Raw genomic sequence first — 139,012 nt, 5'->3', positions numbered from 1 at the left:
CATTGGGGTGCACATCCTTTATACAGGCCTGGGGCTGAGGCATTTCATATGATGGGGCTGTGTTTGTATACATGATGCCACCGTCTGTTTTCTATAGGGTTTGGCTTCACTAGCAGAGCATTCTGTCACAAATATTGTCTGATACTCATTGTAAGCAGCAGTCCTGTCCTGTTCTGTCACTGCAAACCTCCCAACTGTCCCTTTTTCGGAGGGACAGTCCCTCTTTTGACAGCTCAACCCACAGTCCCTCATTTGAACTGGAAAGTCCCTATTTTCTCTGCACTGAAGAGCCAGAAAAAGAAACAAAGTTTCTAACTTAATTGGCTTTTAGCAGAGAGCCCAGAACAGCTAACAGGTGCAAATAAGATACTTTGTAACAATTTTGAGACACAAAAAACAGTTTAGATAAGGAGAATTATTTTCAAACTTTCATAACCTGCCAAATTTTGTAGGTAATTAGGGGGTGTGGCCACAGAAAGGGGCGAGGTAAAAAAATGTTGCTGCGCTATTTGCGAAAAAAAATTTTGTCCCTCTTTTTACTTCCAAAATGTTGGGAGGTATGTCACTGTGACACAGATCCTATCTAATACCATGTGGAAGCAGCAGTCCTGCCCTGCTTTATGGCTGAAATTCTAGTTATCTGTATAGCAGAGCATTGTGTCACTTTGGGCATGGATCCTATCTGATACCCAGTATAAGCTGCAGTCCTACCTTGCTTTATGGCTGACATTCTAGTCAGGCCCAGATTTGTGGAAAGGCTACCACACCCACATTTGGTCAAAAACACTGGGGATCCCCATTGCTCCTGTCCCAATGATGAAAATTTGCATGCATAAAGGGGAGGGGACAGGGGCGACGAATGGCATTTGGCCTAGGGGCACCCGCTATGTAAATCTGGCCCTGATTCTAGCTATCTGTATAGCAGAGCATTCTGTTACAGTGGCACATATCTTATCTGATCCCCATTATAAGCAGCAGTCCTGCCCTGCTTTATGGCTGAAATTCTAGTTATCTGTATAACATAGCATTCTGTCACTGGGCATGGATCTTATCTGATCGAGGTCGGACTGGCCCTGCGGGACACAGGGGGAAAAAACCCCGACCCTTAATCGGCCCCCGCCGGGATCACATTGTAGAAATAAAAGTTCTTTTAGGCGCCGCACAGCGCCATCTGCATGGCACCGTGTAACAGAGGGGGGGCCCTGAACAATAGTCCAGGTGGGCCCTGGGCCCCCCAGTCCGACCCTGTATCTGATACCCATTATTATATATATATATGTATATATATATATATATATATATATATATATATATATATATATAAACTACTACAGTATGGGTTGAGATGGAAGCACTGGATTGTCATCCCCTAACGACTAATAATCTTTTCATAGGGACAGAAATAAGTTTGGGATTCATAATTTGGTTGTACAACACTCTGCGGATTTGGGATTTGTGTTAATATCGTTATTCATTATGTAAACCTAAATCTTTACAGCAATCTGTTGTAGGTAATCCTTCCTTTGTACCTGGGCTGCAAGCACAACTTTTTGAAAAATGGACGCAAAATGGTTTAAGTACTGTACAATCTCTTTTGGGTCCTTATCACATGAAGTCTTTTCAACTTTTACAGTTTGCATATGACTTCCCGGATTCTGAAGTATATGTTTATGCTCAAGTGCGACATTTTGTACAGGGTCTCCTACATTATATGACATCCCAGGACAATGCCATTTTTGAAGCTTTATGCAAAATTTCCCCACTTACATTTTTGAAGCTTTATGCAAAATTTCCCCACTTACTAGAGGTATGATTTCAACACTTTATACTCAGATGCTTTCAACTAGTTTTAAAGCTAGCCCAGCTTAGTGCATCACATGGGAATGAGATAAAGCGATAATGCTTCCTAGCAATGGATGGAATAAAATTTGGATGGCTACTAAGAAAGCGTCTGAGAATGTAGCGATAAAAGAACTTTCGTATAAGCTTATGACCAGATGGTATATGACACCTCAAAGAAAACATCGAATTTCGCAGATACATTCGCCTCTCTGCTTCAGTGGCTGTGATGATATTGGCTCTTTAGTTCATATATGGTGGGATTGTCCCAAGGCGCAACATCATTGGCATAAAGTACATACTTTGATACAGGAACTCTATTCGGTGACATTTCCATTAAATCCATGGGAATTGTTGCATAATCTTCCAATTACATTGCTCAATAGATCAGCTAGGCATTTAACTAAACATATTCTCTCGGCTGCTAAGTGGACCCTGGCAATCAGCTGGTTATCTCCAGATATACCTTGGCAACAAACTTTGCACAAAATTAATGCTATTTACGCAATGGAAGAGCTTACTGCTCGTATACAAGATAATATGGACAATTTTCTTTAAATTTGGTCGCCCTGGAAGGATTATATGGTTACAAGACGGCTTGCCTTGCAGTAATATAATGGAGCTATAGTGGGTAATACTCTAAGCTATGTTTTACACATATTGTGTGGAGTGGGGGATCCATTTTCTAACCTATCTTTCTATTTTCTTGCTTTTCTTTCCCTTTTTTGTTATTTTTTATTATCTGGTTCAGTAATCAATATATGAGTCATACAGCATTTAGATACATTGTATAATCATTTGAAATGGATATACTGTACAACTGCGAAAGTATTATTTTTTTTATTGTGTGAACTGGAAGTAAAATAAAAAAAAATTCTTGAGTGAAAAAAAAAAAAAAAAAAAAAAAAAAAAATATATATATATATATATATATATATATATATATATATATATATATATATATATATATATATATATATATTCTAGCTATCTGTATAGCAAAGCATTCTGTCACATTGGTGCAGATTCTGTCTGATACCCATTGGAAGCTGAAGCCCCGACCTGCTTTATTATTATCTGTTATTTACATGCCATTTAAATAAGTAACATGAAGGGAGTTGTATTCTAGGACAATTGTACATGTGGTCATCATGCTATAACTATAATTATTCTAATCTTTGACTCTCCATCTCTAGCTTCATCCCTAATTTGTACTAAAAGCTACTCAGTCAGGTGTTTGTATTTCCCTAGCTGAGGTGCTAAGCTCCTTACAGACAGGTGTATTTATTCTAGAGTCATGTGAGACAATTTGTACTGCTAACAGTCAGCAGCCTTTCCACTATATGTGTAAGTTATCCACTCCTAAATGGAGGATGGGTCACAATGTAGAGCTTAGGTTTTTACACTACGCAAACATCTGCTTTTGAAGGGGAAGCAAACCAAACTACAAATGCTCTTAACTACAAATGTTCAGTAATATTGAAGCTATTTGATAAAGGGGTTGTTCACCTTCCAAACACTTTTGTTCATTTCAATTGTTTCCAGATTAATCATATAAAGATTTTTTTCAATTGCTTTCCATCTTTTGTTTTTTACCATTTCCAAAAATTAAAGTTTAAATTTCATTGTTCCTGTCTCTATTGTTTCAGTCTGGCAGCTCAGTGATCCAGGATAGAGTCCTGCGTGGAACCAATTTCTAAGACCTGGGCCGGACCCGAACCTGCAGCCCGCAACCTGCACATTTACCCACTTTGATCCGCTACTGGACTTGGACCCGCAACTGCCTTATCCACAACCTGACCCGCAGCCTGCCGACCACCATCAAACAGGAAGTGATGGTGCTGCAAACCGGAAGTTACATCATCAAAAGTGGGGGCGGGGACAGAAACAAGTTTTGTGGAGTAAAATATAGACAATATTACATGATAAGTAATTTAGATGAGACCCGCATCCATACCCACACTTGAAAATCCTCCGCTTATTCCGCAGGGTGCCTGAATTTTTTGCGGGTAACCCGCGGGTACCCGACCCACTGCAGGACTCTAATCCAGGAGCATCTGAACTGATACAATTTGCTACATTTAGTTGATACAATTAGTTGATACATTTCTCAGCAGCATCTGGGGAATATTAGCAACTTTTGTATCAATTCTAACAGCTGCCTTTAATAAAACTCATGGATTCTGCTCAGCAGGGCTAAATATAACAAATGTATCAATTAAATGGGGTGGGGGTTGGAGGTGGTGTGTGGACAGAGTATAGGTGGGTTGTATGGTGGCATGTAGGTTTGGTAGCAGGGTTTAAGGGGACAGGGCCAAGTAGTGTTTCTTGGGCACAAATGCTGATTGCTCTGTGTCTCTGCAGCTTTCCAGCTTTTGCTAAACTACACATTTAAGTTTTCTTGCTGCAATCTGTTGTCATGAGGACATAATGAAAATTGTACATACAACTGCTGCTGCTCTCTGGGGCCCCTTAAGAAATTGCCCCAGCTTGCACCCCAACTAAATGACAGCTCTGATCCCAGAAGCAAATTTAGTAACATATTGATTTTCTTACTCTATAAAGGTTCTATGGCAAAATTAGCATTTTCTGAGCTGCTGGAAGGGAACCCAGAACAATCAAATAAAACAAAGCCTTTGTATTCAAGGCTGGATTGGATTATTTGCCTTACATTTATGACTTTTTGCAAATTTCCCAATAGGCTGCAAAAAGGAATCAGAGAAATTGAATATCAGTGATAAGATTTTCCCAGGTAATAACATTCTGTCGTTTGTTTCCTGCCGTAGCGTCTGTCAAATAAATTGCACTCATTCGTGTCTTGAGAGTCCTGTTAAAGGGACACCGAAAAGAGCTGATGTGGCTTGTTCCAAACACGCAGGATTATCCATTCACATTGCAGCAATGAGGCCCAGAATACAAATAATAGTGGCCAAAATGCTTTCCAGTATTCTCCAATGCTTTATTTGCTGCAAGAGATTGTGAAAAAGTACATTTAAAGGAGAACTAAAGCTTAAAGGAATTGTTCAGAATAAAGATAAAAATTGGGTAAATAGATAGGCTGTAAAATGTTTCTAATATAGTTAGTTAGCCAAAAATTTAATGTATGTAAATGCCTCAGAGATCACCTGACCAGAAATACTTCAACTCTAACTGTAACATGAAGAAGTGTGGAAGCAAAAGACACAACTCTGTCTGTTAATTGGCTCATGTGACCTTACATGTGGTTTGTATGTGTGCACAGTGAATCGTACAATCCCAGGGGGCGGCCCTTGTTTTTTAAAATGGCAATTTTCTATTTATGATTACTCAATGGCACATACTACTAGAAAAGCATATTATTATGAAAATGGTTTGTTTACATGAAGCAGGTTTTTAAATATGAGCTGTTTTATGCAATATCTTTTTATAGAGACCTAAACTGTTTCGGGGTATAGTTTTCCTTTGTGTTTCTTTGCAATGGGGGTCACTGACCGAGGCTCTACAAGGCTACAATTTTATTATTACTCCTTGATGTTTAGGCTTTGCTAGAGTGTGCTGCACCATAGCAACTGGACAGCTGCAACAATTCCAAACTGGAGATCCTTATCAAGTTCCCTCTGCCTGTAGCCCTGGCCCAGTATGGCAACATCATTGCGTGGACAGTGACCCTTGTGGCAGGGTGTTGCTCTGTTCTGCAGTCCCTTCACTATCATGGTGTAGCTGAAAAGGTGCGTTTGGTGACATCAGATTCGGCCTGGAGCTTTAAAAGAAGTGTGGCATGCTGGATTCTATAACCCTAGATGCTGCTGTATGCTGGTGAAATGGATTTAGTTACCCGCAAAGGAGCCGCACCTAAGGCAAGGATGTGAGTGCTTAAAGGAGAAGGAAAGCTACGGGGCATTTTATTGCCAATAGATTAGCTGCAATAGTGCAAGCTAGAATGCTTTATTTATTCTGTAGAATGTTTTGCCATACCTGAGTAAAAAGCTCTAGAAACTCTCTGTTTGTTTAGGATAGGAGCTGCAGTATTAATGTGGTGTGACATCACTTCCTGCCTGAGTCTCTCCCTGCTCTGGGCTCAGATTACAGCAGAGAAGGGAGGGGGGTGGGGGGAGAGGAACAAACTGAGCATGCTCTTGCCCAGGGCAATGAGGTTTAAGCTGAAGACAGGAAGTCTGATACAGAAGCCCATGTGTACACAATAGAAGGAAAGAAATGCAGTGTTTCTTTTGACAGGGGACTCAGAGCAGCACTACTTTGGGGATTTACTGGTATATTTAGATGGACCTTTTTGATAAGGCTTACTTAGTTTTAACCTTTCCTTCTCCTTTAATCTTTAAATTTGTTATTTATTTTGGCCTTAATGTTTTCTGCAAAAGGAACTCTTGCTATGCTTAGTATTCTCTATTCTTTAGTGATTCTGCCCCCTCCAAGGAACCTGAAAAAAGTAAAGGCATTAGGCTGATAGGCATTGTAAAATATGCAGTAAATGCCAGTAATCCTGCTATGAGAGACAAGAGAGTGTGTTAGGATTGCGTAATTCATGTCATGAGAGATGGCTCATATTGCTGCAAATGAACAACCAGTTGAGAATGTGGCTGTTCATTCTACTTCAACAGTATTTTCAAACCAGCACATTCTCTTAGGCTGGATTAAAGATGCAGTTTCTCAAACAGTTCTTCAAGGAAAACCAGGGAGGTTGTTTCTATTCAGGATAGTTCTACTGATAAAGCGATCTCTTTGGAGGAGGAGGAGGTTGAGAGGTCCTTGTGGTAGTCATAGCAAGGTTAAGACTGCTAATGTTCGAGATCTCCTTGTAGTGGCAAGGGATCCTACCATGTTGGCCCACTATGTCATCATGGTGAAGGAGGTCTTGAGGGAGTTAGTTTGGCTGATAAACGAAGCAAAGTGCCAGACACGCCCATCACAGAGGATGATCTGGTAACCCAGTTGGACACCCACATTGGTCTCCTGTCCCTGCCACAAGACAAGATTCAGGGGATTATACTATTAGCCTCTCAGTTCAGGAAGAGGTCTGTCGGTGAGAGAGTTCATGCGTCTCCCAGGACTTTTGGCATCTACTATAGGTCTGATCAAGTGGGCCTAAGGATGAGGCCTGTTCAGTTATCTTTCTTGATACAATGGAACTCTCTAGCCCAGAGTTGATCGCAGAGAATTCAAATTACCAGCAGTTGCAAACAACATCTAGTCTGGTGGCAGGAGCGTAGCAATTTGTGCTTGGAATTCACACTGGAAGAACTCCCCTCGGGGAGGGGCTAGGGAGCCCAGCTGCAAGAAATGTGGGCCTGCGATATCTCCCAAGTACTGTCCAACATCCTAGAGTCTTTCAGACTCTCCTAGCTTTTGTGAATGTCTTGAAAGGATCAGCTGTCTGAATCAAGTCGACAATGTGTCAACTGTGTTCTTTATCAAGGGTCAGGGAGGAATGAGGAGTTCCTTATTCTTCCGAGAGACAAGGTCTATAATGGAGTGGGCTCAAAAGAATCTTCTGGACATAACAGCACAGTACATTTTGGGTCTGCAGAATTTCAGAGCAGATTTCCGCATCGCCATTATTTATTGAAAGGGTAATGATCTCTGAATCCAACAGTATTTGCCTAGATACCATCCAATAGTAGGTTTGATGGTGACCAGGGTCAACAAGAAGCTTCTGGTCTTCTTCCCCTGGAGTCCTTGTCCAGAAGCTCTGTCGACAGATGCATTTTCTCAGAGTTGGGAGAGTCTGTTTACATATATCTTTGCTCCAATACCAGTCATAATGTGAGTTCTGCAGAAGATCCAAAGTGGAAATAATAGCCATCCTCCCCAACTGGCACATTACAGTAATATCCATTACTGAAGAGACTATCAATTAGACCCTCTAAACTTGTCTCAATTTCCAGATGTTCTAATTCAGGGAGTATTGAAGGTTCCAAACTCACAGAACTTCAATCTGATGGCTTGGAGGTTGAGAGGAGGATGCTGAGACAACATGACTTTTCAGAGGCAGTTCTAAATAAGCTCATTAAGGCTATAAGGCAAATCACATTAGTCAAGTATCACAAGGTGTGGGACTGTTTTGTTAACACTAGGGGGTTCAACCCTCTTTATCCTTCAGTTCCAGAGATTTTGGATTTCCTACCAGAAGGGTTGCAGGAGGGTGACCATACACAAAGAGATCCGCTCGTTTGGTGGTCTGTGATCAGATGGGATATTTACCCCTGTCTGACTTTCGGTCACATATCAATCGGGGAAGCCCCTCCGAGGGCCCCATACATGGGCCAATAAGCTGCCGACTCGGACTGTCGGCAGCTTTTATTGCCCCGTGTATGGCCACCTGAAGAGTTTAAGTTCCAGTTCTCTTAAGGGTCAAGTTTCAGCTCTATCTGCAATTCTTGAAAGAAGGTGGGCTAAAGAGCCCTTGATAGAAAGATTCTTTCAAGCAAAGCTTCGTATAAGACCGATGTCTAGACCGGTCTGTCCTATGTGGTATTTGCCTTTAGTTTTATGTTTAGTTTATGGTAGCCCCATTTGAGCCATTGGACCAGGTTTCTTTGTAGCTTCTGACCCTGAAAGTCTTCTTCTTGGTGGCTATCACTTAGTTTTTTTGCAGTGTTGGCCTCTTTGGCAGCAGAGGCATGAGTGTCAATGGATACGTTCTGCAGAGCAGCAACTTGAGTTACATCTAACAACAAAAAATTACAGACTTGATGTTTTTTTCTGTTTTGCAAGCCCAGTTTGGGCAGTCAGTAAGTAATTATGTATCAGTTTAAAATAAAAAAAAATTGTGCAACATACTTCTGTTCCCAACCTGTGTTGCTATTGCTTGGGTATATACCCATCAGTATTTTTTCTATACTATGGAGTATGGCCAGGAAAAGAGAACATTATTGTTATACCAAAATTTTCTTTCTCTGGCTATGCCCTTCTTGATTTCTGTATGTGGGAAGGATAGATAAGTACAGAGTTGATATTAAGAGAATAAAGCAGGTGAGTGAAGAGACAAAGAAAAATAATTTAGAGAATGGATCTTTTGTCTAAAATTTTTGAGGGGCCCCCTGGCATCTTCAGTCTGCCATTAGGGTGAGGAAGCTTAAAAGACGAGAAAATGTAAAAAAAAAACTGGGGTGGCTGGGGATGTTTCCAGAACCTTGCTCTAATGAGCTTCTGAGCCTCACATGTATATTGGTGCAGAAGTTTCTTAGGTTTGCTAAATCAACCCTATTACTGGCTAGGTCCCATGAGGCTACAATAGCTTCTGAATGGCTGTACAATTGTGCATTCCAATAAGATCTATGATCCTCCCAGGCAGACACATCCAGGATGAGGCATCTGAGACCGATGTGCTGTGTGAAATAGGTCATTAAGCAACAAGTTGTTCATTAGCCACTAGTTATGGATCACTGGTAATCCAACATGAAATGTCAGCAGAGGGCAGTCTATCAGGTAATACTCCAGACAACTATTCTCTGTCAACAGCCTTCTGTGTACAATGTCAGCAATCAGACAATATATACTTTTTCTGGGTAACGTGTAATTTGTCTGTTCAATGACTGGTGATTTTAATTTGACCATTTGATTAGGTCTTGGCTTGAATAACTTGGGCTGTTAGTAGCCTCGGGGTAGAGAACTTACTGGTTTGGAGAATTTAGATGGCATAACAATGAACCACATTAAAGTTTGCACAGGTACCCCCCCCATAATATGCTTCTGTTTATCTGTAACCAAAAAACACTCCAAACAAAGGAGTGTAAGGAAGGGGTTGTTTATACAGGTCTTATTAAAACTAGTGAAACTAATTCAGCTAAATAGTGGTAGGAAAGCTTTTCGAAGTGTTAATAAAGGATAAGATACTGGACTTCATAGCAAATCATAATACTATGAGTTTGTGCCAGCATGGTTTTATGCATAATAGATCTTGCCAGACTAAATTAATTTCTTTTTATGAAAAGGTAAGTAGAGCCCTCGATTCTGGGATGGCAGTGGATGTGATTTACTTACTTTGCTAAAGCATTTGATACAGTGCCACACAAAAGGTTACTGGTTAAATTAAGGAATGTTGGTCTGGAACAGTATTTGTACCCGGATAGAGAACTGGCTAAAAGATAGACTACAAAGAGTGGTGGTAAATGGAACATTTTCTAATTGGACCAGTGTTGTTAGTGGAGTACCACAGGGCTCTGTACTAGGTCCTTTGCTTTTCAACTTGTTTATTAATGACCTGGAGGTGGGCATTGAAAGTACTCTTTCTATTTTTTCAGATGATACTAAATTGTGCAGAACTATAGGTTCCATGCAGGATGCTGCCACTTTGCAGAGTGATTTGTCTAAACTGGAAAACTGGGCAGCAAACTGGAAAATGAGGTTCAATGTTGATAAATGCAAGGTTATGCACTTTGGCAAAAATAATATAAATACAAGTTATACACTAAATGGCAGTGTGTTGGGAGTTTCCTTAAATGTGAAGGATCTAGGGGTCTTTGTAGATAACAAGTTGTCTAATTCTGGGCAGTGTCATTCTGTGGCTATTAAAGCAAATAAAGTTCTGTCTTGCATAAAAAAGGCATTAACTCAAGGGATGAAAACATAATTATGCCTCTTTATAGGTCCCTGGTAAGGTCTCATCTGGAGTATGCAGTGCAGTTTTGGACTCCAGTCCTTAAGAGGGATATAAATGAGCTTTAGAGAGTGCAGAGATGTGCAACTAAATTGGTTAGAGGGACGGAAGACTTAAATTATGAGGGTAGACTGTCAAGGTTGGGGTTGTTTTCTCTGGAAAAAAGGCGCTTGTGAGGGGACATGATTACACTTTACAAGTACATTAGAGGACATTATAGACAAATAACAGGGGACCTTTTTACCCATAAAGTGGATCACCGTACCAGACGCCACCCCTTTAGACTAGAAGAAAAGAACTTTCATTTGAAGCAACGTAGGGGGTTCTTCACAGTCAGGACAGTGAGGTTGTGGAATGCACTGCCGGGTGATGTTGTGATGGCTGATTCGGTTAATGCCTTTAAGAGTAGCTTGGATGATTTTTTGGACAGACAGAATATCAAAGGCTATTGTGATACTAAACTCTATAGTTAGTATAGATATGGGTATATAGAATTATATTAAAAGTAGGGAGGGGTGTGTGTATGGATGCTGGGTTTTCATTTGGAGGGGTTGGACTCGATGGACTTTGTCTTTTTTCAACCCAATTTAACAATGTAACTATGTAAATACACAGGGGGTAGTAAGTGTGGGAGTAAAACAATTCTCCATTGCTTTATAATAAATAAAATGACTGCATTTTTTAAAAAAAATTCTAAATATTTTACTCATGCTGAAAAGGGGTATTTATAGATGCATGCTGCCCCTTAAGCTTCCTTAAATGGGATCTACACGAAAATGAAAAATAAGCTTCATCTTGCTGAAATAAGAAACTTTCTAAATATAATCAATAAAAACATCTGTAGCATTTATGAAATAATCAAGTTAATCTTCAATCTCCCCCTCTGAGCAACCGGTCTCTCTTTAATATTTCTTCATGCAGTAGGTGGAGTCAGTTTTTGATTGACAGGACTAATACATCCCTTGGGGGGGGTTGCACCATTAACACGCTCTGAATATAAAACCTGTTTCTCTGTGTGCAGGGTGTTTGCCAGAGTCTGTTATTTTTTTTTACCTTTTGCTTGTGCTGGAGTTGGTTATTTAAGTTGTTCTGCTAAGAAAGGGAGCCCCCCTAAAATATGTATTAGACCTACCTGTCAATCATAATCGGACCTAGACCTCAGAGTCAGCATGAAGAGTGACAGGTTGTGGAGATTGAGATACAGAAGAGTGACTTGATTATTTCTTAAACGGTACAGAATTTTGAATTGATTGCATGTAGAAAGTGTCTTATTTCAGTGAGATGAAGCTTCTATTAAATTTTTTTTTTCGTGATAGATCCCCTTTGAGTTCTAGCCTAGTCCATGCCTTTCCTATTGGTGGCTGTAGCTTTTCAGTATTAAATGAAATCAAGTTTTTGCAATGGTAAAGTTTGCTTTTCTTTATCGTTTTTTTTTATCTTCTCGGGCTTTGTATTGTGTGCTGATGATGTCCCAATAGAATGACTTGGGATGTGGATTAGAGGCAAGTGGTATAGGCTTCTCTTGTCTGATCCCCACTCTGACTCCAGTCACTGTTCCAGTGCAAATGTGAATTATACATTCATTCATTCCATACAGCAATAAACCCAGCAATGAAAAAGATCTTTTTTTCTTATCCTGTGTAAATGGTTATAGTGCCTTTTTCATTTGTTGGTATCACTGGACCTTTACTGCAAGTGATATACATCTGATATCAACACTTCTTTCAGTTTTCCAGTCTTTCATTTGAATTAAAATGATTTTGGAAAGGAAAGCAATGACTAATATTGTTGGCTATTAGTCCTAATATTCTGGAACACAGAAAAGCAACAGCAGCAAAACCAGAATAAACCCATGGGGCAGAATAGATCCGTTTTACTTTTCTGCCAATCAGGGGAGAACATTCTGCATGCACTTAACTCTCTTTCACTATGCATTTTATGCAGACATAGGGAAACATAAGGCTCAGCCTGGTCTCCACATACAAAAGGAGCATGTTTTCACTTGATAAAGAGAATTACGGGAACAATATCTCTCCATACAAGACCTACCTGCATGCTAGAAAGACAGAATACTATTGCTCTTTACAGGAGACAAATCTAATGCACTGTATATCCTTTCTTTGTAATAAAAAGTCAACCCTGAGTGTGTTTACAATTTGCAGCATTGGGGCTGTGCAGCTCCATGCAGTTTCTATGGTATTGTTAGCATTTATTTATTAAATCTCCAAGACGTTCAGCTACAGTGCCCGGCGACAAATATTCTCTTTTTCGGGGTGATTCGTTTTCCGAAGTTGCCTGAAGTTTCCTCATGAGGCAACTTCAGACGACTTCAGAAAACTAATTGCGCCAAGTGCCATTCTGCCAGCGATTTACATTTTAGCCTGAGGGGAGGCAGTTTGGGGGGATTAGTCACCCTGAAGAAGAGGAGATTTGTCGCAGGGCAAACTATATTAGAGTTTCTGAAGAAAACACATCAGTTTTACCAGTGCAGCACAATGGTACATGATATTTTCATTACTTTAGGACACTTTCATTGTTTGGTGTTATTGTTCTTTTAATGGCTGAGATTGTAGCAATCTCTATAATAGACCATTCGGTCACACTGGTCGCAAATACTTTTATTTTTTACCATAAATGCACAATTAACACCATAAGATGATTTTCGAGATAAGAAAATTCAGTTGTTTTATAAAAAGTGTATATATTTAGCAATATAATATATATTACCACTAAGGGGCACAACTTGAAAGTTTTACTGTTCCCACTGTTTTCTGTTCCCATTATGGAGAGGCTCATTTATCAAAGGTCTAATCTTAGTGGCTTTAGAGGTTTTTAAAACCACGAATAAGCTCATTTCCATGAATGTCAGTCATTGATCAAAAAAAATCCAAACTGAAAATGTTGCGAAAACGGTTACTTTTTCGACTTGTCAAGGTACGATATTTTTCAGTATGAATTTTTCATATTGTTGCACAAAAGTCAGCATTAAAAACATCTGAAAACCTCGAAAACCATGAAGCAAAGAAAGATTTTTCCAGTTCTAAAAGGGATATCTGCCATTGATTTCTACAGGTTTTAGCCGGAGCATTTTTGGATTTGGAATTGCCACAGTTTTGTTGCATCAAAAAAGTTGAGCTTTTTTTCCAGGTTTGTGGCAACAGAAAGCCTGATCCCAAAAAAAGTTGCTGGTTACAAACTGGAGTTTGTATCTACAATTTTCTCAGACAACAAAAAACTTTTTTCTCGCAAGTTATATACCTTAGTGTCCAGTAAGAGGGGTGATAATAATCTTCCATTCAGAAGAAGGTTTGTCCATTGTTTTGAAAAAAAATCTGTTGAAAAAAACATCTTTTAATCTCAAAATGTGAGAAAACGAATGAAAATATTGAAATATATTTGTTTTATACTTGTTTCAAGATTTTATTCATTTATCCTTAATTAGTCAGACATTAAATTTGAAAATGACAAGTATCTTTCTAATTTTGAAGTGATTCTTTTAGTTTCTAAGGGAAGGAGATAGAATTTAGGGTTGCAATATTTTGGGATTCAGGTGAATCATGAATATTTCATGAAGGATTTGGCCAAATCCCAAACCAAATATGATACGGTGCTGAAGGTTTAAAAAGTATAACCCAACACAACCTCCTGTAGACAGTTGGGAGTGACCAGGTCACAGAGTGGGCCAGGCACTTGGATTTGGTTGAATCCTACTGAAACTTTATTGGATTGACACTCGAACCCAATCCAGGATTCAGTGCATTCCTAGTAAAATTAGTAGTATTAGAGTCAATACCATCGGGGAATAGAAGACGAATTTCCTGGTGATTGTATATGTTTATATTAATTGTCAAAACAATAGACAATGATGATGATAATAACCACAGAACTGTAGGCAAACACACCATAAAAAAAAAATAATTGTTCACCTATAGAAGGGGAAGGAAATATAAAATTCTATTGGTACCTATAATAGAAAATCTGAAAATATTTTTTAAATGTCCTGCTAATTTTCAAAAGGGATTACAATTGTAAATGAATTTGTAAAAAAAAAAATAATATAGTAAATATTATTTTATTTTTTTTAAAAAAAATGCTAATATTCCTGTAAAAATATCCCAGGCTTTTAAAACCCTCATGTTACAGTGGGAGACTATTTGGACTTGTAGGCCATTTATTCAGGATCAAAGATGTAGACGTTTGAACTCCCACTTCTAAGCCTCGCAAATGGCCTCATGGCAAAAATCAAAAGCAGAACCTAATGGAAGCTCGAGGCATTGTGGGTAAAAGTACAAAAAAGAAGCAGCTAAGAAATGACTAAACAATACGGACATTTTCAGCAGTAAACAACATTGAGTTTCAACTGGTGAAATAGAGGCTTATTTAAAGGAATTGTTCAGTATTAAAACTAAGTAAATAAATAGGTTGTGCAAAATAAAAACTGTTTCTAATATAGTTAGTTGGCCAAAAATGTAATATATAAAGGCTGGAGTGACTGGGTGTCTAACAGAACAGAAGAGAACTTCCTGCTTCTCAGTTGGCATGAATAAAAGTTACATAAAGTCTGAATAATGTAGTCTGCTTGCGATGATTACAAGGTTAATGATTGGTTAGGCATTTTCAGTGGGGGAATTTATCTCCTGCAGTTTTGAGTTTTTAAAGCAGGTGCCATATCTCCCAGTGAAGAGATGTTACCCCTTTAACGCATTTTGGTTGGATTTTGGGGTGCTGTTCATTTGTCTGAATGGGTATTTTAGAGATATGTCCAATCTGCACTCACACTGAAAACACCAGAAAGGACTTGTGAACACACTTTGAGGCAGATTTATCAGAATTTTTCTTTACAAAGAAAAAAAAAGTAAAAAATCTGAAATGTGTGCTTCAGTTGAAAAAAAACAACCCAAATGCAGTGAACACAAAAAAGTTCAATAGTTAGGACTTATGCAGGCAATCCGCTTTAAAAAAGGACAAGTCGCCAGCGTTATTTACAACTTCAATGCATTTCCGTCAGACAGGATATGATGTAAGTGACAGAAGATTGAGGAAGATGCAGCTTCATTTTAGCACTTTGTCTGGTCTGAGGTGGCGAAGGAAACTCTGGTGAAAGAGGTAACGTTCAGTACTGAATTTACGGAGTAACGACCATTCGACAGAGCGAAAAGTTGCCTGGCAATAGGGTGTGAATGAACGCTAACAACTGACTTGTTCGATAGTGAATTGTCCTCTACTCCTGTTAGGAAATTGCCGATGTCCCTGCTGATTAGAATCCTGGGAAAATGTCACTAGCGTTAGCCACTTTGCCCTTTAGCAAATCTGTCCCTAAGTGTGTTGTCATCTTGTTAAACTCTCGGTTAATTGTTTTCTTAGTGTAATTAAGACTGGTGTTCGAAACACAGAAGAAGTGTTGTGAATGGTTTGGGTCCCTTTAAACAACACATTGTTCTGTCATTTTTTTTCGAAACAAAAGCAAAATATTCCTAATTTTCTCTGAAATCAAGTATTTTACATTAACTATAAATGACTATAGGCAATGTATGGGGTAGGTCTGAGGTGTGGCTTCACAACACTTGGCATGACCCCAATAAATATGGGGAGGGTCTAAAATCTCCCCTCATCTAGTTTCTATAAAGAATTCAGCCTCCCCATGCAGATTCAGTCTTCCCAAGCCATTGTCCCAGAGGCAGACCAAAAACCTCCTTGATCACCCCCTCTCAGCCTTTGTATATAATGTCCTTACAGAAAGCCAGAATGGTGCTTGGTCTAACATCATTGAGGGTTTGGCCAACCACACAGGGCTGTATAATGTCACTATCCATTCAATGAAATCCATTATCTGAACGCTGGTAATCTAATAAACTGCCTTGCAAGAACCAGGAAGTTGGAAACATGCTTCAATGTAGGGCTGGGCCTTCCAGAGAACCATCTACTATAAAGAAAAGTCACCTGCGATAAAGCACACGAGGCGCTGGGTTTTCAGAAGTCGCACGAAGTTGCCTCACGAGGAAACTTCGGGCAACTTTGGAAAACGTAGCCATGCATGTGTTTTAGCGCAGGCGACTTTTCATTATAGCGGATGGGAAGATACGCGGAGGCATGTCGGGGAAATTGTCGCCCAGAAGAAGAGGCGATTAGTCGCCAGGCAACAAAATCTTCTCGTGTGAACAAACCCTTACTGTATATTAAGAGATAAAACATGCCCATAGACTTCTATATCTCACTTCTCAGACCAGTCTCTTTTTGTTTGGGGGGGGGGGGTTATTTGACAAAACAATGTTTTGATGGATTTCTGGAGACGTTTATATGATTAATAAAAGGCATGCTCCAAAAAGTACTCAGAAATAAATGGCTCCGTACATAGAATTTCAAGTATGTGACCAGTTTTTTTTGTTTAATTGGAAAGTGGGTGCAACATTTTTATAAAAATGTCACAACACTGCATGACCTGTAATGCTCACAATATTTACATTAACCGCATACATGAAAACCATATCAACTGAGAAATAAACGGTATGGACTGAAGAATCTACCCCTACCGCCCACACTATAAGTAACCAATGAGAGAGAGAGAAGTCAACACATACTTTACATGGCTCAACAATGTAAAGTATACAGCGGTGAGGAAGTACAAACGGAATTACACTCAATGTTAAAGGAACTTCTGATCAGGATTTCCAAAAAAGACTCTAGGGATTAGGGAAATAATACTGTAACACACACTCACATATACATCTTTATGAATAACAACATCGGGGGGAAAAAGAAAACGTCAGGAAAGAAGACCAATAAGGGGGTTAAAATAACACTGACGATAAATGATTTGAGTTCCGCAGAGAGCGGAGACTTCACGAACGTGATAAAGGAAACACATACGACACCTTGAAACAGAAAAAAAAATGTAGGCGTGGGAGACGCTGCCAAATTGACCAGGGCATGAAAAGCATCGAAATGAACCTGCTGAAGATAGAGAGTCAGTTCTTGAGCTCAGGCCCCTGTAGCCTATAGTGTAGCTTGCTGTAATCCACAAGGTCATGAGAGAAAACGAGAGCCGAGGACATTACATATGTATATACACATATATGTACATATCCCTTATCTGCACACACATACATATATAAATATATACATATACAATGTTACCATTCAGTATGGCGTCAGGATGCAATGTTATAAGCTTGTTTATTTCTAGGTTTTTTTTTTTTCTTCACATTTTCACTTTACGTAACATAAATAATTTGGTTAATAAAATAACTTGCATGTTTCAGCCACATCAATATATAATCTGTTAACAGTATAAATACCTTTTTTTTTTTTTTAAATAAAATAAATCTGTGATATGTTACATAATACTGATTAGAAACAAATATAAAAAATAAAATAAAACAAATGAAGCCGCTGGTAGTGAGCCCAGCCTCTCAGCTTCTCGGTTATGAATACTGCATCATGAGTTGTTGTAACCAGAATAATGCAAATATATGCTTATTTAGGTTTAAAAAAGGGGCAGACAAACTGAGGTCTGTTGCTAAAGTAGCAAAAGATCTTGATAGGCCCCCCAGCTGCCCAATATTAGGATATAAAGACAGTACATAGCCTGTAGTGTAATAGAAAACAATGTATACATTAGCAATATCAACCATAGTCATATTGTCTTGCTTGGACTGTTAGAAAGTCTCAAAGAAATAATTTGGCACTGTAAAACATAACATGGCAAGTGATTGTATGTTATAGGAAATTTCTAGCCAGATATTAGTAGAACAGGCATTTAGGAGGGCCCCATACACTGGACAATAAACTGTTGTCTAAGATCGTTATCATGGGTGTCATAAAAGATGTCTATAAAAATCCATCAAGAGAGGACACGTTAATGCAGTTCTCACCTAACCAAATTTTCTTACCTGCCCTAAAGATATATATATGTATATATGTGTATAACAACAATATATATGCCAGATATTAGCCAGTTATTGGTTGAGCAGGCGGTTGGGAGGGCCTCATATACTGGACAATAAACTGCCGTCCTTAAAAAATGGGATTTTCTAACGTGCCCTTTAGATTTTTGGATAATTTATAGCCAGATATTGGTTGGACAGGCCCTCATACACTGGCCAATAAGCTGCTGTGTATTGTAGGCTTAGGGGCCATAATGGGTTCCTAGGAAGACCAGTCAGGAGAGGACCGTAGCGTGCTGATGCAATTTTCTAACCTGTCCTGGCTGATTTTTAACCAGATATTGGTTGAGCAGGTGGCTGGGAGGGTTCAATACACTTGTCACTACACAATCAACTGGGATCATTGGTTTGGGGCCATAATGGGTGCCTAGGAAGATCTGTCAGGGGGAGAGGACTGCAGTTATACACTAATGGTATTCTCTAACCTGCCCAATAGATATCTGGCTGATTTTTTAGACAGATTTTGGTTGAGTAGGCAGTCAGAAGGGCCCCATACATTGGGCAAGAAGCTGCTGACTAAAGGTGGCCATACATGGAGAGATCCCCTTGTTTGGTGATGTCGGCAATATCGGGCTGATCCGATCGTGGGCCCTAGGGCCCAACGATCGGATCCTAACGAATGGTTATGGGCGGTTGGATCGCGGGGCCGCATCAACGAACAGATGCAGCCACGATCCAACGGGATTTTTAGTCCCATTCGATCGAGATCTGGCCGACTTTCGGCCAGATCTCGATCGGGGAAGCCCATTGGGGGGCCCCATACACGGGCCAATAAGCTGCCGACTCGGTCTGTCGGCAGCTTTTATCGGCCCGTGTATGGCCACCTTAAGTCTCGTTAGGGACAGAGTTGGCTGCTTTTATCGGCATGTATTTATGACCATAACAGAGCCATAATGTTATCTATAAAGTCTAGAATATATATTGGTATCAAATGCTAGTTATGATGAAGGAAAAGCAACTAGCAAATATGCAGTTCTGGTTTTGCTGCATCCAAAAATATCTTTTCTGGGAAGGTTTTAAAATGTGTTACCAAAGCAAGAGTCTTTAGAAGGAAGGCTCTTGTTCTTTTAAATTAGCAGAACGGGCTGAAAATGTTAGCCATATTACATTTAATAAAGCCAATTTATTTGTTTGTGCTAATCTCCGGATTAGGTTAGCGGGTGGCTTCAGAACACAAAAAATGCACTTGATACACCATCAATCTAATGAATGAATCTAAAGCAATGGAAAGAATACATGATGGAAAGCCAGGCAGGGTAAAACTGGTAAAAGACACTTTCAAATTAGTGTAGAATTCAACAAAAACCTCAGTAGGGTCTTTGCCACTCTGAGAGGTTGGTAAATTATATTGGCTGCATTATATATTTTGCTGAAGTACTGTAGCTTTAAAATGTAATTTGTTTTGGATTCCAGTACAAATAAAGCTGGTATCTGATTTATCTTGGTAAAGGAAAAAAATGAACACAGCAGAGACAGCTTCTCAAGCTTTTACTGGTCTAGAAAAATGTTCCTAGACAAATATACATTATGGGTTGTTGTAATGAATGGAAGCATCTGAAAGCAAATATTTGATTGGTTGCCACTGTGTGCTAGACTTGGCTGTTGGGTAGTACAATGGGGCCATAGTGGACTGTAACAAGCAAATTTGAAATATGAAATCAATGCTTATAATACAAGTATTTTTTTCACTTGCTCTGTTGTTTTACCTGGGTAAAAAAACTTTTTAAGGGAGGGGGATACAGTTGTTTTGCTTAAAAGCCCTAATCCTTCAGATAATGATTCTGCTGTCCTAAAGGAGTGAACTGTCATCTGTGGCAACATCTGAGGCCATCCAATTGGCTCTTTTAATTGCAGGGATATGAGGGTTAGCAAAAGCTGTAATTTAAAGATCACTGCCCTAGAGGTTCAGCAGTTTGCTATGATGCACCGCCCATGAGGTTCAGCAGTTTACTGCACTGGACAACCATAGAGGTTCTGCAGTTTACTCCAGGGAATGTTGCCTCTACAGGAGAATGAAGAGATATAATTAGACTTTTCATTAACGAATTTAGTAGTTATAATAAAATGTGAGCTTTTGGAAAAACTTAGGTCCCTGAATGTCTGAACGTTAGCCAATCAAAGCTATATTTTTATGTTCTGATCAAGTGCTAACAAGGTACAACACTGCTACAACAAACAAGCAGCAAATTCTGGATACAGTTTGGGATTCAGTCAAATCCAAACATTTTTGCCAAACCATTAGGGCAATAACACACAGTGCTATTTGTCACGGCTACAAAACACCAGAAACAACTGCTGAAAAATACATAGAAACGCATTCTTAAGTGATTAGTATTGAGTATTTTTAGCCATGACAATTCACGGGTGACATGTCATTGCCCTAAGGGCAGAGACACACGTGGAGATTCGGGGAGATTTAGAGGCTCGGCAACAAATCGCCTCTTCTTCGGGCGACTAATCTCCCCAGCAGGATGGCACTTGGAGCACTTTTTTTTTTCTGAAGTGGCCTAAAGTTTCATCATGAGAGAACTTCGGGCGACTTCTGAAAATGAAGCGATCCGAGTTCTATCCCGCAGGTGATTTAGATTCTAGCCAGTGGGAAGTCAGTTCAGGGAGATTCGCTGCCGAAGAGGTGATTTGTCGCCGGGCGACTAATCTCCCCGAATGTCCACGTGTGTCTCTTTCCTTAAAGTTATGTGATTTTAAAGCTTTGGGAATGTGACAATTTTTTTTTACAATGGATTCCCTTTTTGATATTCAAATTAGGATTTGGATATTTAATGTCATGATGGATTTAGCGGATCCCTATTCTTTTCTCGTTTACCAGTAGCAGAGTTTGGTGTGGCCCTATAACATGGGCTTCTAAAACACAGATATGACATTTATTGCCATCAAACATCAGTTAACTGCAACACCTGCCATCCCCAATAACTCTTTGTGAGGTTCCTTCAGGATTCTGGGATTTGTAGTCTGCAACCGCTTAAAAGTCATGTGTTTAATATCCCTGCAACAAGGACAAGAAAAAAAAAAAGACAATGGAGAAACTATGGAATAAAATTATTGCCATTTGATCAAGGAGCAGTTGACATGCAATAGTTCACAATAGGATTCTGCAAGATTTCACTATTCTACAGAGACCTGAATCTGAAGTACAACGCTTCAAGGCGAGGTTCATTTGCATGAAATGAATGCGTCAGAAGTCAGATTATTCCATAATCATGCCTGTCCTCTGCTGTTCATTATAAAAAAACAGCAAATATTACCATATAAAAACAGTTAGGCTGTATCAGGGTTTTTGTTGTTGCTTTAAGCGCTCTAGATATATATATATATTTTATTTTTTAATATAGACTAACATCCTGATTTGTGTTCATTAGAAACCCAAAGAAACCTTTGTACACTGTTATTGTACAAGAGAAGTTAAAGTGTGCATTAATTACGTGACCATATGGTACATTATTTACATTTCAGGTTCTCGCCGTGACATTTCTAGATTCTTCTTCTCTTTTTCTCTATATACAGATGGAAAATGTATCAGAAACATCAGGACTCGTTTGAAACTCACAACTGTAGCGTCATATTTTTAAAAAAAACAAAGAACCCAAAACATCTTCGATCCCGATTTGTGTTTTCTTTCGATCTTGATTGGCTTAAGCCCTGTTTGCCTAAATGCAAAAATATGTACCACTGTTTCACTATACACCAGGAGGTGATATCTATAAGTCATCATAGAAATATTGATATACATATATTAATATCAGTGCCTATATACACATATATGTGCATGGTTTCCTCCACATTCAATGTTATCTAGATATCTTTCTTCTCTTGGGTTTGGGAGGCTTCAGCTGTCTGTCCCTCTGTGGAATCTGATGCATCTAGAAAGGATAAGAAAGCAAAGAAAAAAAATTATATATATATATGTATAAATAAACACCCCCTCTTGTAAATTATAAGGCGATTATAAGTTTCATAAGTGGTTTTATAGGTCATGGAACTCCAAGGTAACTAATATCCTCATATTTTGCAACAGGGGGTACTTTATTTATTATAATACACAAGTTTCAGTGAGTCTTGTGACAGAAATGACATCACTACTCCACTACCGCTTATAACTGATGACATCAGTACTCACTGTTTATAAGGATAGTCATGGCTTTTGTTTGCAACCAGGGCTATACGTCATCTAGTCCATATACACCCAGAGAAAATCTGCTCATTCAGTTGGGTTCCTAAAGAGCACAGGTGGTTCCAAATGGCCACCCACTTAAATTACATGGGAGATGTTTTTATTCAGAAGTCCGGCAGAATGAGCAGATCATGAAACGGTAGGCCTTTAGAATGGGCATGTCTGTCTAAGGAACCCTAAGTAACCACCAGTGTTTTCTACAGAAATACTGCTTGAGGTCACATGTTCATAATGATTGATTCTATTCCAGTCAAACCTGACTTGATTGGTCCAATATATAGCACCCATGCACTCACAGATCTGAGGCAAATTTCAAAGACATCTGCTATTAAATGTGCTCCTGGGCGGAGGTGGTCACCGTGGAAAGGGATTGTCAATTCTAAAGGTGGCCATAAACCATTCAGTAATCATTTGTATTGACTCATTGGTCACTCTACCGGGCACATAAATTCTTCCTTAGAAATAAATATTATGGAATTTGGGGTGCAATGGTGCAATGTACCAATAGGTGCAGTGTTTCCCCCTAGATCTAGTAACCCAAGATAATATTGAAACTCTTATGCTGGTCATAGACATGCAGATTTTAGCCTTGTATCCGATGAATGGTCAGACGTCCTAATTTTTCGACCTGCCACTAACCATTCAGATTAAATTAAAGGGATACTGTCATGGGAAAAATTTTTTTTTCAAAATGAATCAGTTAATAGTGCTGCTCCAGCAGAATTCTGCACTGAAATCTATTTCTCAAAAGAGCAAACAGATTTTTTTATATTCAATTTTGAAATCTGACATGGGGCTAGACATATTGTCATTTTCCCAGCTGCCCCAAGCCATGTGACTTCTGCTCTGATAAACGTCAATCACTCTTTACTGCTGTACTGCAAGTTGGAGTAATATTACCCCCCTCCCTTCCCCCCCCCCCAGCAGCCAAACAAAAGAACAATGGTAAGGTAACCAGATAGCAGCTCCCTAACACAAGATAACAACTGCCTGGTAGATATAAGAACAACACTCAATAGTAAAAACCCATGTCCCACTGAGACACATTAAGTTACATTGAGAAGGAAAAACAGCAGCCTGCCAGAAAGCATTTCTCTTCTAAAGTGCAGGCACAAGTCACATGACCTGGGGCAAATTGACAAAATGTCTAGCCCCATGTCAGATTTCAAAATTGAATATAAAAAAATATGTTTACTCTTTTGAGAAATGGATTTCAGTGCAGAATTCTGCTGGAGTAGCACTATTAACTGATGGGATGACTTTGACGTAGTTGGCCAGCTTAAATATATTGCAATATATGGAAATACAATCCCTGTTTTGTTTAAAGGGTAAGGCATTTTTTCAGTAGCAGTATGCACAAAATGTCTCAATGTCCTAAATATATTGATAATGGGTTGAGTGCAGAGGACTCTTGTATTTGTCTCTCTCTCTCTCTTAAAAAATAAACTTAATTTATTTAGCAACAGACTGCCGTTTCGGCTGACTCCTCAAGTGACTTTTGAGAAAGGCTGAGAAATCAGCCGAAACTTCAGTCTGTTGCTAAATAAATTAAGTTTATTTAGTTAAGTTTGGGTTCTAGTCCCGCATCAACCCCATACAAAATTAAGTAAAAGCAGGTGTAACTTACCGTAGACATCTTGTCCAACTCACTCATGGCCTCATGTATAGCAGCTTCTAAATGGTTATTTAGTGTCCCACTTCTGCAGGAAAACAGAATAGAAAGGGTTAATGCCTGTTATAGACTCCAGCATTTTCATACATTTGGTACTACAATAAGGATGAAAGAGAGAAAGACTGTTTTGCCTATGGCCGAGAAATAAATAAATGGATACGGCTGTATTTTATATACCAGACCAGTACAATAACAGTTATGATCCAGGCCTTTAAATTTGTCCACAGCAGCTCCCCATCTTGCTCGAGCAGCTTTTGTGTCAGTGGAAGTGCACAAGCTCAGGGTGCTCTGGGCTGCTAATAAGTGACATAGAGATGAGGAAAGTGTGGTTACATCTGTCAGAGAGGCTAATGTTAAAACTGGAGCTGTCGTAGAATGTGAGTCTGATTTATTAATAAGCCTTGAATCATGACATATCATATACTGTATTATACAAGTGCAGTGATTCAACAGAAAAGAAGACGGGGAGTTATTAGGGACATCTTTGGAGGCACAAGTATTCCCTGCTGAGGGGCTGTGATGGTCTTGAGCTGTTACAGAATCCTAATGCTTTACTTCTCCAATAAGACTAATGGGACAATATCATATAAATACATCTTTTGGGGGTAAGTCTTCATACTATAAAGTACAAATGTAAGTGATACTGAAACATTCTTTCTTAAGCCTTAACTTCAATTAACTAGTTGGGAGCAGCCCTATATCTGCTTTGTCCCACTGAGAACAACCTGCACTTGCCTGGGATTTAAATCTTTATGCATTGAAGGAAACCCCAGTTGGGCAAGCCTCTCAGATCTTCCCACACCTTCATTATTCTACTTGTCCCTTCTCTAAACAGAGCATTCTATTTCTGCCTTCCAACTAAATGACAGGAACTGTCATTTTGTTTTGCTGAATTTATTTATTAATTACATTAAGGTTACATGCTTGTTAAATATAGCAATATACATTTTCTCAGTTAATATTGATTTTATTTTTTATTTGATGTTTTATTTATGTTATTTTAAACAGAATGAGAATAATGTTTAACGGTTATAGATCATAAGGGGACATCACCACTAAAAAGGTACACCTCGCATTAGTAAAGTATGGGCACTCCTGGTGTGCAACAACAAAGTGTTACTCTGGCTGATAGTGTACAATAACACAGTGTTACTCAATAACTGTGTTACTCAATAACACAGTGTTACTCCGGCTGATAGTGTACAGTAACACAGTGTTACTCCGGCTGATAGTGTACAGTAACACAGTGTTACTCCGGCTGATAAGTGTACAATAACACAGTGTTACTCTGGCCGATAGTGTACAATAACACAGTGTTACTCTGGCCGATAGTGTACAATAACACAGTGTTACTCCGGCTGATAGTGTACAATAACACAGTGTTACTCCGGCTGATAGTGTACAGTAACACAGTGTTACTCCGGCTGATAGTGTACAATAACACAGTGTTACTCCGGCTGATAGTTTACAATAACACAGTGTTACTCCGGCTGATAGTGTACAATAACACAGTGTTACTCCGGCTGATAGTGTACAATAACACAGTGTTACTCTGGCTGATAGTGTACAATAACACAGTGTTACTCTGGCTGGCAGAGTAGAATAAGCTATGTGCATGTTGTATGTCAGTTCCATACTACATAGCATAAGGCACACTAATCCCTGTCTACAGATGGAATTAAAGTGGTATCCTTACTTCCTGTTCCTTTTCTGAGCCCGGCTGTAAGCCTCCAAGCCTTCTGTTAGCGTCTTCAGCTTCTCAGGATCCACCTGGAGGAAAGTATGGACAGCAAAGTAAGTTACCCAGACCTGGAACAAGCAAACACTGCCAGGGAAGTTGAGCTCTCTTCCCCTGTTCTCTTTATCAATGGGAAGGAGAAGCAATTCAGCTTTCAATAGATAACCCCCCCCAAAAAAACATGAGCAAAACTCCCTTTTCTTCCTGACAGCAAGTATTTCTTTACTCCTTTGGTTAATATAGCACAAAGAAGAAACACTCTTCACATTACATTAGAAGTAACAATAACACAGTAATATACAGACAGGGATAGACTGACTGCCTAGAGCAGGGGTCCCCAACCCTTTTTACCCACGAGCCACAATCAATTGTAAAAAGCATCATAAAAATTCCTGGGGTGCCAAATAATGGCTATTTGAATGCACCTATGTGGACTGTCATCCTACAGGAGGCTCTGTCCGGCAGCACACATGGTTTTTTATGCAACTGGGCACTTGAAACAACATCCAAGGGGTTGGTGAGCAATATGTTGCGCATGAGCCACTGGTTGGAGATCACTGGCCTAGAGTAACAGAGAATGTACTGGTAGGGCCCAGAACCTAATGGAGACAGTTTATGCCCCCTCCATGACCCTGTTTTTATTTCCACCATAACTCTATAGGTCACCTTTGTTACCGTTTCCTTCTAATGTATGCCCTGTACCCCAAGTTCTCAACTGGGCTCCAGGAGCCTCAGTCCCACGCTGTACATAGATACAATTAACAGCAGCACATTTTACATTCATTTTTTCTAATGTTCTAAAAAAATATTCAGTACTCCTCCTCCCAGAGGAATCTGCAGAGTCAGCATGGAAAGCAAAGGAATAATGTAACAACTTGGAGAAAATACAATCATTTTCCCAAATAGAGCAGCTTCACCTTAAATTCGTTTTTTTCCACAAATCCAGGGGAGTGAAGATATACAGCCATTTCCTCATTGTGTAAGATTCACAGTCAGTTCTATGTCATAGCAGATACTCACCACACTGCTCCTACTACTCACTTCTTCCTAATCCATTCATTTTAAAGATTTAAAGGGTTTAGACTCACTTTATTACCTCTCAAATATGCTACCATATATAGTTTGGAGCTGCTATACTTCATGTCTTTACTGAAGAACTGTTAGCCAGAGAATAGTACCTATCCAGTCAATTAATGACCTTACACTGGTAAAACTGGTGTTTATGCTTTGGAAACGCTACTATAATTTATATAAACAAGCTGCTGTGTAGCCATGGGGGGCAACCATTCAAAGATAGGAAAGGCACAGGATACTCAACAGATAACAGATAAGCTCAGTAGTATACGGTGGGATTCTTCAGAACTTATCTGTTATTTACTTTATAACCTGTGCTCAAATGGCTGCCCCCATGGCTACACAGCAGCTTGTTTATATAAACTACAGTAGAGTTTCTGAAGCAAACAAATCAGTTTTACCAGTGTATGCCAACACTACATTATATTGTCATTACATTAATACGCTTTAATTTTTTGGTGTTACTGTTCCTGTAAATGACCCTTGAAATGTTGTGCAGATGATACACTATGCACTGATACTATACTATCAATTTAATGGGAAAAAGTATAACTGCTACTGCTAATCAAATCAAGTTAATCGCTCTGCTAATCTCTAGAATAACATTTCCTTGCTTGCTGCACTTTAAAATGCTCCAGAATTCCTGCTTTTACTATGCAGTAGATGGATGTTCTCAAGCTGCACAAATGGTCTTGTGTTTTTAAGCTTCTGAATATTTTTTATTTGTACTCTGATCTAATCCGATGCTTCTATAGATATTCACATAGACAAATACAAGAGGTCCTCTGCACTCAGTCCATTATCAATATATTTGTCTATATGTATTTTGTGGTCACAGCCTCATTGCACCCCGCTTAATGTTTTTAAAAATTAGTGGTGAGCACAACTTTCCCTTGTTTCTTATAGTTTATATAGGAGCAGTGGCCGGCTCCATGATATATCTCACACCTCTTCCAGCTAGTCAGGTGATCTCACTGGTGGCCAATAAAAGGGCAGCCACGTTTGGGAGTTTTACTTTTGAAAGCAGCTAGTAAGTTGTGGGTAAAGTTTTGTCCCTTTATAAAATGTATAATGAAGCAAAAGAATTCTTAATGAATCAGATGCAATTTGAGTGTAGGACTGGCCAGATATGAGATGACTTTGATGTAGTTGGCCAGCTTAAATATATTGCAATATATGGACAAACAATCCCTGTTTTGTTTAAAGGGTAAGGCATTTTTAGTAGCTTAAGGCACAAAATGTTTCAATGTCCTTAAAATGGGTTGAGTGCAGAGGACCTCTTGTTTTTGTCTACTGTATGTGAATTTTGTGGTCACAACCTCATTGCACCCCCGCTTAATGTTTTTAAAAATTAGTGGTGAGCACAACTTTCCCTTGTTTGTTCCATAGATATTATAGTTACTGCTGGTCAGAGAACCCTGTTCTCCGAATCAGTGTATAAGGAGCATGTCCCATGTGCTACCATTGATATAGAATCCTAACTTCTCTACACAGTGATATCTGCCTAACTACAGGTATTGGGCCATGCACCCCATGACTGCTTTGTGAGTACAAATGTTTTTATAGTAATTAATGTATTTTGTTTTTATAGTAATTTTCTTTATGACATTATGAAAACATTGGTACCTTCCCCTCTTCTGAATTCTGTTGATATGAGTTGTGTATGCCTTCCCTCACTAGCTTCCCAGGCCAAGAAGCAAGTCCTTTGATTTGGCCCCAGACTAAGTCACCCACATTAAACGTCCTTGGTCTATAGTGTATCAGCTCATTTGAACATGGGGAGTCGGGAATCCGGAGATCATCCTCACTACTGATGCTTTTAGTGTCCGAAGGACTAGGGGCACATCCATTTATGCCTTTGGCATGGAAGTCTCCATTGTAGTGGATGTAGTCTCTTGCTATAGAGCTTTCCAGACTATTTGAAGAGCTGGGAGATTGCTCCTCCATAGATAGTTCTTGTTTAGGAATGCTAAGCAGGTCCCCAAATCTGTGTTGCTGAGGCCTGTTTCCATTCAAATGTGCAAATCTCTCAACTGTATTTTCCAGGCGCTCTTTAAAAGTGATCATAGTTCTTTTGTAATGGTTAAATCTGAAGTTCTCCTCCAGCATTTTCTCATTCTGACAGTGCCTTGGTGGTATGAGAATCTGACATTGCTCATCTTCGTACGCGTGTAAGACGGACATGTTGCCCGGTCTTGGTGGGCACATATTGTTATTGAGCTGGGCGTTGTGATCAAAAAACTCTTCACACTTCCACCTGGCTGCTTCCCCAGGACTCTGACCCCCATTCCACTGCTTTTTAGGAGTATTGCATCCTGATGTCTTAAAATAGTCAAATCCATCCCCATCAATCAAATGTTTGCCTTGATCCAAGGTCTTTCTTCCCCGGTTTCCTCTAGTGTTTCTACTTCTCATTTCTGGCTCAGCATTGCCAGCGTTTCTCCCATGTATAACAGCACTGACGGAGCTCGAAAGATTTAATGGGTCACCAATTGATGCTGTGAAGGCACTCATGGCACTAAGGGCTGGAATGGGACTCATCTGTGTCGTACTTGTTACAGATGTAGTGATAACTACTTGCATCCCTCTACTGGCAGCATCAACCACTGCTTTGTAAATAGCATCCACAGAAGTGTCTCCATCTCTCAATCCATCTTTCAACTGCTGACCGATCAACTGCTCTGGTCTTTGCTGCATGTTGCAGGACTTATCAGGAAATGAGAGTTTATCTGAAAACAGAGGTCTTGTGGTGTTTGGGTTCTCAGGTAGTGGACTGATCCCCATCTGACTCTCTTTATTTTGTAAGGATGCGTTTTCTTGCATCCTTACCTGCAGAAAGGAATGGGGAAGAAATGAACATGTAAGAAAAGATCTACTCGTATACAGAAGACAAACAAAAATGGATAAATTAGTAGGAAGTCAGTTAACACTATGATATTTACAGCATGGCATGAAAATGGAATTACCTGGAAGTTTTGGAACAAACAGGCCATTGGGTTTAGGTTGTTAGGTGGGCCAGGAATTGGACCCTGCCCCTTTAATGCATGTAGATTCTGGTAGCCCTGGAGCAGCTGCTGTTGCTGATTGGATGGGAACATCTGATTGTTGCTCAGCAGTGACTGAAGATGGTTTAGATGGTGGTTATTCAAGGTATTGTTCATTGGTGGCATGTCACCTGCAAATCCCCAAATAAAATGACATAAGAAGTGTTAGTATCTCTACTACACACACTGTAGATTTTTTAAAATATAAAAGTAGAGATTTGGAATTCTAACCCATGGTTAGAAAGGCATACCCTAGTCTACAGAATTTGTTCCGACGACAGTCAAAAAGACTGTTAAAGCAGAGGCTGTTAGACTTTTTTTTCCAATTAAACTCCCTTGAAGGTTAGTTAGGGCCACCCATAGTTCTCAAAAAGGTTACAGATATAAAAAAGCATTGGTGTAGCAACCATTCAGTCATTGTTCCAAGAATAGCTAGGACAGCAAATATGTTCTTACTCTGTATTTCACCCTAACTGCCTTTTAAGGTGGCCTTACATGGGCAGATTTAAACTGGCCATAGATAGTGGCACTATATAACTAGGTAACTCAACGGATCAAGAAATAGGCTCAGGAGCATTGCCTGAGCCTTCAGCAAAGGTAGCGGTTCAAACCAAATATTTGTAGAGCAGGCACTCGAATAAAGGCAATCTTCCACTAGGCAGTAGGTATAGGTAAAAGTATTTATTATGTCAATTACAGCCTTACGTGTTTCGTGTTAGCAACACTTAGTTATAGGCTATCACCATTAGCGACAAACTCTTATACATAACCAATGGGCCCATTCGAAGAAATTTTGGAACGGGTGTTAATTAATAAGATTACTATTAATGACGAGAACACTATATTGCGAGAGGACAAATAAAGATATAAGGTTGACCTCAGACTTGCCTTCTCCTGCAGAAGGCCGGAGCATATGCAATATGTTTTGATTTAGAAGATGCTGTTGGTTCATGGGTAAAGGCATAGGCATTGCAGTCAGGAGATTTGAATTGACAGAGCGCGAAAGATTGTTAGGTGTGCTCTGTGGGAAATGCGCCGGGTGTTCTGATCCCACAAAAGGAAAAGGACCAGTCACTGGAAGTGGACTCTGGAGTTGATTCCCAGATGCAGTGGTGATGATGACCCCGTCTTGGAGGACAGACGTTGTTTTTGTGATCGCTGGCTGACCTGTTCCAGCAATGGCCACTGATGTTAAAGGTACCAGATTCCCTAAAACGCAAAATAAATATCAGGACAAAGAAGTCATTGTATGAAGGCTAGTAGCAGACGTATTTGCTACTGTTACTAGAACTGGTGCAAACATTCACCTATGTATTTAGAAGAAAAGAATAGTTTAAACATAGTGCTATACTTATGCCTGTAGATTTGCCTTTGCACTGCAAATTCCCTTTCCTTGGAGCATTAAAAATAAAAGCTGCATGGAGAACAATAATTTAAGATATTTCTACTAATGGTGTGCGGGCCATCCTATAAACCTTCGGGACTCACAGGTCAAAGGGTTTGGTCCAGTAAGTTAGCCCTTTGCCAGGTTGTGTGCAGGACTACCCCTGTACCACTTTTAGGCATGCTTTCCTGGCTCAAAATGATCCAACGCTTATAAATTCAAGCCTACCTGCCCTTTTGCTGATTTCATGGGTGGGTTGAAAACAGGCATATAAATGATATTGGCATGATGGGTTGGCTTTCAGGTCATCAGATACTGATCTGGGATGGTACAGTTGTTAAAGAATAGCAGGGCCACTATACTCTTAAAGGAAAACTATACACGCCGAACAAAATAGGTCTCTTCACAAATATATTGCATAAAACAGCTCTTATGTAAAACTCTTCATGTAAATAAACCATTTTAATAATAATATACTTTTTTAGTAGTATCTGCCGTTGGGTAATCATAAATAGAAAATTGCCATTTTAAAAAATAAAGGCCGTCTCCTGGGATCCTAGGATTCACGGTGCACACAAACATACCAAACAAACCATACATGTTAGGTCACATGAGCCAATTAACAGAGTTCTGTCTTTTGTTTCCATATTTCTTCCTGTTACAGTTAGAGCTGTAGTATTTCTGGTCAGGTGATCTCTTAGGCAGCACAGAGACCATCAAAAAAAAAATGGTTTGGGCAAGAGATGTAAAAGGGCAATATTTACTGAAATATATACATACCAGATTCTATGTCACTTAATTTGATATAAACTATCTATTGTTTAAGTATTCATTTTGGGGGAATCATTTTCTCTTAAATGTTCTAGTACAGGGGAATACTTGTGCTACCACTAGTCTGTCTCTATAGAGGCACGGGGAAAACAAAGGCAGTTGTCCCTGGTATTTGGAGCATCATTCATGGCTTTAATTGGCCACACCACCATAACAACACACCTCCTCATCCCTTGATCAGGTCATACTGGCTTCTTGCAAAGGGATATAAATGTTTAACTCACACCCACACTTCTTGCAGGAGCTGAATTGAGGGCAAACGCCATTATTGAATCCTAATCATTTAAATGGGTATACGTTTTGTACTCTTCTAGCCAAATTGGGTGGCACATGTAATTATTTTTTGCTGCATGCTCACTGACAATAGATTTCTTAGAAAAATATTGTATTGTGGGAAAGAAACATGGTGGCCAGCATGCTCTTAAGATGGACATATTTGACTGTCAGCCAATTTGGTAATTTTTTTGCCCACATCTTTCATCGCTCTTAGCTTCTGAACAAACATACTATACTACGTAGCAAGTTTTAAACTGGACATACATCTCAACCACAGTGGGCCAAATCAGAATGACAATTCTGAAAATGACAATTGAATTGTAATGGAGGCCCATCAAAAAAAGACTGCGTCAACTTGATTGTTGCCTAAATGGATCACTCTATCAGCTGCCAAGATTTTGGACAGATATTGATCAAGAGTCCCCTCCTAAAGGCCCCTATACATGGCCTGAGAAGCTTCCAATTCAGTCTTGAGTCACAACTTTTATTGGCCCCTGTGCTTCGAACTTTAGAGTTTATAATAGAACATTTGTGATTGGCAAATAACATTATATATGTCATATACTTATGAAAGTTTGTTGAATGTGTTCTGCTAGTGAAGGTGTGTTACATGTGTTATGGTGACACAAAGCTTGTGACTGGTCTTGCCAAATCAGATCAAAATCAGTTATTACAAGGTTCCAGTAGAATTTGCCTAACATTTCTGTCAGTCCATGATAAGAGTAAGGGACAATTTGTCCCATTTTTTCTTAATTATGGCTAATAATGCAATAGATAATAATGCAGAAAAATAATTAATTTGGTCACAATTGGGCAAAAAGCAGTTTGTTGTGTCTGTGGGTCTGGTCACACGATGAACTTGTAGAGGCCAAGTATGGTCAGCCTAAAAATCAATGCATCAGCTGAAGTTCATTTTGTAAAGGATGGTTAAAATGTTCCAACATGCAATGGCAGCCTGTAGGGTATTTGGTCCCTACCTGAAAAGTTTCATTTAGCACAACCATGACTGATATAGCGTCTCTTGTGAGCACATTTTGGGCAAACATGCTTTTTCACTGGAAATAATGACCATCACAGGTGGGAAACCATACAAGTCGCTACGGCCTTCCCATGTTGCCTGAAGTTGCTTCATGATTGTAGTTTGTTATTTGCCTACTCCTCCCAAGCCTAGTTGGCTTCCCGGTTCTTTCTAACACAGCTTTACTAAATGGTTTCCTGGCTCCTCCCAAAACGACCTGCCTGGTTAGTTTTCTGGTCCCTTCAAACATAGCCAATTTAGGTTGTTTCCAGACTCTCAAACAAACTGTCTGGTTGGTTGGTTTTTTGGCTCCACAAAAGACAACCAATATAGTTTTGTTCTTGATTTTTACTAAAACTACCTCTCTGGCTGTCTTCCTGGCTCCTTTCAACACAGCTTGCTTAGTTGGCGCCCAGCTTCATCCCAGAACTACCAGTCTGGTTTCCTAACACCTCACAACACAGCCTTGTCTTCAATAAGATCAGTTAGTCTAGTTGAGATTTTTGGCTCCTCCCAACGCATATTGTTTATTGGGCATTTCTGGCTCTGGATCTACTAACAGTGTGACCAGTTAATTTCTTGTCTTTTTTAAGCCCAGATAACCTGGTATGTTTTCGGACAGCGTGTCTAGCTGCTTTATCTCCCCAAAGCAGTATGCCTCAATGGTTTCCAGCTTCACTCAACAGAAATGGGTTGGCTGTTTTTTGGCTCCTCTAAGAACAGCCTGTCTGTGCCAATGAGAAGCTTACCAAATATTATACATTAGCACACATTTCACAAGTAAAAACATTGGGGCAAATTCACTAAGATGCGAAGTTGCGCCAGGCGCAACTTCGCCGCACTTCACCAGGCGTAGTTTCGCCATGGCTCCGCAAATTCACTAAAATCCGAAGTTGCGCACAGGGGTAGCGTAAGATTGTGAAGTTGCGCTAGCGTTGATTCGCTATATAAAGCGAAGTTACGCTAGCGAAGTCCAAATTTCAATGGAGGAACACGTATCTGCACTACAAATGGCTAGAAAACCTTCAAATCTGCAAATAAAAATTTTATTTTGCCCTACACATTTGCCCACTGTCTAGGTAAGTTGCCATGAGTCAGGAAATGTAGGGGGGAGGAAGGGGAGCCCCAAAAATTTTTCGATCTTTTTCAGCCTATCAGCCATCATGTAGAAAACACGCCAGTGTTTTTTTGGGACTTAGAAAAAAAATTGACTTTTTTTTTAAACAATCCCTATCTACTCTATTGCGCTTCGCCAGGTCTGAGGTGGCGAAGGAAGTCTAGCGTAAAAGGTAGCGTTCAGTACACTGCGCAAGTTAGTGAATTTGCGTAGTTTCGTCGCTAGCGAAGATTCGCCTGGCGGAAGGTTGTGAAGTAACACTAGCGAAACTACGCCAGCGTTCGTTAGTGAATTTGCGCAGTAGCGAAAATGTCAAACGCTAGCGAATTAACGCTAGCGTTCGGCGCTTCGCACCTTAGTGAATTTGCCCCATTGTGTGTTGATGTTGAAACCCAAAATATACCATTTTAAATAATGAAAGTAATCTAAATTCTAAGCAACTTTCTTGCACACATCCCATACAAATTTCCATTTGATTGTAAAGTATATTTGTAAAGGCAATAAGTTTGTGCTTTGCTTTTCCTATCATGGCTAGTTTAACTACATGGCTCAGCTCCTCTCCAGCTCGGACTCAAATTCCAACATACCTTATTTTTTATTCTCTTTTTTTACGTCTGCTCATAGAGTATATTAAAGGCATTGAGGGAACAGAAGCCTGCACCGGAAGGGAGCTGCCTACTACAGAATTGTTCCAGCAGTGCAATGAATAAGGACAGGAGAATACTGCTTTAGAATTGTAAGTACATTTACAAATAACTAGAATCTTCTTTAATTTACTCAAATTGGAAAGTTGCTTATAATTAATTTCCTTTTTTTGTCAACTTTTATTTTAACAATTTTTCTCTTTTTCTTTTGTTTGTTGCCAGTAACATCTCAGTGTACATTACATGCATGCTTGTTACATATCATTACTTATGAACATAAAAGAGTAAAAAGAGAAAAGAAAAGAAAGAAAATTGTTTCTGTTTGTTTGGTACTTCAATAGTTAGTTAGCATGTAGGTATTCTATCTCATCCAGGACCTTATTGAATGAAAGGCAAGTTGACTTCCATTGTGCTGCTATATGAATCCTCGCTGCCATACAAATATGTTGAGCTAGATGTTATGCCGGATTATTCATGCCTTTAAGTTTGTGTCCCAGGAGCATGACTTTCGGGTATGGCTCAATAGGAGTGCAAAAAGAGTTTCCTTTTTTTATGAAATGCTTTAATTTTAATTTAAAGCTACTGGAAGTAAATCGCAAACTATCTAGCCATGCGGTTGGGCTTACCTAGCCATTGTTCTCTTGCACACCTCTGGGTACGCGGATATTATAACTTTACAATCTCATTAAGGCCCTTCTAATGCTTAAACTATGACTGCCTGGGTATGGGGCCTATGAACTGCAACTCATGTAGTATGTATAGCCTTATGAATGAAAGTTTATGTATTCTCTCAGTCTAACTCGTATCTACAATGATCTACTACTTCCCTCCCACTGTGTTTCTTCTAACTATATTTATGTTAAAATGTTTATATATAAAAAATGTAAATAATAAAAAGAACAGCATTGACTCATTTCCTAGATCAGGGGTTCCCAACCTTTCATACCAGTGAGCCACATTCAAATGTAAAAAGATTTGGGGAGCAAAATAAGTATGAAAAAATTCCTGGGGGTGCGAAATAAGGGCTGTGATTGGCTATTTTGTAGTCCCTATGTGGACTGACAGCCTACAGGAGGCTTTGTTTGGCAGAATACCTCTATTTTTTGCAAACAAAACTTGCCTCCAAACCAGAAATTAACAAATAAGCACCTGCTTTGAGGCAACTGGGCGCAACATAAAAGGGGTTGGGGAGCAACATGTTGCTCACGCGCCACTGTTTGGGGATCACTGTCCTAAATACTAACAGAACTCTGTCTGACTAGATTCTAGGCTCACTTATGAACAGTGAGCCAACTTGTTTCTTGGCTCCTCCAGTAACAGTTTGACAAGTTGGTATCCTCCAGTTCACCCTGCCTGGCTTTTGACTGGCTGAAACACAGTGCCTCTATTTGGTTGGTTAGTAGTTATGATAGATGGTTCCTGCTTTTAGTTGGCTTGCATGCTTCCTGACCTCATCTTGCCTTGTTCATTTTCCAATCAGCACCTACCTGGCTGGTTTCCTAAACCCCCTATACAAAATCTGCATAATTGCTTTGCTGTCTCCTTGTTAAGAAGATTTTGGTGGGTTTCTTGGTGCCCTTACAGAGGAGCCAGTTTTGTGGGTCTCCAGATTCTGAAGCCATCTGGGTTTCTGCTCTTTACCCTATACTTAAAATTTCTGTCTGGTTTTGTGGCTCCTGTAAGACCATCTGCCTGATTTATTTTATAATTTTCCCCCAGCAAAACCTGATTTGCCTTTCTGGTTTATCCAAGCACAGCATGCCTGGTTTGATTCTGACCTGTGTTCTGTACTGGCCCACAGGTTTGTGGCAGTCAAGAGGAGAAGTAGATGACGGAATGGTAGGGGGGCTGGTCCCCAGCTCCCCCAAAACAACAGCCTTGCCATTTTGGCTGAAGATGCTGGGGAGGAAATCTCTGAACTGGCATGTATGGAGCAGGCTGACTCTCAGAGCACCATGGGAGGCATTATCGCTAATAGGGGCAGTTGTGGGACTGGAAAGAAGGAAAGACAGCTTTTAGTTATAGGGGATTCAATTATTAGAAAAGTGGATAGGGTAATCTGCCATAAGGACCCTACAATCTGAACAGTCTACTGCTTGCCTGGTGCTAGGGTTCAGCATGTAGTGGAACGAGTGGACAGATTATTAGGAGGGGCTTGGGAAGACCCGGCTGTCTTGGTATATGAAGGTACCAATGATAAAGTTAAGAGGAGGTGGTGAAGTCCTCAAGAACGATTTTAAAAAACTAGGTGTAAGGTTGAGGGTGAGGACTTCCAAGGTAATTTTCTCAGAGATATTACCTGTGCCATGAGCAATGTTATAAAGACATTGGGAGATTAATGTGTGGCTGAGAGATTGGTGTAGGGTTGGGTACTGTTAAGGACAGGGAGGACCACATGTATATGCATATTTGCATTATGGTACCCCTATATATTGCAAATGCAAGGAGTCTGACTGGTAAAATGGGAGAGCTGGAGGTGCTGGCAGTGGAGGGAAAATACGATATGATTGGTGTGGCCGAGACATGGCTGAATGACTGGGCAATTCATCAGCGCTATACTTTGTTTCAGAGGGACAGATGCAATAGAAAAGGAGGAGGGGTATGTGTGTCTGTTAGGCAGGATTTAAAAGCCAATATAAACCAGGAGGTGATGTTTGAAAATGAGGGGGCTGAAGTCTTATTGGTGGAGCTCTTCGCTGATTGTAAAGAGCACAGCGAATAAATTGGAGTATGATATAGACCCTTAATGTAAGTGAGGAGGAGGCTAAGCTCCTGATGCAAATATAAAAGGCTGCTAGTTTGGGGAAAGTAATGAAATTGGTGATTTAATTACTCAGATATTGACTGGAGCAACAGTACTGCCAGGTCAGTTAATGGGTTTATATAGTCCAAGAAGCTACTGCACACTGTTAAAGGTGAATCAAATCTTTAGTTGTTTTCTTTACTGGCTCATACAAGTAGACAGGGCAACGTTTTGGACCTCGTAGGGTCATTTGTCAAGGCTTGATAAAGGACACTGCGAGGTCCAAAACTTTGCCTTGTCTACTTGTTTGAGCCAATAAAGAACACAATTAAAGATTTGATTCACCTTTAACAGTGTGCAGCAGTTTCTTGGACTATATGTGATTTACCAACCCGTGGCAGGTTGGGTAATATGCTGCCTGGCACCTGATCCTGAAAAGGAGGAATACAGGGGTAGAGTACTCCAACATTGAGTTAATGGGTTTATAAACTTGACAATTTCATGGCACATGTTGTTGAGAAGCTAACCAGAAAAAATGCTATTCTGGATCTAGTGATCTCTAAAGACCCAGAACATAAAGCAAATGTGTAAGTAATTGAACCCCTGGGTAATAGTGACAATAATGTGATATCTTTTAATGTCTGGTCCAATAAAACAAATGTACACTGGGGCAACAAAAACCCTGAGTTTCAGAAAAGCTAAATTTTAGTGCCTTAAAAGCTGCCCTTGGAGCACTGATTTATTCCCTTGAGAAGTAAATGTAGAAGCACCAACAATCACCCTATGTGGCTTAATATAGAAGTAAAGAAGTTAATAGGAAAGTAGAGAAAGGCATTTAAAAAATACAAGTCTGTTGGGACAGAAGTTGCATTTAATGAATATAAACGCTATAATAAATGAGGATGCAAAGATAGTAAATGAGGAGTGCATTGTGGCAAAGGCTAACCCCAAAAAGCTTTTAAAGTATATTAGTAGTAAAAAGATTTGTGTTGAGGCGTGGCTCTTTTAAATAATGGTACCATAATGTTTGTAACATATACAAAAAAGGCAAATGTGCTAAATCAGTTCTTTTCTTCAGTGTATACAATAGAGGAGTCAGAGCTCCCAGGCTCACTTCATACTTTACGAAAGTCGGCCAGATGTCGATGGGGCAGGGTTAAAAATCCCATTGTTCGTTGATGCGGTCCCGTGATCTGACCACCCACATTGGCTGCATTATGATGCGATTGTTGGGCCCTAGGGCCCACAATCGGATCAGCCCGATATCGCCCACCTCAATGTGGAGAAATTCAACAGATGAGTGGATCTCTACGTGTATGGCCACCTTAAGAGAGCTTAGTACAGTTTTAGACCAGCCTCTATTTCTGATTTTCTCAGATTCACTTCATCTGGTATGGTGCCTATGGATTGGAGAAAAGCTGATGTCATTCCAATATTTAAAAAGGGATTTCGATCTCAGCCTGGAAATTATAGGCCAGTAAGTTTGACATCTGTGGTGGGCAAATTATCTGAAGGCTTGTTAAGGGATCACATTAAACACTTTGTCTTAGTGAATGGCATTATGATCAGCAATAAGCATGGCTTTATGAAGAATAGGTCATGTCAGACAAATTTGCTTTTTGTGATGAGGTAAGTGTTCTGGACAGTGGGGGAGCATTAGATTGGATTTTGCTAAGGCGTTTCATACAGTGCCCCACAAACTACTGCTTCAAAACTAAGGTCTGCTGGGTCTAATGAAGTCGTTTGCACATGGATAGGAAACTGGCTGCAGGATCGGGTACAGAGGGTGGTTGTTAATGGTACATTCTCTACTTGGAGTAAGGTTCTTAGTGAGGTCTCTCAGGGCTCGGTATTGGGTCCACTTTTATGTATCTTGTTAATTAATGATTATGGGGAGGGTGTTGTAAGTAATGTATGCACAAAACTATGCAGCCCAATTAATTTCATCCAGGATGTGGCATCCTTGCAACAGGACCATGACAAACTGGCAATCTGGGCAGCTAAAGTGGCAGATGAGATTCAATGTTGATAAATGTAAAGTCATGCACCTGGGATTTAAAAATATCCAAGCCATGTATACCGTTGATGGGACTGCACTAGACAAACCCTTAATAGGAAAGGACAATGGAGTCCTTGTAGTTAATAAACTTGGCTGTAGCAAGCAATGCCAGTCAGCAGCATCAAGGACAAATAAGGTCTTGAGCTGTATTAAAAGGGGCATAGATTCGCAGGGAGAGGGGGCTTATTCCTCCACTTTATAGAGCACTTGTATAAATATGCCGTACAGTTTTGGTCTCCAGTGCTCAAACAGGACAATATATAATTAGAGAGGGTACAGAGAAGGGCAACTAAGCTGACAAAAGGTATGGAAAATCTTAGCTATGAGGAAAGATTGACCAAGTTGGGGTTGTTCATGCTGTAGAAGAGGCGCTTAAGGGGTGATATGAGATATATATATATATTTTTTATTTATTTATTTTTTTGTTTTTTTATTACAGCGAGATGCTGTGAAGATGTGGAATTCTCTCCCTGAATCAGTTGTACAGGCTGATACATTAGATAGCTTTAAGAAGGGGTTGGATGGCTTTGTAGCAAGTGAGGGAATACAGGGTTATGGGAGATAGCTCATAGTCCAAGTTGATCCAGGGACTGGTCCGATTGCCTTTTTGGAGTCAGGAAGGAATTAGACTTCAAAAGGGTTTTTTACCTTCCTCTGGATCAGCTAGCAGTTAGGCAGGTTATATATAGATAGACTTAAAAGGTTGAACTAAATGGATGTGTCTTTTTTTTTCTCCAAACTAACTTACTATGTTACAATACAAATTTCAGTTGCTTGCATACATTTTAATTCATTTTAATTCATTGTATATTGTTTAGGGTATTGTTTGCCCATGCTGTCCTGGCTCTGATGACTGTATTTAAATGTTTTATCAATTAAATATAAACAAAAGAAAAACATTGCCAGACATTTAATCCAGAGTGGAGAGCCTGCACATTCCCACCTCAAATAATAAAAGCTTCTGGCCCAACAAGTGCAAGTTTAATGCCACCTGGTATAAATAAATGTAAAAAACCCCAAAATGTCTTTATTTACGAAAGTACCATTTAAATGACAAACAAAAAACCAACTCCAGTCCCCCCCCCCACAAAAACAAACCATGAAAAACACACTGCTGTTTTTGAAAACTTCTATTTAAAATAGCAATAAAATAGCAATAAAATACAAGTCTAGAGAAATAACCTTGCACATCACACAGTATACATCTGTTGCCAATATTTACAGAACTAAAGGACAGGCCTGAAACCATCTGGCGTCTCACACACTCACTGCAATACACAACAGATTTTTTACACTTTTTTTTTTGGAAAACACATTTTGTTGTCTTCAAAAAAACATAAAAAACATTTCATGCATTCAAGTGAAAATCATACCTGCATCAGAATTTGTTTGACTACAGTTGTTAACAATGCTGTTAGGTATCATTGGTATGGGTCGTGCCTGTATCCTTTGTTGGGGTGGATTCAGGCGTAAGGCAGGCCCAGCATGACATAACATTCCATACGTTTCATTAGATTGCATGTGATTGATTAAACCCGGAAGATGGTTATTGGGAACAGTGCTGCCACCATGAAAGTTTGTGTTTGCATTCTGGCAGGGAATGCCCTCTCCCCGACTAGGGATATTGTGTGCCAATGAACTATGAAGATTGGAGGAGCTTAGACTGTTTTCTGCAAAATGAAGCTGGCTGGCAGAGCAAGGCAAGACTAAATTGGAGCCCTCGCAACCAGGGTTACTATTGCTGTTCATATGAGTGCTCTGACAACTCATGGTTTGAAGAAGTTGTGACATCGGATTGACAGGAAATGAATTTTGCCCTTGTTTTCGCAATAAATCCGGTCCACATTTTGGAATTCCAGAATTCTCTAACTGCGGCTGTTTATGCATATTCAATGCTGCTGCGGGCGGCTGTTTCCTTTTCCGAAGAGGATCCTTTTGCTGGGATATCAACTTATCCCTCAAAGCTGCTCGGCCGCTTTGTCCTTCACCTGTTGGTAAAATTGAGTTGGCTGCAGGGGGAAACATGGTGTTTAAAGTGCTATTTCCGTCATTGTTGCCACAGTTGACAACAGCTCCAGAAGTACTATTATTGTTACCAGTAAGTTTATTTTGATTTGCTAGCTGTGCTTTGGCTGCTGCTGAAAGTAAACTACTTGCTGGGAAAGAGGCAGCATTGTGCTGGTTCAACATCTGGTTTAAAGGCATTCCCAGCAAACCTGCCTGGCTTTTCATAGGGCCATTACCAACTGAGGAAGTGGGGTACATAGTGTTGTTTGGAGGATTTAATATATTGTTCATTCCAGCAATCAATGGATTATGGATGTCTTTGAACTGATGATGTCCATCTGGCTTAGTTGAAGGACTTGACGGCATTGATGGTCTTGGAGAGCCCATACTTGGTCTTGGTGATCTCGATGGAACTTTCATTCCACTGCAGCCAGGTTGTGCCCCTAATGGAGGAATCATGAAATTTCCATGATCTGATGATGTGGAAGATGAGCGCGGTCTTTGGGGTGATGCCTCAATCCTTCCAATTCCACTCCCCATCATATGAACTGGGGATGTCACTGGCGAAGGAGAAAGGGAAGTAGAGGCTGGATGCTGAATTCTTTGAACATGGTTACCATGGTTCATGTGACCAGGTTTGACAGTTGGCAAAGGAAGATTACTTGGCAAAGGAACAACAGCAGGTGGCATGATTACATTCATCACTGGTACCTGAGAGTGAACGGTTGAATGAAACGGGGTAGTGTTGATCATCGGATTCTGAATAGCTGGTTTACTAGGAATGGGATCAAGAATACCAAGTGGATCTTTCTCTGAAGATGTTAATGGCTTTTTCTGAAGTGCACAGGGTGGTGGTAGTGGAGGCGGTGGAGGGTGTGGAGGAACTTGTGCTGGTTTATGGTGAAACATTGCCCGTGACATTTCCACATTGCTTGAATAGTTACAAAGGCTTTTCTTTAACACTGGACTTGTAAAAGTGGGAGACAGCGATAAGTTAGTCCTTCCAGCCATTGCACAAGATGACTGCACTGGTGAACTATGCAACATTAATGACTGTGGAGAAACTGGAGTCCTGTTAACATGAATTGGACTGGAATTTGGTGGTAGATGAAAGTTGGGATTGCTCCGTGTGAATACTTCAGGACTTCCTAATGGATCCGCCCTAGGAGAAATGGACCCATCTCCGTATATCTGTGATCCTGATGAAGCTGGACTTGGCATTCCAACATGCCCCCCACGAAATGGAGACTTTTGTCCATGATCACTGCTGCCCAGTCTCTGCCTTTGATAACCAGAATGAAATTCGTGTTGATTTCCTATATGATCTTTTATCATAAGTTTAAATGGGTTCTTACATTCTGGTATGGCACAATTAATAATGCCTTCCCGAGATTTATTCCTGATCGATCTTGGAATTGCTGCTCGTGTAGGCACAACTGGGGCAGAATCTGTAAAAAAGATGTATTTGTATTAGTTATATATACATATATGTGTGTAAATTTAATGTATATAAATAATAGTCCCTTTGTTGAAAGATGAAAACAATTGAAAGCAAAATGTATGTTACTAATAAATCAATTTTCCTAGCTATTTTGTGCATGTAGGTATGGGAATATTTAGCCACAGTTGACATGTGGAACATGGTAGATATACAATGTGTTCACGGTCAGTTGGTAAGCTGCTTAATTGCTGGATGAATACTTACAATGGTCACTGGCATCATGCTACAGTCAACCGTGTGTACCATGTGGTCAGACTTTTTTTGTGGTGAAAACCACTTAATAGCAGAAAATGTGTTTAAAAAAATCTTTGTGCCATAGGTTTTTTTCAACCATTGCACTTTCTACCACATTCAAAATGCAGCCTCAGTGTAAATTAATGCTATCCTTAAGTAGCTTGACTTTTGGGAATAATAGATGGACAAGGTCCGATAAAGCTAGAATTACTAGGTATGCTCCACCTATCCAAAAACTCATTGTGCATGAGGTTCCTTTAAGTTAACTTTTAGCATGTTATAGAATGGCAAATTCTAAGCAACTTTTCAGTTGGCTTTCATTATTTATTTGTTATGTTTTTTTAATTATTTACTTTGCTCTTCTGACTTTCCATCTTTCAGATGGGGATAACTCACCCCATCTAAAATACAAATGCCCTGTAAGGCTACAAATGTATTGTTTTTACCAATTGTTATTACTCATCTTTCTATTCAGGCCTTTCCTATTCATATTCTCTCTTATTCAAATGAATGCATGGTTGCTAGGGTAATTTGGACCCCAGCAAACAGATTAGGCAAATTGGAGAGCTGCAGAATAAAAAGATAAATAACTCAAAAACCACAAATAGTAAAACATTTTCTAAGATTAGAATATCATGCTCTAGTCTACATCATCATCATTTATTTATATAGCGCTGTCAAGATACGCAGTGCTTACATCATACTAAAAGTTAATTTAAAGGTGAAAAACCCCTTTAAATGTTTTTAGCAGACCTAAGGTAGGGTGATCCAAATTATAGAAAGCTCCCTTATCTGCAATACCCCAGGTCCCAAGTTTTCTGCATAATAGATCCTAAACATCTGAAAAGGAAACAATTTATGGGTTTACAGGTTGACACTGTTGACAACTCTTTCCTTCCTATAACGCCCTTACTAACCAGACAAGATCAAAAGTGTAACCTTATCATTAGTGCTACTGTGGCTCTATAGGGGTCCTGACTAGCCTACCAAGGTCTAATGTGTCACTTATTATAAGTGTTACCCTTTGGGCTCCTGAGCGGTGCCATGTGCTGTGACCTTGTGTAACTGTATCTAGAACTCTAATGTGCTGGCTATATTGTGACTGCTTCTGTCTATGGTGAGCCTGACCTTTTATTGTGTAAGCACCATTGAAACTGCCTTTGTGCATTGCTTTAGTGTCATGCTTACTTTCACTAGCTCTTATGTGCCATATGTTGGGACTGACACACTCTATAAAAGCTTAAAAGACAAGTGGGTATAGGTACATTATCACTCTTATGGCATACATCAATGTTTTCTGATGTTTCTTTAATTTTCTTGTTTTCCTGTGTTTTAACTGTTCATAACTGAACTTAAATGTTTTAACAGATGAGAAAATAACTGCACCTAATGACATGGGGATGGTTTGTCTGATTTGGACCACATTACTGTTTGTCCTGTGTGTGTTCTAGGTGTGTATCGCCCTTTCCCCTGTACATGTATTAGCACTGGGTGGCTTTCAGCATGTACTGAGCTAACTGTTCTGCTGAAGGGAAGGTTATACAGGATATGATTTATACATAAACATAATCAGAATGTATTTGTACTAAAAAATTTAATAAGTTATAAACACTGATGGGGTTAAAAATATTTGCCCACAATCAGAACATGATAACCTTAAACATATGTTACATAGTGAATAAGTCTGAACCTAGAGTTTATCTGTTTATAAATTGGCTATGTGCTCCTGAACTTTGTTTTTGTGCACTGGACTTGATTCAGTTTTGATTTAAGCAACTTACTTGTCCCTCCACCTGGGCTTGTTAAAACCAGAGCAGGGTGTGGCGTTTCCATACTTTTATGAAGCGTAGCTACAGCAATGATCTTCCTCTTATGGATGCAAAGCTTTGTTACATCTTCATCTGCCTGAACATCCTCAGCGGTTCTTTGCTTCACAGCAGCCCCAGGATCAAAGTTAAATACCTAAACATACAAAACAAAATAAGTAAAGAAAGAAAGAACAACCCACAAGGAAGCCATTGCAGGGTATGACTACATAGTAGTACTGTGTCTCGCTTATCCTCTATAGATTGTAAGCCCATGTGGGTAGTGCCTTCATTACCTATTGCATCAAAGAATGTGTTTGCAATTTATAAATAAACATAATAATAGTTACCACCTTAACATAATAAAATTAACAATTTCCCATTTTTTCTGGAAAAAAAATCCTTCCATGCTCACTGAGTACCTTAGGGAGTATTAGGGGACATTCCAAACCGCACTTGCAAGTTCCATCAGTGAGGAGATATGATTTGACTTGCTCCAAGCATGACAGATGAGAACCGCTGGGGCTGCAAGTAAACAAAGAAATATTACTGCACAGTCATTCAGATTTCAGGTCTGTGCTCCACTAGCATAATCACAGTTGTGTTTGTACTATAGTACACTTAATACGGACAGTCAGAAAAACATAATGGGAGAACTGCAGAATAAAATGCAGCTGCAGTGCTAAATGGGATTAAGTTTGGAATTTGCAAAATAATTAAAGTTATATAAACCTTGGCCAAAGCAGAACAACACTCTCTGTGCAAGCTGTTTTCTTCTGTTATCAGTCTTGTTGGGTCAGAGCAATGTGTAATTAATTGTATGCTTCAAGGTGAACTAAAGCTTCAAAGAATTAAGCTATTAAATCTGTACCTTATGTATTCAGTTTACTGTTCCAGCACAGAGTTACAGAAGTACCGAAGACGATCCATATCTCCAATAATGTCCCCTATAGCTCCCCTGGTTCAACTTTTGCTCAAACTCAGCACCTGCTTAGTTTGCCATGGTTGCTATCAATCACTGCAGCTTATATAACAATATAATACATTTGTAAAATATATCTTTTTAAATAGCAAACTGGGTCAGTGCTCATTATTAATCTGGATTCCAAGTTTTATAAAACCCAAGAAGACTACTTGCAGTCCATCAATTTAAAAGCCAACCCATAAAAGTTTAACATCCTATGCAGCAGGGCTAATAGCCATTGTGCTCTGCTGACTGTACTGGTTTCTATTAAGGCATGTAATGGACATTCAAACCAATTACAAATCGGGACATAAGCAAGTAGATTTCGATCAGTTCACAGATCATCCTTTTAATTCTGGAAACTATACAAGGGAATTTGGGAAACTGAAGAGTACACTAAAGTGTAAGTATATGCATTAGGTTGAAATATTTAAAGAAGTACACACCTAATGTAAAGTACACCATTTTGGTCCACTCGCCTCTGCCAGCCAACTGGAACTTGCACTGCTGCTGGGACTCCCTCATAGTCTCCTCCATCACACACCTTTCCACCATTCATTTTCCTGTCTGTAATTCTTTTAAGATCTTAACAGAAATATGATGTTCCGTATGTAACCATGATTCCAAGTGAACCAAATATGTACAGTTTAGCAAACTGTACAAAGTGCATTTGGGGGAATACTGTTCTGTTTAGAATCAAGTCAAAAGAGTTTTGTTATTTTCCCAGCAGGCCATTGTGTTTCTGATCACAAACTCACAGGCTTAGAAGAGGATTAGATCAGAAATAGTAGGAGTCCTTCTAACTGTGGAATAATACAGTCCATCAGCACTGTCACCTAAGGGGGAACCATATATACATTAATAGTATTTGAATGCACCATTGCTTGAGTTCTTGGTATACAAAAAATCTGATTACCCATTTATTTGTCACATTCTTCTTGTTTCCTCCTAATCTTCCAGTCAGTGCTCAGATTTAGGCAATGCTTTCCTGGCGACTTCATGATTTCAGAAACCAAAATACTGTGCCTTTAAACAGAATCATAAAAAGGACAACCAATAAGTACCAATGATTAAAGATATGTTAAAACATGCATTTGCATTTCAATTCCTTTCTCAGCCAGGGCTGTCTAACATTAGGTGCATGGGCTGGATGCCACCCTCCATTTGTATGGCCCACAGTCTACCAACAAGGTATTCTTTTCATCACCATTTTAATATAATTTAGCCCTTAAACATACTGCCAACCAGATTATGCCCCCACCATTTGGGTTATTTATGAAATGTGCCTGTGTATTCTAGTAGCAAAGTTCTTGCAAAAGCACTGGAATATTGTTTGAGCTCCATAAGTCTACACGGTGTACAATACTCTGCTTATCTTTGTACATGTGTTGGTGCAAAAGAACACCAGCTAGTGCCCTAAACAATATGGTGGATAAACAACGTAAATGCACAAGGCCCCAACAGTGGTCTATCATGAAGCAATCAAGGAGAAAAAACATTTAATCTCTGCTAAAAACAGAATGAGGTGTATAATTTGCTGTTACATAATTGTGGCAATATGCCTATAGTCCATTATCTCCACTGCTGCTTTTCTTGTTTCTCTTGCCTATTTTTAGTTATACACTGCACAATACATCTACAGTACAACTTACTGCAAAACACTGTCATGAATCAGTGGCTCTGTCAAGAAGAGAGATCAAATGAGCGCAAGCAGCACTGGGTTTTACAGACAGAACCTGACAGTAGAAAATATTCTACCACTGGTTTGTACATGTCCAAAAAATAATATACACACATTATATATATATATATATATATATATATATATATATATATATATATACACCCTTGGTGTCAAGAAAGGTTAATTGGCTGACATCATCATCATCATCATCATCACTATGCGTCAAGTACTAAAGTTTTTAAATAACACATATAAAACATATTTTAATATTACATTAAAAATGTGAGACACATTTGTATTAAAAAACCCCATTTTAACCAAATAAGGAGTAAAATCATATTATGTAACAATGTAGCAAACTAAGTTGCAAATACTTCTTTAACAACGCACAGACAAACTGGCTGTCTTGTTTATGTTACATAATATTATAATATGAGTATAGATGAAAGGTCTAGTGTTTATAGTCCCCCCAATTGCATTAACTAGAAATATAGCAGAAACCTAAGAAATAAATATATACATAGTAAATGCAGTCCCGAAAACAAGTCAGGTGTCGTTGATATGTGCTAATTTATGCAGCACCAACCTCCCCTTCCCAGTGTGTCAATATACTTCTAACTTTAACCCATCGATAGTATGTCAATGATGTATTTATATAGATAAGTGCCTGTAAGAACACCCGTCATCCCACTAGTAAAAGTGTGTACTCACTCTCTCATATACCACCGATACGTGTAAAATAACCCCTTAAATTAAAGATATTGCCGCTGCCCGTGTTTTCAGTGTATTAAATGAGCATAATGAGCGGCCATATATACTCAAAAAAATGTGCATATAAATTTTCATATCCAGATCCTCAATCAAGATATGTATGTCATTCAAAATATAAATAGCAATAAATGCATGAAAAAATGAAGAATGTGGGAAAAAAATAAAAGATGAAAAAAATAAAAAATGCAAAATATAAAATATATAGAAAGCCCCCCAAAATCCCTTAAGTAATGTGAAGAGATACCCAAGTCTTGTGGGCCATATTATTCAGTCCAAATATCCATAACGTCCAAAACAACCATATGGTAGCCGTAGGTATAATCATCTGGGTTAATGGGATGGTTAACACTTCTGGGAACCGGGACTTTACTTATTTCAACAGCAAACATTAATTTATTACAACTTAGCTGCTTAGGTGGTTAACACTTGTCAAATCCTGTGCAGAGGAAAAAGAAATACAATTCCCGTAGTGTAGGGGTAATTCCGTCCCAGTACACACGCACCACAGAGATGGACGACCGGAACTCCACCGGGAGACAGATGTCAGATGCAGCCCCACTGCACAACAAAAGCCAGTACCCGGTAAGTGTAGTATCACAGGGCTCACCACTGAACGCCGGCTTGAGGATTTCAAATACTCACGCGCCTTTGTATAGACGCAGCACTGTAGCGAGTCATACAGACTCGTATATGTGGAGCAGTTTTCTTAGCTTGTAACACAACGTGGACGTTTGGACGTTATGGATATTTGGACTGAATAATATGGCCCACAAGACTTGGGTATCTCTTCACATTACTTAAGGGATTTTGGGGGGCTTTCTATATATTTTATATTTTGCATTTTTTATTTTTTTCATCTTTTATTTTTTTCCCACATTCTTCATTTTTTCATGCATTTATTGCTATTTATATTTTGAATGACATACATATCTTGATTGAGGATCTGGATATGAAAATTTATATGCACATTTTTTTGAGTATATATGGCCGCTCATTATGCTCATTTAATACACTGAAAACACGGGCAGCGGCAATATCTTTAATTTAAGGGGTTATTTTACACGTATCGGTGGTATATGAGAGAGTGAGTACACACTTTTACTAGTGGGATGACGGGTGTTCTTACAGGCACTTATCTATATAAATACATCATTGACATACTATCGATGGGTTAAAGTTAGAAGTATATTGACACACTGGGAAGGGGAGGTTGGTGCTGCATAAATTAGCACATAGCAACGACACCTGACTTGTTTTCGGGACTGCATTTACTATGTATATATTTATTTCTTAGGTTTCTGCTATATTTCTAGTTAATGCAATTGGGGGGACTATAAACACTAGACCTTTCATCTATACTCATATTATAATATTATGTAACATAAACAAGACAGCCAGTTTGTCTGTGCGTTGTTAAAGAAGTATTTGCAACTTAGTTTGCTACATTGTTACATAATATGATTTTACTCCTTATTTGGTTAAAATGGTTTTTTTTAATACAAATGTGTCTCACATTTTTAATGTAATATTAAAATATGTTTTATATGTGTTATTTAAAAACTTTAGTACTTGACGCATAGTGATGATGATGATGTCAGCCAATTAACCTTTCTTGCCACCAAGGGTATTTATTGCTTTCATTTTGTATCTGTCTGTACTTTGAGAAAGGCCTCGGAGAGGCCGAAACGTTAGTCCGTTAGCTAATAAACCATTTTTTGCTTTTTTAAGACCTGAGAGTGCGGACCTCTTTGTTGGATAGAAATTCTAAAATTTTGGACACTGCACCCAGGCACGTTTGCACCTGGTTACGTGAGTGCTGACTCCTCCACAGATCTCTCTCTCTCTATATATATATATATATATATATATATATATATATATATATATATATATATATATATATATATATATATAAGCACACATATACACACACACACACACACACAATTGAGTGAAAGTAAGTGAATACCAATTCACTTATTGTGCCACACACAGATATGTTATTGGATTTTCTTTTCAATATATTCAAGACCAAATACAATAATTTTTGTTTCAATCGTTTAACTAGGTTTTCTTCATCTACTTTTGCTTTACTAATATAAAATAAATACATATAAAAGGCAACTATTTGAGAGTCTAAATCTTTTTTCATTTTTAATATGTCATATGAACCTTTATGTGATGTGACCTTTATGTGAATGGTGGTCTATTTTTTTTTTAACATATGTTTTTATTTAATTTTCAAATAAAAGTAAATAACAGTAAATAACAAAAATGGCAAAGTTTGGAGGTACAAAAGAAGGGTTCTATTTCAATACATTCTTAGATTTTGTTTTTTGTCTAGAAAATGTCCGGTTACAGATCAGTATAGTCAGTAACAAAAAAATAATAGAAACATCGTTAATGGTCTGTTATTTGAAGCTTGATTGATGATTTTCTCTTCAAATATGCTGTGCTTGATTACATGTTTAGCCTATAATTAAAGGGGTTGTTCACCTTCCAACACTTATTTCAGTTCAGTTGGTTTCAGATTGTTCCCAAAAATAAAGACTTTTTCTAATCACTTTCTATGTGTGACCGTTCTAACATTGAAGTGTAAAGTCTAATTTTTCACCTAAAGCAGCTCTGGGAGGAGGGGTCACGACTCTCTAAACAGTTCTAAATTGATACATTTAGTTGATACATCTATTATTTTTGTCCCAGCTGAGCAGAATCCCTGAGTTTCATTAAAGGCAGCTGATATAATTGATATAATAGTTGCTAATATGCCAGAGAAGCTCTTAAGAAATGTATCAACTAAATATTGTAAAATTGTAACAGTTCAGAGTCTGCACCTGAATTACTGAGCTGCCAGACTCAAACACCAAAGACAAGAACATTAAACTTTTATATTTTACTATTTTTCCAAAATCGAAGTCTTTATTTCTGGGGAACAATCTGAAAACAGCTGAACTGAAAAAATGTTTGGAAGGTGAACAACCCCTTTAAGTATCTGTTGTACACAAAACGAGTAAGGCTATCCTTATAAGTACCTAAATGAATTGTTTTTTTAGTAGGAACAAAATGTCTTCATGGCATTAATATACAGATAATGGGTTGAGTGCAGAATAACTTCTCTTTGTCTGTAAAAATTGTGTGGTTACAGCCTCATTGCACTCCACTTAATGTTTTAAACTGTATTGGTGAGCAAAACACACACACACACACACACACACACACACACACACACACACACACACACACACACACACACACACACACACACACACACACACACACACACACACACACACACACACACACACACACACACACACACCACTCCGTTTGGAAACAATACCTGGGTGCACGGTAAGGAAATATATATATATATCTATATCTATATATATATCTATCTATATATATATCTATATATATCCATCCAATATCCCATACATGGTTATATATTTTGTTGCTTCCTACATCTCACCTCACATTGCCTGATCATATAATCAGGTGAAACATTTCCACAGCTTACCTTTCAGCAGTGTATGTTTCCCTTCTTTGACAGGAAAGGTATATTGACAAGGTGTAAAACACTGCTTAGGGAATCTGCTTCCACCCTCCTCTTAATGAAGGAGAGCAATGGTGACACTGTACGATACATAAGACACTGTAATTAAACAAGGTAAAGGCAGAGTGATAAAATATTCTCCCAGGAATTTTAAAAAAAAAATTATACCAAAAGAAGCTAACATGCCATACACAGGGAGATTTAAGATGCTAATTCAGCCCCCTCAGAGTCTGCAATTTATCTGCCCATGCACAGGGGCCTTTGAAGGTCCTAAGAAATGATTTATAGGTCTCAAGGTACTAACTCTCCAAATGTAGAAAGAAGCCCAGGTGAAACACCCTGAACCTCCAGCTGAGGGAAGGCACTCAAAGAGCAGTCTTCCAGACAGACGTGTAAAAAGATTGTTGTTTGTTATTTACACAAAGGCACAGCCTTATGCGTTTCGTATCTCACAGACACTTAATCATAGGCATTTGTCACAACGCTGCATATTTAAAGGAAAAAAGACCAATAAGCACTCTAAACCAATAGCGGTAGCCATAGATGAAGCATCATATTTGTAAGTCTACCCCGCAAAACAAGGTTTAGGTGCCATCTTAGTGCTCTCATTGGTGAGGACAAGGCAAAATAATCAAAACTTTATAAATATTACAATAAAACAAAAAACATTATATGTTCAAAAATCATAAGACTAGGCCCAGGTAAGCTATAGAGAGGAGAACATAAAAAGAGAAATTTTGAAGATTTACTAGATTCAACTTCACTAGCAAATTGCACTCCAAGGGGAACTAGGTTTATAAAGTTTGGGTTATTTTGACTTGTCCTGCAATTTACACCCTCAGCACACAGACATTTACTGAACGGAGGTCAGTGGGTCAGACTGATTTTAGAGTGGTCCACAGGCCTTTTAGCGGAGTCTGAACCCACCAACCAACATGTCTAGTTAAATGTTTTCGTTACACAAAACCAACTTACCTATGGGTCTCTGACCAGACTGCTCATCAATACAGAGTAAGTGGTTTAAAAGTTATTAGCTAGCATTATATGTTTGGCTGCTTACATTCTCTGTACTACAGATTCTGATTCTGTGTTATCAAAACTAGAGGATAGAAAACCATAAACCTTTGCAATAACTAGGGATGCACCGAATCCAAGAATCCTTCTGGCTGGCCGAACCAAATCCGAATTTTCATATAAAAATTGGAGGCGAAAGGGAAATCAAGTGACTTTTTGTCACAAAACAAGGAAGTAAAAAATGTTTTCCCCTTCCCACCCCTAATTTGCATATGCAAATTAGGATTCGGGTTCGGTATTCGGCCAAATCTTTCGCAAAGGATTCGGGGGTTCGGTCGAATACAAAATTGTGGATTCGGTACATCACTAGCAATAACGTTTTGAAAATAACATTAAAACCACTAAATGTGTAAGGGAAAGACATTTCTTTCATTATAAAATGGTTGAGGTGGAGTTCCTCTTTAAGCTCATTCTTCATTAAAAAACTCAAAAAAAAACTGGAAAAAAAACCCCTTGATTAACTAAATAATAAATATACTTTCAGGCAGAACACATTTTAGAAATAAGATGGGTTATTGGGCCAAGCTGGAACACAGGCAGCATCTCCCCCTCCAAGGAGTAATTAAAATCACAGTAACAAACAGAATATTTGTTTAATCAACAAACACATTTCTCATTAAAACATAATTAAAACAATTACTTAATGACTGAGAGACAGAAGTTGCACAAATGGCTGAAATTGTATTTCTCAGGAGGCTTGCTGGGTACAAGCACTGAAGCAGGTTAAGGGCTTTAAAGAAAACATGTAGGGGTACAGTTGCGACTCCTATAGTATGAGAGAAGCCGGTGGGTAGCTCAAAGAAGCTCCTGGTTGACTCCCATTGGTGATATTTAAGCTTCACTTCCCCAGAAGGTGACCTATTGAAGGCCACCTAGACCTAGGGACACCAAGGAATGTCCCAGCAAGAACTGCAACCCCCACTACTGCAACCCTCACAATGAATGGGGATTAAAAGAAATGGATGAAAGCAAGGTTACAGGATGACAAAAGACTTAAGGAAATAAGAGCCCAATAAGATCTGTGCCTTTATAAGTGAACCATCTTGGTCGCCATGCACTAACCTATAACTTGCAAATGGAGGTTACTGGGGCCTAGGCTATGTATTTTATATTAGTTGGAATCAAATCTAGGACACCTATCTAGAACCCAATACCAGGATTTCTAGGTTAGCCTACTACAGTTTCAAGCGGCTATTTGGAAGGTTTAAAAACACTGGCAAAAACTGTATAGCACCTCCTTCTCATGCAACAAATGACACAAAAACAAGAAAAAGAATGTCCTTCTTGAGGAATAACCTAGGATTACTTATACAAACAGACATTTATAGATTAAAGTGAATCCAAACACCAGCTTTAAAGAGCCTGCATTCTCCATTTATAAATGTGTTTTTTCCTGCCAAACACAGCCCTACTTTTATGCAGATCATGCTGTAAGAAGTTTGGGTACAAACGGGCAGATGAAAGCTGTATACATGCAGGTTTAGAATCAAACTGCCGATTTCATTTACAAAACATTCTATAAATAACCTGCTTATTGCTATAGAAATTATGCAGACAAAAATAGGTCACATAAGTGGAGCTTATGACACACTATTGTGTAAAAAAAAAATGTTTTTAGTACAGTATACATGCTGGTGCTGCATCTGGTGCCCTGGGCCAAACAACATGAAAGAATGAGCACTATTTATACAGAAATAAGGGGGTGTTGTCCATAGAAATGTAGGCCATATGGGGACCTCGCTGGATCTGCATACTATTTGATTGTACCGAGTCCTTTCTATCCACACTATAAGTTGTTTCCTTGCTTCATCTTATTCTTTTCCCCTCATTTCTATTTTTCTTTCTATCCTTTTCATTGTAAATATTTTTGTTTGAGAAATTGAAAAATGAAATCTCATAAAAAAAAAAAAAAAAAAAAAGATAAGGGGGTACTGTGTGGCATCACAACATTTATTAATTCCAGATGAATAGATATATAGGACAAAGGAAACTACTACATTTCTGCACACACTGAGTATATAGAGACACTAAAAGATGTCTTCCTTCAGGCACTAAATTGGAGGCCGAGGTGGAGACAATTTAATTGCATGTCACCAGCAAAATAAACACTGACTTAGCAGCACAATACATGGTAGTAAACTGCAAAAACAGAAAAAACGCATCCAAGAAATTGCTATAATATTAGCAGTGGCAAAATCTACAGTTTGGTACATGCTGAGAAAGAGGCAATAGTAGGCCCTAGAGCCAAACGATTTGCTTCCCTGGTGGTGAAGTAGGTTGCCTGATCCAAAGTATGCCTTTAAGGGCATCTATCAATTAGAACTTTATTTTCCAGAAGTGTCAGCTAATAGATTCTGCACTCTGGATGGGGAAACAATATTATTTTCTAGGAAAGCAGTTGATCAAGCTCTCAGTGAGAGAACAAGGATATTCCCAAGCTCGGTCATTATAGGCAAACACTTTTTTCAGTTCAGTTGGTATCAGGTTGTTCACCAAAAATAAAGAAGTTTTTCCAATTATTTCTATAATATAATATTAAAGTTTAAAGATTAATTTTCCTCGGGGGGGGGGGTCGCCGGCTCTTTAACTGGTTTAAATTGATACATTTAGTTAATACATTTGTTATCTTTGACCCTGCTGAGCAGAATCCCAAAGTTTCATTAAAGGCAGCTGCAGTTCAGCATGCTCCTGGATCATTGAGCTTACAGACAAACTCTAGAGACAGGAACATTAAACTTCAATTTTGGGAAAACCGTAAAAAAACAAAAGATGGAAAGCAATTGTCTGTTTGTGGTGCAAAATCTGAAAACAACTGAAATGTAAGAGTTTAGAAGGTGAACAACCCCTTTAAAAAACAAACTGAAGAACACCAGAAAAAAATTGCCACAAAGTTGAAATATAACCCCGTATTTTTTTTTTTTTTTTTAATAAAATGAGCGCAATTTATATACAGTATTGCGTAGGAGTAAAAACAGTAAAAAGACCACAGATAAGTCTTCTGTATAATGAGCTTCCTCCTTAACTCAAAGCCTAGCCAAGGCTGCATATTATGGAAGGGAGGGAACTAATTAACCTAATTGAACAAACTACGCTGCTTACAGTGGGAAATGCAGGAGCATTTTTCTTTTAACTTGATAGTAGCTTACATTCCTTAACACAAGTTCTATTTATTGTGAGCATACTGAGCAAAACTGTAAAAAACGCAGCACCCCCCAACCCAATACTTTGGATAAACTTCAAATTCTGTCCATAACCAACGTCACAGCTTACACAAGTAAGAATTTGTTTTAAAATGAACTAGCCCTTCATTGATGCACTTACATTTATTTGCCAAAAAGAAGAAACTAGATATCTCGTTCTTCAACCGTGCCACTGTCATTTAGGTAAAGTGCCAAACTCCTGCATTTATCCATGGATATCTAGAAAGAAAAAGAACATATGGTTTATATCTGTGTAATATAAATGGGGATCCCATCTCTGAAGTGTGCATTTAATTGGATAATAGTTAATTTACTATATTATGAGATATTATGAGACTATATTATCATTTACTCCATGTAAACTGCATGTGTGAAATTAGCAATACTGACTAACTATAAGGAAATGATTATTTATAGACACCAATAGAATATAATTATGATCCACTTCTGATACAGTTCTATACCTATCAATAGCACTGAAGATATGTTACCCATATCTATGGACAAGACTGCATAGAGACAGAATCCCATTCAAGTTGTTTGCTGCAGTCTGCCATTGTGAATCTTGTTAGGCCATCTTTTAAGAGTCAGTGACACTGCACATGCTCAATATGGTTGGGCTGATGTAGAGAAACTAAGCTTAGAGGTCGCTGGAAATCAGCAAGCAGAAAAGATCAGGCTCATCTATTTATTATACGATTATTAAATTCTGATTTAGGATGCACTGGTTTCTGAGCAGACATTTTTTTTCTTTTTTTATCTTGCTTTTATTGATTTTCCAAATTACAATCATCATGTTAAAAACAACCATTGGGATTTCCAAAAGAAAAAAAAATAAAATAAAAAGAACTTAAGAGAGAGAAAAGTCACAGTAAGAAAAGGTAAAGCGAATAAACGAGGGTAAGAAGACAGTAGGGAAGGGGAGGAGATGATATCATATGACATACTCTAAATTATTGACCTACCTTGTATAGAGACTTGTACTCAGCAGAAAAAAAGATGGGGATATACTGGGGACTGTTCAGAGGGACATATTTTCACTGCCAAAGGGCCTTGGACTAGTAAATAATGTGTAGCGTGTCTTTGCCTAATTCTTTTTTAAGCTACCGTTCTTCTGAAATCACTGCTCTTTTGATCTATGTGTAGGTTCAAAAAACCCTTCAAGTATGGCATTTTGGGATAATTTGGAGTAGCAAGGAAACCAGTTATATGTGTGCTTCCAAAGCTTTGGTGCCAGAACAGAAGGACATCTGGAACATAAGCGCAACATATTATAAATTTACAAGGGCACAATGGTACCTGCAACAGGCTCCAGATAAAAGGGAAGTAAGAACTCATGATTTACAGTCAGGGTATGGTAGCCAGGGCATTTCTGAATTATGCATCTGTATGGGGTCGCAAATTTCTGCTGGGACACTGCTCCATGTGTTCACCACCTGTGATTTGTTAACCATTATCATAACATACTAAGTCCAAATACAGGACTTTGTGCTTGCTATTTCTTGCTCCTATTGCTTATTGTGAAGAAAACAAATCAGCAACCAAAATGTCTATATGAATTTCCAGTAAAGAATTGCTTTGTCACCCAAACAGGACTGGAGACAGGGATAGACAACGCACATTATTCCTGGAAATCATTAAAGGGGAACACCACAAAAATATAACTTGAGCTTTTTGAAAAGTAAACATAATTTCAAGCAACTTTGCAATATACATCAATTAAAAAATATGCAGACTTTTCATGATTTCTAATGGTTTCTGACAGCTCCCTAAGACTAGCCCCCTGTTCTCCTGCTGATCTGTCTGACTACTTTGCTGAGCTGGCTGACTACTCTTACTTTGTATCAACAGCCAGCTGTCCTCCGCCTGCATCACCCAAACTCCATAATCCCTGCACATGTGATTTCAATAAGGAACGGAACATTACAGTGCAATGCATTGTGGGTTATTTAGTTCCTGCATCCACTTTGTAAGCTGTGGAGAAGTTGTTACAATTTGTAACATCAGTGTTTTAGTCCCTCCTTCCATGCCAGGGTTTCAAATGATGCAGAAACAGGTAACTGTGATGGCTATATCAGGGGGTGCTATATGGGCCTCTTTCTAAAATTTTGGTTTGGAAGCCGGAGTTCCCCCTTAACAGAGTCACTAGTTGCATTTTTTAGGCAAGAACACCATGTGAGGGTTGTGATGCAATTCATGCAAGAAGCAATAGGTTTCGACATTCTGAAGCCATGTTTTAAAGGGGTGGTTCACCTTCAAACAACTAGTCGTTGTTTCACCAGAAATAACGACTGTTTTTCTAATATTGAAGTGTAAATTGTAATTTTTCACCTTCTAAAGCAAATCTGGGAGGGGGGTCGCCAACCCTGTAAACTGTTTAAAATGTATACAATTAGTTGATACATTTCTTATCTGTGTCCCTGCTGAGCAGAATCTCTGGGTTTCACAACAGGCAACTGTTAGAATTGATACAATAGTTGCTAATACTCTAGAGATGCTGCTGAGAATTGTTGCAAAATTGTAACAGTTTAGAGTCTGTACCTGAATTACTGAGCTGTCAAACACCAGAACGTTAAACTTCAAACTTAGATTTTGGGACAACAGTAAAAAATAAATAATGGAAAGTAATTGAAAAAAGTCTTTATTTCTGGGGAACAATCTGAAAACAACTGAGATGAAAAAGGTGAACAATCCCTTTAAGCAAGAAAAGATGACAAACTGAAACCGTGTGCAATTAGTGCAACTAGTTAGCCATATATTGCTGTGCAGACTGTCAGAAGAGCCCATGCATCGGCAACTAAGCTGCTGACCTGGTATAGAATGTCAGGTATGGCTATATTAAGCTACAAAAGGGACCCAAATAATCCTGAAAGCAAGTATTGTGATCTGGGTCAGTTAGCAAACATTCTACCATGCAATATTTCCCAGCTCTCTGCTTACTACTATTGATACAGACATGTATGAAACTTTCCTATGCTTTCTGTTATTTCATTTGCAGTCTCTTTTCTCTAACTAAGCATAAGAGGGGTCCCTGACATTCAGCGAAGACTGCAGCTTTCTGATTGGTGCCTGGGGAAGGTGTGGGTGCAAGCACCTTTTGGAATACAAAAATACATTACTATGTGAAATATAGTAACGCACCCCCCCCCCTCCAGTGCAGAATTCCTCCTCAGATAGATTTCGGTACAGGTGAACTGTCAAACTGACTCACCTGATTATTAAAAGGGAACTATTGCAAAAAATGAAAATTTAATATAAGCGTCATCATACTGAAATAAGAAACTTTCTAAATACAATCAAATATTCTGCATTGTTTCTGGAATAATCAAGTTTATCTTCACTATTCCTCTCTCAGCATCTGTTTCTCTTCATTCTGTCTTCATGCAGCAGTTGAATCTTAAGGGGGGGGCGTCCTTTCCTAGCAGATGAATTAGAGCTCATTCAAATAACCGATTCCAGTACAAACAAAATAACTGCCTTTTGCACAAATTCTGCATGTAGAGAGACGGGATGTCTGGGGATTTTAATAGAGTCAGCTTGAATACATCTTCTAGGCAAAATGAGCCCCCCCCCACTATAAGATATTAGATCTAACTGTCAATGATTATCTGACACCCAAGAGAAACAGATGATGGGAGGGGGATGGTGAAAATAAACGTGATTATTTCAAAAACGGTACAAATTTTTTCATTTATTATATTTAGAAAGCTTCTTATTTCAGTATGCTGAAGCTTATATTAAATTTTCATTTTCGCGATAGTTCCCCTTTAAATTATCTTGGGCCTTGGGAGGAGAGCTGAATGCCTGCACATAATTCATATACCAACTGAAAATGCTCTTGTATTACCCACAATCCTCTTGCCATTATAATTATACCTGTGGCTACTAAACGCAGGACCTTGCGCCTGTATGTTCAAACTGAACTCTTCTGTAGGATATAAGACGGTTGCACGAGTGCTTGTGTAATGATAAAGAACACAGTTCATATAAGGCTAGAGATCCTATATTTAAATTTGCACAATTTCAAGAAGGAAAAATAAGGTTGCAAGAGATAAAATGACCCGGTAGCCGCATGATCTGTGCATTAATAAGCAGCAATTTTTGCTTGCCATTAAATGTGCTATTCAATTCTAATGATAAGGGAAGGGGAATGTTTACCATGGCAACCTCCCGCGCTACAATAGCTGCTCTGCCACATCTGACAAACACACATCATGAACACAGGCTGCCGTGCAGAAATGTACATTTTATTAGCTGCTATTAAAAAGGCTCAACTATTTCCAGGGCAATTTTGCTGACTGTTTTTATGGGAGGATAGCGAGGAGTGAGTAATCTGTGCAGAAAGAGCAGTGGCTCTGCAAACAAGCAAACCAGCTGCCTGTATATGGAAGAGAACAAACCCAGCTTATCACTCACATATGCGTATGTACAGGTATGGGACCTATTATCCAGAATGCTTGGGACCCAGTGTTTTCCCGAGTACAGATCTTTCTGTGATTTGGATCTCTATACATTAAATCTACTTAATTTAAACATTAAATAAACCCAATAGAATTGTATATTAGGTTAGCTCAAGTACAAGGCACAAGTATGGGATCTGTTATCCGGAAAACCATTAACCAGAAAGCTAAGAATTACAAAAAGTCTCCCATAGACTCCATTTTATTCAAATAATCCAGATTTTTGTAAAATGATTTCCTTTTTCTATGTAATAATAAAACAGTGCTTTGTACATGACCCAAACTAAGATGTAATTTTGTAGTAGATTTAAGGAATAAAGATCCAAATTACAGAAAGATCTGTTATCTGGAAAGCCCCAGGTTCCCGAGAATTCTGGATAATAGGTCCCATGCCTGTACTGTTACTTCATTACAGAGAAAATCTGAATTGTTTCATTAAAATGGAGTCTATGGGAGACTGTCCTCCTGTAATTCGGAGCTTTCTGAATAATGGATCCCATATCTGTATAATAAAAGGAAACATGATAAAAAGAATGAAGAAAGTAATAAGAAAAAAAGTTTGGAAAGTGGGTCTGCGGTCTAAGGTTTTTTTTTTGGGAGCCTGGCACCCAAGTCCTACATTGAAGAGAGTGGTGGGATAACTGGTGGTAGAGCAACAGAGCTGTGAAGTCGGAGTCAGAAGCAAGACAGAGTCACCAAAAAATGACTCCTAATATCTTTAAATACATGCACTGAATATAAACAAAATCAGATTTAAGAGCTTCTATGAAGGAGCATATGGCCGAAGCAATTCTGTTTTTAAGAACATTACTTTAGTTTATTTTGGATTGTATTTAAAGCACATGTAAAGCCCCTACAAAAATGTAATCCGTGAACAGCCTCTTTGAAATCGTTTAATACCTGCCACTCAAGTTGTTGAAAGGTTAATAGTAAGGCTGCAGCATTCCTTTAATCACTTAGGATTCCTTCTCTTCCTCTACCCCACTTGGCCCTCTATCTCGGAAATTTCGTTTGGCTGTTGGCTACTGAGCATGCAATGCTCAATCCGAGCAGAACTTTTTATCAAGTAAGTTGCATCCGTGTAAACCTGCATTCTTGATTGCATGAACATTACAGCGCACATGTGCTCTTTGCAAATGTAAAGGTCAGTGATGTGTCAGAGGGAAAATGGCCGCTGGGCAAAAGCTGCAAATTGTTCTAGGAAGTGGTGTAAATCTGCCCCTAACTGTAACAGGAAGAAGTGTGAGAGTAAAAGACAGAACTTTGTCCAGTAATTGGCTCATTTGACCTAACATGTTTAGTTTGTTTGTGTGCACAGTGAATCATAAGCTGCCAGGCGGCGGCCCTAAATTATCTATTTAGGATTACCCAATGGCACATAATACTAAAAATATATTATTATGAAAATTATTTATGTACATGAAGCAGGGTTTTACACATCAGTGGTTTCGTGCAATATACTTTTATGGAGATCTACCTTGTTTGGGGTAAAGTTTTCCTTTAAAGTAATTAACACATAATAAACTGTTAGCATGCACTATTAAAAGCAGTGTGTTTGCACAGGTTACATAGCAAATTACAGATAAAACACCATTGTATAGGACAGGGCTTATCGGTTATGTGCTAGGCAACATGTTCCTTTTCTCCTTTTTTCCAGATTGAAGAGCTGCTCCCATGGCTACACTGCAGTTTGTTTATATAAACAAGTTACATTGGTATATAAACAACAGTCCATGGTGTTACTGCTCCTTTAAAAACAGGAGTCAGACTTATAGTTACAATAAAACGAGGAGTCTGAGTTGAAGGATTTATGTACCGACTCCACAGCCGTGTAGTGTACTACCCAGCACCTAAATCAGTTACATTTAAATTACACATGGGGTTCTATTATACTGAAACCCTTACTCCAGAGTACTAATGCCCTTCCATACATAAATTTGTATACATTCTCTAAATCTGGATATTAATTAATGTATTATTCTTACTAACATTCCCAATCATAAGTGGCCCTATACAAATGCGGTAGGGTGAGGACCAGAAAATAACTCCTCTGGGCCCAGACAAACTTTAGGAAGGCAAATTGGTGACTTTACAAAGGGAATTCTATTCTGAGAGTGAAAAAAACCAAAGAGTCTGTGGATGACCTTCTATTAACAGAGAATATTTGCTGCTGAACACGAGACACAGTAGAAGTTGCAGTTTCCGGATAAGGCTTTTAAGTATGCTGGCAAACTTCTCTTTAAAGGGTACTGAGCTAAGGCTTTCAGTCCATTTAGGTTTCTTTTCTGAAAAAAAGAGATTTCAACAGTTTTTTCTTAAATTTTCGCACCAAGAAAAATGCCAGAAGCAATTTTCCCTTGTTCTTCACTCTCCCAGTCAGAGGGCAGTTCTCTTCTGAGTGAGACATGACATGAAAAGAGGCCACAAGAAGAAATGCTTCAGTCTAGTGGCTGGAAGCACAAGATGTGGAGTATCAATGCGTTTGTGCCATAGATAAATTGTCATACAATTACTGTTTATTGAAGAACCAAGCTGAATTTTTGAATATATTTGAATAACAATAAACACAGGGGTTTTGATTTAAATTGGACTTTTTTTATTTTTATTAAACTAATTGAGTGACTTACTGGTGGCCTCTAAATACAGATGCTAGCAAGCAGCAGGGAAGGAGGGACATTACAATTGGAGGGACATTACAATTGTAATAACTTCTCCACAGCTTACAGACAGCATGCAGGAACTACATAACCCACAATGCATTGCACTGTGATGTTCCGTTCCTTATTGAAATCACGTGTGCAGGGAATTGTGGGGTTTGGCTGCTGATACAGAGCAACAGTAGTCAACCAGGTTAGAAAAGTAGTCAGACAGATCAGCAGGAGAGCAGGGGGCCAGGCTTAGGGAACTGTTCCAAACCATGAACAATCATGAAAAGTCTGCATATTTTTTTAATTGATGTATATTGCAAAGTTGCTTCAAATTAGGTTTACTTTTCAAAAAGCTTAATTTATGTTTGTGTGTGTATGTGGAGTTCCCCTTTAAGTTTCAGGTTTGTGGAGTTCCTAATAAATGCAAGACTGGACCAATTTTAGGGATCAGAAATGGGCCACCACCAGTATCTGCACCTCACACCACCCCCCAACCAAACCCAAGCTTCAAAAGACAAATAAATGCACCAGCTATGAAAAAAAATGTACCACCTATTAACAATTATGAGCTTCCTGGAAATCACCTTGAAGTTCTATGAGCTATTGTACAACAGCAGTTATATTCTCTATATAACACCATAGCCCATCCAGGGAATGGCACCTTCTGTGTGTATGGCCTTTTAGCTGATGTCAGGCTGCAAATTCTATCATTTAAACAGTAGGAGATGCATTTCAGAATAAATTGGTAGGCCCTAGTTTTCAGCTCCCTAATAACAGGGTATGCAGTGGCACAGACCATCCTAGCACTGCAGACTAATAACCCAAGAAGTGTGAATAAGGGTGTGAATAAGGGCGAGTTCCCTGGGGCCAGATTATTGTGGAGAGAAACAGTAATACACAAAAAGAGGAAGAGCTGGTATAGTAGGCAACTTTAGTTTAGGGCAGCCCAAGCTGTGACCCCTGAATTCCCACAATGACTCCTTACAAAACAGGCAAAGAAACAGAAATAAGTCCTCTGAGCATCTTCCAAGCCATAAAGAAAAAAAACAAGTACTCTAGTGTATGAGATCTACATAATCGGGCAGGGAAATTACTGGTTGGGGAACCTGTAACAGACAGGTTGTCGATCATGCTCTCAGCTGCTGAGCTATCCACAAATGTTTGCAGGAGGCCTAAAAAACAGTATTATTCAGCTACACATTAAATTGGCTTTCTTATGAGAGTGACTCACTATTGACTTGTACAATCCGTGGGCATGCTATGTTCATCTTATGCTGCATAAAAAGGGACACAAATACACAGACCAGCATGGAGAAGTGACAGCTCCCAAGATGATCAACTACAACTCCCATCATTCCAATAACAACTCCATGTTTGCCCTCTAGTTGCTCATCACTAGGATTATTATGGACAGGCCAATCAACTGCACACAAACACCTTCTACATAATTTTCATTATCCAATAGAGCTTTGCGTCTTAGGCAGCTTTAAAGGACAACAAATGAATGGGAAAAGGTTCATATTGTCTTAGGACATATGGCTGCTGAACAATTTGTGATATAGAGCAGGCTCATAATCTCTTCCATTAACTACTGTTGTGCAGAGCAGCACCCAGTGGTCAGTTGCTATCTATTATATATATACGATTATCAGTCATGTCAGGAAACACAGATCATCCACTGAACTTTAAATCTAATCTTCCCATGCAACTCCATGAAGCACAATGACAGCTGGATTGATGCAATTATTGGACTGTCCAAATACAACTACATACACAACCCAATGTGGTACTCCCTCAATGGGATGATCAGCCATACTGATCAATATCTGAAGATACCAATTAAAAAAATTGCCTGTTAACTTCCAGCAAATAACATCTACCACTTCATACTGTCCTGCCAAGACTACTAAAGCCTACTTCTAATTTGATACTCAGGGTCATTATTGGCCCTCCCTTCAGTTTACATTAAGCTCTACTAATAGAATCCTTGCACTCTCACCAAAGATACGGCTCCTCTGCTCTTCATTATGGCTCCTTAGTTTCATTATTTTAGAACACTTTCACTTTTATATTACTCATGTTACTGGCTACAAACTACTTTTAAAGGGGTTGATCACATTTGAATGAACTTTGAGTATGATGTAAAGCCTGATATTCTGAAACAAATTGCAATTGTTTTTAATTTATATTATTTGTGTTTTTTTTAGTTACTTAGCTTTGTTATTCAGCAGCTCTCCAGTTTGCATTTCCGGCAATCTGGTTGCTAGGGTCCAAATTTCCCTAGCAACCATGCATTAATTTGATTAAGAAATATGAACAGGGCCTGAATAGAAACACGAGTGATAAAAAATAGCAAAATAATACTAGTAGCGCAAGGTGCTATCATTCTTTTATTTATATGAAAGAAAGGGTGTTCTGCTTTTGGTATGTTAGGTACCCAGCCATTCATGCACAGGAAACACAGTAGATAACAAATATGTTCTTAAGAATCCCATTGTATTCTACAGAGCTTATCTGTTGTGTATCCAGTTGCTTTTCTCCTTTTACCAGCTTAAATGGCTGCCCCCATGGCAAGACAGTAACTGGTTTATATTAACTATTCTTAAACAAACACACCTGTTTTACCAGTGCTGTCCAACACTACATTATATGATCATTACTTTAAAACACTCATTTTTTGTTGTTATGGTTCCTTTAACCTGCATGTATGTTTTTGGAATATGGGAGATAATAAAACTCCTGGTAGTGGCTGGGATCATCACTTCTGTATTAATATACTTTCCTAGATTTAGAGTTATTAAGCAGTGAGTGAACGATAAGAAAAGCTTAGAATTGGAGCACAAATAAACGTACATTAAAAAGATAATAGAGTACTGAAAAGCTACATAATCAGTGAGAACAGAGGTTTTACAAAAGCATGCTCGTTACTGTTTCATGATGAAGATCGGAATACTTCAAAACATGCAAACCTTTAACGAGCTTGAGATGAACCACGATTAATCAGCCCAGAATCAACTCAACTACAACTTAACACAATCCATAATAATGCGGAGGGTGGAGAACACTGGGAGCTGACATTCTCAACTGCTAGACTTTCCACTTTACATCCTTGCTCCAAACAAGTTGATAGCATATGCAGTCAGTAAATATGCAATCTAACCAACCTCTGCAATTATACAGAGTTCATACTACATCAGGGGTTCCCAATCTGTGGGTTCTCTCCCTAGCACATGATTATTTACCCCTATGTAAGATCACACGGCTCCCTTGCTTGCTATACAAGCTCAGGTTGTGCACCTACTCACTCTCACACAGTCTCTTCCATAACAAGAATTCATTCTGGGCTGTAAGTTTGAAACCACATTCTAAGATTAATTGAATGTACAACACCCACCAGTATACTTTCATACTTGCCAAGCACCACTCTCACACACCACAGGAGCTACTTATTTATGTAACCTTTACTCTACCATAGGCTGCAGGTCTGTTATACCTCACTACAAATGACTTGACTCTTCTTTTCACTTGGGCTGCTGATCTTTAACAATCAACTGGGCTGATTCTTCACTGGGAGCTTCTCACCTGAACCATTGTTCATCTAATGGCTAATCATTTTCACACTTATCCATAGGCTACCAATTTGAATCTACACAATTCCTAGAACTAATAATTTGACCCCTCACTCAACCTGGAGCTACTGTCTTGATCCCTCACTCACCCAGGAGTTACTGCCTTGATCCATTTCTTACTTACTGTCTGAAACCCTCACACACCAAAGGGCTACCGATCTGCCCCCTCATTCACTAGAAGATTGTTGATGTGATCCCTCACTCACTCACAGGTTGCTGACACTGCCACAAACGCACAGTTGCAGGTCTGACCCCTCACTCAGTCAGGAATTGTTCAGGTTTCTCTCAATTACTCAAATGGCTAGTAAATTAACCCATTACTCACCAATTTGCTGCAGATGTCCCTCCTGGTCAGGAGCCCCTGAATGCATCCCGAGCAGAGTTGCACACAGGGCAATACACCAGATTCAGTAGCCAATTCCGGGCTTGAACTCAAATCCGCACAAGCTGCTGCCTGCGCTGTGGGCTCCGTTCCTATTCCCCTGTGCGGCCCAGGCCCGGTAATGGAAGCCTTCTCCCCCCCGGCCTCCTCACCCCGACAGCTCGCCCCGTAGCAAGGTGGGAGCCGGAGGGAAATAAGGTGCGTGGCCGTCAGTGCATCTAAGTCCGGAATGGGAAGAATGATTCCCGTCCACTATGTCAGCTTCCCTCTCAGCTGCTCCTGCTTCTCTGGCTTCTCAGGAGAAAGATGGGAGTGGGCCAACTGCGCATGTCTCAGGCAGGCGGAGGAAGGGGGGCCCACAGTGCACAGCGGCTTAGCAGGAAACGGAAACTTTCAGTACCCGGAAGTGAGAAAGAGAAGGAAGTAAAAGCTTGGAAGTGTGGTCACCAAGGAAACGGCAGGAGGGGTGGGAATAAGGCTAGTGTGAGTCACGTGGTGAGGTTAAACCTGAGAGCACAGGAAGACTGGAGAGACAGGTAGGTAATGGGGGCACAAGTAAAGATAGGGCAACGAGGCACGGGGGGGGGAGGTATATTGGTTATATAGGAATTGGAGAGCAAGGGAAGTGCTGAAAGGAAAATACCGGTACTGCATGAGGAGAAATATAAACTACACATACAATGGGCACATTATGTTTTGTAAAGAAGTAAAGCGTTTGTAGTGATGTCCAGCCTGTAGTCTTGCCGTATGCAATTTCTCCCTTCAGCTGTCAGAGGGGATGCTGGGAGATGTAGTACAGCAGCTGCATGGTTGTACACGGCAAATCCGCGATTTAGTCCTTTTGTTTTCTTGGACCCAGTACATTGCATTGTCTGGCAACACTCTACTCAGTCCCTGCCCTACCACTTCTACACAACTGGTCTATACTCCCATTCCTACACTAGAGCTATGTACTATACATAACAACCTGCCCAGCCCGTCATTATGAGTTGTGCAGAGATTTGATACATTTATAGGATCCCCTTCTCATTTTATGGGGCATGCACTCAAGCTTGCACTAAGTACAGTACTCCTTTGTTCTATAGCTTTGCTTTCCCTTTAATTTAGAGTCCTGCTGTACTGGTTTCTTTGCACCACACTTTTACACCGATTGCTATTTAGCTGTGCAAAGTGCTGTTTATTTTACATCAGTTTTCTGTTAGCAATAATATGTCTCTCTTTGTTTCTCGAAAGGGAATAAATCTATGATTTCATAAGCAAACGGAAGTCTAAGGATCTTTGTCTCCCTGCAGGAGAATGCATATCAAAGGTAACGTGTTCAGTGTATTGTTTCAGAAATATTGCTTATATGATGATACTTTTATCTATATGTGAAAATATAGTGGTGGTTCAGGCTAGAACTTCAATAAACTATCAGGGAGCAGACAGCACGGTGACTGATTATTTACAGTATGTGTTTTAATAACATTGGGATCAACCATCATTTTTACCGGTCAGGCCGGCAAAATACCGGCCAGGTGGCAATCCTACATACCAGTTAAATACAGCTGTCATTAAATGATTCCTTTGTTTAACAGCTACTTTCCTTTATCTACAGGTTCATGGAATATTAAGGCAAAGGCTTTTTCAAAACAACACGAATCGCCCCACTATCCCTTGGTTTTAATCCTTCTAATTCAAGTGGAGGTCTGACTGCAGTCAGTATTCAGAAAATTTCACAATATCCAAAGGAATAGAAAAGAACCCCCACTTGAACAATCTAAACTAAGGCAGTCACGAAATATTTTAGACACACTTATTAATAGTCAATTAAATAGTAAGCACTTAAAAAAAACCCACTGATAAGTGCATGAATATAACACTTATTATAATTTATAAAGTGCTGTGCAATAAATTATAAAGTGCAGTGCAATAAGTTAATTGTGAGGGGCTAAAGAAGCCAAAAATTCTATAGTGCCACAGTATTATAGAACCAATTAATAGGATGATACCAGGATTAATAAATGATTACTAAATTGATTGTGATACTAAGAAAAATATAATTGAATTATATAACTAATTTGCTAAGAGGAGATTATAAATTTCATTAATTATAAAGTGCTTGCTGTGCTGTATAAGTTAATAATCCTCCTAATTAATAAGGTTCAATTTAATAAGTTAACTAGACTGCCATTTAATAGGATAAAAACCAAAATCAATGCTCAAATTCATGAAGAAAGGAAGAAAATGAAATAAGAGGAGGTGGAGTTGTCCCAAAACTACTGCCTATTTTTTCTATCCCTGGGACACCACAAAGATGGAGAAGGCAGAGTAGCCGGGACTGTGGTCTCGTAGTTAACTGAGCCCTAAGCTGATTTGAGAGGCTAATGTAACCTATAAAACCACAATTCCACGGTCTCCTGGGAGTATAGTTAGCAGAGAAGGAGAAAAGGTTGAACCGAGCAAAGATTATTTCCACCACCCTCCAAAAAATTGTTTGACCCCAAGTTTTTTAAAATAGTTTAAAAAGATAACCAGATCAGGAAATGAAACGCCAACGCGCGTTTCGCTATGTTAGCTTTGTCAAGGCGTAATGAAAATGTTCCCTAAGACGTGTGGTTTAAGTTACTTCCGCGTCCTACGTCACGTTACTGAGTTCTCGCGGGATCTTACTCCGAGATCGCGCGCACTCGCACGCTCCCACTAGATCTATCGCGAGGAGTGCGCGTGCCTCCCTACTATTGGTGCCGCCGTTGTCATAACACCCATGCCGCAACTCGGAGTCATATGACACGACGAGACACCCCTGTTAATTACTCTGGCTGGCTCAAATTCTTTACTTGCAAATCCTGCATTAATAATATCACATCCAGGGCTTCTATATCGACAGGGATGTTGGGGAACGTTTTCATTTATACAAATCACCATTATATATGAACTAGTTTTTTAATTAAATTATTTATATATTTTTATTCCAAAATTTATTTTTATAAAAACCCATTAATTGCTCTTGTTGAATATATATATGAATGACACCTAAAAACATCTTTATTAATTATTAATTAAATGAAATTCAATATGATCATATATATAGCTTATCGTATGAGCTCCTGAAATTTTCTTTGTTTTTATAAAGTTAATAAAAGTTATTAAAAAACGTTTCTGTTTCGTGTGGGATTTATTAAATGAATGATGTAAATAAATTATTTTCATTTATCCCATTCGGGGACACCGTGTTTAATTTGAAGATCCAGTAACTTTCTCTTTTTAACAGGGCCTGTTCGAGGTTTCCTTTTCGAATTCCCAATTCCACCTTTTCCAAGGCCCAGAATTTCATTCTTGATGGATCCATATGGTGTACTTTTTTTAAAATGTTGAGCTACAGTAGAGAGAGTTTTTTCATTTTTGTTGCCATTGCCTGCTGTTCTAATGGCACTACAGTGTTGCTGCATCCTTGTTTTTAACATCTGTGTGGTCATACCTATATACTGTTTCATACACGGACATTCAATGCAGTAGATTACGCCTTGGGTCCTGCAATTTATGTAGTTATTAACTCTGTGGGTTTTACCAAAACGGTCTACAAAGGTAATAATTTTTTGTAACTTGTGACACATGTTACAATCCCCACAGGGAAAACACCCATGATTTTTTTGACATTTGTTCCGTGAATTTTGAAAATTACTTCTTGTGAGCATGTCTCTCAAGTTGGGACTACGCTTATAACATATTGCTGCTCGCTCTTGCAGTATGGATCCGAGGGTATTGTCTTCCAAGAGTATTGGCCAGTGCTTATCCAAAATTGCCTGTATTTGGGAGCTGTTAGTATTATAGGTAGTTATAAATCTTACAGTATTGTTAGGTTCTTGTACTTTATCCTTTATAACCAACAGCTCACTTCTTTCTGCCACCAGTGCTCTATGAGCAAAGGCTTTTTCAGCATCATGGCAAACCATTTTTAGTAGATTCTCAGCACAAGTAAGATTTATGTATTGTTAAAGGAATTCTGTCATGATTTTATGGTATCGTTTTTATTTCTAAATTACACTGTTTACATTGCAAATAATTCACTCTACCATGTAAAATGTCATTTCTAGGTGTATTTTTATTTAGTTATATTATTGGGGTATAGGCAGCCATCTTAGGTCATTGTGCCTGTCATGTGCTTTCAGAAAGAGTCAGTGCTGGATAATGGAACTGCTTTCTGACAGGATGTTGTTTCTCCTACTCAACTGAAGGAGTCTCAGTGGGACATGGATTTTTACTATTGAGTGCTGTTATTAAATTTACCAGGTGCTGTTGTCTGGTTACCTTCCCATTGTTCTGCTGATGGGTGTGTGGGGGCGGGGGGGAGGGTTGATATCACTCCAACTTGCAGTAAAGACTAACTGAAGTTTATCCGAGCACAAGCCACTTGACTGGGGCCACCTGGGAAACTGACAATATGTCTATCCCCATGTCAGATTTCAAAATTAAATATTAAAAAATCAGTTTGCACTTTTGAAAACCGGATTTCAGCACAAAAATCTGGAGCAGCACTATTAACTGATGCATTTTGAAAAAAAATGTCAGTATCCCTTTAATGAATTAGAGGGTTTCCTGATGCCTAAAAATGGTCTCTTGTCTCCCATTTCTGTCCTTGGTGTATTTTAGCTGCATCATCTGAATGACACCCTGTACTTGTAATTTCAGGCATTTGGTTGAACCGTGATTCATGGTGAAAGTAACTCAGCGCTGATTATTGGCCCTAGGGGATCAGGAAAGAGCTTGGTAAGGTTTCATTATTTTCCCAACTTGTTTAAGCTGCAGTTCATATACAGTCCTAGAGAACTTTGATTGATCCAACAATTGGTGTATCATTTAAATATTAAAGGAATTGTTCAGTATACAAATAAAAACTAGTTATATAGATAGGCTGTGCAAAATAATTTTTTTTTTTTTAATATAGTTAGCCAAAAATGTTATCTATAAAGGCTGGAGTGACTGGATGTCTTACAGAACGCTACTTCCTGCTTTGCTCTCTTTTGGTTTCCACTTATTGGTTACCAGGCAGTAACCAATCAGTGACTTGCTTTGAATCTGAACTGCATGCTAAGGATCAATTGCAAACTCATGTCCCATGTCGCCCCCCCCCCTTAAAGTCACTGACTAACTCAGAGTTAGAGAGCTGCAAAGCAGGAAGTTGTATTCAATTCTGTGAGACATCCTTTCACTCCAGCCTTACATTGCATTTTTGACTAACATTTTAGTTTTGCACAGCCTATTTACCCAGTTTTTATTTTACACTGAAGTGTTTGATGTGATAGCAGTTTATCAGTAGTGTTCCTACAATTTTTCTCTCAGGAGATTCTTGATGATTAATTATATGAATCTTGTGAATCTTTTCCAGTTATGATCAATGCACATCGCCACAATAACAGCACTGCCCATGTTTTTGTGCCATTATCAAATCTTTGTACCATACCATTAGTAGGAAAATTGTGTAAGTTTCAGAGCACGTATTTTTAGCAGTGCCATTGAAATGTTATTCTAATGATCAAAGAACTCTCATATGTAAGTATGACACTGAGTTTCATAGCCAACTAGGTCACCCACTGAAAATAAAAGTTTACCATCAATGCTGCAGCAGTATATACATATCCAAAGAATTCATACTGTTTCTATGTAAAAGGGGACATGGCTGACTAATTGCCTGCACACTTGTATATTAATTTGGTCACATTGATTTCCATTAAATTATTTTACTTTTAGCTAAATTAAGGGTGACATGCTCTTAAGTTAGACAGCCATCAGTTTCTTCACCTTCACAGTGATTTGAACCGTCTGCTCTGTCAAACTCCAGCAAGCATTCAAACTGCTTTTAAAGTGCAGAAATCCAAGTGCAGTGCATTGTAACTGAAGATTGTGAATGCAGTTATTTTATAGGGATTAATCCAGAAATTAACTGCAAAAAGTTGAAAATCATTTTCATTGAACCCTCTCTGCTCATTGGTCTGTTTGGAATTTAGGGTACCTGTCCCACTTTCAGGAGTCTGTGTGGAGGGATTTTGGCTTGAGAGTACACCCAAGTCCATCAGTATGGAGAAGAGAGCGCAACATATCAAAGCCCATTTCAGAAAGCTGAAGGGAACATGGGAAGCCGAAACTGCTTAAAAGTTGAAATTTAATAGTATACCATTTTATATATTGTATGTGAGAACTAGGTGATAAGATTAGAACCTTTGGAGAAGACTGAAGGCAAAGTGTCAGGGCTAAGGTACAACAGTACTCCAGATACATTCTTGTTCAGTGAAACTGATGGAAAGGGTAGAGGTACTGCTTCACTGATTTACAGTTAGGCCCATAAATCTTTAGACAGAGACAATGTTTTTCTAATTTTGGTTCTGTACATTACCACAATGAATTTTAAATGAAATGGTGGCTCAAGGCAATTCATTTGGCTGCTTCTGTCCTGTGTCACATCATGGATAAACATTAGTGTCCCAGTGCCACTGGCAGCCATGCACACCTAAGCCATCACACTGCCTCCGCCATGTTTATAGATGATGTGGTATGCTTTGGATTGTGAGCTGTTCCATCTGTCCAAAGAATGTTTTCCCAGAACTGTGCAGGCTTTTTTAGATTTTTTTTTTTTTTTTTTTTTTTTAGCAAAGTCCAATCTAGCCTTTCTATTCTTGATGCTTATGAGTGGCTTGCACCTTGCAGTGCACCCTCTGTATTTACTTTCATGCAGTCTTCTCTTTATGGTAGACATGAATATCGATACACCTACCTCCTGGAGAGTGTTGTGCACTTGTTTGGCTGTTGTGAAGCAGTTTCTCTTCACCATGGAAATGATTATGCGATCATCCACCACTGTTGTCTTCCGTGGACATCCAGGTCTTTTTGCGTTGCTGAGTTCCCCAGTGCTTTCTTTCTCATGATGTACCAAACTGTAGACTTTGCCACTCCTAATATTGTAGCAATTTCTCAGATGGGTTTTTTTCTGTTTTTGCAGCTTAAAGGAGAAGGAAATTCCCTGGGCGCAAAAACCCTCCGCCCTCCCCTGTGTTGCCCCCCCTCCCTCCTCCCCCCTGGCCTACCTGTCCCGCTGGGCAAATGCCCCTAACTCACCCCTCTGCGCAGGTCCTGTCCATGGAGTTCACAGGCGCCATCTTCTCCCAAGCGGTCTTCTTCCTGCTTTGACCGGCATTTTGGCGCATGCGCAGTAGGAGCATTTACCAGGTACGGATCTACTGCGCATGCGCCAAAAACCTGCATGGAGAGCTCCTTTGACTGTATGTTGTCTGTTCACAGCATAATCTTCCACATACATCACCCCCCCCCTCAAATCAACTCCAGGTCTTTTATCTGCTTCACTGATAATGACATAATGGAGGAATTGCCCACACCTGCCCATGAAATAGCCTCTGAGTCAGTGTCCAATTACTTTTGAGCCTCTGAAATGAAGTGATTGTGTTTAAAAAAAAAAGGCTTTAGTTCCTCACATTTTTATGCAAAATTTTTGTTCAACCCACTGAATTAAGGGCTCTTACACATGGCTGTTTTTCCCTGCGTTGCGATTTCTTCTGTTCAGCCACAGGGGAGCGCAGGAGTAGACGCACTCAATTATTCTGAAGGGGGCTGTACTCACACAGACGCATGTAAGCTCCAAACGCAGATGGGACGCAGCATGTTGCATACATGCGTTGAACGCAGGTGTAGTTACCACAGTGAATTTTCATTTAAAATTCATTGTGTTAATGTACAGAACCAAAATTAGAAAAAGGTTGTCTCTGTCCAATGATTTATGGCCTAACTGTATATCATTGATAATTTTATATGTATGAAAACAGCAATAAGGTAACAAACTAGGCTTATACCATATTATTTCTGCCAAAACAAAAGGGGGGAACTATGTATATTATTTTAATGACGTGAATTCATCCATAATATACATTTTTTTGTAACATCCTTTGGACTCCCATTACTTAGGAATATTGTAATAATTTTCTCCAAAATGAAAACTCATTATCAGGTCTACTATTAAAAATGGTTATGCTACGTTCTGATATACCTCTTGTGTCCTTGCCCAGAGGATCCCCTGTGACCAGAGCAAGATCTATTTGATACATATTGGGACATATATTATAGCCCAGGGCAGAAGCACAAGAGCATTCACCTCACTGAATGCAGGTAGCACAACATTTATGGAAGTGGCAGCTCAGAATCAAGAGAGCAGAGACCTGTGGCAATTCATTTCAGCGTGAAGTCTTCTTGCTTTCAATAAATAAACCCTATAGTGAAAGAGGAACCTAAAAATATCTTACAATCCAGGGTTTTCCTCCTCCAGATGTCTGTAAATCAATCCAGTGGGAGAACTTGTCAGTATGGGGGGGGGGGAGTTGTCTGTCTATAACTGGATCAATGCAAGTTTCAAGTTGGGATGCCTGGAAACATGACCGGTGCTCAAGCAATGTCAGTGATCAAGGTAGAGGCATAGAAATGAATACCAAAGTCATCAGAATATAGTTGTAGACCTGCATGTAGCTCCAAAACAACGTCTTTTATTCTTCTGGTACAACCAGGAAATTAAAGTGCACCTAAAATTCTTTTATTATTTATTTTTGATGAGTATTGAGGGCCAGCATATTCTGTGCTGCTATATGACAAAATGGAGCATGCTGATCAAAGTATTCAGCATTTGGTCAAATCAATGATTTCATTTATCGGATGTTGGTTGGGACAGTAAGTGAAATATCCGTTTTCTCTCTGTCTGTGACGGTGCCCAGCCACTAAGCATGTTCATGTTGCAGGACGTTATGGAACTTCTAGAGAAAAGAGTGAAATCTCGGGTTTTCCCACCGACAGATTCATCTGCTCAATTCCTTCAGTTTCTCCCAGTACCTGCAAATATTTCAAGAGAAACTTTCTGTTCCCAGACACTCGGTTTGCTGAGAAATGGAACAAAAGAATTAAGGTACAGTATCAAATCATCCTCTCTGCTCGCTTGTCATCCCATAATTGCCCCCATATATTCTAATACATTTTATAGTTTTACCCATGTCTTGTATTAGTCAGGTATCATGACTCCCCTTCACAGCAAGGATTTTCTGTGGTCTTGTAGACCTGGTTTCTGACTTTCTCAAGTTAATGGTGGTCAACAGCTTCTCTCTCTAGTGTGACTGGCAGGTTATTCACTAATAACAATATTGATTAGATTTTACACAGCCATTCCATGTGTGTTTAAAGGGGAACTTAAGGAATATGTTATCACTTATAAAAAGTAAACTTTTAACATGTTTTTTTGGAGTACCGTTTAGGAGTACAGGTATGTGACCTGTTATCCAGAATGCTCCATACCTGGGGTTTTCCAGATAACAGATCTTTCTGTAATTTGAATCTCCATACCTTAAGTCTACTAGAAAATCATGTAAACATTTAATAAACCCAATAGGCTGATTTTGCTTCTAATAAGGATTAATTCTATCTTATTTTGGATCACGTTCAAGGTACTGTTTTATTATTGCAGAGAAAAAGGAAATACTTTTTAAACATTTGGATTAATTTATTATAACGTAGCGTCTATGGGAGATGGCCTTTCAGTATTTCTGAACTTTCTGCATAACAGATCCCTTGCCTGTAATAAGCTCTTGAGCCAAAGAGAAACAAGTACATGTGGCATCTACAAGGGACATCACTGCTAGGCACCATGTTTGCAAATTACTTTAGTGCTACTGTTTTCTATGAAGACTATTAAACTATTAAAATGTATATCCACTTGCTTTTTATGTTTTCAAATCAAATTAAGTGACAATGAGTTTGGTTAATCAAGCATTATGCCTACAAATGATAGGTAACCAGCTGTACTCCTCTCAGACAGAGGTGCTGAAAAGGGAATATGGGTTTTAATATAACAAACACCTATTACACAAGAACATTTTCCTCTAAATTCAGATTTTTTTTTTTAACCATGTCTCCATTATCAGCTCCTGGCTGTCTGCCGTGTCAATGAGTCTCACCCTCATATAACTGCGGCAGAATTCTTGGAAGTCCACCAGGACTCAAAGGCAAATATATTCTGGTGAGAATGCTTGTAGGGTTTCTTTACATTAATGCTACAGATGTATAATGACAAGACAATTGGAGCTTGCATAGGATAATTATCCATTTCCTGGTACACATGTGACTTGGCTCTAACACAGTAGTAAGGGAAGGAAATCTGAAACTCTAATTACATCAACTCTAATTACATCTTATATCCTTTCAAAGGCAAATATACCTTTAACTTTATTGCTTTATTACTTTATGGAAATATTAAAAGTCAATTAAAAATATTTATTAAAAAAAAACATTTTCTAAAGATCGACCGAAAGCCCAAGTCAAATTCAAATCGAATTTGATTTGAGTTTAAAAAACCCGATTTGCGTTTTAAAAACTCGATTTTTCTCTGAAACAAACTTGATTGTCAGGAAGGCTGCATACAACATCTCCCGTTGACTAAAACAGCAATTCGGCAGGTTTTAGGTGGCGAATAGTCGAATTAGAGTTCTTAAAGGCCCGGAGTATGATAAATCTAGAAAATCAAATATTTTTAAAAAAAACTTGAATCAAATTTTAACAATTCCCTAGTCGAATTTGACAGTTTTGGCCATAAAGAAACTTGAAAATTTTAATTTTCAATTCATCCCTTGATAAATCTGCCCCAAAGTATATAAAGCAATGTAAGGTGTGATGTGAGTTTTAAAAGTTTCAAGCACAAGCTTTAAAGCTCAGTCTGCAGTTTCAGCCTTACTTATACAGCCATTGTCCCACTGAAGGCTGGCTGCAAGCTGCTTATTGCCCCCCACAGGGAGTGTAAATAATGTCATTACTATAAACTAGGATGGCCTGATGGTCACGGGGCATGTTTTTGCCTCAAACAGGGCTTTGTCATTGTTTTTACCAGGTACAACTTTTAGAGTATTGTTTGCTTCCTGGGCCAATGATGGAATCGTGTGGGGGGCTCCACAAGACCCTCTGGATGAGGACTGTGATTTAGGCCTGATGTGATCCTTTGCCCGACAGAGATTCTCAAGGCTTCCCAACTGGTATCTGACTGATCAGTTATTGGTCAGGTAGGCAACATAGTACATTGGCCAATAATTCCCAGTTTAGCAACAATATAGGTCTGTGTATTGCCATATTTACTTCAAATAAAGCTGAGTACAGGCAACTATATTTATTAGATCTACTTGTATATGCTAGTTAACCTTGACCTTCTCTATATTCTAACCAAAAGGAAATTTAGCTGTATAGTGGAAGTGCATTGTTATGTTCAATTCTTTGTTCTCTTTGTAGGTCTGTCTTTTCTAGCTCTGCCTAATCATTGCCATGAAGCACTTACACGACATTTATGATGGGGAACCTTTTCATTTCCAGATGGTGCACAATGGTAATTTGGAATTAAATATGTCCTACTATGTTATATATTTATATATTTGCAGCGCACTCATAGTCCCACTGTGCCAGCTGCTGCCAGATGCATTCTTGGCGCATGCGTTTTATAGGATCAACACTAAGAATAATTTCAGAATTATTGCAGTGATGGGGGAGACAATTTTTTGGGGATTTTAAGCAATAGTTAAATAGTAATTCTGAAATCGGTATGGCTATGCACCATGGTTGGATTCCTTGCAAATATTAACCTGTTCAGTGCCAGGGTTGTTTTAGCCCTGATGCAAAGTGTGTTGCCAGTATAGATGTAACATAGTAAGTTAGTTTGAAAAAAGACCCACATCCTGCAAGTTCAGTCTTTCAAGTCTATATATAACCTGCCTAATTGCTAGTGGATTAGAGGAAGGCACAAAACCCATCTGAAGCCTCTCCAATTGGCCTCAGAGGGGAAAAAATTACTTCCTGACTCCAAAATGGTGGACTAGTCCCTGGATCAACTTGTACTATGAGCTATCTTCCATAACCCTGTATTCCCTCCCTTGCTAAAAAGCCATCCAACTCCTTCTTAAAGGAGAAACAAACCCTTAAAAAAAAAAAAACCCTACCCCCTTACCCTACATAGCCCCCCCCCAGTCTAGCTGTCCTTGACAAATGTCTCTAAGTCTTTACTTCCCCTCCATGCAGATTCTGTCCAGCTGAGTTCACGGGCGCCATCTTCTTATCTTCAGTAATCTTTGGAATGAGAACGACAAAGCGGCACATGCACAGTTGGAGCAATTTTTTTGTTTCGCAGAATCTGCTAGACAGAATCTGCAGAGGTTTTAGTAAAGAGTTAGGGGCATTTGCCGGGGGGGGGCAGCTAGGCGGTGGGGGAGGGGGGCCTATGTAGGGTAGGGGTTTTTTAAATTAAGGGTTTGTTTCTCCTTTAAAGCTATCTAATGTATCGGCCTGTATGACTGATTCAGGGAGAGAATCCCACATCTTCACAGCACTGTAAATAACCCCTATGCATTTTCTCAGTGGATGCTACGCTGGAGTCTGTTGAGGCACCTCTGTTCTTACCTGGGTAGATGGGCCAAAAGTGGATCTAGGTGAAATACACTTATATTCATTCCCAGGAGGGATACAGCTTGCATTGCCCCCATTTGTGAGTCCAGTCCTCTGGTGTTCCTCACTCTCAGGCTTGCTGGATACGCTGGAACCTCTTGAGCGCTTCTCTATAGCAGAGGGGACCCTCCTAAGTTAAACAATTTACTTCTATTCTTCTTCACTACATGTGGGTTATGTGGCTTACTGGCATGGTCGCTGTTTCTTCCACCATTTTGGTTCAACCTTGGGCTTCCATGCTGATGTTGGCTCCATATTGCTTTTACTGCTTAGTTACTCCTTCCACCTGCTGCTGTGAATGCTCTATTTAACATTTTTTTTGTTATTAATTTTGCAGAATTCCAAAGTTTATTCAGAGGAAAGTTCACTCTATCATTTTGAATAGCATGTAGTAATAAAGGTAAAGTACAGATATCTGGTAATAATCTGTTCCACACCATGGCTGACTTGTTGGTTTATGTACTCATTTAATAGTAATATAGAACCATTTCTCCTCCTTGTGCTTCCAAACAACCTGTTTTTGTCACAAACATTTCAAATTTGAAGTAGGTTGTGTTTGTATTTCATACTGCTGCATTACAGATTCACTCTTTACCCTTATCAATTCCTCTAACTGGTGAATTTACCCCTTTCTTTCAGTGGCACTTACAAGCACTGGGCAAGTCTCTCTAGACATAGTACTAGTGCCCAGTACTGAGCAGCCAATAGGAATTTATCATGTTGTGCATGTGCTGAGCAGAACCCACACAGTAGTTAATGGAACAGATTATAAGCCTATAGGCCAGGATTCAATGCATTATTTTTTATATGGGTCTCCATGATACCTTTTAATTCTATACATCGACAACAACAAAAAAAGTAATGATAAAAGCAAGATGCATATTTGCCTTTGGGAATGGAGGCTAAAAAAAAAGGCTTTAAAGAGACCGTATTGGAAGTTACAGTCTATTCACAAGCCAGTTAGCTAGTCTGTATGTTTTTGGAGTGTGGAAGGAAATGCACACGGGGAGAACATACTCCTTGCTGAGAGTTTCTAGTTCAGAACCCTGACTCAATACTGATACAGATAAGCTAATACATAGTTAATGAGGCAGAGCGTACAGTAAGCACAATGCATATCAATGACATAATCGGCATTTAGATACTCTAGTTTCATCGTGTGCTGCACCCTCTGCTGTGGATTCTAATTACAGCACCTTTTAGTCCAGTGAGAAATTAATAGAATATATTTTCCCTAACCGAAAGAAATCCAGTTGCTAATTAAAAAAACCCATTGTTTCACTTTTAAACCTGTCCCTTAAACTGTTTGTTTTTTCTTGTAGGCGTTTGAGCACTTGCACCAGTTACAGCTGATAAAGCCCATGGAAAAGCTGAAAGAGAACCGACGCGTGAAGCTTCTACTAGATAACACTCAAATTGCAGAAGCACTTCACAAGTACCCCAACTGCCCTACACATGTGAAACAGTGTCCTCATTCAGCTGAGGGGAAGGATCACGGGCAATTTTGTATTGAAATATCAATGCACATCTAATTTTGTACTTTATAATAAACTATTCCTAATTAAAGTGTCATTTGGCTTTAGTGCAGAGGAGCCCAGAAATAGGGCCAAGTAGGATCCAGTACAACAATCATTCCATTATTTAATTATGCCTTTTAGCTTTAGCATGGTTTATTTAAGGGAATCATTTTTCCCCAGGCATTTGAGGACACCTATTTTACTAATAGACAGGACCATATAAAGTACAAAAACCTCCTAAGAGGTGACCAGACAATGATTTCCAAACAACGAAACTGCAGGGGGGAAGGCTCTGAAGCTAGTTATGGTGAGTTTTGAGGTACTCTCCTAGATGTCCCTTAAATGTCGAGCTTGAATGACTCTTAGTTGGTAACTATATTCTTGGAACTGTGACTTAACACAGTGTTTTTGTTACCTTGGTATGAGCTGAGGTATTAATTAAAGGGGTTGTTCACCTTCAAACACTTTTTTCAGTTCAGTTGGCTTCAGATTGTTGCCCAAAAATAAAGACCTTTTCCAATTACTTTCTATTTGTGACCATTTTTCTAATATTGAAATGTAAAGTTTAATGTTACCTTCTAAAGCAGCTCTGGGAGGGGGGTCGCAAAACTGTTTTTCATTTTGCACAGCCTATTGCTGAATTGTATTTTTCCACTGAACTGTTTCTTTAAAATCTGATCTGTAAATGATTTGTCATTCTGCCAAAATGGCAATGGTTTTCATCCATCAAGGGCAACACCAACTTTAAATGATCCATTTTTGGACATCTGACACCATCTCTTGCTGTGGTGTAAAGGTGGACAACAAAATCTTTGGCAAAAGGACCAAAGTTGTTTCATTCCCTTTTGAAAGGGATGTACCTCAAATATTGCCATTAAAAATGACTGCTGTGCTCCACTTGGCTACATTCTTGAGTTCTCACCTAGCACTTCTTCATGCAGAAACTTCAACTACTCTGTGTCCTCCATAATGTCTGTTGAAAAGGCTACAGCAGTGGTCCCCAACCATTGGCTTTTGATCTTGGCTGTTGCTCCCAGTGGCCTTAAAGCAGGTACTTATTTTTGAATTCCTAGTTCGGGGGCAAATTTCAGGTGCATAAAAACCAGAGTTACTGCAAAACAGAGCCTCGTGTAGGCTGTCAGTCCACATAGACAAAGAGGTGGTTCACCTTTAAGTTAAATTTTAGTATGTTCTAGAATGGCTAATTCTAAACAACTTTTTAACTGATCTTTCATTATTTATAGTTTTTTTTTAATTAATTCCCTTCTTCTAACTCTTTCCAGCTTTCAAATGGGGGTCACTGATGCATCTAAAAAACAAATGCTCTGTAAGGCTACACATTTGTTGTTATTGTTAATTTTTATTTACTCCTCTTTCTATGCAGGCCCTCTACTATTCATATTCCAGTCTCTTAATCAAATCAATGCATTGTTGCTGGGGTCGTTTGGACCATAGCAACTAGCTTGCTGAAATTGCAAACTAGAGAGCTGCTGAATAAAAAGCTAAATAGCTCAAAAACCTCAAATAATAAAAAATGAAAACCAATTGCAAATTGGCTCAGAATATCACTCTCTACATCATACTAACAGTTCATTTAAAGGTGAACAACTCCTTTAATTAGTACTCCCAGGAGCTTCTAGCATACTTACAGTATGTGGCTGTCCAACTTTTCTTTACATTTGAATATGGCTCAAAAAACGGTTTGGCATCCGTGCTCTACAGGGCAGGGGAGCTGCTGTATCTATACAATTCTGCAGGCTAAAAAGAGGTCATATATACAGTAGAAAGCTGTACCAATAAATTTATATATCTATAGAAGATGGATATTGACCAATTCGTCAACGGGGAAAGTTTATATGTTTGAAAAATTGCGAAATTTCCATTTGCCAATGGAGTGCTTTGGTCAGTGCATCGACGTGAGGAGGAACTCGTTTTCACTGTAGCCCCCAAAAAGTAGCACTTCATAATCACACCATTCTTTCACAACGATACCACACAGGATTGACTAATGAATTGTGACCAAGCAGGAGGCAAGATGGAGGAAGCACTGCCATTCGTTCCCTACAGAAACCAATTTCGACGCTTGGAAAGAAGAGACACAGTTCAATATTCGCAATATTATATGTTCACTTTTTTTATTTGTGGTTTTGTTTCTGATGGGGATAGCATACATGTTTTATTTGTACAATATTTAACAATCACTTTATCCAGGGCTTTTTTTTTTTAAATCTTTGTAGATTGCTTGCGGCAAAATGGCAAGCCAGAAACTTGACAGTAGTACAGCGTCCCGTGCCCAAACACGGACAAACACAGAGTCCAAGCCAGAAGAATTACATACCAATAGGTGAGAGGTAACGGATTATATTTATTTATATATGGACTGAGAAACTGCATAAAAACCTACTTTGCTGGTTGAATATCTGAGGTAAAAGATGTTCAGTTGAACGGCGCGTTTCAATTAAACCATAAATGCGATTTCTACATATTTATATACCAAACGCACCGAATTAAAAAAAATCCATAGAACGTTTTATTTGAACAGATTGGAAAAACTCGTAGTCTGCAAATAAAGAGCGGCAGTTTATACGGTCAAGCTGGTCGCATAGAGAACGTAATTACAACTCCTTTATTATATTCAGTACATGTCCCAAGGCAATTTACACTGTGAGCCAACAGTATGAAATGTACAACTGAGCTGTGGCTTTAAAGACACCCGCCATTTAATGGGACAGGGGGATATAAAACACAAGCTATTAGCCCTACTGTCTCTTTAAGGAGGTGGAGGCTATCACAATACCTGTGAGATTACTTTGCATTTCCTATTGAAATGGAATTAGGATGATCATTGAGAGTGTAGCGGATAGAACCCAGTTATGACGAGGTTAGAAATGAGCCGCCCTTGAGCCTTGTGACCGACTACAAGAAACATTCTAGCCAAGAGACGTCAAACTGTGGCCCTCCATCTCAGGGGGTGGAGACTGTGAGTTGTTGCTGTCTACAACACAAAGACACTTGTTCTTATACTTATGACTGATGCCAGTGAGACTACCCTCTTGCTGTGGTGAATATTCTACTCCCAGTCAGATGCCCTCTACAGAAACCACTGATATAATTGCAATCAACAGATACCACCACGGAAAAGTGCTACGCAGAACCCTCCCAGAAACATGCCACCCCAAAATACTCATGGTGGCATCTTCATTATGAGAGATCTGCAGAGGAACCTTGTGATGGCAGGTGACCTAATCAGCATCCAGCCTGTGTCAAAAACCCAATACACTATTGCAAAAATATCCATAACTATTTTTGGTTTATTGATGACTTCCTAGAGACAATACCAATATGCAGTATGGCCTGCCGTTCAAGCAGAAAAGAGGGTGAAGATCATCAGCGCTTAGATTTAGGAATTCACGGATGGGCTTCAGCTTCTGCAGAACCTCATGTAGACAGGGCAATACTTGCACCTCTATGAGGCCCCGCAACATAGGGAACAAAGGATCTCATTCCAACAAAGCAGCTTCCCCTCTTGAGTCATGCAGGCAGATATGCACGAGGAAGAAATAAATGCATTAGTGCGACACTAGGATGATGAGATGTCTAGGAATAAAACAAAGGCCTAGTCGCTGCCCCCTACTATTCATGTTCCTAATACTATTCTTTAATACTTTATACACACAAAGGGTTCAATTGAGAACATGCACCATTTCTACCAGGATGAGGCCAAGTTGAATAAATAATGCTTTACTATTCTCAGGGGAAGCCAAACATGGGGTGCAAATGCAGCTGAGGCACAAGCACTAAATAGGGGACTAAACGTTGAGGGACGGTGGATGGAAGGTTGTTTCTACAAAGGGATTACGTCTACTGTAGATGTCAGACAAAAAATTTTGGCATGGACAGAATTTCAGATTGGATAGGCGACGAGGCTTGAATAAAGAATGATTATGTTTTCTGTCTATGTACAAGATTTGTAGTGACCATCACCCCCTTGAGCTTCCATATTCCCTACTCAAGTCATGGGGTGTATGGTTTGTGTGGAGTTTCTTAAAGGAATTGTTCAGTATAAAAATAAAAACTAGGTAAATAGATAGGCTGTGCAAAATAAAAAAAATTCTAATATAGTTAGTTGGCCAAAAATGTAATGTATAAAGACTGGAGTGACTGGATGTCTAACATAACAGAACACTACTTCCTGCTTTTCAGCTCTGTTGCTTTCCACTGACTGGCTACCAGGCAGTAACCAATCAGAGACTTGAGGGGGGCCACATAGGCCATAACTGTTGCTTTTGAATCTGAGCTGAATGCTGAAGATCAATTGCAAACTCACTGAACAATTATGTACCATGTGCCCCCCCCCCCTTAAAGTTGCTGACTAACTCAGAGTTAGAGAGCTGAAAAGCAGGAAATAGTGTTGTGGCTATTATGTTAGACATCCAGTCACTCCAGCCTTTATACATTACATTTTTGGCTAACTATATTAGAAACATTTTTTTTATTATGCACAGCCTATCTATTTACCCAGTTTTTATTTTTACACTGAACTGTTCCTTTAATGACTGGGTAAAAAGAAAACAAACATACAGTATGTATGTGCGAGAGACTACCCTTCAAATATGTCTCGAAATCATGCAAGTAAAAGTTTACAATAGCGCAGAGTACCAAAGGATTAAATGGACGGAGACAACAAAATAAATTCTATCTGAACAAAAAAAAAAAAAAAAACTGGAAATAATTCTAACCCTTCAATATTCCCTGCATAGAGCCCAGTGAGTTTGTGGACAATGAGTTGTTCCCAGAGAATAAGTGCATATAAGAAGTAAAACAAAGGGTTACCCAGTGTTATGTTTGCAATGGTCTAGTAACCAATGACTTTCATATAGCAACATCCCCATCAAAGCTATCAGCTTGTTACTGATTACTGAACTCAAGGTAATATCTGCTCATGTACTTTACATGATAGTGTACTGCCTGTTCTAACTGCCTGTTCTAACTGCCTATTCTTAGCTCCTGTTCTAAACGCCTGTTCTAACTGACCACCAGAACGCCGCACACTCACAATGACTTCCTGATTGATAAACATTTTTTAAAAGAAAAAAGTAATTTCCTGCACTGAAACGGACAGAAATGTAATATAATACTGGGAAACTGAGATTTCACTGTAAAAGAACATAAAAAGAAATGTACATGACTTCGGCATGTACAACGATTCCGCCGTTTGGAGACTTTGGCACCTATTTCTTCCGCCAACCAATGAAATTTAAACAATATCCTAGATTTACAGATTCCTCAGAAACTCCAGCAACCCCCTCTTTCATGCGTAACGGGGACGTTTTCTCATATTCAAAGCTAAAGTCACGTGAGTTTCACTGGCCCGTTGTTTTTCTTCGGTACAGCTGATTTTCTTACTGTGCTGAAATCATTATGGAAAACGCCAAAAAATTTAAATATTTGAAATGTTTATCAATCAGTGAGGCCAGAGGATTCATAGCTTGAACAATAAAGAAGACTGCTGAGCCAAACGTTGCATGAGGTTGCATTGTGGTGGTTGGATAAGGGTCTGTATCTGTTTCTGCCCAGCTCTAAGGGTGATACCAATTTGTTGCCCACAGGAAGTCTTCTCTCCCTTGGTTCTGAAAATACCTTCATACTGGGACCAATGTAAATCACTGTGGGTTTAGTTCCAAAGTTATTCCAGAACCGCTGTCATGCAATTTTACTTTCTAACACTATTATGGGAAATAGAATAACCCTTAAATAAACTCCTCTCTCACATATCATAAAAACAGCTCTACAATATATACATTTCTAGATAAAACAGATGCTTCCCCTTTAAATTTAAAGGGCATATGAACCCAAAAATAACATTTTGCAGATTAAAAAGAAATGCGATTCTTATCAACTTTCCGATATACAGTCATTCAAAACTTGCAATGGTTTTAAAGTTATTATTAAAAGCAATTGCAGTTGAAAGCATCGTCTGTTTCTCCATTACTGTTTCCTGTTTATGTCTCTACAAACAATGACTCAGAAGGCAAGTCTGTGGATTGGCTGGCAGCTGTTACATTGTGTCAGGAGACAGAACCAGGGAACATTGTTGGAGAAACAGACCCGGCTTTCAATTTTATTTAAAATCACAAATATAAACAACACGTGTTTAGAATTGCATTCTCTTTCATTCAGCGACATTTCACTTTTGGGTTTATATCCCGTTTAATAAAAACAATGTTTTTTTTGTTTTTTTTAGGTAGGTAAATTCATATATTCCTTTGCAGAGAAGTCAACAACAATGCCATTTTCCAGTCCATTTGTAAAAGCAGTTCATTTATTTTTCTCACATCTTTCGTTAACCCACGCTAACAGTTGGTTACACCTCTAAATAGGAATTGCATATTTGAGGGTAATACATTTTTTTTTTACTAATTCTCCCTGATTAACGGCAACATCTGAAATCTGTAAGTTTGCCAAATGCAAAGCCAAGTAAGTCACAGATAGCGAATGTTGTGCAGACAAGAGTAGCCCTGCGGTGGTTACTCTCAACGTGTAGTGAGGAATTGTGGGTAATGACATTTCCTGAGGTGACCCTGTAATGGTGACACGTCCTGTCCATAGAGCTTAAGCGACACATATATAAATATTCACTATATGAACTGAGAGTTCCAGTGTTAGCGCTCACAAAATACAGAAATCTTTATAAAAAATAAAATTAAAAAAAAAAAAAGAGAACATGCGTATAATTTCAGTTACTTCTCAGACACAGCAAACCTATATAGTACTTTAGTAAAACAACGGCAATTTAATAATTGGAGGGGTCGGCGGTATAACAAAAAAAAGAAAAGCTGTAACGACATGGGGGGTATAAATCTGAATTGTTTCCTAAAATAAAAGTGGTTTTATTCTTCCAGAGAGCTAAAATTCCTATGCCCCATGTTTGGTTTGAGGAGGCTAGTATATTGTTACCAGCTTGCACACCCTGGCTCTCCGTGTCGTGAAAGCCCGGTGAAGAAGGCTTCGGTATCCTCCAAAAATCGTAAGTATAATAAATTCAACCGGCACTCAGGTCAAAAAGCAAGCAGGGACAAACCCTTGCTGAGTTTATTTACAAGGTGCAACGTTTTGGGGTAAAATGCTTGACAAAGGGATTTACCCCAAAACGTTGCACCTTGCAAATAAATTCAGCAAGTTTGTCCCTCCTTGAGTGCCGGTTGAATTTATTATACTTATGGTTTGAGGAGGCCACACTCTTCTATTGACTCCATGACCCCATTTCCAGAGATTATACCTCCCGACTCCTCCCTGTTATGGAAGGACAGCCCTCCATGGGCGGGGTTATAAACAGACTAGGCTGGGGTGTCAATGAATCCAAGGCATGGCCTAATATGTTCCAATATTTAAATTGGAGGATGCTGGGAAATATACTAATGGTGCCATTGAACATCCAACTTGGATTGGATATCCAATCCTAACTTGAGAAACAAGCTTTGGGCATACAGATCTCTCTGTGGATCCAGGTACGAATTTAGCGGCTCAATCAACCAAAATAAAATCCACCCACCCCCACACATAGTAATGATGAGTAATATTCCTTCAATTCAGGGAAATAAAATGTGTCACCCGTCTGCTGTTAATAACTACACCTGAACATGCATGCATGGGGGGCTTGCAAGCCAACATACTGGGGGTTCATTATTCTTGGGTATAGAGAAACCACCACACACTGGGGCCATTATAGATTAGGACAGAAAAGGTATTTGCCCTGGAACCAAACCATCACAGGGATCACTGTTGACGCACGTTTAAAGAACATATTACATACTGTAACAATTGTTCAATGTTTTAGTAAATACATACAGTTGTCCTATAGTTGCCCATGACTTTATTCCTAGCTCCTCCCAAAAAAAATCTCTGCCTCAGTTAGTATGAAACCTGGAAAGGATTCCTGCAAAAAAACAAAAAACCTGTAAAATATGTGATCACTGGGATCACTTGCATCCTGACCCCCTCCACACACGACTCCAGTAGAAAGAACAGAGGCTTGCATATTATTGGAACAGACACATTTATAAGATGGATGCCCTGTGAACAACCACAGTCTATAGAGTCCAGTGCTCAGTTGGAGGGGACCAGTGCTAATCCAATAAACAAATGACCGGTACAACAAGTTGTTTCTTTGTGATTATCACATCATCTAGGGGCAACCTCCCTGTACTGCCTTGCTGTGCTGATCATTAGGTTTATTGGATTAGACAACTACAAATTGGGTCATAATCGTCACCAAAAGTCTGCGGGAAGGTATCTGGTAATAAATAAGGCTGAATCTGAAACAGCTGTTATGTATTCAGTTCCCCTATACCTGAGGGGGGGGGGGTGTAGAATACATCACCAACACACCGGATTGCAGAGCACACAGCAGCAGCAGGCTTAATGCACTACCAACTCCACCACTGGTTTCGGCATAGCTTACCCTTTAAAAACCAAATAAATGAATTTTGGCAAAACGCCATTAAGAATAAAGCGGGGGTGGATTCTTCTAAACTTCTTAGTGTTTTCTGCAGTATGATTAAATTTTGTCAGAAGGTGGAACTGAGGTATACCTTGTTGAGGGAGGTTAAAGTCTGCTTGGAAGCCTCTTTTATATATCCCACGTTGATTACTTTAGGGTTTATATACACAGAACAGCAGCACACGGAACATTCACAAGCTGTGTCGTGATGACGGTACAATAGTCATTGAGAGAAACACAACGGCAAATGCAATAAAAACAGTTACCCTTTAAATCTCAAATGAAATGCTTTGATTAAAAAAAAAAAAATAAGTAGCAGTAGTTCACGTAATATTAGTCTTTTCTGGCGCGTTTAACAAAAAAAAAACAGATGTCCGTTTATTAGAGAAATGTTCGTGTTTCTTCATTGTTTTCTTTCATTCCTTAATTGATTTATCGTCCAATAAAAACCACGGCAGGTCGAGTCCTTTGGGTGTTTGCGTGGAATGAAACTAGTCTCTGAGTTGTAAGAGGCGGGGGTTGTCCAAACGGGACCATTTACAAAAGAGCAACCCACCTTGATTCACATGGACTTTCGCCGTATATATATATATATATATATATATATTTATTTTTTAGGCAGAAGTTCCCCTTAGCTTAGCAGCTCTGCACCAGAGTCCAGTTGGTTTGGTTATCATAGGCTTGATTCCTTGGGTGGAAAGTCAACGTTTGTCACCATTGTGACTACTGTTACAATGTCCTCAGTTGTGATAATGTTTGTGAGTTTTTGCATTTGAATGATTCGCTCTTCTACGCAGCCGGCTGATAACCTGGCTTCTGCGTCATGATCCCAGCACTCCTCAATCGTTTCGCAGAGCATCGCCATTCCCTGGAGAAAAGAACAATATAAAGGGTTTTATGTCAGTGGTGTTTTTGCTGCATCAAGAAACTAGTAAAGATGACCACGGCGAGGCTGTTATGTATGTCGAGTCAGAGGGCAGTTTAGACAGATAATCCTGATAGAAGATTATCTAACCTGCCAGAAAATTTCCTGTTGGCCAAGAGGAAGCGTACAGCTCTAGTGGCCCAATGAACGAAACTATAAAAAAGTGCCATACTTGTTGTGTATTGTCCCACAGGCCAATATGTTGGGCAATGTATATTCAATAAATATATATATCCATGATATATATCCCAATTGAGTCTTGGGACATATATCTTGGATATATATATATTTATAGCATATTGTGGGTGCCTTTGGAACCAGGGCAAGTCCCTCTGGCTCAGATTTGAGACACAAGAATCAGTCACATAGACTCCCTATTAAGGATAAAAATATGAATGTATATTTAACTCATCTATGGCCATAATATGTCAGGTCACCAATAGTGCTCTTTTTACCCAACTAGCCAAAATCAACTTACAAATGAATGCTTCCTGTATAGCAACCTTCTTACATCCTTGTCAATATCCGCTCCATGTCTCTGTCTTGCCTTGAAACTTACTCATCTCCTCTCTGCTACTTCTCTCTTTTCAGCTGGTCCCAACTCTTGACCACTATAAACCACCCAAACCATTAGACAGTTTATAAAAAAATATTACAGACTTACAGCGTGTTTCTGCCAGCACTCCCTTAAAATGGGTCTTTTCTTTTTGTGCACTACCACTTCTTGCATGTCTTCCAGAGATGGGTGCTGCCCAGCTTCTTCTTCAAAAGGTAACATATACTCATCGACTGGACCTGTGTGGTGGTGGAGTAGGGATACTGTATATTCAGAGGTTACAATGGCAAGGGGCAATAACAGAAGAATTAACATTTACTTAGTATGTGGCCTATGGTTACAATAGAATAAGGTTAGTGTTAAGGTGGATTTCCGATAGATTAGAATCATTTAAGACTGGACACTGTAGATAAGGAAAGTGTGTTTGATTGGGTAGTTGGATAAATGGATATAAACACTTACCATCTGCAGCAGTGCACCTCGATGCCAGTTCCCAAAGTACTAAACCAAATGCATACATGTCTATCCTTAAAAAGGCATCTCTCTGGAAATTTATAGCACCTTCTAACACCTCTGGGGCCATGTACCTGCGGGTTCCAACCTAGAAAGGAAAAAGTTAAGGCCAAAGTTAATTTTAAAGGAGAAGGAAAGGATAAAACTAAGTAAACTTTATCAGAAAGGTCTATATAAATACACCAGTAAACACTCAAAGTAACACTGATCTGAGTCCTCTGTCAAAAGAAACACAAAATGTCTTTCCTTCTATTGTGTACACATGGGCTTCTATATTAGACTTCCTGTTTTCAGCATAAACCTACAGGGCTAGGGCTTGAGCATGCTCAGTTTGCTCCTCTCTCTCTCCCTCCCTCCTCCCCTCACTGCTGCAATCTGAGCCCAGAGCTATGAGTGAGCAGGGAGAGACTCAGGCAGGAAGTGATGTCACACCAAGCTAATATGACAGCTGCTATCCTAAAGAAAAAGAGAGAGCTTCTAGAGCAGGGGTCCCCAACCGTTTTCACCTGTGAGCCACATTCAGATGTAACAGTTGGGGAGAAACACAAGCATGAAAAATGTTACTGGGTAGTGCCCAATAAGAGTTGTAGTTGGCTATTAGTAGCCCCTATGTTGACTTGCAGCTTACAGGTGGGTCTGTTTGGCAATACACATGGTTTTTATGCAACCAAAACTTGCCTTCAAGCCAGGAATTCAAAAATAATCACCTGCATTGAGGCCACTCAGAGCAACATGCAAGAGGTTGGGGAGGAACATGTTGCTCACAAGCTACTGGTTGGGGATCACTGTTCTAAAGCATTCTGCAGAATAAATATAGTGTTATAGCTTACACTATTGTGGCTCATCTATTGGCAATAAACTACTTCGGTAGATTTCCTTCTCCTTTGATACTACATTAGCTGCATATGGAAGAGCAAGAGACTTGCAATAACCTGGCTTCTTTTAGGAGTTTAATACATGTCCCATGATGGGCAAAAATAAATGATCACATGATCACTTCCTCTTAGAGCAGCGGGCACATCAAATCAGTAGGATATTAGAGAGAATCCTATATACTGATATCACTGCCATAGAACTTACCTGGCCATGAGTGTCCCCTGCAGATTTCCCAGCTTCGAACTTTAAGGCGAGGCCAAAATCTGCTATGCAGGCCGTCAGATTGTTTTTAAGTAGCACATTTTTGCTTTTGATATCCCTATAGAATAAAGACACACAAAGACATTCAGTCGCCTGCTGTAGACAGAGACAGTTACTAAGTGTCTATGCTGTATCCTATGACAATGAAGGAATACAGGAACATACCTATGTGCTACCGCAGGTTTGTGTCCATCTCTCAGTCCTGGGATATCTTCGTGGAGGTAAGATAAGCCTCTGGCCATTGTCTCAGCAATATGGCAAAGCTCATTCCAAGACACTATGTTGGCTTTCAGAAAGTCTGTGAGGGAGCCCTGTGGGTATAAGGAGGCTTATTAGATCACAATCATTCACTTCAACGTTGCTGTGCAAGCTCAAGATACACTAGATTCCACCAGTATCACCACTAGGAGTTTGTTTTTCTTCTAAAGAATAATATCTTAATATCAAATCAATGCTTATTCTGGCTTCAGCAAAATAGACAACCCTGTTCTAATAGGCCTGCACTGTAATACAATGCTTTTATAATAAAATTTGTCTTCAGTTTTTATTTTTTCCTGTGCCGCTATCTGGTTGCTAGAGCTTAATTATCTTCACAACCAGCAGCAGTGTGGAAGTCAGAAAAGAAGGGCCTCAGATACCTTCAGCTTATTTTTTGATGCTTGCCAGTGACCCTGACAAGCAAAAAGCCTATTCAGTTGTAGGCCAAACAGGAGATTAATCATATGAAACCATAACTGGTTACAATTGATCCTGCTACATATAGTCTATGTAAAGACAAACTTCCCCTTTAAGGAAGAGGCCATTTAAAAGCATTATGGCTGCATACTGATAATGAAGGAGTTGTGTAATCCTTATTCATTGTTCGGGACACATTAAACTAGGGATGCACTGGATCCACTATTTGGGATTTGGCCGAATCCCTGAATCCTTCGTGAAAGATTCGGCCGAATACAGAATCTTAATTTGCATATGGGGATAAAGTGGGGAAATTTTTTTTACTTCCTTGTTTTGTGAAGAAAAGTCACGATTTCCCTCCCTGCCCCTAATTATCATATGCAAATTAGGATTCCGTTCGGACACGCACAAGGATTCAGCCGATTCCCGAACCGAATCCTGGATTAGGTGCACCCCTACATTAAACGAAACACAAAAAGGGCAAAAGAAACATATTCTAAGGGTAGGCTTGCCTTTTCGTGGAAAGTAGTAATTAACCACAGATCTGTGTCGAGGTTTGTGCCACGTTTTTCTGCGCCAATGAAATGCAGGATATTCTCGTGCTTCATTCCAGGGAGGCTGTAGATTTCATACTCATTTTGCCAAGACAGTTTATCCTTTAAAGCAGAAAACAAATAATATGGTGATAAATGCTTGAGTACATATACACGCACTGCTGTATAGATGGCGTTCTAAACTCAGCCAAACACAAGGGCAGGGCTACTGATAGCAAAATTCCATTATATTAGGCTACTTCCCGACATCTAACAAGCAGCTAGGTGTCTTAAAAATAGTCAGCTTGCACTCATTCAATAAGCAGGGAAATAAGTCACTTAACGGAACAGTCATATCAAAAAAAGTGTTTTAAAGTAATAAAAATATAATGCAGTGTTTCCCTGCACTGGTAAAACTGCTGTGTTTGCTTCAGAAACACTACTATTGTTTATATAAATAAGCTGCTGTGTAGCAATGGGGGCAGCCATTCAAAGGAGAAAAGACTCAGGTTACACAGCAGATAGCAGATAAGCTCTGTAGAACATAATGTGTTATCTGTTATCCAATATTTAACCTGTGCCGTGCAGCTTTTTTTCAATTTCCGTCATTGCTACACAGCAGCTTGTTGTATGTACAATAGTAGTGTTTCTGAAGCAAACAGATCAGTTTTACCAGTGCTGGGCAACACTACATGATATTTTCATTACTTAAAGGGGAACTCCACAAAAACATGACTTAAGCTTTTTGAAAAATAAACAGAATTTCAAGCAACTTTGCAATATACAACATTTAAAAAAATATGCAGACTTTCATGATTTTTAATGGTTTCTGACAGTTCCTTAAGCCTGGCCCCCTGCTCTCCTGCTGATCTGTCTGACTTCTTTGCTGAGCTGTCTGACTAATGTTACTTTGTATAAACTGCCAGCTGTCCTCGCCTGCATCCTCCAAACCCCACAATTCCCTGCACATGTGATTTCAATAAGGAACAGAACATCACAGTGCATTGCGGGTTATGTAGTTCCTGCATGATGTCTGCAAGCTGTGGAGCAGTTATTATTATTTGTAACATAGGTGTTTAGTCCCTCCGTCCCTGCCAGGATTTCAAATGATGCAGAAAGAGAAGAACTGTTAAACAGCTGGATTTCAGCATATAAAATGTTATTTATTCATACTTTTTGAAGAAAAGCCAGAGTTACCATTTAAAACACTTATTTCTTGGTTTTACTGTTCCTTTAACAAGTTCCTCCCTCTCCCCAACTCCTGCCGACGTCACAGGCTTAGAGATAAGGAGTCGTCCATTACATTATGGCCTGGTAAGAGATATTAACTACATTTTGATCTTGTCACAACTGCAAGGGGTGGGATCAAGCTAGAAGTAAGTTGTGCATTGTTTTATGCTGTGTGGTTTAGTGTACAAATTAGAGGGAACTCATAATGATAAACTATCAAGACTCTTTGATCAGGATAAAATATTCAGCTGGTCCAGTAACACGCCCACCATTTACCTGTATAGGGAATATTTTGACCGCTACGGTTTCATTTAATAACTGGGCTTTCCACACACAGCCGAACCTCCCTCTGGCTTTCACCTCCAGTAGCTGCAACGGCTTTAATCCCAGCAGAGGAGACGGAGGAGGGGGGCCTGGGTCCTAAACAGAAACAATTAAAAGAAATGTAATTATACATAGGACACGGCAGCAGCAATGACTGCTCTCTCCCTGCAGTCATAAATACACCCCCTGGTGGCCACATTAAGAGAATAGTTTATGTCAGAAACAGGAATCCCTTATTGTATTGATAATGACTCTTGTTCTTAATCAATCATTGCATGATACATCATCAGAAACCTGACGTGGCCATGGTATGTGTATATATATATATATATATATATATATATATATATATATATATATATATATATATATATATATAGCAGCTGCAAATAATGACAATCGCATAAAGATACCATGTTAAATAAACATACTTGCTACGGAAGCTGCAGGCAGAAGGGTTAATGGTCACAGAGAAATAACTGTATCCACTATAAACTGCTACTAAGCATTGGAATTATTTAATGAATATATAATATTGCTTGTCTTGACTGGGGACGTCTCCATACACTATAACTGCACTGCCATAAAATGGCATTTGAAATGGATAGATTACTTCCTACATGGATGATCAGTATAAAGAAGCGCTTAATAGACCCCCCCCCAAGTGGTGGACCATTAGGAGGGCAGGAGACAAACACTTTATTCTCCAAATTGCTACATGATTTAGCAGAGGCATTTCTCTGTGATAAAAATCGGTAAAAATCGGGTTGATATTGTCATTTTTACAGCAAAAACTTAAGCTCCTAACAACCTGTAGCCCTGAGAGTTAACAGTTTGACGGCAACACGTTACATATTCATAATCACCAGATGCACATTTGTTGAGGTGTAATCCCCAAATATATTTAAATATATAAAGAAATAACCCCAGCAGTTAGTAGGTTTTCCATAGGAGACTGAGCAAATAAAACACACATTACATTATCATTTGTAGTTGTGTGCAGCCACCAACACTGTGAGTAGAAGGGAGCATGCAGGCTCATATGTAAATATTGGTGAAATACACTATAAATAAAACATGCACAGGAATAATACAGAAATGCATGGATGCAATGGGTTGAAGGGGTGGTTCACCTTTAAGTATACTTTTAGTATACTTAGTAATTCTAAGCAATTTTCTATTGGTTTTCATTATTTATTTTTATTTTATTATATATTTTTATTAACGTTAAAGTTTTATAATTATTTGCCTTTTTCTTCTGACACTTTTCAGCTTTCAAATTGGTTGCCGCTGACCACATCTAAAAAGCAAATGCTCTGTGAGGCTACAAATTTATTGTTATTGCTACTTTTTATTTCTCATCTTTCTAGGCCCTCTCCTGTTCATATTCCAGTCTTTTATTTAAAGGAGGGCATGGTTGCTAGGGTCATTTGGATCCTAGCTACCAGACTAGTTTTGAATGCAAATTGAAGAGCGTTGAATAAAAAGCTAAATAACTCAAAAACCTTAAATAATAAAAAATGAAAACCAATTGCAAATTGTCTGAGAATCTCACTCTCTACATCATACTAAAAGTTATCTCAAAGGTGACCAACTCCTTTAAAACAATGTACATAAATAATAAGTAAATCAACCCAAATGATGCAGGGGCAAGCAACAAGCAGTCTCTTACCTCTATCATAATGTGAAAGGCGTGCTTGTGAAGAGAAACACACAGGCACAGAAATTACTGTTTGGACCCATAAAGGAAATACTGTTTGTACCCACAGAGCATAATGGGCATCTGCCTACATTCTATGGTGTTGCCCCCTCCTCATTAACATGTGCCAACAGCTCAATACATAATCCAGTACTTGCTCATTTTCTTAAAGGAAAACTATCCCCCAAAATGAATACTTAAGCAACAGACAGTTTATATCATATTAAGTGGCATATTAAAAATCGTACCAAACTGGAATATATATTTAAGCAAATATTGCCCTTTTACATCTCTTGCCTTGAACCATTTCACGATGGTCTGTGTGCTGCCTCAGAGATCACCTGACCAGAAATACTACAACTCTAACTGTAACAGGAAGAAGTGTGGAAGCAAAAGACACAACTCTGTCTGTTAATTGGCTCATGTGACCTAACAAGTATGATTTGTTGGCATGTTTGTGAGTACAGTGAATCCTACGATCCCAGGGGGCGGCCCTTATTTTTTTAAAATGGCAATTTTCTATTTATGATTACCCAATGGCACATACTACTAGAAAAGTATATTATCATGAAAATGGTTAATTTAAATGGAGCAGGATTTTACATATGAGCTGTTTTATGCAATATCTTTTTATAGAGACCTACATTGTTTGGGGGTATAGTTTTCTTTAATACACTATCATGCCCTTCCAATTTCTGGCAGCAGAGGCCACTGTTGTAACATAAATAGTAATTCCGAGGCTCTGCATCTAGTCTGTAATAAACACTAAGCAGCTGCCATTTATACACACTTCTTCCCATCATTTCCATAGTGACTTTCAGATGTTAGGCATCAGAGAGATGTTATCAGTTAATTCAGGGCCCTGTTCTGTGCTATGTGGATAACAAGAGCTCTCACAAGGAAATGAATGTGTGCTCAGTTGATGGGGGTGACGCCACATAAAAGCCTGCTCTTGATGGGGGGTGGCTACAATATACAGTTGTGTTCAGAATAATAGCAGTCTGTCAACACTAACCTGATCAATCACTGTTTTTGGTAGAAATTATATCTCTACATGGCAAATAATTTACTAGTAGGTGTAGTAGGATAGTAGAAACCCAACAGTCATGACATGCATGCTGCTGATTCTGTGAAATTGAATCATTAATGTCAATTACGGCCCTTATTTAAGGAAGGCAGGCAGCAAATGTTGTGCATGCTGGTTATAATGCATTTCTCTCTGATAATCTGAGTAAAATGGGCGCTTCCAGACATTGTTCAGAAGAACAGTGTACTATTATTACAAAGATTGATCGAAGAGGGGAAAACGATTGGCTGCTCAGCTAAAATTATCTAAAATGTTTTAAAATGGCAACCAAAACCTGAAATACATGGGAAAAATTGGAATAGTTCGAAAAATAGCCAAAATGGCAAAGATTCAGCCAATGATCATCCCCAGGAAGGAAGTTACCTGTGAGTACTGTTACAATTAGAAGACCAGGGGCTGCAGACAGTCAGATGACCCCCAAACTCTGAATACAAGCCACAGTACAGTGTGAAGACCATGATATGGGGATGTTTCTCGTACTATGGTGTTGGGTCTATTTATCACAAACCAGGGATCAGTTTCAACTCATCAAAATACTTGAAGAGGTCAAGTTGCCTTATGCCGAAGAGGAAATGCCCTTGAAATTGGTGTTTCAACAAGACAATGACCCCAAACACACCAGTAAATGAGCAACTTCTTTGGTTCCAGACCAACAAGATTAACATTATAGAGTGGCCAGCCCAATGCCCGGACCTTAATCCTATATAAACTTTTTGGGGTGACACCAGAATGCTGTTTCTGAGTCAAAGCCAAGAAATGTAGAAGAATTGTGGAATGTAACAGGTGCCAGAAGTTGGTGGACTCCATGTAACACAGATGTGCAGCAGTTCTCAGAAACACCAATTATACAACTAAATATTAGTTCAGTGATTCAAAGGAAAGCGAAATCTTGAAACATTTTTCAATTTATGCAGTGAATGTTCGAGTTTGTAAAGAAGAATGCAGACACTGCTATTTTTGTTAACAGTCTAATAATATTCCCTTTTCGTTACTTACTGTAAAGGCATAAAACAAATTTGATACAATTTTCTTTATGTCTTGATTTGGACTAGAATGTGCAGTGTTCCCAATAAGGATGCACCGAATCCACTATTTTGGATTCGGCCGAACCCCCGAATCCTTTGCTAAAGATTCTGCCGAATCCCAAACCAAATCCTAATTTGCATATGCAAATTAGGGCTGGGGAAAATTTTTACCTCCTTGTTTTTTGACAAAAAGTCATATGATTTCCCTCTCTGCCCCTAATTTGCATATGCAAATTAGGATTCGGATTCGGTTCGGCCGGCTGAAGTATTCGGCTGAATATACAAATCCTGCTGAAAAAGGCCGAATCCTCCCCGAATCCCAAACCGAATCCTGGATTCGGTGCATCCATAGTTCCCAATGCATTACATGTATGGAAATAAAAGATATTATAAGGATTTTGAGCTTTATTCACTTTTTTTAAACACTGTTATTATTCTGAAAATTATATTCTTATTATTCTGAATTATTTTATATATCAAAACTGTCTATTTAGCTGCCTGTGGGTTGGATGTAGCCCATAACCCAGGGGTTTCATAGTAGGAACAGCTCACTCAGGGAATGGATCAGGGAATGTAAAAAAAACACAAGTTCTTCCATGTTGTGCCTTTCAACATAAGCCTGCCACTGGTAGATGTGATGCATTTAAGCTGCGGCTATGGCTGCCAAAGAAGTAGCAAAATGGTGGGTAAAATTGTGTTGCCCTGCACTTGTAAGACTGATATGTTTGCTTCAGAAACAATACTATCGTTTATATAAATAAACTGCTGTTTAGCAATGGGGACAGCCATTGAAATGAGAAAAGGCTCAGGTCACACAGCAGATAGCAGACAAGCTCTGTAGAACATAATGGTGTTATCTGTTATCCACTATTTAACCTGTGCCATATAGCCTTTTTTTCAGTTTCCACCATTGCTACACAAGCAGCTTGTTTATATGAACTATAGTAGATTTTCTAAAGCAAACACACCAGTTTTACCAGTGCACGACAACACTACATTATATTATCATTACTTTAAAACACTTTCATTTTTTGGAGGCACCAGTTGTTGTAAACTCATGATAGTTAAATTATTCTTTACTAAATGGCCACTGTATCTCCTTATTTGAGTGCTGAATGATGCTCAGTACAGGGGATTAAACATACTGACATAGATCTATGGTATGGTAGAAAGGGTATGGGAAATCATAAGGAAGCTTGTGCACAGTCAGCCTGAGAGACAATGGCAGTTTGGACAAAGATGAAACTGCAAGAAGAGCCAGTAACATCTTATAGAACATCTATAGAAGCATGGGGTACATTTAATAGACAAAGGGACTACAGACTGATAGCAATAAAACATATACATACCTGTGTTGGAACCAGCTCTGGGGGGTAGCCGAGCTTGTGATGTCGGTACATCCAAAACAAGAAGAGAACAATTACTGCAACCACTATGATAGGCACCAGTGAGTACAGCAGAGTGTTGAATAAAGGCGGCTTAGGTACGGGATTTGAGGTGGCTGCAAGATATTAGGAAAAAAAAACCATAACACATCCAAACTTGCACTGTAGCCAAATGCTGGTACTTTAATCCTTCTTTGCACCAATATGGTTGTTAGTGGGTTAGTAACATGAATAGCCTTTATGGCTCAGCCAGGAACAGAATCAGTAACTAGAGGGCTATGGGCTGGGCTCTATGGGAAATCCTAAATATAAATGATTCCCAAATCTAAAAGTACCCTGTATAAGGTCAAAATGGATATCTCTGATTCTCAGATGTGATTCCCCAGCACCCACATGCTCAGGTGAAGAAAGAGAGTTAGTGTCTAGTGAGTTGCCCCATAAAAGTGGACTTTTGGAGCAGGTGTAGTGTGACTAGCATACCCTTAAAATCCCATTCTGGACAAGTCAGTCTCAACCAATGTTCAATGACTGCAGTCCCACTGCGGGGCAGTTCTAGACACATGTTCAATATACAAGCAAGTGAGAGCAGCTCTTTCAAGTGAAAATTTTTAGTTCTACTGAGCAGACTTTCCCTTTAATACAGGTACAGGTAGCTGAGTTGGCAGCAAATAATGGCAGTTAAAGGCATGGCACCAGAGTAAAGGTGGCCATAGACGCAACAATTACGATCTTTCTAGGAAAAGATGTTTCCAAGAAAGATCATTTGTTTCAATACACACGTGTAGAGCTGAATCGTCAGATATGCAGGTAGAAACAATAGAATTCTACCTGTATCTGACAATTCAGCACTAACAATGGCCGATGTTTGGGTGCCTTCAAACCAATATTCAAGTCTTCTGCCGAAAACAGTCGGTTCTTTTCCCACCATACACGCACCGAATATCTTACGAAAATTTGTTTAGTAGTCGTAAGATATTATCTGTGCGTCTATGGCCACCTTAAGCGGGCTCAACATAAAGTAACAGCAGAGTCACGGGTGCATTGTTGAGATAAGTAAGTGCAGTTTGTTTACTGGTTCTGGACCAGGAAATTGACAGACTGTCAAACAGCAGATAATTGCTGGCACCGACAGTGCATTTTGCTTCCTTTCCACATGCTGGAAATGTTTTGGAACGGGGACAATGTACGAAGGCCAAAGCAGTATGTGCGTGCATACTGTATGCCTGGCAAGTTGGCCCACAACTTACTTAGTCTTAATTAACAGCGCAGTCTGCTGCACCCGGTCACATGTCTCATTTTCAGACATTCGTCTCGTTTAAGTTTTCATATTTAAAGGCAGGAGAATAAATGGCCCAAAGTGACAAGCCTTGGAACCCCTCCTTGTCATTAAAACAGAGAAATGTTTATTCCAGACCAATCAGCACAGCTATCATTCCCTGAATTAGAAATGCCTTCAGCTGTGGGGGCGGGATGCTAGGAGTCTGAGTTCAAATTCATCTAGAGGGTTGGAACTTGCCTGATCTACAATTTACCTTTCAGCAGCCTGTGAGACAGAAGCTACACTTCTCTTGGTTGGGCAAATGATTATTCCGGGTGATTGGAATGGAAACATGGCAGGACTAGCCAGTCTGGAAATTCACTGAAACTCCAGGAAACATTTCTCTGAACTCTAATTATACTGGTGTGGCAGTTACAAGACTGAACAGGCCAAGATCCACATTTAAGCAGGGCTGAACATTATATAGTGAATAAAGTACCCCCTCTTGTAAAATATAAGGATATTATAAGTTACCGAGGAGTTTCATGACCATATAAAAACACAAGGCCGAAGGAACTCCGAGGTAACTTCTAATATCCTCATATTTTACAACTGGGGGTACTTTATTTATTATAATACACAAATTTGAATGAGTCATGTGACTGAAATGACATCACTACTCACCGTTTATAACTGATGACATCAGAACTCACCGTTTATAAGGATATCATTTACAGGATATTCATGGCTTTTGTGTATTATACAGATATAATCATCACAGAGCTTTATATTTCTGGTTTGTGAAAGTTGCTATCCTATTAAAGCCTGTCTCAGTCTGGCTGTATATATTCTCTGCATGCCTGCTTCTGACACTTGAAACAATTTAGCAGAACTGGTTGATTAACAGACCTAGAGGAGAACAGGCTTTAGCTATATTTATCTAATATAAGTAATTCTAGAGCAACTGGACTTGCTGAGTAATAATTGAAGACATTTTACTACTCATCCGAGTTCAATTGAACCGAAGAAGCTGCTCGGATGAGTAGTGAAACGTCTTCAAAGGGTAACTGTGCTAAAAACTTTCCATTTAATGCTTTTAAAGTTATTAGGACCTACTGTGTAATTGCTATTAGAAGCAGTGTGTGTTTAGCCCTAACCTGGATTCTGATCTAGAGCAACTGGAAATGCTGAGTAATCACTGAAGACATTTCACTATTTATATTCAACTGACCATCGCTTAATTGAACTGAAGAATCTTCTCTGATGACAAGTGAAATGTCTAATGATTATTCAGCAAGTTCAGTTGCTCTCGAATGATAGAATTATGCTCTTGAAAGATACTAGATATACCATGACCTGGATAAATGAAAATCTTCATAGCTCCATTATTTAAATGGTCCAAACCACAGTTCAGAAAGGGCTAAACAAACACTGCTTCAAATAGCAATTATACAGTAACTCCTAATAACCTTAAAATAATTAAAATGTGTAATTAATGGAAAGTTTTCAGCACAGTTCCCCTTTAAGAGAAGTAATTACTTTAGTTTATTCTACACTCATGGTGATTTTTTCATTCAGTAGCAGATTTTTCTCTAGCAGAACATTGTGCCAACAGCTCTGCCTTGTTTCTTCAGCTGAGATAAATGCAGATGGCATAACCAATGTCATTTGTTTAGCTAATTAGAGAGAAGATTCTTAGCCCAAACTAAGATTGTTGACTATAATAACAAGGTTAATTCTTTCAGAAAGTCAGAAGGGCGGAGAACCTGAAATAATCAAGTTTATCTTCACTATCCCTCTCTCAGCATCTGTTTCTCTTAATTCTGTCTTCGTGCATCAGTTGGGTGTCAGATATTCATTGACAGTTAGATCCAATATATCTTATAGGGGGAGATCTCCTTTTGCCTAGAAGATGTATTAGAGCTGACTCTATTTAAATCACCAGAAATCATATCTCTCTACATTCAGAATTTGTGCTAAAGGCTGTTATTCTGTTAGATCAGTTATTTGAGTGAGCTCTTATTCATCAAATTATATTTAGTCTCTTATTTCAGTACAATTAAGCTTATATTACATTTTCATCTTTGCAATAGTTCCCCTTTAATGATTGTACAAACCAATCACATGGTGCCAGGCAGTGCAGGTGCCCAGTGTAAAACACGGTTCATGGTGCCTAAAGGCAATAAGCCCAGTTCCACTAATCCGGTACCTGGATCTAAATGGGGAAGCCACAAATGTATTTATATTTTTTGTTTCAGGTGCAGTGACATGTTAAGTACTTACGCTGTGTGACCTCCATCTCTGGCGAATGGTAGAACCTTTCATTGCAAGCGTTTCCTTCACAGCAACAGAAAAACACATCGGGACTCTCCTTTTTCTCTATGCACTCATTCCTAAAATTGGTAAAAAGAGTCTTTTTTTAACATTAACTGTATCCATCAAGGCCTCTTACCCCTGGGCTCCTTAAATCCATAATAATAACACGTTATTCCTATAAAACCAAATGTGTAATTATTAGCTAGTTCCATGGGAGGGAGCTATCTAGCAAGTATAGGTACAAGAGCTCTTTATTATATCTGTACCTTCCCCTTTAGAACAGAGAAATGAAAAATGTCAATACATCTGCTGCTGCTTTGTGGATAGCTGCATTTTATGGATTACAAAAGAAATGTTTACTTGTTGTAGCAGTTGACGTCGTCCAACCAGCAGCCTTGCTTAACGATTTCTATGGAGCCCGAGGCGTTCTTCCACGTTGCAAAGCAGTGTTTCCTTTTATCATTATCTCCATAGCAGGGCTCTGTGCCATTGGAATTTGTCTTGTCCTTCTCCCAGTTGGCATTGTAGTAGATGCATTCTTTGGTTTCCAACCTTCCGAGGATCGCTCCTGATAAGAGATGAAATACACATTGTCAGTGCAATGTTACGCTTCCCATAAAAAACATATTTATTATAGTAATAGAACAGAATCTATGATCTGTTATTCATGTCTGAACTCTAACTAATTAAAGAACTCCTGCATAGAAAGGGTTACTGCTACAAACATAAACACCACACAGGTGCAAGATGGTTGAGTAAAACTACAATTCCCAGCATGACTGCGCTAGCTGAGGGTTGCTGAATGAAGCCGCTACTCCTTGCAAGCAGAATGTCATTAAATGTACTCTTTATCCCAACAGCCGCATGCACACATGAGTACAGTACAGAAGGGGTCACTGTATAAGCATATTGTAAGAATTACTTTATACACACATATTGCCAGAGGGCAGCAGAGGTTAGAGAATATGTGCATTTCATATGCTTACTGCTTATAAAGATTTATATAGCACAGAACAATTCACTGACTTGTAGACCACAGAAACCATTGCCTGTCTTTAGAGAATCCAAGGCACAAAAGGGGTTACTGTCTATACAAGCTTAAAGAGCACAGAATAAAGAGTTTAAAGCACATAAAGGGTTACGGTCTATAAATAATGTAGCGTATACAAGGGTTTGTCGTCTGCAAAAAAAGGGGTTACTTCCTATAGGTTTGTGAACACATAAGGAGTTACTACTTATGAAGTATTATCAGAACATAAGGAGTTACTACCTATAAAGAATTCAGAGCACATAAGGGGTTACTGTCTATAAAGGATTATGAGCACATACAGGGTTGCTACGGTACCTAAAAAGAATTATGAGCATATAAGGGGTAAATGCCTTTACAGCTACAAGATGGCACAGAAGGGGTTAGTGTCTATAAAGAACTGAATACACAAGGGGTTACTGCCATTACAAGTTTTCAGACAGCACACAATGAATTACTGCCTAGAAAGAATTAACAGCACATAAGGGTTTACTGCCAATTCAAATACAGAATACAATGCCTGTCAGTATATATTTATAAGCAAATAAAGGCTAGCTATAATATACATATTTTAGTGCCTATATAACTTTATATGGACAAAATACACAAATAGGGTTACTACTAAACCGATTTCTAGAGAACAACATTATTGCCTGTACCGATTTCTGGAGAAAGGAAGTTGTCCCATTAACGTTTCCAGAACCAAAAATCCTTTTGGGCAAAGCCATTACTAGAGCAGACACACTTTCCTAGAGCACAGCAACACTGGGTAGAGAAAGGGTTACTAGAGAAGCCCACATATCTAGAGAGAGTGACAGCACACAGACATGTCCCTAGTAGTGGATCACACAAGGGGTTACTGAATATACATTTTTCAGGCTTGGCAGGGGCTGCTGAATACACACATTTGTGAGGCACTGAAGTGGCTGAACATTCGCACGCACACGCAGGTTACACACTCCCACTTGTAGTCAGGCTGAAATGTAAGAGCCCCAGTTACCAGGCTCCTGGAGAGTACTGGGAGACCCCATATCAGTCATAACTGGGGTACAAAGAAATTCTGTGCATCACTTGTGCTCATGTTACAGATCTAATACTCTCTACACTTCTTTGGGAAGGCTGGGAATTATAGTTCAGTAACATATAAAGGGTCTCTGTCTGAACAAAACTAGCCATGATGGGGAGGCAACCAGTCTTTCCAATCATAATTACCCAGGCAAAATCCTACCTGTTATTAACACTCACATCGTGCACAACCATATAGCAAAACTATTTTATGCCGCAACACTGTGGGAAAGCAAGTCACAGAGCTTGCCTGCTCCTCAAACAAGCAGATCTTCCCCCAGACCGGACACCCATGTGGTGAAGTAAATAGGGGTGAATCATAAGTGGAAAGCCAACAGTAATTGCCAGGAACCACACTAATGTTCTTGTGCTCCTACTAGTGGTTTAAATGTAAGATACAGTGGATCCTCATTTTAACTTTCCCGATTTTAAGTTTTCCCTCATTTTAAATTTTTTTCTGGTCCCATGAAAAAATGGGGGTTCTACTGTGTATATATGTGTGTGTGTATATATATATATATATATATATATATATATATATATATATATATATATATATATATATATATATATATATATATATATATATATATATATATATATATATATATATGTATATGTGTATATATATATATATATATATATATATATATATATATATAATTTTTTTTTTTTATAAAATAACATAATGAAATAAAAAAAATTGCTCAGCAGCAGCTTCCAAAACTACAGCAAATGTTACAATTGATACAATAAGTGTCACCATTTTTCTGCTGAGAAATGTAACAACTAATGTAGTCAGGGCATCTGGCTGGGGGGGGGGGGCTGTAGCTACAGAGAGGCAAGTTGCCGGATGTGGGTGGGTATGCAATATATTTTTTAGGCTTTATTTGCCAATGAAAGCAGATGCCACTATGTGCGCTGCTTGGCTCTGTATGAGCCATTAATGGTGCCCGGCACTATTCATTCATTTCACAGTTACTCACAGGGCTCTGTGCAATGCAATAACAGCAGACAGGGAAGGGAGCTGCAGTGGTCATTTTGGGACCCAGGCTGCAGCCGGTTGGGGGGCCCCAAGAGTCCGTTCCATTCTAATGCAATCAGCCCTGATATTTTTATTTTAGCTTTTCTTGAAGCTACAGTTGCAATCCAGTTAATTAGTGAGTGGGAATAAGAAATTAATGAGGCGAGTGGGAGAGAGAAATTGATGAAATGTAGGCAACAAGACAATGCCACATACAGAAGTTATAGTTATGAAATGTGATTTAGGCCTGTGTTTAAATCCATGTTTATGAAAGTTCCTAGCCCGAGCCTTGCCTGCCACACTCACTATTCACTCACTGTCTCCCATTTTCATTAAATCTTATGCACGTCACTGCAGATTCTTCAACAAGAACACACTTGACCCCTCATGGCTTAGAAATAACTGTCCAGACTCACTTTTACCTCTGAGGTCTAGAATACTGTTTACCTCATAACAAATGACATCAAGTTCCCTTTGGTGCTTGAACCTTTGGTACTTGGTTCTTCAGACAGAACTTAACTAAAATACATAACTTAAACCAGTTCAAGCAGCATCTATTCTTGATATTTCCTGATGATCATAGGCAATATTGTCTCTCAGATAGCTTGATATATTAGCACTGCTGCTTCTAGCCCGGGACTATCCACAATGAGTTTGTATGTTTTCCCTGTGCCTGGGTGGGTTCCCACCACAATCTCTCCCACAATCCAAAAACAAAAGGGCCCGATATGCCCGCCTTGAGGTGGGGGATTATCAGACTGATCCAGTGAGGAGAATATGAGCGGTCAGGCAGGTTTAAAAATCCTGTCGGATAAAGGACCACATCAAAGAGCCGATGTGGTCCTCTATACAACAGGATTTTTTAAACCTGCCTGATCGACATTCAGCCAGATATTGATCGCGAAAGCCCATCGGAGGGCCACATATATTGCCCAATAAGCTTTTATCGGCCTGTGTATAGAGAGCGTAAAGGTGGCCATAGATAGTAACAATTACGAGCTTTCCTGCAACCAGTTGTTTGTTTCAATACAAAAGTGTTCAAGCTGAATCGTCAGATATAATAGAAGTCTACCTGTATCTGACGATTCAGCAATAACAGTGGCCGATGTTCTGGTGCCTTCAAAGGCGCCTGATAAAAAAACACACAGAATATTATAAATCATCTGTCACACACTACCCCTTTAACTTCTGCATGTATTGCTCAAGTTGGATTCACTTTTGTGGTGGGGAGAGAGGGAGAGAGAGAGAGAGAGAGAGAGAGAGAGAGAGAGAGAGAGAGAGAGAGAGAGAGAGAGAGAGAGAGAGAGAGAGAGAGAGAGAGAGAGAGAGAGAGAGGGAGAGAGAGAGAGAGGGGGAGAGAGAGAGGGGGGGAGAGAGAGAGGGGGGAGAGAGAGAGAGGGAGAGAGAGGGAGAGAGAGAGAGAGAGAGGGAGAGGAGAGATGCTTGGCAAAATGTGCATAACATTCCATCAGTCCTGACTTGCACTCTACCGTGCCTGATGAAAGGAATGGATTGCAAAATGCCACCCAGTTTGTCAAGATAACCAGACAGTACCCACCCCAAGGACTAGGGGGAAGATTCATATTCCTTTCATTACAATCTAATGCCACAATTTGGCTGCACTGTACTAAATAAGGTGCTCGTAGGTAAGGGAGGGTGCAGTAGATGAGGTAAGACTATGGCACCCTGCTCCACAGACAAATGATCATGGATAAACATATGCAAAGTATTGTAAACACTCAATGCTGGAAGGGAAATTTTAGGAGATAGGGTTTACAGATTCCTCCGGTATTTTAAGGCCATGATGTAATGTTCACAGATATATGAGAAAGTTTCAGACATACGATAGAAGATATATGACACTGGCTGTTCTGTGGGTAGGTGAAATAATCAGTGCAAATTCCCCACATTGATTGCTCTCAGCCCTGTCAGGGAATACAAGTGGGTAGCCAGCAGCTATGTTTCATATGGCAGTACATCTGGCTCCAACGAGATTAGTGTGGTATGGACAGAATGGGATCATTCTTTGTCAATGTTATATGCTTTTATATTGGAACAGTCACGATAAATACAAATGTCAACATTCTATCTGTTATGGGACAAGTTAATAATAATACATAAAACACAAAACCTTGGACTGTCGGTGTCTACAACATATGGAAGGCAAATACTTAGGGAACTACTCCTTTAAGGGTTAAATTAAAGTGATACTGACACTAAAAAACGACTTTTTAAAATATGAATGTACATTAAAAATTACCTTGTTGCTTGGTTTTTACGGAGAGGTTTGTTTTTGTAAGGAGTTGTTAGCTGAAATTTCTAAACCTGACTGTTTTGCCAACCTGACTGTCTCATCTCAGCCTGTCAGTTAGAGTTTCTAATGCTAACAGACTCCTGCTGCACAAATATGGCAGCCCCCTCATACAGGAACATGGGGCATCAGACAGGTAATGTAATAGCGTTGTACAAATACTTTATGGCAAAGTTATAAGTTGCTTTCAAAGCCAATATTATGATAGATGTAAAAAAAAAAAAAAAGAGAATTTCTGGTGTCCGTATCTCTTTAAGGGTTAAATTTAGGGATGCACCGAATCCAGGATCCGGTTCAGGATCCGGTTCAGGATTCAGCCAGGATTCTGTGTTTTTCAGCAGGATTCGGCCGAATCCTTCTGCCCGGCCGAACCGAATCCGAATTTGCATATGCAAATTAGGGCTGGGGAGGAAAATCACATGACTTTTCGTCACGAAACAAGGAAGTAAAAAACGTTTCCCCCTTCCCATCCCTAATTTGCATTTGAAAATTATGGTTCGGATTCGGTTCGGTATTCGGCCGAATCTTTCACAAGGGATTCAGGGGTTCGGGTGAATCCCTAGTTAAATTAAATAGGAATAGACGCATTACATTTTTTCCAATGGGGCTGTACTCACACAGGCTCGTGTAGGTGCCGAACGTAGGAAAAATGCATCATGTTGCATCTCAACCTGCGTTCGGTGCCTACACACGCCTGTGTGAGTACAGCCCCATTGGAAAAAATGTAATGCGTCTATTCCTGTGCTCCCCTGCGGCTGAACGCAGAAAAACGGAACGCAGGGGAGCCAGGTAAAAACGCTCGTCTGTAAGAGCCCTAAAGCCCAGACTGAAACTGCCCACATTGTTTACCTGTTCACATCTTATACAAAATGCTAATGGGTCACCAGCACTGTGTCACTGTATGTAGTACATCTTAGAGGTTCCCTGTCTGATGCGTTTCCCTGTCTCCTGCTCTGTTCTGCCTTCCATATGCTGCCTGTGTGTGAAACGCTCTGCCTGTGTGTGAAACGCTCTGCCTGTGTGTGAAACGCTCTGCCTGTGTGTGAAACGCTCTGCCTGTGTGTGAAACGCTCTGCCTGTGTGTGAAACGCTCTGCCTGTGTGTGAAACGCTCTGCCTGTGTGTGAAACGCTCTGCCTGTGCGTGCCCTGCTCTGCCTGTGCTTGCCCTGCCTGTGCGTGCCCTGCTCTGCCTGTGCGTGCCCTGCCTGTGTGTGCCCTGTGTGTGCCCTGCTCTGCCTGTGTGTGCCCTGCTCTGCCTGTGTGTGCCCTGCTCTGCCTGTGTGTGCCCTGCTCTGCCTGTGTGTGCCCTGCTCTGCCTGTGTGTGCCCTGCTCTGCCTGTGTGTGCCCTGCTCTGCCTGTGTGTGCCATATGCTCTGCCTGTATGTGCCCTGCTCTGCCTGTGGAACATAAGCCTGGTATTTGTTCTGGGGGTTTGTAACCATTTGAAAAAAATTATTGTTAGGGGCCCTTAAGGTGTTTAATCATGTGCTGGGTGTTATCCACAGGGGTGAGAAGGTATATGGATTTAAGGGTATGTCTTAATATTACAACTTTTTTCACATATGAGTGATAAGTGATATCCCTGCAGTGAGCACCAACCATTTGGTTTTTTACAATTAATGTGGATTAATTAAGTGGGTGTGGTTTAAAAACAGGGAGTGTCAACGCTGGCTTCCATTATTGGCCTTCCGCCATGTAGGCCAGAAAAATTTCGGCCCTCGATAACACAGAAGTTGGACAGCACTGGTCTAATGGAAGCACTTAAAGGTAAATGAATAATGATATCCCCCTGACTTTCTTTTCTTAAGCTTCTATGAAGGTAGTACATAAATGTGTAATAAGTTATTATTCTTCATTCTGCTTCCTTAGGCCCCCTGTGTTCTTATACCTAATGGGATGGTCCATGGAAGGGGCAGAACAGTAATGAAAAACGTAGGAGGTACAGTCCAGTTTCACACTTACCCAGAGACATGACAGAACTCTATACTGTACTCTATACTAAGCAGCATTGAGACCAGCGAGTATGAGAACAAAAGGTCAATAGCTAATGTCTAAAAAAAAGCAAACCTTAGTAGCAATAAGCAGCAAAATTTCTGTGACATATCTACTCTAGATGTTGCCTGACATGTCAATGTTTCATATTATCATAAGGTTAGGGGCCCCTATAACCAAATATTGAGCCACAGAGGGGCCTGGAAACAATGAGTCTGAAAATATCTGCCCTGAGAACATTAGACAATGGCCAGCACTGTGCTTAAAACATGTAGGGCTCACTAAACAGCTGCAGAAGGTACTAGACAGGTAATAGAGAGGGATTGGGGGGTCATATTGAGCTTGGCTCTAATATCATTAGCAAATGAAAAGTGCAGCAAGATCTTATGGCTTTTTTTCCGTATGATCAACTTAATAAAAAGACCTGCAGAAGTGCTTTACACATTATATATGGTATATAATAACAAACAGCGTGAATCCTTGCAACTCAATTCACTGCAACAGTACATTAGCACAAATGCACAGTCAGCATTTCGCTGACCACAAAACCCTGCAGAGAGTTTTAGTTCCCCATAAGCAGTGTAATAATGATACCACAGCATGACACAGGCTGCACTCTCAAAGAAACATAACTCTCTCTAAGAAACCAAATACAGGAGAAAGAAGTTAAAGCTGCACAGAGCAGCGCTGGCAAAGAAGCAGACAGTATTTAAGGGGTGGTTCACCTTTAAGTTAACTTTTAATATGTTACAGAATGGCCAGTTATAAGCAACTTTTCAATTGGTCTACATTAGTTATTTTTTTTAGGTTTTTAATTATTTGCCTTCTTCTTGTGACTCTTTCCAGCTTTCAAATGGGGTCACAGACCCCGTCTAAAAACCATAGGCGAAAAACCCCTTTAATGGTTATATCACAGGCAAGAGCTTTGAATACAATGAATATATTCAGGCACGTTTCATGTACACAGAAAGCAGCCATGCACTTGTTAAATGGAAGTTTAAATCTATGTATTATTTTCCCGTAATGTTTTAAGTTCTGGGCTGTATCTTTTGAGCAGAAGGCAGTGCTCGGCATGATACGCTTTGAATCAATTCTACCAGTCCTGACCTGCAATTCACATATAATGGCCACAGTACGTGTGTAGGTGGAAGGAATATGTATCCTTGCATTACAGATTGCGACATTACACCCAGTGTGGAACAATAAAGCAAACACCTTACAGATATGTAACATGTACATAACACTGCTGTTTGTCTAAGGAGATCAACAATAACAGACAGTGCGCGCTTGGTATATACAGGGATAAAATGTCATTTGACAAACTTACAGACAGAGAAAAAAAAAAAAAATTATATATATATATATATATATATATATATATATATACACAAAAATAGATTATTAGCACTGTAGGCACAACTGCAAACTTAGGTTGGTGGCAATTTGAATTAATTAAAATGAACTTTTATTATGATGCAGACAGTGACAATTGGTTATGGCCTTCTTTTTATTCGAACAGAAGCTCTCTAGTTAGTTTGGAATATCAGCAGTTATCTGGTTGCTGTAGTCCAGTAATATCTATGATCCAGGCAGTAGAATGTGAGACTGGAAGTTAAATAGGTGAGGGACGGGCTTGAATAAAAAAGTGTTTTTTTCAAAATAGTTGGGACACTGTGTACAATGTAGATAAAAAGAGAATAGCATGGTTTGCAAATCGTTTTAACCCTATATTTGATTGCAAATAGTACAAAGAGAAATTTTGAATTTGATACCACTGTGTTGCAACTTTTATGGAATGGGGCTGTAGTGAAAAAAAAAAATATAAATATAAAAAAATGAAGACTGGCCATACATGGGCTCATAAAAGTTGCCGACAGACAGAGTCCGCAGCTTATTGGCCCGTGTGTGGGGCCCTCCAACTGGCTTCCTCGTTTGATACCTGCCGAAAGTCAGGCAGATATCAATCAGGCAGGGTTAAAAATCCCATCAGATCGCGACCGTATCTGTTTGTTGATGCGTTCCCACGATCTGACTGCCCGTATTGCCGGCGTTATGATCTACCTCAATGTGGGCATTATCAGGGAGAGATCTACGTGTATGGCCCACCTTAAGAATAAGGCATTCTATAACATAGCAAAAGTTTGCATAACACTGAAAGACCCTTCCAAAATTTGACCAACCCTCCTTAAACCCTATTGACAGTAGCATTTAGTAATTAAACATAGATGTGGATAAACAAAATAGTACACTGATGTAGATTAAAAAACATCCAAAAAAGCGTGCAACCCAAATCTCACCCTAATATTGGCGGCCTTTCTTTCACCGATCTGAGTATCCTTAGCGCAAGCAGCTGAACCGTGCAAACCTCTCCCAAAAGCTGGGCATTCATTGTGCCTGAATGGACCACCCATATTCTGGGCCAAATTGGGCTAAATGATCTTCAGCCTGCCAATCATTAGATCGTACTATAGGCCTATGGACAAATATGGAGCTGACCGCTTAGATAGATATGTGGCCGATTTGCAGCCAGATATTGTTTATACAAGCTGTTGGAAAAGCCCTATATACAAGCCATTAACTATGTCTACTCAGTCTGGAGGGGCCAATTTGGCAGCTATAATGGTCTGTGCATGGTTACCTATACAAGCAAGCATATATGTACAGTACATTAATGATAACCACTAGTACACGTTGGGTTGTACTCATGTAATCATGATTTGGCTAAGTGTATATTTTGAAAGGCATAGGAAGTACTATTTAAGCATAAAGCCACAGAGCTAAGCATGCCGAACAAATATCTCATATAAAGCCAGGATCTGGTGCTTCCCCTGTTTTTGCTAATCTTACAGCTCTCTAGAGTCATGTCATGTCTGTTTAATAAACTGACAGCTAGAAATAAAACACATTTTCCATAGAGCTGGGTTTATTAGGCAATTGCAGGTCTTATTACTGTGAAAAAAATATATTATTTTGCACTTTGGAATTTGCATACAAAGAACAAATATATCCAGATATGGAGCTATTGATAATAATATTATAATAATATAATAACTCCCAGCAGCTGCCAAGTCACAGAAGACCTACACCTTTCAGCTATAAAAGACACTTACATAAGCTGAGTGCAAGGACAAAGACGCTCTAAATATTTTCTTTTCATTTTGCATTCATTCTTTGATATTCCACAGAACAATGATCACACATAAAGAGTGATGAGCAAGCACAAGCCTGGCAGCAATCCAGTCTCAGCTAAAGGACAAATGTCAAAGGCACACACAGGCTTGCTTTCTGCTTGCCACAGAATAATGGCGCTTCCTAAGCAAGTACGGAAAAATATAATATTACTTTATATAAAATAATGTGGCTTCAATAAACAAGTCTCTTGGGATACAAACAAGAAATTCAGAAAAAGCAGGGTAACAGTTTGCAATCATTTTGGAACTGTCATCAGGAGGGGTTGAGCTTCTTTTTTTTAATGATGTTTTAGTAGGGTGCTACGCGTTATGGTCTTAAAAACACTGGGTCCCATGCATTACCAATAACAGTATCATGGAGAGAGAAACACTAACTGCAAAATTTACAGTACAATAAACTCATTTTAATATTCTATTTTACTTCCTATTCCAGAATGATTCCCCATACATCAAACTCTTGTGTCCAAGGCCTTGGTTTGTTCGTGGAGAATGTCAATCACAATGGAGAGATTCAAATGAAAACAAGAACATAGTTTCATTTCTAAAATGAGGGACGACTGCTCCTCAACCAGAAAGCAGACTGTCTTGGATATTCCTGAACCTATAGGAGAGTTACACTAATATACAAAAAATTGTGTGACAATTGTTTTAGTTGAAGGATACATGTTCAAATGCTGGACAACAAAGGTTGTCTGAACCCTGTCTTGTATGCGCGGCATCTTGTAAGTACATAAGAGTGTAACAACAGTCACTTGACTAAACCAAGACTAAGCAACATGCCAGAGAAATCTACAAAGAATACAAGGTTAAGAGCCGGTGAGGGTCAGGCCACACAAGCAGATTTGGGGAGATCAGTCACCCCAGCAACAAATCTCTTCTTCGGGGCGACAATCTCCCCAAACTGCCTTCCCCCCCCCTCACGTGGAAACTTCAGGCGATTTTGGAAAACAAAACGACGCGGCAGGGGGAAGGCAGTTCGGGGAGATTGTCGCCCCGAAGAAGAGTAGATTTTTCACTGGGACGACAAACCCCCCTGAATCTGCTTGTGTGGCCTGAGGCTAATGGAGGGGTCAGACATTTACACATTCCAAAGAAGTTAGAACCCAGATGGGACATTTAAAGATACCTGCTGGGAGAAGACAAGAGATAATGTCCTTTATTTGTCCACCCACAGCATATGTATTATGGCATTTTTTAAATGAAGGTATATTTTGTGAATGCTAAAATGCCCACGAAGAACATGTGACTGAGAAAGTGTGGAAAGTCAACATTAGAACGGTGTGGGAGTCTGCATGTGTTCTCTGCCTTTGTTATCTTGTCTTCACTTAAAGATTTTCTCAATTTTTTTGTCATTTGAATGATCTTTTGTAATTGTCTCATGGCACACGGGGGATAGTGAAGCCAATCCCCAGAGAGGCCTATGAGCTATCGGATGAAGACCCCATCGACATGGCAAAGCAGTACTCATCAGATTGCAAAATAACACTGGGCAGATATCGGGCAAGCCCATTGGTGGTCTGAAAGGACAGAGTGGGCAGCTTTACTTGGCTCGTGTCACCTTTAGACCGAAAACTTGGCCTGCTTCTTGATTAGCCCAGGAGATATGTAGAATGAAACTACGTTTTTGGCCAGTGATATTTTCAGGCAAAAACCAATTGTTTTTACATTTTACACCTCGTGCTTTACTGACGTTGTTTGAATCCAAAGTTATTTTCCATCCAAACTGGGCCATCACTGAGCCATTTGTGGGCACAGCAATTTGACTGATCACCACGCAGCTGATTGGCTAAGAGGAAGGAAGGGAGAGCTGAACAATGAGCGAATTTGCTATGTGCATATGATCGCTGGCTGGCCTGAAATCTCATGGATCAAATCAAATTTTCTAAAAGTCGGCAGGTGTAGCCAAATACTACCAAAGTTTCATTCATTGCTATATTCAACAAAAGGTCTGAGTTTATGGTCAGCAAAAATGGTCAATGACAATCACTGGGGCACTTTGCCTGCAGCTTCAGTTATTTTCTGGGTGAAACACTAAGTGGCCCCCGATCATGTCGTTTTTATTCAGTGATTTAAGGATGTGAGAAAATTGCCTGTCTGACACACAATCCCCCAGCCCCCATTAAGATTACAACTAAAATAAATGTACAGCAATCACAAATAGACAAAAAATATGTACCTTTATATTAAATGGTCCAAGCCCCATTCAATGTCAAAGTGTAAATGAAGGATCAAAGCTGCAGGAGAATGCAGACAAGCAGTCTAACTCATGTCTACTTGTGAGAGCCACTGAAGCATATAAACCAACATCTGCATATCACATTAATCACATGCGGCCACACACTGGTTATCTCCGAGATGCCACTTTCGCTGGAAACCTTGATTTTACCGGACTTCTGCACTCGCAACCAAAATGGTCATATCTGAAAGCACTTTATATTTCTCACAAGCGAGCGAGCATGTATCACAGCCTTGTACAAGTAAAACACAGTACCTTGCATGTCGGCCACTGATTGACAAGTGAAAGCTTTCTGACTGCAGACAAGAAGGAGCCTTTACTGAAGCGAGAGAGACAGAAATGGAGAGAGAGCACTATGCTGAGACTGCTATGCATATGAATAACTGCTCAGTAAGGAAAGATGAGGATGTTTATTAGGCAGTTAGATCGGAGATTTCTGTGGCACGAGCTAAATTATTAAATAGGTAAATTTCAAGCAGCTATATCTCACCCAGTCTAAAAAGCCTCTCTGGACATGGCTAAACAAATCAAGACCACACAATAGTCCACATACTACAAATGCTTACTTTATACCTTGACCTGGAACTCCTCATTTTTACAAAATTATTATCAGCCCACACAACTGGGGCACACTTATCAACACTGGGCACATTTGCTAATGGGCAATGCCCCATAGCAACCAGTGATTAGATTTTTAAAGGAGAAGTCAACCCTTTAAGAAATGCCCCATACTTACCCATCGGCGCAGATTCTGGCAGCGGAGTTCCAAGCAGTTGTCTTCGAGTCTTCGTCCAGCCTATCGGTAATTTTCGTGAGTTTCCATGCATGCCCAGTTTTCGCAAACCAGCAAATTGCTCCAACTGCGCATGTGCCAACATGCTGATCTCCCACTCAGCTTGCTAAAGACCCGGAAGATGGCTACGTGGAACTCCGATGCCAGAATCTGCGCTGAGGGGTAAGTATAAAGTATGAGGCATTTCCCTGGGGGCAGTTAGGCTGGGGCGAGGAGGGAGGGGGGTCTTAAAGGGCTGACTTCTTTTAGAAGCCAGCTGCAAGCGGAACAATGAATGCAGCATTTTGATTGGTTGCCATGGATTACTGGCCATGGGCAAATTTGCTCATTGCTGATAAATGATCGCCACTGTGGGCCATTACCTTCCTTCTCTTTCATATCATTTGCACAGTTCAGTAGGGTCCAAAATAATTGCTACATTGTGCCCACCAAGGGCGGCAAGGCATACCTGGGAGAAGAGAGGAAGATCATTAACACCATGTGAAAGGAGGGTGTGTAAGGGAACACCCATGCCCTGCCCCGTTGACCAAAATAAGGTTGATGCACCAGCAAAAAAATGTACAAATGGGCACAAGTAGTACATATATATTGGTTGTTTGCACCTAGTGAAGGACATTGGAATTCTGGGAAATATGGCATATAGTACTGATCTGCAATTTGTAGATATATATCTTGTATCCAATTCCCAGGGTGTAAAGGACTCTTGCTATGCCAGCTGTAGCCAGTCGTCAGTAGGATAGTTTAGAAAGCAATCGTTCAGTGTTAAACATTCACCAGTGTCATATTGACACAGCAAAAATAAACTTCCCATCATCCCTGGGCTGGTTACTTCTCATTAGCCCTACTCCACTAGGAACACACATTATTATCTGCAATACAGTTCCAATTCTGCATAAGCTGAAAGAGATTCATTTGACCCCACATACCAGAGATACTTGTGCACCCGCTGCAGAAATGTTAACTCTCTATGCCACCAGCCGTCAGGAAAAGAAACTACGGTACCAAGAAATAGCAAATGATTTAGAACCTGTATCAATATTGATCTTACAGCACTGCTACAAACATGTTAATGACTGCATGCGGGTGTTCTATCAAATAGATCTATTTACTACAATACAAAGAACTGCCACAAACGTCTTCCTGGAGGACCACATGCCGCCTCAGAATGGGCACAGTGCTAACCATGCCCTTGTGCTGTAAATAACTAAATAACTAGGAGAAAGGGAGCGCTGCCAGTGCAACTTTTACTTATCTCAGCAACCGGGTGCACCATCCTAATAGGGATGCAGCAAAGCAACTTTTTAAAGATTTAGATTAATCCCAAATCTTCAACAAAAAAATTGGCATAATCCAAAATCCAAACCCTAATTCTTGGGAAAATCCATGATTTTGTGAAATCTAAAGACAATTTAAGGTTTCAGATTTCATTTGGGAACTTGGATTCAGCTGAAGGCTGCTAAAAAGGTTTAGATTTGGCCAAATCCAAAAATGAATCTATAGAAGAAGTGAGAATTGCGTTTTGGTGGGGAAGGGTGATCAAGCAGAGCAGATTGTAGTTGTAGGTATGCGGGCTGAGGAAAATCTAACCAAACAAGTTGATCTTTTCCTTGATATGCCCACCAAAGGTTGGAGATATAGGGCTCTAGAACTTAAATCAGCATCTTAAATCTGCCTGGGTATGGCCACCTTAAAGTAGAACTAAAGCTTAACTAAAGAAGTAGGCTAGAAGTGTTGTACATTATGTTTTGGGCTTTTGTACCAGCCCAAGGCAACTACAGTCCTTTAGCAGGGAAGATCTGTGTCTCCAAGGATGCCCCAGTAGCTCCCCATTTTCTTTTCTGCTGATTCACTGCACATGCTCTGTGCTGCTGTCAGTTACTGAGCTTAGGGATCCACTCACAATATTCTGTACACATAAAATATAAATGTCACAATATAAGGCTGATTAGTAATTAATACAGATAATTACTACATGGCAGTACAGAAACCAGTGCAACTAGCATCAAAATGTAATAATCAGCCCTGTAGCATCAGCTTATACTACAGGCCAACCTCATTTTCTGCTTGATAGTTTGTGATGACCCCTACGTTTAGCTTCTCAACAGCTGCTCAGAGCCCACTGAGCATGTGAGGGTCGCAGACACTTTCCAAGATGGTGACCCCCTGTGACAAGTCCTGGATCATTGCTGCTATTGACAAGCTGAAACTTTAGGCTGGTGCAATAAGTTCAGTATATAAAATATGGCCTTTTTAACCACATTAATTTTTAGGCTTTAGTTCTTCTTTAAGACTCATTCACAATAACAGTACATGGCACCAAATGTAACGTCTGGACACAAAATTATTTTTTATTACCAACAAGGTACTAACAATGCATCTATCACAACTTGCCCATTATGACAAAATAAGGACTAAAAAGCAGCTTCCCTTGTATACGTGGTATTCACCATGTGCAGATCAGTAACACCAATTGACACGAGCTAGCGGAAGCCTGGAACCAATGCCATGTCCATGTTGATATTTCATAGATTCCTTAGTTTCAGTGGTGCGTTTGGCACTATTCATTACAGAAAGTTGTACCAGTGCTTTGGCACTCCCTGAAAGTACTCACACATTTAAGTACAATGAATGGGCAAGTGTACCTTGCTTTCATTGAACACATTACACTTGTAATTATAAATAAGTCTTTTCACCTCTTAATTGTACGGTAAGTAGCAGCATTACAAAGAGTAACAGCACAGAACAAGTGGGGGACAGCAGGGTATATTGGGGCAAGATGGTTGTCTTATATAGGAGTTGCCCATCATGTAAGCAGTTGCTTTTAAAAAACATCACAGCCAACTGATTTGGCCTGGGTCCCACCAAGACAAGAGAGCCCTGTACACAGGATTTTTAATAACCTAAAGTAAGATTTGTTCCTTCTTTTTTTTAGCCTACATTTTACAACTTTTTCTGGAATTTACTAGCTTTAACCAATCGGATGTACCTTCTGAGAAGCTGTGGTAATGTTCACAAATAGATTTCTGTTAAAATGACAAAATGCCTGTTCATGTTTGATCAACCTGTATTTCAGGTTTAGTTGGCCTTTAAGGGAATGAATTAGCATCAATATGTTTACACAGCAGAAGAGCATTATTCAGTTTCTAATATCAAGCTGTGGGCAGCAACAAGTTTCATAGCTTCCACTCCCTCTGTAAGCAGTCATTATAGTCAATTATTACAAAAGAGAAAAATATGAGATTAGACTGATTAAAGGGATAGTGACATTCCTTTCCTTTCCAATGCATTCACACACATATGTATTAATGTAGGCACAGAGTGTATTTTTACTATTTTTGCAATCATGAATTCCAACATCCATCTTCCCCCAATGATCAGACATCTTTACTAATCAGCAAAGTAAAACAATCAAATAGATTAGTAATACACTCTAATGTTATTCTGTGTATATAACTTTGGGTGGGCTTGTAACATGTTTGTCCAGCACCCCCTTTAGCATAAGCATACAAACTGCTAACCAAAATATACTGGATCAAGTTTGAAAAGCAAATTCCTATTCGACCACGTTGGTTTCTTGACACTGCTTGAGAATGAGATTAAATTCCACCCAATGGCTGTCTCTAATAAACCTGCCAAAGGGATGCCAAGGTCTATTTATCACAGGGCACATAAGACTGTACAATAAATCTAAAGTAAGTCAAATTGAATTGAGATTTGTTGCCAGGCATGCCATATAAAACTGCAACTTGCAAAGCAAGCTGAACAAAATCTATTGTTGGCTAAACTGCTCCAACAGACATTTAAAGCAAAGGGATTTTTTTCTAAGGCAGCAATAATAGCTTGGGGCTTTCCTGCATTGCTGAACAGAGAATGATGAGGTTTGTAACTGAGCTTGTGAACCCTACAGGCATTCCTCCAGATTCAAATGCCGAGCAGGCAGGCAGGAGTCGGCAGCCATTTTCTGAATTTAGGCCCTGTGCATATACTTTAAGGAGGGAGAGATCAGCAACAGCTCCCAAAATCTACCCATTTTCTATGTTAAATTAAGCGTTAGATTAGAAATGTTACACATTGTTGTTTTGGCTTCTTTACCAGCCCAAGAGATCTTTTAAAGAGTGTAGATCTGTGTCTCTGAAGATGCTCTCAGTAACTCTCCATCTCTATAGCAGCCGTGAGGTAATTGAGCATGTACAATATAACTTATACACAAAGAAGATGTATAGAACTCACTATATAAAATGCAGCATTTCTAGCCATATTCTGCATTAGTGCCCTTATACACAGGTGTTTGTTCCTAAGTATCCCTGTGGTTAATGCTTCATGCGTTCCACCACTGGGACCACAGGAAAAAATGCAGTTCATGCTTTTCTGATTGGAGCATAGTGTCAAATGCAGGTGGAATACATCAAGTTGCATGCCACCTGCGTTCGGAACTTCTATGTGCCTTAATGAATACAGCCTGCTCAGAAAGCATGACCTGTGTTTGTTCCTGCAGTCCCAAGTGGTGGAACAAATATAGGATTATCAGCAGGGCTAAAATGTACCAAGCAGCCCCTGGAAGGCCTCATTAAATTATAGAAGCAAGGAAGATACGGCGCAACATCGGGATCTATTCCAATAAAACCAATTTTTTATTCATATTGTTAAGATACAGGAGCTTAAATCATCATCCCCTTTCCACACGCTTGACGCATTTCGTGGCTGACAAGCCACTTTCTCAAAAGCCATAACTTAACTGCAGGGAATGCAGGAACAAACACCCAAATGTAAGGGCCCTAAGGCTTTAGATCTCCTTTATGGTTCTGCATTGAACACACAGTTGCTACAGTTACAAACGTCCCCTAAATGTCTGTATTGCAAGCACGCAACAAATCTTCTCCTTGAGAGCCTCAATGGGGCAGAACATAACTTGCTACACCTGAAAACAACAACTTTCTCTTGACTAACAGGCCTACAAAATCAGCTTTCATTCACTCTGAGCACCTGCTGCATTCCACAGCTCATTGTTTAGTAACCATAGCTGGCCATAGAGAAGTGATTTTGCTATATTGTTTCAGGATTCAGAACCACACAAAGAACGTTTTATAGGTGTGAGTTTAGATTATTCCCCATGGAGTCATATATATAGTATATATATATTAAATTTGAGAAACAATTCTATTTACAGCTGTCGGGGACCGCAATGGGGGTCTAACGTGGCGCCGTCGTATGCAAATTCATATATGCTTATGTACGAAATGAAGTATATATTATGTCATCCCCTTTTCTGACAGTATGGGGGCTACTATACACGCTACACAGACAATTTGTTTTTCCTATGGTTTGGGCCCGAGGAAGATTTTGATGTCTTTGGTGGATAGCTTGAACCAAATACCTTCAAGTATACAGTTTACAATACACAAAGATTTGGACAGTATACAATTCTTGGACTTTACCATATATAAGTATAAGGTAGCAAATAAGCTTCAAATCAAGATTTATCATAAGGCCACAGACACCGGAATGTTTTTATTAGGGGTGTCCATACTGAGAGGGGATATAAGAAAAAGGAGGATACAATGATTTATACTACCACCTATGATACCCACACCTTTTTGATTAAAGATTCTGTGTAACAGCATTGGCCTATCATTAAAACAGATATGACGCTCACTGCAATTAACAAGAGGATCCAGTTTGGATACAAGAGGAACAAAAACCTAAAAGAACTGTTATCCCCTACTGATCCGGTAAGCAAATACAAGTCGGCAAAATACGGTATACAAAAAAAACAGGCTCATTTAAAGTGATACTGACACGTTCCTATAAAAATAGGTATCAGTAAATGGAAGCAGCACGTGAAATATAATCAGCTGAAAGCTCCCCAAAGCTGTCCCCAGCCCAGTGAACCTTAGTAAAGGCAACCCTTGCAAATTCAGCAAATGGGTTTTTAAGGTAGAACGTTTCTAATTGTTTCCAGCTGAACACAAGCTCTTAAAAATCTCAGGTTTCACTTCCTACCTTCCCTCATCTTGCGAGATAGACTTTAACACAAACCTAATTAAACCCACATTGCACGCACATTCATACCAACACGTGCGTGTGCGTGTGCGTGTGTGAGTGATACAAAGCTGGAGATATATATTTTGTTTGGAAAAACTACAGAGAAACAAAGTCAAATTAATTAATGTAGGAGGATACATAGCTCTCAGAGTATATTTGTAACATATAATACAAAGGGCAGCTTTTTTCACTGCGTGTCTTTGCCTCACACAGCAGGAAATGCATGGGTCAGTTTGTCTCAAGCAGCAGGAAATGCATGGGTCAGTTTGTCTCAAGCAGCAGGAAATGCATGGGTCAGTTTGTCTCAAGCAGCAGGAAATGCATGGGTCAGTTTGTCTCAAGCAGCAGGAAATGCATGGGTCAGTTTGTCTCAAGCAGCAGAAAATGCAAGGGTCAGTTTGTCTCAAGCAGCAGGAAATGCATGGGTCAGTTTGTCTCAAGCAGCAGGAAATGCACGGGTCAGTTTGTCTCAAGCAGCAGGAAATGCACAGGTCAGTTTGTCTCACAGAGCCAAAAATGCACGGTTCAGTTTGTCTCACACAGCGGGAAATGAATGGGTCAGTTTGTCTCACACAGCAGGAAATGCAGTGCTGTCCAACCCAGTGTATGCAGTGGGACAATAATCACACATTCCACATTTACAGGCCAGATTATATCAAAACAATCATGTCATAAAAAGAAGTCTGGTAGGCTGGAGCTATAAAAGTCCTGTGGTGTGCCATATGCAGCCTCACAGCCACTAGCTAGACAGCATGGCAGGAATGATCTTTGTTTGAAAGGGCTTGTGTAGATACTAAAAGTGCAGCACCCGAAGAAGTCATCAGCCTCTTCTGAACTACTTGAATAGGATACAGTCACTGTGATGTATGCCATAAGTAGGCAGACCTATTAGGGGGGATTTTTCCACTTTCAGGATCAATACGTGACCAAGCTCTGAGTAGATATCTGTCAGGGAGGCTTACTGGTTTACACAGGCCAATAAAGCACCAACTTGTCCATGCCACTCTTTGTATGGCTAGCTTAGCTTCCCTGGTTATAAAAAATAAAATAAACATAGATTTTATATTACTGTAAAGGTAGAACACATTTTCAATACAAGTACTTATTATAGGACTCATGTTGAATATAGATGACCATTGATCATTTATCAAAAGGTGTATTTGGACTGGTGGCTAGGGTTGACCTATTTTTTCTGCATTCAGTTTTTCCACTACATATGCACACAGGTAAATAAAGATCCTCTAGTGAGTACCAAGTCTACCATGACCATCTTGTGAGCCCAAAGGCTCCAGGCCATACTGCACTGGCTGAATCCTACAAATTACATCTTAGCATTGCTGAGAACAGTCATGGAAATTACTTGCCTCCTTCTATGTTCTGTAGGGGGTCATCTGTAAAACTCTGGGTGACACCATATGTACTAATTTCCAAATGGCTCTCGTTATGATCACAAGAGAACACTACTGACTGCAGTGGTTTGCAGAGGATCTTCGCTTCAGCTGACAGATGACGTAAAAGAAGGTAGACGTCTCCCTGCTAAACAGTACTAAAAATGTGTACCTTCTCTTAAGGGACTCTATGGAATGGAGGAAGCCTTTGTTCTGCCTTTAAAGGAGAAGCAAACCCAAAAGTTAAAAAAAAACATACCCTACATAGACCCCCTCCCTCCTCCCCCAGCCTAAGTGTTACGTCGGGCAAATGCCCCTAAGTATTTACTCACCCCTCCGTGCAGATTCTGTCCAGCGGAGTTCACGGGCGCCATCTTCTTCTCTTCGGGAATCTTCGGAATGAGGCCGGCGGCGCATGCACAGTTGGAGCAATTTTCTATTTCGCGACAAATGTGCATGCAACGAAAATTGCCGAAGCGCCGGTCTCATTCCGAATCGGCTGAAGATGGCTCCTGTGAACTCAGATCCCTGAATGTGCAATAAGTAAAAAGTTAGGGGCATTTGATCAGGGTAACACTTAGGCTGGGGGAAGGAGGGAGGAGGGTCTATTTAGGGTAGGGTTTTTTTAACTTTTGGGTTTGCTTCTCCTTTAAAGAACTAAATTTGAACTAAGAAATAGGCTAGAAATGTTGTACATTATGTTTTGGGTTTCTGTACCAGCCCAAGGCAACCACAGCCCTTTATCAAACAAGATCGGTGCCTCCAAATATGCCCCAGTAGCTCCCCATCTTATTTTCTGCTTATTCACTGCACATGCTCTGTGCTGCTGTCACTTACTGAGCTTAGGGACCCACTCACAATATACAGTACAGTTAGAATATAAATGTCCCAATATAAGACTGATTAGCCTTGTGTTTTTATATGGTCATGAAACTCCTCGGTAATTTATAATATCCTTATATTTTACAAGTAGGGGTACTTTATTCACTATATAATACACATAAGCCATGAATATCCTGTAAATTATAATTTTATAAACGGCTCTTAGTGATGTTATCAGTTAAAAACTGAGCTTAGTGATGTTATTTTCATCACATGATTCACTAAAATGTGGATTATAATAAATAAAGTACCCCTTGTTGGAAAATATGAGGATATTAGAAGTAACCTTGGAGTTCCACGACCTGTATAAAAACACTCATCCTTTGGCCTTGTGATTTTATACGGTCATGGAACTCCTCGTTGACTTATAAAATCCTTACATTTGCACAATCTTTTTTACAATCTTTATTCACTATATAAATCCAACAATCCAATAGGCAGATCATCCTCCTAACAGCAGCAAGTCAGTTTGTCTTACTTGTTATCTAAGTGTTTTAGCCAAACTAATACTGAACATATGTTCAATTCATATTGTTACATATTTAAAGGTAAAAGATAATAGCTATTAGTGCAACAAATGTCTTATCACAAAATAAGACAAATAGTACTTTTATTTAGTTGAGACAAACCTAAACATTTACAAATATAGAAAGTTGAAACAGACTGGAACATAGGCACGACTTTTGTCTGCAATCACCTTTTATTGGTGCTAAATCACGACATACTTGAAAAGGGATATATTCCAGAAACATGTTGTAATTTAGCACCAATAAAGGGTGATTGCAGACAAAAGTACTGCCTACGTTCCAGTCTGTTTCAACTTTCTATATTTGCAAGTACTAATAAACGGTGGATGATGTGTATATGAAACAGCAGGAAAAAAGAATTATCCCACTCTGAAAAACAAGTTTCTTGAACAAACCTAAACATTTCTAAAGACAACTCGATATTAAAGCAGATTTGTGTTCAGTCTCAAAAGCCACATTGCAATTCCACAAAAGAAAAATGCAAACTTTTACACAGTCTCAATCTCACAGCTAAAAACATGATGCAGATTTCTGAGCAAGTTGACTCAAGTAAGCCAAGTTTTGGTTTTGGTGCCAAAACCACAGAATATTTTTGTTTAGCCTTTTTGTGGTCTTGAGTAACACAACAACCACAAATTAACAAATACACTGTTTAAACATCCTTAAACTGAGCTGGGAAAAGTGTGTGTTTGAGTGTACCACAGACACCTTCTAATCCATAAAGAACTCAGATCAGATCCAAAATATCCAAGTGGACACACAATGTGTAATCGTCACCAAAGGACGCTGGGGTTCAATCTGTAATGATCTAGGCACACAATATAGAGTAAATACACAAAATAGAGTAGAGTAAATGCACAAAATAGAGTAGAGTAAATGCACAATATAGAGTAAATGCACAATATAGAGCAAATGCATATAGACACACAACAACAACAACCAATTTCCTTCTCTCCCATTGCCCTGGTGCACTGTAAAAACTAGACTGATATAAAAAAAAAAAAGACAAGAAATCGAGGTTTGCTGATCATGACATTTAGTTGCTGTCCATTATATATACACATATATATATCCTGACAATGGTCCCTAGCGGATTGAAACGCATCAATGTCCAATACTGCTACGATGTAGTAAAGAACTCTTTGCCTGAACTGGACTTTTGCCGTAAGTGCTTTCATTTCTTATATGATATTTTTCAGGGATTCCCATGAAATCGGTTATGGAAAAATTGGAGAAAAGCAATGCCAATGGAACCCAGAAGTCAAAAGAGGGCTGCACAGAGGGCTTATATGTTTGCTGTCCATAGAAAGCTCAGCCCGCTATGCCATAAAACAATTGAAAATAATTAAGCTTTAAAGGGATATTTCATATTTAGGTGACCCTGGCTGTCAAAAATCTATTGCTCGGCAAGTCTACAACGTTATTGTTCCTTTCATGCCCTATACCAGCGAGTGCCCATACTAATAATATTGAAAGGTATACTTTAAGTGATGTTGTCCGATTATGATCTACATTCATAAAAGCTTTGTTAGCATTCTGTTCCATTGAAAATATTACTATGGTAAAGTGAACCCTAGCAGCCACATACCTGTGAAAATTCCAAACTGGAGAGATGCCAATCAAAAATGTAAATAATTAAAAAAGGACAAAACATAAAAAAAATGAAGATCAATGGCAAATTCTCAAATCATCTGTTGTTCTCAAACTGAGGGGCTTGGGGATAAATGGGATCATTTCGTACATCTGTAATGGTGTTGGGGGGGATCTAAATGGTAAAAGTCTGAAAAACACTGTTCAGAATCATTCTAAAAGATAACTTGGGAAAACATTTGAAAAATTGGTAATATATATGTGTTGCATAGTAGCAACTTCGGGTTACTTTGGAAAGTTTTCCCAATGACAATTGACATTAATGTGGTTGGGAAGGACACATTGAGCGTTTTGTTATCCGCAGTGTAGCAGACTTATTGTAGCCAACAATATATCCTGCATGTTAGTACCCTAAAGGTTAAACAGCCATTTAACATCTACCAGTACAACTTGCAATGATAGCAGAAGCAAAGACTAAGCTGGGTTGAGAGAGTGCTTTTGCTTATGTTTGCTTGTATTTGTAGCCCCAATGGGATCCATTTATATGTTTGCAGCAGGAACACCGTCCACAACAAAATATGGCTTACCACCAACAAACACTACTGTCCTTTGTAATATTATGCTTTCAAGGTGTAGGGTCAGCTCCTTGTACGAGTACAAATATTGCATAATTAATCTGCTCAAACAACAAGTTTTGCAATTTCTCTTACAAAAAACAACAAAAGCTCAAAATATAAACCCCAAATCCACACCAAAACAGAATGTGCCAGTAAAGCTAGTTATGAAGAAATGAACTCTCCTTAGGACACTATGTGCTGCCTACGGATCACAGTTTTTGGAGAGAGAGAGAGAGAGAGAGAGAAAGAGAGAATAGAACACATGCCTTCATCTAGAGGAAATATTGATTTTGATTCAAAAACTGATGAGATTTAAACACCAATACAGAGGAACCGGGTAATAAATATGCATGAGTATGCTGCAATGCAGTCTCTCTGATGGATTTTGTAGGGTTTGCACCATTAAAGGGTGAGTTAGCCAAAAGTGATAGCAACATTAGAAGGCATGTGTATGTTAAATACAGACTTGAAGCGGTCAGGGACATTATAGTAGCACTGGGGTAAACATGCAAAGCACAGATGATCTCTGTAAGGGGCCCAAAGCAGTTGATGGACAGTTCAAGGTCATTTAATTTGACAAAAGGGATGAAATCTGCATAATTCCAAAAGGCCAATTAGGACGAATACCTATCGGCTTCTTCATAAGGCACAGGACTTCTGTGCAATTTTATGTGAATATTAACACTATACACTGATAGTAAGTGTACTCCAAAGTTCATTTTATGAGAAAAAGTACACTACAAAAAATGTGAACGAGCATTTCACTAAATCATCAGCAGTCATCAGTTTTTTTTTTTAGTAATACTGTGATTGGATTTGCTTCCCCTCTGCTAGCATACCAAGTGTCTTTAAATTGGCAAAGCAATTTGAGATAGGAAATACAGTATATAGTTCCAAAACAGACCATGTATTACAAATGAAATTACTAGTAAACTTTAGGACATAAATAAAGTCTATGGAGCTGTTCACATTAGCAACTCCTGGATGCAGATGCACTACACTGCAATTTGAAAGGGGTAGCTTACTTCTAAGATTTTAATATGTTATATAATATCCTGTTCAATCAGTCTTATTTTTTATTGTTAATTATTTGTCATCTTTCCAGCTTGCAATTCAAAATGCCATTTGGTTGTTGGGGGTCACTGACCCTGGCAGCCAAAAACCTATTACTCTGCGAGACTAAATGTTATTGCTGTTGCTACTTTGAATTACTTCCTATCCTTTTATTCAACTTCCGGTCTGTAACTCAAACCACCATCCAGTTTCTAGAGTAACCTGAACCCTAACAACTAGATAGCTCAGGGGTCCCCAACCTTTTCTAACCGTGAGCCAAATTTAAATGCAAAAAAAAAAAACGTGGAGAGCAACATAAGCATGAAAAAGTTCCTGGGGTGCCAAATAAGGACTGTGATTGGCTAATTGGCAGTCCCTATATTGTTTGGAAACCTACAGGAGGCTCTGTTTGGCAGTACATCTGGTTTATATGCAACTAAAATTTGCCTCCAAGCCAGAAATTATCACCTGCTTTGAGGTCACTGAGAGCAACATCCAAGGGGTTGGAGAGCAATGTGTGGTTGGGGATCACGAGACTCCTGCTCAGATACCAAACTGGAGAGCTGCTGAGCAAACCGCTAAATATTTTTTTTTTAAACCCACACAAAAGAAGTCCCCTTGAAGTAAAAATGTATTTCATGGTAAACTACCCATTTACACAAAAATTCATTAGGACAAGAAAATATTCATTGCTTTTTATTTTCTTGTAGGAGTCAGCCCTATGAAGTTTCAGGGGAAAGGGAGGTAGGCACAAGGTCTCTTTAAAAGTTGTAAACACACAGATCCCATAGAGTGCAGAGCCATGGGATGGGTGTAAATTACCAATTAAAACAAATATTTCCAAAAAGAAATAAGAACAGCCTTAAAAACACATGGCCTGAAGAGCTGAAACGAAAACCTTTCAAGCCTTTTGACCCCAGAAAGTGTCCAATTTCGCCACACCACCTCTCTGCTGCTGGGCATTCGGTTATAATATAAAGAAAGCCCAACATTATGAAATACAATCTTGCTAGATCAAAAAGGTCATGGGGTCAGTTCATCTTTTAAAGGATCAGTAACGTCAAAAAATAAGTGTTTTAAAGTAATGAAAATATAATGCAGTGTTGCCCTGTACTGGTAAAACTGCTGTGTTTGCTTAAGAAACACTACTATTGTTTATATAAATAAGCTGCTGTGTAGCAATGGGGGCAGCCATTCAAAGGAGAAAAGGATCAGGTTACACAGCAGATAGCAAATAAGCTCTGTCTGTCTAATGGTGTTAGCTGTTATCCATTAGTTAACCTGTGCCATATAGCTGTTTTTCAATTTCCGCCATTGCGCCACAGCAGCTTGTTTATATGAACTATAGTAGTGTTTCTGAAGCAAACACATCAGTTTTACCAGCGCAAGGCAACAGTACATTATATTTTTATTACTGTTCCTTTAATGCATCATCCTGTGCAACAGGAAACAGGCATGAAATGCAATGTTTCTTTGTACCATGAATAAATTAAATATCAAACTCATATTTGATTGCTTCCATTTGCCTTTCTGTTTTGCCTGTCTGCTAAGTGAAATTACAGTGGCAATGCCCACTGGCTGCTAGGGTCAGTGACCCTGATAACAATCAGATTGATAGTTAAGCTAGATGTTTCCTGTTATTGTTAGCACACATTTATTTGTGTCTTGTATCATTTATTCTGGCAATCAATAAAAAACAAAAAAAAAAAACCTTGTTGCTAAGGATAGCTAGCATAACAACCAGAGAGCAGTTTAAATTCCAACTACAGAGCCTATTGTCTCAGAAACCACTATGAACAGAAATTGAATTTATGCAGAACATAAAGTTGAATGATTCAAGAATGTCATTCTTTACATCATACAGATCCACCACACATTAAAAAGGGATCTAAACTCAATGGAAAAAACTAATGCAAACTAAGGGGCTGATTCACTAAGCTCGAGTGAAGGATTCGAATGAAAAATACTTCGAATTTCGAAGTATTTTTTGGGTACTTCGACCATCGAATTGGTTAAATTCGTTCGAATTCGAACGAAATCGAACGAATCGAACGAAAAATCGTTCGACTATTCGACCATTCGATAGTCGAAGTACTTCCCCTTTAAAAAAAACTTCGACCCCCTACTTCGGCAGCTAAAAGCTACCGAAGTCAATGTTAGCCTATGGGGAAGGTCCCCATAGGCTTGCCTGTGATTTTTTGATCGAAGGATTTTCCTTCGATCGTTGGATTAAAATCCTTCGAATCGTTCGATTCGAAGGATTTAATCGTTCGATCGAACGGAAAATCCTTCGATCGATCGATCGCAGGATTAGCGCTAAATCCTTCGACTTCGATATTCGAAGTCGAAGGATTTCAATCCGAGGGTCGAATTTCGAAGTATTTTTAACTTCGAAATTCGACCCTTAGTGAATCGGCCCCTAAGTGTTCCTCTGAGAAAATTTGCAATTTAAATCAATGTTAAATTTTTAGTGGTTATGAGATATGTGCAGTTGAATGCTAAATGCATTCAATTGGTTCAGCAGCTCTCTTTGACAACTGCAACTGACTATGTACCACCTGCATAGGTAGTTAACCCAAAGTTCACTGATCCTCTGCTGTTTTAGATTTCTCACTATTTTTTTTAGTCACACATTTCTGAAACTGGTAAAAATAGAATTGAAAAAAAAATTGAATTATGTAATAAATACAATTGTTCAGAGAAATCTACATATTCATTCATTCATTCAAGTCCTCTTCTTTAATTACGATCAGATCTTAAACAACTTAAATGAGACGTTTAGCAACTGAACAGCAAAATGTTTGTGATTACATTTTTAAAAGTGGCATTTGGTCTTTTATCTAGTTAATCGCTGGCAGAAAATGCAATTTCACAGCACAATCTGGCCACATTGAATCAATACCACTACAGACATAGGGCTAGACTCTCCCCCTAGTTAATAACCACAAGGAAAAAGATCCATTCACCAGAGCCCTTGAAGACCTGAAAGCTTTATAAATAAAGCTCAATGTCTGACTTTGGGGAACAATACTGAAGCAACTCAGGAGCAACTGGAGAGTGAAATCAAATCTGAAAGAGCAGAGAATGGTCCTGACTCTATAGCGTACTCAGCACTGCACCAATGAACCAGAACACGTTCCACTGGCTGGAAGGAACAGATAAATCAGACATTAAGCATTCACGTTTCTTCTGTTCACAAACAACACAGCCTTTCATTGCTCGGAAAGGGAAAAGCGAGCAGATTTTCCAAAGCACAACACACCATTTGCTAGTTGGCATAAACTAGGACAGGTCTGCAACACAATGGGGGAAATAAATGAGGAAATCAATGCAGCTTCCCATCTAAGCGTGAACCTGACCAGTTCCAAGACGCGAGCAGTTTAAACTGTAAAGCAAGAGTTGGAAGTGGGATTCAGTTTCGTGCTTCGTTAAACAATACACGCCTGTGACTGGGTGATACATACAAATCCAGGTAAATGTCTGCAGCTGAATGAACAACGGTAGATAAAGCAGACTGGTCTTAATGGAAATCTGCAAGGATTATGGAAGTCTAAGAGGCTGAAGAACCCCAATGGCTGCTTAAAAAACAGTATGCCTGTCCAGAGGCCACTGGAGCCAGTTAATCCTTTTGTTGCCAGACAGACTTGGAACAGGCTGCTTGCCCCTTCGGAAATGAAAGAAACTAATGATTTTTGATAGATGGCTACGCAATCATCAGAAATATCCTTAAAGGATCCTAAGCACTTAAGTTAACCACCCCAGGGTTATCTAGAATATATCTAGTTATATACTAGGTCCTTGTATTCCAGAGGTTCTTTGCAAAATGTAGTTCAAATAAGTTTATTCCTAGTATCGCTTGCCTAAAAACAATGTCACACATAAAGAAGGTAACCCAATTATAGACAGATTTAAATCAGGCCTACTAAGAAAACATATAAAGCAACAGTACAATTTACAAACCTTGCAATGGGAATATTAAAGAGTATATATGTCTGAGTAGATGTTGACTGATTAGCACACGACTATACCAAAAAACTCTGTAGCTATGTGAGCACACAGCAGCCATGCAATGCATCCATCAGTGACACAATCTATACAATCTTGCCACCTGCCTAAACCATTTACTTTGCAAATTATTCTGCAAAGCGAAGCATTCTGCAAGCCCGCAAACTAAATGTGGTGCGTTGCAGCCTCACGGGCCAGCCTTGGCAGTGCCCATATATTACATCCTTCTAAAGAAATTTCTTATAAAGCTTCTCTCGTCTCCTAATGTTCTCTCAAAGCACAACAAGCATGTCCGCCTGGACGCAAATAAAGAATAAAATCAGATAATGGAGACTGCCATGATGATTCAACTAAACAGAAGACTTGCTTTATGCAGTGAGAAGGTAGATACAAGTGAAAATATACCATGTAGGTAACTGCAGGTCTAACCAACATATTGCTAACTCATCAGCAATAGCTCTTACAACCAATATGTACGTACATACAGACAGAAATCCCTGTAAAGGATTTGACATTTAACTGGATATTCAGCCATTTTATTAGACCATCAACAACCACGTGTGAAACTGCCTTACCTGAGGAACAGAAGATAAGAAAGACTGCAAAGGCCAGCTTGGTAGCAGCTCCCATGATTTTTTTTCCCTTTTCAGTTGCGTTCCTTTTTACTAACAATCCAGTGACAAAGCCTTTTATGACCTAGCTCTTTAAGATGCAATCCAAGAGAAAGCAGTTTATGCCCATCGACAGCTTCTAGTATGTATTCCAGATAAAGCAATTTACGTATACATATCCATGGAAAGCCTTTACGGTCTATCCCAGAGAAAAACTATATTATAATAAAGGAAGAATCCCTATAGGATGAATCACATTTAAACCAGTAAGTTTGTGGAGGGATCTAAACAGTTAATTTCAACGGCAACCTTTTAGGATGTATCCCAGAGAAATTTATATCTATATATATGTCCATTAAAAATATTTAGGATGTTCCCCAGAGAGATGTATATGTCCAATAACCTTTAGCTTCCAGAGAATACTAAATATGTTTGTTTAGGATCCACCCCAGAGAAAGCGGTTTATGTCCATGAAGAAACCTTAGCATATATCCCAGAGAGAAAAGTGAAGGTCCAGTAAGAAGATTTAGGATCTACCCTAAGAGAGATGAAGTCCAGTAAGAAACGTAGGCTGTCTATCCTAGAGAGCAGAGTTGGACCAGTCCATAAAAAAACCTTTAGGATCTATCCCAGAGCAGAGAGTATGATGTCCATGAAGAGCCTTTAGGATCTATCCCAGAGAGCAAAGTTGGACCAGTCCATAACAAATCTTTAGGGGTATTTGCCAAAGGGAACATGGGATGGGGATGTGGATATCCAAGTGGAACCTTCAGGACCAGGCTGTGGAAGAGCAGGACTTGTCCATGGGAAGATGAATTGAGGGCGAGACCTCAGGAAAGGGTGGGATGGGGGAGATTTGGGACCTCAGCTGTGCCCGTGGTGGTGCCCCAGGAGCATGCAAGGTTTAGTCCAGCTGGTACCCGAGTCCCCAAAAAGTTCCCATGGCCGGGAATGAGGGGATAAAGCCGAGCCCCTCGCTTCTCGGGATCCAATACAAACACCAGACGGGATACGAACACACGGGGACGCCGGATGTTGGTACAAGCGTCTGACAGGGAGGCCTAAGGAATGAGAGGGCCAGTCGGTCGATCTTTCCCTCACTCGTGCCTCGACAAGGACCCGTTCTGTGACGATAACTGGCCGCCTTTGCTACGCGCTCCGCCAGCTCCAGTGCAACGTGTCTGAGCGTCCGTCACCTCCCGGGCTAATCTCATCTCTCCCCATTCAGCAGCGCGGATTGCTGCCCCCCCCGGCCCAAGATGGCGGCCCCCGCACCGATTGTTTTTGTTTTCTCGCCTTCCCTCCCTCAGCCAGCCCGAGAGAACCGGCGCCACCCACTCTGACTGGCGGATGCCGGAGCCAATAGCGTCACGGCGTGGGAATTTGCCCTGAAAACGCGCTGCGGCCAATGAGAAGTGGATAAAACGCAATGGGCGAGTTTCCGGAAGTGACGCGAAAAAGTGGCATTATCTCGGACGGAGGAACCTTGTAACCGGTTGGATTGGTTGGCTGTGTAATGTTTGGGACACAGTCTGAGATGTGTTATTATAGTGTTGGACCTTATTGATTACCTCTGGTGTAGCTGAAGGAGAGAGCTATACTACAACATCATTGTGTTTATACTCTTACAATTGTTATCTCATATGTGTCTTTTATATTTGTATCTATTCCTTCCCCAATCTCAGGGACTGCTGTTGGTCGAAGTAAACTGCATATTTAATAAATTGAAAAAAAATAAAAGACATCTGCCAACAAAAAATTGTCCCAGAGCTTTAAAGTCACGTGACTCTGGCCAGGAATCCTCCAAAATGTGCTTGGATTTTGCACATCCATAGTGTCACCTGACTTACAGGTATTCTATTATATACTGGCATGCAGAGTTTGTGATGTACAACGAAAAATGATCCATGCTGGTGACGATTACGCTTGGTCAAGGCATTCCTGACCAATGCCCTTGATGAAACCAGGAAAGTCTAAAGGTGGTCATAGATGTCGAGATTTGCTCATTTGGGATCTCTCCCCGATATGCCCAAATTGAATTGGGCGATATTGGCAGATCTGATTGTGTGCTCTAGGGCCCAACGATTGGATCAGGATTGATTCGATACAGGCGGTTGGATCGCATAGACGCACATATGCGGCTGTGATCCGACGGGATTTTTTAACCTGCCCGATCGAGATGGCCAGATATTGATCGGAGAAGCCCGTCGGATGGCCTCACACACAGGCCAATAAGTTGCCGACTTGGTCTGTCGGCAACTTTTATTGGTCAGTGTATGGGGGCCTTAAGTTGAGGTCCGCAAGCTGCTGTTAAATTGGAACAAATAATGCAGCTTCTCCATAGTGCCTGGCCCTGCATAGCATGATCCCATTACAGATGACTGGTTCAGTAAGAAGATCTGGTTTGTAGATGACCACGGTTTCTGTGCATTTGACAGAATCAGCTGTTTGTTTTAAATTTGGTCTGTTTGGCAAATTCCTGTCAAAATGTTTTATCATTTGCCAATTTCTAAGCTCAAAAACAAGCCTGAAAATCTTTTAAAAATAAAAGATTTTGGTCAGACAACAAATTAAAATCTCTGACCCATAGATTGACATTCTTCAGACAGCTATAATAACAGATATGCACCTTATGATGATACAGCACTCCAAATTGTCCAGTTACTTTCATCTTTTTTAGGGTCTGTTGGTTTGTGGCCAGATTTCAATGACAACATTGGACTGAGTTTATCCATTTATGTTTGACTAGCTTATTGAATACCTCTTTGTTATTATATAAAAATGGGGGGGGGGAGTATTTGCTGACGACTGTATTCTTCTTGTATTCTTCTGCTGCATTGAATTAAGATATTGTGTCGGTGCAGTAAGCCTGATGTTAAATACTACTGCTGCGACATTTCATGGAACAACATTTATCATGTGAATATCAATGCAGCAAATCTAATCTTATCTGTAAACATGTCCCAAATCGTAGATACCAAAAGGAAAGACGCCTTCTTCAAACGGGACATCCAATTAATGTCTGGGGGATACAAAGCTAGGTCAGAAAGATCAGGAATGTTTCTCACATTTTAATATGCAAATATTGAGTGGTATGCACAGAGCTAATTCATTTTCTTTCATACTCCATACCAGTCTTAGTAGTTAGTGCTGCCAATCAGAACTGGCTGTTCTGGCAAATTCAGGCAGAGACTGGCCCTTCACATTGGACTTATATGGAAGCATTAGTGGACTTGAACTGTCAAGGCATATATTGAGCCTTAAGCTGGGAATTGTGGCTCCAACTGGTTTCTCCTCTTTTTATAATTTATACAGGTTGGAACCTGTTATCCAGAATGCTTGGGACCTGGTCTTTTCCAGATAAGGGGTCTTTCCATAATGTGGATCACCATACTT

General features: G+C 39.4%; 2 protein-coding genes and 1 long non-coding RNA gene across 11 annotated transcripts; 1 reads left to right on the top strand and 2 right to left on the bottom strand.

Moving 5' to 3' along the window:
- Positions 1-21,420: 21,420 nt before the first annotated feature.
- mbd5.S (methyl-CpG binding domain protein 5 S homeolog) lies at positions 21,421-68,422 on the bottom strand. Of its 4 annotated transcripts, none has more exons than XM_018238767.2 (14): positions 68,023-68,420; positions 57,082-57,179; positions 52,651-52,785; positions 47,595-47,704; positions 47,125-47,514; positions 46,137-46,239; positions 45,691-45,871; positions 41,541-43,622; positions 30,984-31,304; positions 30,018-30,226; positions 28,678-29,880; positions 25,936-26,009; positions 24,195-24,267; positions 21,421-22,256 (listed from the first exon to the last, which is right to left on the bottom strand). In XM_018238767.2, the coding sequence occupies exons 5-14, from the start codon at positions 47,235-47,237 to the stop codon at positions 22,185-22,187; spliced, it is 4,431 nt and encodes a 1,476-aa protein (XP_018094256.1). In that variant the 5' UTR covers positions 47,238-47,514; positions 47,595-47,704; positions 52,651-52,785; positions 57,082-57,179; positions 68,023-68,420; the 3' UTR covers positions 21,421-22,184. The 4 variants fall into 4 exon arrangements, with proteins under 4 accessions (XP_018094256.1, XP_018094257.1, XP_041434536.1 ...); XM_018238768.2 differs by having other exon boundaries at positions 52,651-52,766; XM_041578602.1 differs by lacking the exon at positions 47,125-47,514 and having other exon boundaries at positions 68,023-68,422.
- A 54-nt stretch (positions 68,423-68,476) lies between these two features.
- Positions 68,477-82,146, top strand: LOC108702261. Of its 4 annotated transcripts, XR_005964642.1 has the most exons (9): positions 68,477-68,615; positions 69,313-69,388; positions 72,751-72,828; positions 76,854-77,017; positions 78,027-78,121; positions 78,986-79,154; positions 79,378-79,471; positions 80,918-80,980; positions 81,903-82,146. It is a non-coding gene; the product is annotated as an uncharacterized LOC108702261 (long non-coding RNA). The 4 variants fall into 4 exon arrangements; XR_005964640.1 differs by lacking the exon at positions 78,027-78,121 and having other exon boundaries at positions 68,478-68,615; XR_005964639.1 differs by lacking the exon at positions 78,986-79,154 and having other exon boundaries at positions 68,480-68,615.
- A 6,251-nt stretch (positions 82,147-88,397) lies between these two features.
- acvr2a.S (activin A receptor type 2A S homeolog) lies at positions 88,398-137,242 on the bottom strand. Of its 3 annotated transcripts, XM_041577829.1 has the most exons (13): positions 135,581-137,242; positions 119,264-119,349; positions 105,621-105,828; positions 105,228-105,337; positions 101,651-101,802; positions 98,163-98,186; positions 96,443-96,586; positions 94,916-95,059; positions 93,894-94,039; positions 93,672-93,786; positions 92,541-92,679; positions 92,187-92,317; positions 88,398-91,465 (listed from the first exon to the last, which is right to left on the bottom strand). In XM_041577829.1, the coding sequence occupies exons 2-13, from the start codon at positions 119,277-119,279 to the stop codon at positions 91,271-91,273; spliced, it is 1,524 nt and encodes a 507-aa protein (XP_041433763.1). In that variant the 5' UTR covers positions 119,280-119,349; positions 135,581-137,242; the 3' UTR covers positions 88,398-91,270.
- Positions 137,243-139,012: the final 1,770 nt, after the last annotated feature.

This window comes from Xenopus laevis, chromosome 9_10S, assembly GCF_017654675.1.
Source record: "Xenopus laevis strain J_2021 chromosome 9_10S, Xenopus_laevis_v10.1, whole genome shotgun sequence".
Taxonomy (NCBI): domain Eukaryota; kingdom Metazoa; phylum Chordata; class Amphibia; order Anura; family Pipidae; genus Xenopus; species Xenopus laevis.
Note: the sequence above shows the minus strand (reverse complement) of the source record. Positions and strands in the feature narration are given on the sequence as shown.

Coding starts and splice junctions, on each gene's coding strand:
- mbd5.S (XM_018238767.2), bottom strand. CDS start 47,237: ATGAATGGTGGAAAGGTGTGTGATGGAGGAGACTATGAGGGAGTCCCA. Junction 29,881..30,017: donor GTTTGTTCCAAAACTTCCAG/GTAATTCCATTT, acceptor TCCTTTCTGCAG/GTAAGGATGCAAGAAAACGC. Junction 26,010..28,677: donor AGAATTCAGAAGAGGGGAAG/GTACCAATGTTT, acceptor ACTTTCCTCCAG/GTGGATCCTGAGAAGCTGAA.
- acvr2a.S (XM_041577828.1), bottom strand. CDS start 135,635: ATGGGAGCTGCTACCAAGCTGGCCTTTGCAGTCTTTCTTATCTTCTGT. Junction 105,338..105,620: donor GACGTCAACTGCTACAACAA/GTAAACATTTCT, acceptor TACCAATTTTAG/GAATGAGTGCATAGAGAAAA. Junction 92,318..92,540: donor GAGGTGCACTGCTGCAGATG/GTAAGTGTTTAT, acceptor ACCACCACACAG/GTCCAGTCGATGAGTATATG.